The sequence below is a fragment of the Bufo bufo genome, chromosome 3, assembly GCF_905171765.1.
Source record: "Bufo bufo chromosome 3, aBufBuf1.1, whole genome shotgun sequence".
Lineage (NCBI taxonomy): Eukaryota > Metazoa > Chordata > Amphibia > Anura > Bufonidae > Bufo > Bufo bufo.
The window spans coordinates 456,912,265-457,029,545 of record NC_053391.1 but is presented as its reverse complement, the minus strand read 5'-3'; the positions used below and the strand labels follow the sequence as shown (position 1 = coordinate 457,029,545).

The 117,281-nt window shown below is 43.2% G+C and overlaps 2 protein-coding genes across 4 annotated transcripts; both read right to left on the bottom strand.

Moving 5' to 3' along the window:
• Positions 1 to 12,665: 12,665 nt before the first annotated feature.
• On the bottom strand, positions 12,666 to 58,799 carry PLCXD1 (phosphatidylinositol specific phospholipase C X domain containing 1). 3 transcript variants are annotated; one of them, XM_040425157.1, is made up of 7 exons: positions 58,651 to 58,799; positions 40,842 to 40,963; positions 24,847 to 24,983; positions 21,566 to 21,691; positions 19,703 to 19,858; positions 17,622 to 17,820; positions 12,666 to 13,243 (listed from the first exon to the last, which is right to left on the bottom strand). In XM_040425157.1, exons 2-7 carry the CDS (start codon positions 40,942 to 40,944, stop codon positions 12,987 to 12,989), a joined length of 978 nt encoding a protein of 325 aa, XP_040281091.1. In that variant the 5' UTR covers positions 40,945 to 40,963; positions 58,651 to 58,799; the 3' UTR covers positions 12,666 to 12,986. The 3 variants fall into 3 exon arrangements, with proteins under 3 accessions (XP_040281091.1, XP_040281094.1, XP_040281092.1); XM_040425160.1 differs by having other exon boundaries at positions 17,640 to 17,820; XM_040425158.1 differs by lacking the exon at positions 58,651 to 58,799 and adding an exon at positions 57,077 to 57,186.
• Positions 58,800 to 64,213: 5,414 nt separating this feature from the next.
• Positions 64,214 to 110,257, bottom strand: LOC120995755 (regucalcin-like). Its single transcript, XM_040425156.1, has 8 exons — positions 110,119 to 110,257; positions 109,154 to 109,295; positions 104,294 to 104,460; positions 99,870 to 100,052; positions 80,534 to 80,746; positions 66,550 to 66,681; positions 65,961 to 66,115; positions 64,214 to 64,298 (listed from the first exon to the last, which is right to left on the bottom strand). The coding sequence occupies exons 3-8, from the start codon at positions 104,454 to 104,456 to the stop codon at positions 64,248 to 64,250; spliced, it is 897 nt and encodes a 298-aa protein (XP_040281090.1). The 5' UTR covers positions 104,457 to 104,460; positions 109,154 to 109,295; positions 110,119 to 110,257; the 3' UTR covers positions 64,214 to 64,247.
• Positions 110,258 to 117,281: the final 7,024 nt, after the last annotated feature.

The following is a 117,281-nucleotide window of genomic DNA, read 5'->3' as shown; positions in this document are numbered from 1 at the left end:
AACACCATGGACACGCTACAGAATAGGAGCCTCCGCACTAACATCTGGTATGCCTTATATTATTATACACTGTGGTTGTTAATTTGAATTTGATTATGGATATTGGATTACATGATTGTCTATACCTGTGAGGGGACGGGCTTGTTGTTTGGAACACACCCACTAAGTAATTGATATGGATTTGTACCCTTATAAAATGTAGTGTGGGTCACTTGTAAACTTTTATGTAGCTTGATAAAGACTATATTGTCGAAACGTTGCTGCTGTATTTTTGGTGGAATAAAGAACACTGAATAAGGAAGCTTTTGGAGTGCCGTGACTATCTTCATTTATACTGGTAGCATTGCGGTGACGTCACACGCACAAGTTCCTTAACATCGTACCTGCAGGTTCCTTCACGCGAGCGTTCGCTACTGGCCGGAGCGTAGCACACCTTTGAAGTTAAGCCAGAAACATCACAGACAGCAACTTCCCGTATCAGCAGAGAAAACCAGAATATCTTCTGGACAGGTACTAAACATGTATTTATACACATTACTGATATAAAAGTAATTCGCATTTGATAGTAGAGTCCCATATATTTATCTCTTGACCAGCGCAGGTATTTAAATCAGATTTATTTATATCAGATCATTTATATGACCCTTAAAGGGGTTCTCTCTCTTCAGCAAATAGCATTTATTATGTGGAGGAAGTTAATTCAAGACACTTACTAATGTATTATTATCCATATTATCTCCTTTGCTTGCTCGATTCATTTTTCCATTCACTGCTCGTTTCCATGGTTACGACCACCATGCAATCCAGCAGTGGTGGCCGTACGTGCACACAATAGGAAAAAGCACTAGCCTATGTGAGCTGTCATAGTCCCCTAGCACCAGAGAGGCTGGCGCTTTTTCCTATAGTGTGCAAGCACGGCCACCACTGGTGGATTGCAGGGTGGTTGTAACCATGGAATCAAGCAGCGTATAATGTGATGGAAAAGTGAATCCAGCCAGCAAAGGAAGCAAAATGGATAACAACAATCATTAGTAAGTGGCTTGTATTAACTTCCTCTAATGCTATTTGCTGAAGTGAGACAAGCCTTTTAAAGAGGCAAGCCTTCAGAGGCAATTTCTTTAATGATTGTATGTTACTCATTTTTGGTTAACAATCACTTTTTCAGTTGCCCTTTTATTAAAAATATTGAGCTGTTCTGTCACAAAAAGTGAACTTTTCTAGCTGCGTGAAAAGATGATAAACCTTATCTCTAAATTACTGAGAGGTCAAACACTTATTTAAGCCACGTTCTTATCAGTAAGGTAAGAACTGAGCTATAATGTTTATAATGTCAGAGCAGAGAGAAGGAGTCTGTCTGCTCCTGGTCTGATGGAAAAGACAAAAAATGACAGGTAGGCTGCTGCTAGAGAATCTCGGCTATGTACAGAAAAACAGACCAATTAAAAAAATTTAATTTCCCCTCTTCCTGATGGCACCTTGCTATGGAGATTATCCTCCTACTCCTACCAGGCAGGGACAGGAAGGTTAAAAAAAAATGGCCGTCCTCCATGCAATCCGCAGTGTCTTTCTGTCCCTGCCAGGCGGAAGAGCAGGAGGAGTCCCTGTGCCTTGGTACGGGGTTCGATGAAAAAGAAGCAGCAACAGAGGTTGCTTGCGGACATCTGGAGCCCATCTCTCATGTCTGCCAGTAGAGGGGGTGGGACGTGGCATTCGGACACTCAAATGGATTTCCTTACAGATCCTATTGGATGCCCGCAATTCTCTGCTCTAATGGGGCCGTCCTGGGTGGATGACGTCGGGTACAAGCTATTGGCCATAAATACTGGTGTGCTGGTTAAGGTGGAAGTCGCCCTCTGACCAGCAATCTCCTGCAATCCTGGTTGCTAAATTTAGACTCACTTCTGAAATTGAATACACCTTATGAAAGCTTTGCAGAATCCTTTCCCATGCTTCTAAAAGTGGTTGACTTCCTGCCTGACACTACAGTGGACTCGGTAAGGCTTACCGCCAGGACCACTGCATTAGCCAATAGCGCTATTAGAGCGTTATTGCTAAAACCATGATCTGGGGATATGGGCTGTAAATCTAGACTTTGTAGTATTCCCTTCTATAGCGACCTGCTATTTGGGAAAGATTTGGAGAAAATTCTTGAAAAGGCTTCTGACTCTAAGAAAAGCTTCCCAAAAGACAAAGGAAAACTCCTTTATTTTTTTTGTTTAAAAAAAACTGACCGGTTTCAAAATAAGAAAGGGAAAATGGAAGGATGGAGATCTAACAAACAGAATAAAGGGAAAGGGTTTCTTTTCCATCCTCGCAATACCGCTATTTCCAAAAAAGCAGACAGACTCCTTACGCTGGAAGTCCGGTGGGGGGGGGGGGGGGAAGAGTTCGAGAAAGTCTGTGGAATCCTGGAAGGTCTTTTCGCCAAGCCCTTGGTTGATAGAGATACTTTCTCAGGGTTACAGGGTTCCCTTTCTCAATGTTCCCCCCCACAACCTTTGTGGTCACTCTGGTCCAGAGCTCTGGATCTCTTCAACTCTGTTTGGAGCAGGGAATTCTGGGCTTGGTGGACATGGAGGTTCTTGCGCCGGTTCCATCAAATCAGATCGGTACTATCCTAGAGTGTTCATGGTAGCCAAACTAAACGGAAAATATATCTATTTATAAATCAGAAAAAACTAAAAGAAGTCGATAAAATACCAAAAATTCAAAATGGAGTCGATCAAGTCCGTGGTAAATGTTCTGCAGGAGGGGGTCTTTTTAGCATCATTGGATCTAAAAGATGCATATTTCCATATACCGATTCACCAAAATCATCAACAGTATCTAAGAATAGCGGTGTGGATTTAAGGTCAAATAAAGCACTTTCAATTTCAAGCCCTTCCCTTTGGAATAACTACAGCACCCAGACTTTTTACAAAGATAATGTTAGAAATGGTCTCCCCTCTGAGGAAACAAAATGTCCTAATTATACCTTACTTAGATGACCTTTTAATAGTAGGAGATTCCAAAACAGGCCTAGAAAACAATCTGCTAAAGACCAGATGCAGGTTAGAGGATCTAGGTTGGATAATAAAATGGGAAAAATAGCAGATTCTACCTACACAAAAGATAGTGTTTCTGGGCATTCTCATAGATTCGGTCAAACAGATGTGTTTTCTACCAGAAGTCAAAATACAGAAGATCCAATCCCAGATAATAAGTGTCAAAAAGAAAAAAGTCCCATACCGTCCGACAAACTATGGCCCTCATTGGGTCTCTAACAGCATGTATCCCAGCAGTGAAATGGGCCCAATGGCACTCCCGGCCACTTCAGAGTTAAATGTTACAACAGTGGGATCGGAGACCGGAATCATTGGACAAACTGATTAAAATTCCAGAGGATATCTTAATATCACTGGATTGGTGGGCAGTAAGACAATCTCCAGAACGGGGTGGTAAGGGACCCAGTAATTCTTACTACACATGCCAGCCTCTGGGGTTTTGGGGCTCATTTACAAACTCTGTCAACCCAGGGGGAGTGATCACAGACTCTGAGAATGCAGTCATCCAACTTCCGGGACCTAAGGGCAGTGGAAGAAGCCCTGGCTTATATTTCGGAAGATCTAAGGGGGATCTAACTTTCAAATCAAATCAGACATCAACACGGTTGTGTCATACATAAACAGTCAGGGGGTTACAAGGAGCAAAATCCTGATATCCCTAACCAACTTGATTTTTTTATGGGCGGAAAACTATGTCGACTCCATGTCAGCAGTCCTTTTTTAATTTTTTTTATTGAAACATTTTAAAATATATTATGAAAAGGGGAAGGGGAACAAGCATTACTTCCTGAAATATGCATTATTTTCTGAGAACCCATCTGTATCGTATTGCAAATAACAGGTGGGTGTCTAGTTACCAACATTTATAGATATATACCAAAAAAAAAAAAAGGGGGGGAGGGGGAAAGAAAAGGTGCCTTTGAGAGAAGAAGTGAGGTACCAGGAGGTATACTGAAATGGTTTGACCGTCTACGAGATTTCAGTGGGGCTAAAATGAGTAATGAGGAAGGTCTTCCATTTTTGGAAGAATTTTGTGCCTCTCTGCCTCAATTTGATCATACCTCAACAACCGCTTCAGTTGAGAAATCTTGCCCGACCATATGAACTTAGTGAAGGCCATGTTGAGGGTGTTTACATCTGCATGTTTTAGCAAAACTGGGAGAGTTTGGAGAGGATATAGCAGTTTAGAAAAACTCATCATTTTAATCAGAGGACCTATTCCCATAAGGCCTCATGCACACGACCGTTGTGTGCATCCGTGTCCGTTGTTCCGTGATTTTCTGCGGTCCGTGGAAAACTCGGAAAATGCACCGTTTGTCATCCGCGTCCGTGATCAGTGTTTCCAGTTAGTCCATAAAATAAGACCGGTCCTATTTTTTTGACGGACAACGGTTCGCGGACCCATTCAAGTCAATGGGTCCGTGAAAAAACACGGAGGCACACAAGATTGTCATTCGCGTCCGTGATCCGTGTCTGGTGACCCGCCACTATTTTCCCTGAGTGGCGGGTAGTTCAAATTGTATAGGGAGCTAGGAAGTTTGCCTATCTTCAATCCCAAATATGTTTGGATGGGGGATTTTTGGCTTGCAATTCAAGGACTTCACTTTTGGCGGAGTTGATGTTATAACCTGAGAGAAAACTAAAGCGATGGAGCAAGTCCATCAGGGGGTGCATATGTTGTTTAGGATTGGACATGAATATCAGCAGGTCATCAGCGTATAAGGCCAATTTGACCTCCTTCTTACCAATTTTGATGCCTGAGTACAGGTCCGAGCCTTCTAATAGCCGAGCCAAAGTCTCTAATGCTAAGTCGAACAACAGCAGGGATAAGAGACACTCCTGCCGTGTGCCTTTTTGGAGGAAAAAGGTGGGAGATAGAAAGCCCCCCCATCAGGGGGCGCATATGTTGTTTAGGATTGGACATGAATATCAGCAGGTCATCAGCGTATAAGGCCAATTTGACCTCCTTCTTACCAATTTTGATGCCTGAGTACAGGTCCGAGCCTTCTAATAGCCGAGCCAAAGTCTCTAATGCTAAGTCGAACAACAGCAGGGATAAGGGACACTCCTGCCGTGTGCCTTTTTGGAGGAAAAAGGTGGGAGATAGAAAGCCCCCCCCCCCCCGAGTGTACTCTCGCCCTCGGGTTTGTATAAGTCAGCAGTCTTTTTTTTAAAAGGAACACAAAATGTCAAGGCGGATTTTCTATGCCAGAAAAGATTGTATCCAGGAGAGTGGAGTTTAAAGGAAGAAATATTCAACTTGCTAGTCCAGAAATGAGAGATGCCACAAATAGATTTATTTGCGAACAAGAACAACTCAAAACTACCGATCTACTACTCCTTGGATCCAAGGAACAGAGAAAGTGCAGGAACAGATGCACTAGTGTGTGAGACAGGTTTTATTTCTCTATAAATGTATTGTATTACTCTCTTCTGTCCACAAGATGGCAGCTAAACAGATGTGTGAGCCTCGTGTGCATTTCTTTGTCTTAATGTCACTGTGGGAGGGAAGGGGGAGTAGGATACCTTTTTCAAATGTGCCAATGAAACTCGGGGATAAAGTTGGCACACTACTATTAGTGTATTGGTCTTATTGAGAAAGCTGTATGAGCTCATGCTTACAATCCTAATTGATTTGGCACCACACAAAGAAGAAGAGAATCGCATTAATTGCGATGACATAGAATTTACGTCCCTGGGTGGGCAGACAGCTTGCGTAGCTTCTGATTCAAACGCTGCGAGAGGACTTGCGCAAAACCATCAGACGAGGTCACACGCTGCAGCAAGGTAAGAAAGCTTTTTTTCTTACATACCTTCTCTGAGCCTTTTGCCCAAGTGGATTCTAAAGAGTTGAATTGGTGTTATCGCTATAGAAGGGTTCAAATTGTAGCTGATCTGTCCTTTAGAAAGAAAGAACTCGTTTGAATAATTCCTTCTTTGTGTGGTAGGACGTACTGAAACAAAGCGGAAATTGGTAGACAGCTGAGTCTGATATCCGTGACATAGAATTGGATCCCAGCCAAGCTCTGACGCGAGTTTTGAGGATTTAGGAGTAGGGTTAACACCAATTATCATAGGCGATTGGAAGTTAAGGTTTTTTTAACCGGTGAATGGACCAGGGGTCTTCACCAAAAGATTTGTGGGTTCGATAGTGATTGGATATCGTTTGATCTTTGTGTAACTGCTCTAAGCTAACGGGTTTGATAGTAATTAGATATTGTTTGATTTTTGTAAAACTGCTCTTAGCTAGCGGGTTCGATAGTAATCAGTATCGTTTGATCTTTGTGCAACCACAAAAATGGGAAATTCTAATGTTGCAGGATATAGTGAGGAGATGTTAACAGCAGCTCAGCTGATGAGAGAAAGAGAAGGTAAAGTTTGTTATTAAGTTAAAATCGTTCATGCGTAAAAATTGGTATGCCAGAAACTGGTAAAATATAATGCAGGAAAAGAAAGGTTGGTTGAGAGATAATAATAGGCTGATGCAAGCAGAGTTATGGTGGAAGTTGTCCACTCATGTGACGGATGTAAAGTTGAAAGAAGTTGAGAAAAATGGACAATATTTATATTGTAAGATGGAGGATTTGAATGTCGTAGAAAACAAAGAACAGGACAGTCTGCCATATGGCTTCCCTTCCCCCACCCCATCTGCTGTAACCTCCACTAGTTGTTCTGTGTCTTGTAGTTCCACAAAAATTCCTATTGTTCCTTCTGTCGGCCCCTCCTCTGCACTCTGCTCTGGAATGTGCTCCTTTCCAACAGGGACACCTCCCACCGTGCTTTCTGCTCCTTCCATCCCTTCCCCATCTCCTGAAACTCCCTCCACAGGAAACCCCCCCCCCCCCTAATGGGGGATGGGAGTGTGTTTGCAGGCACAAAAATTCTGAAACTAGTAACGTGTGTTATCTGTAGATCTCAAAGACAGGCACAATTCCTATTATAGGTTCAAGTATTGGATTATATCCAGTGATGTCTGCAAATAACCCTTCCCAATTGTATGTCCCACCATTTAAAAAATGTGCCTGCAGTGATTGCCCCTATGATGCCTACTGGAAGTGTCCCTGACCAATCCACTCAATCTAGGGCTGCACCCGCTCTAAGTCCTTATGCCGACTGGAGTGGATTTCAGTCACAAGAAAATGTGGGGTTCCCAGCATGATTTTTTGATGTACGAAATCTGCTGCACCTAGTTTCCCCAGTTGTATCATCCACCCCAAATCCACCCCGGCCTATTGTACGCCCAGGCACCTAACCCCTGAAGCTGCTCCTCTCAGGGGTCCAAATGATAGCCCTGATGAGCCTGTGTATCGCCCTTGGTCCCCTAGTGAGATGCTGGCCATGATGAGTAGAATCCCCAATCCAGAGGACTTCCCCATGCCGTTCTGTAAGGAGTGAGCGAAGATACGGAAACCTTTCTCAGGTTGTTGGCAGTATTTGGAAGATTTAGTCCAGTGTAAAGCTGGTGATTCTTTCTCTCAGATTATAGCCTCTGCAGTGGGATCTTGTGAGGGAGATGATACCTGTTTGTTGTCTGGTGAGCAATACATAGTGAAGCTCACAGAATGGGGGAAAAAGCGATTGGGTGATCAGTCTGTTACATTGTTCTGTCCTGATGCATATCAGACAGTATGGAGAAATTTTTCACTAGGCTCCAGCAAAGATGGGTGGATATGGGTTTTAAGCACACCTCAGACATGCATGGGAGAATTTTGAGTGCTGCTTTTGTGGATGGTCTTGGGGAAAACATTCGCACGGGTCTGGTATCAGCTATGCCTGAATGGAGAACTATACAGCCCTCAATTTTGTTGAAAGTGGCAAAGGGTGTAGAAGCTTAGTTCAACAAAAGACCTAAAACAGGCATGGCTGCTTACCAGCCCTCTCCCCAAAAAGGGAGAGGGCTGGTAAGCCCTCTCCCTTACACCCTTGAAGCTCGAGAAAATCAATCATTGAGCTGATCTGGCAGCAAAAGCTGCTGCACAGAAACCCAGAGATGATCCTGTAGGGATAGCAGCAGTACAACAGCAAATCTCCCTACCAGTTAGCTTTGAAACACTCAAAACCTTACAGTCTCAAGCAACCAAAGAGGAAAAGGCAGCATAGATAAAGGAGCTGTGATGACCCCAAAAGGAGCGTGGGAATTTAGAGGAAAGCTGTGTTTGCCCCGTGCCTTGTTCCCAGTCACAGCCCAGGCCACTCATGGGAATACGGAACTGTCCAAAACTGTGATGACTGCTCTTGTTCATGATCACTGGTATGCCCCAGGATTCAGTGTAGCTGCAGCCAAATTTACTCAGGCTTGTAGGATTTGTGCCCATCACAACATAGGAAAGACGGTAAAAACACATTTGAGGCACACTCCCAGGCCCGATTTCCCCTTTCAAAGACTGCAAATAGATTACATCCAACTACCCAAAGTTGGGACCCTAGAATACGTCTTGGTATGTGTAGATTTGTTTTCTGGGTGGCCAGAAGCCTATCCTGTGGCCAAAGCCACTGCACAAACCACAGCCAAGAAACTTCTGAATGAGAAAGTTTGCCGGTATGGGGTCCCACAGACAATTGAGTGACCGAGGTTCTCACTTTACAGGGGAGGTCATGCAGGAAATTATGGGGGCCCTGGGTATTGAACAAGCTTTCCATACTGCGTATCACACACAAAGCAGCGGTAGAGTAGAGCGACTCAACGGCACAATTAAAATCAAAAATACAGAAGGCCATGGCCAGAGTGTCTACCCTTGGCACTTTTCTCCATCCGGTATACACCTAACCGGAAGACAGGCCTGACTCCATGTGAAGTACTCTTTGGGAATGCCCCTAGATTAGGACTCTATTTTCCACAACAACTCCAGATACAGCATAGTAGTCTTTCAAAGTACCTTATCTGTCTTACAAACAGACTGTCTAATGTGTATTCCCAAGTTTTTGCTTCTCTTCCAGATCCAGACAGCATAGAGGCAACTCATTCCCTACAACCAGGAGATACGATAGTGGTGAAACGACACATGCGGAAAATCCTAGATTTGAGGGTCCACATCAAGTACTGTTAACCACCGCCACTGCTGTCAAGTGGGAAGGAAAGCCCAATTGGGTCCACGCATCGCACTGTAAAAAAAGTACCTGAACATCAAGTGCCGGAATGACTGCAAGGTCCGTAATGTTTTTGCATGCCTTACTGTTCAGTCTATATTGTACAGGGGGAAAGGCACAGTTAGAATGAATCCCAGATTCCATATTTAGAACATTGATAAAAATAAAGTCTCAAAGTTCCGGTTCACCTGTACCTCCTACCTCTTTACCCACAATTGACATTAAAAATTTGGCAAACATAAAGTATGAAGACAAATTGGCCTTAGAGACTGTTTTCAGATACAAATGTATGGATAGAGTGGATCCGCTATACTGTTCTTTCCCAGAAGCGATCCAACTGCATAGACTGTGCTGCAGCTCGACCTCATTTGGGTACAATACCTTTCCCTTTGAATGAGATTACCGATCCTGAGGATTTCAGGTGCATCCTTAAGATGTACACTGAAACTATTCCAAGTAATAACATCTCCCGCTGCAGGACATTAGAATTGCTCTATCCTACTGTTCATGAGAGAGACAATATGGGTTTCGGTATAACACCATACCCTGGAAATTATACCTGTTTTAATCGCAATGGTACAGGCAAAGACAATGGTGTTTTCCCTCCAGGATATATTGTTCCTATATCATCTATCTAAATGAGACAAGTAGTGACTCTGATGCTTACCTGACGGATGGTTTATCAACACTCAGATATCTAGTGGTTGTGTGGAGACCTGAAACTCCGACCCAGGATACGAATGGAATGGATTGGTCAATGTACCCTGATTAAGGTAGGTTGTGATACCATCTGTTCTATTTTTCACCTCCTTAATGGGATCAAGTAAATAAGCAAACCAACGTCTGGTCACAGCTAAGGAGGTCACTCCCTACATCTTTTGATTCTCATGTTTATATATATGCTATAGGAGTCCCTAGAGGAGTTCCTGATGAATTCAAGGCTAGAAACCAGATAGCTGCAGGTTTGAATCAATATTTCCCATAATTGGCATAAATAAAAATGTATACTGGATTAACTATTTGTATTATAATCAACAGAGATTCGTGAATTATACCTGAGATGTGGTGAAAGGAATAGCGGAACAACTGAGCTCTTCAACGGTGATGGCATTACAGAACTTACTGGCCCTCGACATGATCTTGGCAGAAAAAGGAGGAGTCTGCAAGATGATTGGAAGTTCCTGCTGCACCTTTATTCCAAACAACACTGCCCCTCACTGAAACCTCACCAAGGCTTTAAAAGGACTGACGGCTTTATCGAACGAACTGACGGAAAACTCTGGAAACAATAACCCGTTTACTTCATGGCTAGAACAGTGGTTTGGGAACTGGTCTAGTGTGTTGGCTAATCTGTTAATTACTCTAGTAGTAGTATTTTTGGTATAGGCATTAATAGGGTGTTGTATGGTTCCTTGTTTTAGGAAAATAGTTTTTAAAATGTTCAGTTCGACCATGCCTGTAAACACTATGTACATGATTGTCATACTGTCCAAACCAAAGATTATTATGAGCACCTCTTTGAGGAACGCAATTCCGTCCTAAAACAAATAAAACCTTGTTGATGGTTGCGGAGTATATAGAACAAAATGAAAGCAAACCCAAAAGGGAGTTGGGGGGACCTGGTGAAGCAATAAGAAAAATCCAGCTCTTCACCATTTAGGGCGTTGGGGTAGTACCTCACTTTGCTTATTCATCTTGTATCTATTTACCACAAAAGGAGGGAATTGTGAGAGAGGTTTTATTTCTCTATAAATATGTACTGTATTACTCTTTTCTGTCTACAAGATGGCAGCTAACCAGATGTGCGAGGGGGAGTTAGGTTGCCTTTTTCAAATGTGCCAATGAAACTCAGGGATAAAGTTGGCACACTACACCCATTTTGGCAAAGAGCCAATATGCTTTCTTTAAGGACCACCCTTTTTGTCTACCTCACATCTCCTATATAAGTGTATGTTACTTGAATAAATGATGGCATATTTTCCATGATACCAGCCAGTGTTGGTCTCATTGAGAAAGCTGTATACGCTCATATTTACAACCCAAATTGATTTGGCACCACACAAAGAAGAAGAGAATCGCATGAATTGCGATAACACTAGCGATCAGGTGGAATTTCAATCTAGTTTACTGCTTTCTCCCGCTACCTTTAACACAGAGAGTCTTAAAGAAGATATGAGAGGACAGGGTAAAGGTCATTCTAGTAGCTCCAGACTGACCGAGAAAATCATGGTACCCGCTCCTGAAAAAAAATTTTTTACCAGGGAAAACCCCTGGACTTTACCTTGGTCCCAAGACCTTCTAACACAAGGTCCGATCTCCCATCCAAAGGTGACAAGTCTGTGTCTGTCAGCATGGATCCTGAAAGGCTGATTCTTACATCTAAGGGCCCTTCAGATTCTGTAGTTAGCATTATGTTAGCCAGTAGGGAAAAAAAAGTCACTAGTAAAATCTACCATAAGATATGGAAAAGATATATGCCTTGGTGTTTGGAAAATCCTGCAGTTAAAATGGGGGATATCCTTTCAGTTGTAGAGTTCTTACAGGATTTAGGAAGGGGTTAAAACCTAGCACCCTCAGAGTGCAGATATCTGCTCTGAGCTTTTTTTTTTTTGAATGTAAAGCTGGCTGTTAACCCATGAATAGTTAGGTTTATGAAGGGTACTGACAGACTCAGACCTAGACTAAGACTGATAGTTGCACCTTGGGACCTAAACCTAGTCCTTTCAGGTCTTACTATTGCCCAATTTAAACCTCTGGAGGAGGTAAACATCAAGTACTTGACCGTCAAGACAGTGTTCCTTGTCCCCATCACATCAGCTCACAGGGTTAATGAAATACAAGCTCTCTCGGTCAGGGAGCCATTCCTAACCATCAGAGATGATAGAATTATTTTGAGGACTCTTTTCTTCCTAAGGTGGTGTCAGATTTCCACAGAATGGAGGAGGGTGTTCTTCCCTCATTCTGCAATAATCCTAGATCTGAAGCAGAAAAAGCTTTTCACAGTTTAGATGTCAAGAGATGCATACTCCAATATTTATCAGTTACTGAAGACTGGAGAAAATCCTATAGTTTTTTTATTCACTTCTTGGGAAATAGGAGAGGTCTTGCTTCTAGAGCAACTATAGCACGTTGGCCTACAGGGTAATGGGGAAGGAACCACCTTCTAACCTGAAAGCTCATTCTACTAGGGCAGTATCGACATCCTGGGCGGAAAGACCATTTGCTTCTTTGGATCAAATATGTAAGGCAGCAACATGGTCCAACCCTCATACTTTTATTAAACACTATAGCGTAGACATTGATACAAAAAGGGACCTTAAATATGGAAGAAAAGTTCTTCAGGCAGTTGTCACACCATAAATTAATAATCAGTTACTTCTCGTAGTAAGGTGCTGTCATGGAGATGAGGGGGGGGGAACAGAATTAGTCTTACTGGTAATTTCCTTTTCACAAAACCTCCATGATGGCACCGCTTATATTCTTCTCCTCCCTCCCAAAAAAACTTATGAAGTTCAATAAGACTTTTTTCTGTTATTCATATGAATTCTAAAATATGTGTAATCTAAGCACTGGTTATTCTAAGTCTAAAGCTATAAAGTATGGAAGTTTTGTGGTATGACTGTTGTAATACAGGCCTCTCAAGTCCAGAAGACACTGAGGATTGCATGGAGGAGGTAGTTTATGCAGACTTTTGTGCTTTTTTTCTGGAAACATCCATGTTATTTTAGCACAATGGCATGTTGTTATACCAGTGGTATTGCTATTTATACACATGGCACCTGAAAACCCCCAACGGTATTTCAAGTCATTTTAGTAGAGCAAAGTAATACATTTGAAGTCCTACAGCTCAGTGATCTATCTTTTCAAAAGCGCATGAGTTCTGTCTAACTTCATATTGAGCTTAATGACAGCAGAAACAAAGTCCTCAGAGCCAATAAGATCTTCTGCAATAATGTTGGTGGCATCTCTGCTCACTCCTGGATGCTGCTTTTCTACCCACTTATGCAAAAATGGAAGTTTAGGTAAAGTCATTTTTTTCAAAGAACCAAATGGGTGTTTTAAGATGTAACTTGAATTCTCAGTTAAATTGAGACCAGCCACAAAAAAACAATCTGTAAAAAGAAAAATACAATTAGAATCCCAAAAAAAAAAGCTTTGTTAAAACATATAACAGAACTCTTTAAAAGGGGTTTTCCGAGACTTTAATACTGATGAGCTATCTTCTGAATAGGTCACCATTATCTGATCAGTGGGGGTCCAACACCAAGGACCTGCACTGATCAGCTGTTTGAGAAGGCACTGGCGCTCGCAGTAGTGCCATGGGCTTCTCTCAGCTTTTCCTAGGCCAGTGATGACACATTAAATTGGTCCATTGGCTTAGGAGCAGCTCAGCCCCATAGAAGTGAATGGGGCTGAGTGCTTGACCAAGCACAGCTGCTATACAATGTACGGTGTTGTGCTTGGTGAGCACGGACAAACCCGTGGTGCTCACAGAAGCCCCAGTGCCGGTGGTCTCAGGTGTCAGACCACCACCGATATCCTCAGGATAGGTTAAGTCATCAGTATTAGGCCTCATGCACACGAACGTATTTTCTTTGCGTGTCAGTTATTTTTTTTGCGGACCATATGCGTAACTATTCATTTTAATGGAAAATAGAAACAAAACTTTAAGATTCCAGTCTGTTGTTATCAGGACTTACCGCAGCGATTCCCAAGAGTGAAGTAGGCACAATTCACAGTTCAGTCAATGCGTTATATCGACTCATCCAATTTCATATATATAGGCAAAACATCAGGTCCCACTACTACTATTTTCCTCCAGATGATCCTGTGGGATATCAGAAAATACGCTGATAGTGAAGCACTGTATTCCACTACTAATACCACTCATCTGGTTGTACGCGCAAGCGTAATTATTTATACAGGCGCATCACACAATCAGAGGCTTCACTTTCTTTCTCTTAAACAACACTGTATAAAATATTTAAACCGCTCCAATAATGAAGCAGCGCTTTAAAAACCAGTATAAAATTGGGTTTATTATACTCACAAACATAAAACGGTAACAGGCAATGTAATAAAACAAACCAACGATCCCGCCTGACCCGGGTTTCGCTCCAAGCTTCATTAGGGGCATGTTCCACACTTTTTCCCACAAGTCTCTAAATACCCTCATACCCCTCCCCCATTGCCTACAACAACCTTTAATTAAAAATATTATGAAATTCCAATAACCAGCAAAGTGTCATCCCTCATCCACAGATTAAATAAATACATAGCATTGCCAATTTTATCACTATTTCTTGTTATAGTACATTCCCTTATCTCTTCTACTTTACTCACGAACCCTTCATTCATAAATCTCCTTCAATTCCTCCTCCAGCCTGTAGCAGCTCATGTGATACACACCTATCTTCCCCGATTGGTCAGCGGCGACACACCCCTGTCCTCATACAGATCACCGCTGATCCACCAGGCACGGCTTCAAGTCCAATTTCACATTAAGTCCGTGTGGTTGGATTGTATCAAGCTCATATATCCACTTAACCACCCGCTGATCTATCTTTTTAACTGTATCTCCTCCCCACCAGTCCTCTCACTAGCTCTACTCCGGCAAAAATAAGTCCTCTGGGATCCTTCTGGTGGACCTTCTTAAAATGCATGGAGACAATGAGAAAACTGAAAGAGCACATAAAGAATATCAGGAAGGGTCTGGAGACCCATGGAGTCTCCATGCATTTTAAGAAGGTCCACCAGAAGGATCCCAGAGGACTTATTTTTGAGCTGCTACGGGCTGGAGGAGGAATTGAAGGAGATTTATGAATGAAGGATTCGTGAGTGAAGTAAAAAAGAGATAAGGGAAGGATCGTTAGATTGTTTTATTACATTGCCTGTTACCGTTTTATGTTCACGAGTATAATAAACCCAATTTTATACTGGTTTTTAAAGCGGTGCTTCATTATTCGAGCGGTTAAAATATTTTATACAGCGTTGTTGAAGAGATGAAAAAGAAAGCGAAGCCTCTGATTTTGTGTGATGCACCTGCATAACTAATTACGCTTGCGAGTACAACCAGATGAGTGGTATTAGTAGTGGAATACAGTGCTTCACTATCAGCGTGTTTTCTGATATCCCACAGGAACATCTGGAGGAATGACTATATATCTGAAATTGGATGAGTTGAGCTTGAAGAGTTTTCTTCTGATTGGATAGGGAACGCGTGGTCCGATATAACGCATTAATTTTAATGGGTCTGCAAAAAAAACAAATAAAAAAACGGAAGTTACTCCGTGTCTATATGTCCATATTTCTGTTCTGCAAAAAAAAGAACATGTCCTATTATTGTCCGCACTCCAGACAATAGGACTGTTCTTTTAGGGGCCACCTGTTCCGTTCTGCAAAATCCGGAATGCACATGGACGTCATCCGTATTTTTTGTGGATCCATTTTTTGCGGACTGCAAAATACATATGGTCGTGTGCATGAAGCCTTAAAGTCTAGGAAAACCCTTTTAAATTTTACTTGCTACCAAGTCATGTTATAGAACTTTTTTTTCCAATTGTTGCTATGTTAGTGCATTTAACACTAAAAATAAATAAAGCAACTTTGCAAATAGTCTCAATTAAAGGGATTGGTCATTTACAAGAATATGTAAAGGCATAACAATCTGCTACATTGCTTACCTTAGCCAGATATCCCCCACCCCCTCCTGGTGCCCATGGGTCTGATATAAACATGCTGCAGCATCCATACCTTTCTCAAAGATGGTGGCTGAAAGAGTTTGGGGCAGTGACCGATGTGCTGCATCTGTGCTGAACCTTTTTAGCAGCTGCCATCTTGGGAATGCTGGACACCACTGCATCTGTACTTTGGTACCCATGGGCACAAGGGGTAAGCCCAAAAGCAATGTAGTGGATTCTTATGCTTTTACACAATTGTGTATGGCATGTGTGAAAGCTATGTAGAAAGTGGACAACCCCTTTAACAATCTATTGTTTTATGTTGGCATCCCTTCTAACCTACTATATATATATATATATATATATATATATATATATATATATATATTAGTAGGAGACAAATGGAAGTATGACTGCAGAATCAGACTACACAATTTTTATAGTCTGTCACAGACTACTTGAAGACATAAACCTATATATGAGCTTCAGGCCAAACCTATATGAGCTTGCATACAACCGCATTTGTTTTGCAGTCTGAAAATCGCAGATCCACAAAATATGGATGCAGTCAGTTTGCCATCCCCTTTTTTTTTGCAGACCCATTGACCTTAATGGGTCTGTGGTCTGCATTGAAGTCAATGGATCTGCAAAAACATGCAGATGCAACATGGACTGTATGCATATTTTGTGGATCGCAAAATACATATGGTCATGTGCATGACGTCTTGAAGAGGTATTCCTGTAGGTACAAGTTATCCCTATCCACAGGATAGGGGAAAACGATCAGACCAGCGGGGGTCCTAGTGCTAGCACCCCCACTGATCACGAGAACAGGGGCCCTGTACACCCAGCAGTCCCCTTGCTGCTCCCCTAAAATGACCAGAGTGGTCGGTCGCACATGTGCATGACTGCTCCATTCATTTCTATGGGAATTACGGAGATAGCAGAGAGCTGTACTTGGCTCCCTTAGGAACTCCCATAGAAATTGAAGGAGCGGCTGTGCACATGTGCGTCCAGCGACTACGGTCATTTTAGGGAATTAGCAAGGGGCCTGCAGGGGGTACGGACCCCCACTGATCTGATAGTTATCGCATACCTGTGGATAGGGGATAACTTATACCTACCAGAATTCCCCTTTAAAGTGTACCTAAACCATCACTTACACTTCTTTAAAACCGATTTTTTTTTTTTTTTTTTTTTTTTTACTTTTGCAAGCGAAATATGGACCTGAAGTGCAGATGCCTATTGCATTTTGCAATCCATACACCCATAGAGTATGGAGCAATGTGCTATGTGAGCTCCTGCCCTGCACTCGCTCCGCTCTGTTAATAGCCTGTGGTATGCAGGCTATTAGTGTGAGTGCAGGGCAGGAGCTTGCATAGCACATTGCTAAAGCCTGACATAGCCCTTCTATGCCAGGCTTTAGCAAAACAGCGCTGGTACAGGCAGGAGCAGCGATGCTCTGGTCTGTACAGTTCAGTGCAGCCCCAGGGGAATCCATACACCAGTGTGTACGAGTGTACGGATTGCAAAGTGCGAAGGTGCCCATTTTGCTACGAAAAGTACAAAAATAAATAAGTACTATACAAATATTTTTTATCAAACTTACAATAGGTTCTAAGTGTAGGTACGCTTTAAATAATTAAATGCAAACACCAAGAGGAGAATAATAAAAAATAAAAAGTCATGAAGGTAGGTAAACCTTCTACGTAATAAAGTGGAGATAGAAGCCTACAAATAAAAATTGCTCATCTATGCATATTAAAAAAATGTCAGCAACACAGTACCGTATATAAAATTGTAAAACCACCTAAAAATGTTTTGATACCTGGCCGTCCGATCTGTTTTTTCCTCTCCAAGAAGTGGATCAAGAAGCTTGTTTTGGTTGTGTTTGCCCACCAGTATGGAATAGATGGCCAAAGATATTCAAAAAGCAACGCCAAAGGGTTGTCATAGCACACAATAAGTTGATAGTTTTGCTTCCACAAGTTCCTCAATGTTGGTTGCTCCTGAAAATAGAGAGCATATTCATAAAACTGGTCCGTTACAGATGATTAGACATGTAAGATTCATCATGGCGCTTACTGTCACATGAAACTGATCCACATACAAATTTTATAATAAAATTATAGCAGCCCCAAAAGCATTAACACAATGTGGAAAGTGCATATATAGAAATGGAGCACCATTTCATTCTGGTTGTCTTTTTTTGTCTCATTGCCAGTCCCATCAGACTTGATGGGAAGAAAAGCTCTGCACACAGGAATATTTCTCCTTCAAAAAGGGGGCACAACCGGGGTGTTATTACACAAAGAGGCCATTGTCACTGTGTGGGGCACTCATCATTATATAATGGGGTCTAAAAGGGTAATATTTTGGTGTGGGATACTCAGGTGCAATCATACTGAGTGGGGTCTAAAAAGGGCACTATAGCTGTTTGGGGGAGGGTTTACAATAACTATGGGAGCATTATTACATCTATGGAAGGTGAGTTTGTTAGGAAAAAGGTTAGTCGTCATGGCGATCTGGGCCGCATGGTGAGGAAAAGGTAATACAGCTACACTTACAGACATAAACTAAGAGTTACTAGATTGAACTAGAAGGTCTGAAGACTATATAACAGGTTGACCATTTTGTTACATTACTGTTACACGTTATCATGTAGGAAAAAGTGCAGACAGCGTGGTATACATTAGGTTTTGCTCATCACCAACATCTGCCCATTTAACAGCTGTGTGAAAGGAGCCTTAGTCCTTATTCACACTTATTTTAAAATCAGTATTGTAACAAAACCAGAACTAGATCCTAAACATGGGAAAAATATAATAGAAACAAACTGCATTTCTCATTTGTGCATCCACCATTCAGCTTAGCTTAAAAACATGCAAAATACTGATACACTGAAGTGTGAACAAGGCCTGTCATTAAAAAAAGCATAAAGGCTATGTACACCTTCAGAGGCAATTATTATTATTATTTTTTTTATTGCACGTTACTCATTTTTGGCTAAAAATCATTTTTCAATTGGCCTTTATTAAATATATTGAGCTGTTCTGTCACAAAGATACGACCATGTAGAGAAATGAAGGGTTAACTGTTTTCCTAACTGTGTGACTGGTACTTTCACTTTGTGCCAGTCATCTAATAAATCTTATCTCTAAACTACTAAGTGGTCATAAACCCTTATTTAAGCTTATTTATCACTAAGATAAGAACTGAGCTATAATGAGTGTTTATAAGGTCAGAGAGCAGAGATGAGGAGCCCATCTGCTCCTGGTCTGACGGAAAAGACAGAAAATCCAAAGGGTGCTACTAGAGCATGACAGCTCTGTACACAAAAAAGGGATGCCATATTTTTAATAAAGACCAATTTAAAAAATTATTTTTAGCTCAAAATGAGTACTTTGCAATTAGGGATGAGCGAATCGACTTCAGATGAAACATCTGAAGTCGATTCGCATAAAACTTTGTTTCAATACTGTAGTGAGCAATTGCTCCATACAGTATTAGAATGTATTGGCTCAGATGAGCCAAAGTTATTACTTGGCGAAATCTCGGAGACTTTGCCTAATAACTTCATAAATCGATTTGTACAATAAAAAAAAAAAAAAAAAACATTTCCCGAACTCTGGTTCAGTTCCAAGGTAATAACTTTGGCTCATCGGAGCTAATACATTCCAATACTGTACGGAGCGAGCGCTCCGTACAGTATTGAAACAATGTTTTATGCAAATCGATTTCGGATGTTGATTCGCAAATCCCTAATTGCAGTAATAAAATAAAATTGCCCCCAAAAGGTGTACATGGCCTTTAATGCATTTTATCCTATAGGTTTTTGCAGTAAAGCCCTAATAGAACACAAAAGTATAAAATAACTTCAGAGGCGCATACATGCTTGGGGCATAATTTGGCTCCAAATATCCTGTGTATACAGTTAATTAAAGAAATGTGATGCTCCGTCAGCATGGACTGTAGATTATCACACCCTACAATGAGGATCTCTTGAGGATTCTGCTGTAACCAGTCAGCAATCTCATGTAGCGTTTCCTAGAAAAGATAAATGAAAACAAAGTAGTAAAATTGCTTAATTATAATATTAAAGTGAAAAATACATTGAGCTGCAGCCCTCAAAAGGGAGCCATGGCCCATTCAAACGGCAGATTATTAGGGTGCCTGGGGTTGGACGCCCACCCATCCAACACTGATTACCTATTCTGATCATAGGCCATTGATATTATGAAGCTGGAGTACACCTATAAAGGAAACCGGTCACCATGAAAATGCAAGGTAATCTGCAGGCAGCATGTTATAGAGCAGGAGGAGCAGACCTGATATGCAGTCTCATGGGAAAAGATCCAGTTTAACGTGCATTTCATTCATTTAGATTCCTTCTCATTCTGGGCTTTGAAGTAAAGGAGCAGGTCCTATCAGTGATTCACCTCTGATACAGTCTCTGTATACACAGTCTCAGAGGGAAGGTTGTCACTCACCGATAGGACCGCCTCCTTCACTTCAAAGCCCAGAATGAGCAGGAATTTAAAGAGGACCTTTCACCGATCCGGACATTGTGAACTAAGTATCATGACATATACAGCGGCGCCCAGGGATCTCACTGCACTTACTATTATCCCTGGGCGCCGCTCCGTTCTCCCGTTATGTCCTCCAGTATGTTTGGGGACTTGGTTATAGTAGGCAGAGTCTGCCCTTGTTCTGCTGGGCGTCTCCTTCTCCTAGGCTGTAGCGCTGGCCAATCGCATCGCAGAGCTCACAGCCTGGGAGAAAAAAAAAAAAAAAAAAAGAGAAGGAGACGCCCAGCAGAACAAGGGCAGACTCCGCCTACTATAACCAAGTCCCCTAAGTCTCCGCCTACTATAACCAAGTCCCCGAACATACCGGAGGACATAACGGGAGAACGGAGCGGCGCCCAGGGATAATAGTAAGTGCAGTGAGATCCCTGGGCGCCGCTCCACATGTCTGTATACTTAGTTCACAATGTCAGGATCGGTGAAAGGTCCTCTTTAATATGTATAAAATAAACCTTTTACCGAATCTTTTCCTATAAAACTATACATCAATCTGCTCAGGTCCTCCTGCTCTATAACATGCTGCCTGCAACTCAGATACCATGTTCAATGTGATAGGTTCCCTTTAAGTTATGAAGTTTCACACATTAACTTAAATGTCATCTTAAAGGGGAATTTTCAGATTTTGCTAGTTAGTTTAGATTACACAAAGAAATTATATATCTGTTTCTCTTACATACTGTACTGTAAAGGTGGATTTAGACGGGGCAATAATCAGGCAGATTATAGGGAAGTAATGTTCCTGTGAACACTTGTTCCCAACAATCTGCTTGTGTAAAGGTGCAGCTGATCACCCGAAGAAACAAGCGAAACTGCAGTGAGTGCAGGCACACCAATCATCATTTCTGGGCAGCAGATTGTGCAGTCTAAACGGCGATCTGCTGCCCAGAAACAGTGCAGCTGTATGAGGACGAGCACTAGCAGTAGCAATCCTCATAGTGTGGAGGTGATCTGTGCATGCGAATGCAGCGCTTCATCTCCACTTAACGAGCAGCTGACGTTCCTTTCTGACAATTGGCTGCTCCTCAGCCTGTCTAAATCCACCTTAAGTCACTACTCAAATGAATTGCACCTTCCATGTGGTCCTGAAAGTGGACTACAATGTACCATGAAGGTGGAAAGACATAACCATATATGTGAACAACCATTAGTGACCACATTTTTGTCTTACCGCTACAGTCTGGGATGTATAAAGACCATGTACAAAGTAGAGGTTTGAGGAAACATCAGGCCTCTGAGCTATTCGGAGATCCAGGTATCTGATTCCAGCGTCTAGCTGCTCAGTAACACTCAAGGTCTATCAAGCACAAGGAAGTTCATGTAAAGATATTTTATTAAGGTAATATTATAAAAAAATATATATATATATATATATATATATATATATATATATATATATACACACACATACACACACATATATACATATACACACATACACATACACATACATACATACACACACACACATTATTACATTGATGTGAACTTTGATTCGGTCACAAATCAGCTTAGAGCTGGTTCAGGTGAGCAGAAAGAAGCTGGAAAACAAGCTGTCAGAGGTCAGCCAGTCTGATAAATTTCACTAGGGGCCGCATTTTGCAGCTTGCTATGTACTGTGAAACTTAGAAGCTGCAGCTGTAGCAAAGTTTACAAATAGCTTATTACATGAACTGTATTTTGTGTTAAAAAAAAAACATTTAAGAATTAAAAAAATATATATAATAAGTTATAACATAAATGCAGAATCCATTTACATTGGGATCAAACATGCACTTTTTATGCAGTTTTATAAACCAAAGCCATGAGCTGGATTCTATAGGAATGACCAGTATAAAAGGAAGGAACTACTATTCCTTCTGTTAGAGCCACTCCTTGCTTTCTGAGTCGAGTCATAAACCCTTTCCCACAAATATATAGTATAACTGAAATAGGACATAATGGTACATCATACGGCAACGGCCGCGATCGTAGATATTTCTAATTTTGTAAAGTTTAGATGGAGACCATGGCAGCTCCCTTTGTCAGTTCATCAGCTGATGGGTTACCTAAGAGAGGACCCCAGGTCTGGAGACAGGCAATAATACTAAAAGGCTATGGAGATCTATACCTGGGGTCCTCTCTTAGGTAACCCATCAGCTGATGAACTGACAAAGGGAGCTGCCATGGTATCCATCTAAACTTACAGTTTATGCAGTCCTCGCCACTTTTCAGAAACGAGGCATTGTAAGGGTGGGATGGGGCAGTGGCCAGCAGCTGCCACAAGTCTGGAAAAAACCTTTAAAGTGAACCTGTCAGGTTAAACATAGTGTCTGAGCTGCTGACAGCATGTTATAGAGCAGGAGTAGCTGAGCAAATCAATATATAGCTTTATAGGGAAAAGATTCAGTAAAACTTTTCATTTATTCATTTCGATCCTGCTCATTCTGGGCTATGGAGTGAAGGAGGATGTTCTATCAGTGATTGACATGCTTCCCTCTTGGACTGTGTATACAGAGGCAGCTGTCAAATCGCTGATAGAATCGGCTCCTGGACTTCAAAGCCCAGAATGAACAGGAATTTAAATGAATTAAATACACATATATACAGAATTTCTCCCATAAATCTATATACAGTGAGGAACAGAAATATTTGAACACCCTGCAATTCTCCCACTTAGAAATCATGGAGGGGTCTGAAAGTCACATTGTAGGTGCATTCCCACTCAGAGACAGAATTAAAAAAAAATTATAAAAAAAATAAAAAAAATTCAGGAAATAACATTGTATGATTAAAAAAAAAAAAATTGTCTTGCACTGTTGAACATAAGTATTTGAACACCTGAGAAAAATCTGTGTTAATACAGAAGCCTTTGTTTGCAATTACAGAGGTCAAACGTTTCCTGTAGTTCTTGACCAGGTTTGCACACACTGCAACAGGGATTTTGGCCCACTTTTTCACACAGATCTCCTCTAGATCTGTCAGGTTTCGGGGCTGTCGCTGAGTAACAGTTTCAGCTCCCTCCAAAAATGTTCTATTGGATTTAGGTCTGGAGACTGGCTAGGCCACTCCAGAACCTTGATATGCTTCTTAGGGAGCCACTCCTTGGTTATCCTGGCTGTGTGCTTCGGGTCGTTGTCATGTTGAAAGACCCAGCCACGACCCATCTTCAATGCTCTGACTGAGGGAAGGAGGTTGTTGCTCAAAATCTCACAATAAATGGCCCCATTCATCCTCTCCTTAATACAGTGCACTCGTCCTGTCCCTTTCGCAGAAAATCACCCCCAAAGCATGATGTTACCACCCCCATGCTTCACAGTAGGGATGGTGTTCCTGGGATGCAACTCATCCTTCTTTTTCCTCCAAACAAGAAGAGTGACGTTTAGACCAAAAAGTTCTACTTTGGTCTCATCTGACCACATGAATTTCTCCCATGCCTCCTCTGGATCATCCAGATGGTCATTGGCAAAATTCAGACGGGTCTGGACATGTGATGAATGGAGCAGGGGGAACCTTCCGTGTAATGCATGATTTGAAACCATGACGGCGTAGTGTTCTACCGACAGTGACCTTTGAAACTGTGGCCCCAGCTCTCTTCATGTCATTGACCAGCTCCTACCTTGTAGTTCTTGGCTGATTCCTTACCTTTCTTATCATCAGTGATACCCCACCAGGTGAGATCTTGCATGGAGCCCCAGTCCGAGGGAGACTGACAGTCGTCTTTAGCCTCTTCCATTTTCTAACAATTGCTCCAACAGTTAATCTATTTTCACCAAGCTGTTTGAAAATTGCCCCGTAGCCCTTTCCAGCCTTGTGCAGGTCCACAATTTTGTCTCTGGTGTCTTTTGACGGCTCTTTGGTCTTGCCCATGGTAGTCGTTGGCATCTGACTGACTGGGGTGGACAGGTGTCTTTAAAGAGCTCAGACGGGTGCTACTAAGTTAGATTAAGGAGTGGAGTAGAGGTGGACTTTTTAAAGGCACAGTAACAGGTCTTTGAGAGCCAGAATTCTTGCTGTTTCTCAGGTGTTCAAATACTTATGTTCAGCAGTGCAAGACAAATACATTTTTAAAAAACATACAATGTGATTTCCTGAATTATTATTCTTTTTATTCTGTCTGAGTGGGAATGCACCTACAATGTGAATTTCAGACCCCTCCATGATTTCTATGTGGGAGAACTTGCAAAAATCGCAGGGTGTTCAAATACTTATGTTCCTCACTGTAGGTTATGCTGCTTAGCTTCTCCTGCTCTATAATATGGTGTCTGTAGATTATTTTTCATATTCATGGTGACAGTAAAAATAACCTTGGTTAATGATATGCTATATAGTTGTAACTATACATATACACATACAGTGGTAATAGCGAAGTGCAAAAAAAACAACATAAACACACATCTGCTGTCAGAGTATAAAGTAAAGAAGAAGTTCACAGTTTACAACTAGAAAAGGAGGATGTAAAACAATAAATACCTGTGTTATACTCCATTTTAAAATAATAGGGCGTGTGATAGAAGGAAATAATTTATCCAAAAAGAGCAGCAGCTTAGGAGAACTAGGGTCAACTGGTGATAGTTTGTCTAAGCAATAAGTCATGGTGTCATGACTACCTGGGTAGAAGAAAAAAAAAAAAAAAAAATCATGCATTATAAAAATGTTGGAAAATAAAAATCTTAATCCATTTTAATTTCTATTCCCATCTCAAAAAAGGATGGTATGTCACTCTGAGATCCGACCACAGGGACCTCTACAAATTGTGACCATAAAGGGAACCTGTTTCTGGTGTAGTGCAGTTGTTTCAGATTTTTTCCAAGCATAGCCACTCTGCTGGTCACCCAACTGTGCAGGGAACTGCAACACAGCCGCTTAGCCATTCACTTGAATGGGGGTGCACTGCAGTGTACTGCACAGCTGGCTGCTGCATGGGGACACAGCGCTACACCAGCACTGCTTCCTCTTCATTCTCAGCATTGGTAGATCATTTTGCAATGTTTAACTTGTACACCCTTACTCAATCACAGCCAATTTCAAAACCAAGCCCTCACTCCCCCCTCCCCCCCCCCCCCCCAATGATGAAATAAAGGGACAGCATTTAGGTTTGTGAAGAGTATTTTATGTGTGGTTTCTGGTTTCTATAAGTGCACTTACAAGCTCTTACATCACAACTATATAACAAACCAAGTGTGTGCATAACGCATGTTGATAAGGACTTCAAGTATCCAATTTTTTTAAAGAAATATGGCTCTAAAGAGCTCTATATGATATAGTGTAAGAATGTTAACAAACGTTCTCAAATTGCTATTTTTTTTTTGGGGGGGGGGGGGGGGGGATAAGTTGCCTTTATCATTGGTTCTATTTTGCGGTACATAACATTCTTTATTGCATTTTATTCTGTTTTTTTGGGGGGAAAACAGGATGAAGAAAAGGCAGCAATTTCGCCATTGATTTAGTGCAGGAAAAATGACATCTTAACTTTATTTTGTTGGTCAGTGCAATTACAGAGATATGAATTTTACATAGTTTTTTCTCTTTTGCCACTTTTACACAATAAAAGCATTTTATTTATTTTTAAAATTTCATTTTTGGGTCTCCATTTTCTGAAAGCTATATTTTTTTAAGTTTTTCTGGTGATGGTCGTGCGAGTCAGGAGGTGACGTTTTCATTGGTACTATTTTGGGGTACATACAACTTTGATCACTCGATATTCTGTTTATTGGGAGACGAGTTGATTAACCACTTCCCGACCGCCCATCGACTAAAAATGCCCTGGGCGGTCGGGTTCATCTCTAAATGGACGTTCTGGAACGTCCTTCCAGAGATGGCAGCTGCACGCTAATCATGCAGCTGCCAAGCGGGGGACCCGCTGTCAGTGACAGCAGGGCAACCCATAGAGAAGGCAGGGACCATTCCTGTGTGTCCCTGCCTTCTAGATCGCTGTATACACACACACACACAATACACACAATGAGCGCTGGGCCGGGGGAGTGCAGGAGCTGTCGGGTCTTCCATAGACCACGATCAGCCCTGCATTCTGCTATACAGCCTCTCTGGGGGGTGTATTTCCCCTGTAACTGGGGCTACTATGTCAGGCCCAGTTACAGGAGATATCAATAAAGGGAACCTGTCATCAACTTTATGCTGCCCATACTAACAGCAGCATAAAGTAGAGACAGGCGAGTTGATTTCAGCGGTCTGTCATTTAAAAGTTAAAAGTAAGTGGTTGCCGAGAACCAACATCACAATCATTGCAGACTGGGCCTAGAAAAGAGTCACGGCCACCTGAGAAGAGTCATGGTTATTCATGAATTCCTGCTCTTCCCGCTCACCTGCTGATGGCTGACAGGCTACCTAGTTTTCTCCCTTTATCTCTAGGAAAGAACTGCCAACCATCAGCAGGTGGGCGAGAGTGCAGGAGATTATGAATAACCATGACTTAAGTAGATATTGTAGGAATATTTATGCTGTCTCCGATTAACAGTCTATATTATTTATGTGAATAAATTAGAATCTGTAATGAAGGAGATTCTAATATATTATCATAAATACCAAGCTAAAACGAGCTCGTGATCTGCGCTAAGTTAGACGACAAAAAGAAGGCGGTGGCAAATCAAAACCTATATTTAATAATCTAGAGTATATAATATATATATATATACACATACATACATACATACATACATACATATACACAGTACAGACCAAAAGTTTGGACACACCTTCTCATTCAAAAAGTTTTCTTTATTTTCATGACTATGAAGGCATCAAAACTATGAATTAACACATGTGGAATTATATACATAACAAACAAGTGTGAAACAACTGAAAATATGTCATATTCTAGGTTCTTCAAAGTAGCCACCTTTTGCTTTGATTACTGCTTTGCACACTCTTGCCATTCTCTTGATGAACCTCAAGAGGTAGTCCCCTGAAATGGTCTTCCAACAGTCTTGAAGGAGTTCCCAGAGATGCTTAGCACTTGTTGGCCCTTTTGCCTTCACTCTGCGGTCCAGCTCACCCCAAACCATCTCGATTGGGTTCAGGTCCGGTGACTGTGGAGGCCAGGTCATCTGGCGCAGCACCCCATCACTCTCCTTCATGGTCAAATAGCCCTTACTTTCAAAGTTTTCCCAATTTTTCGGCTGACTGACTGACCTTCATTTCTTAAAGTAATGATGGCCACTCGTTTTTCTTTACTTAGCTGCTTTTTTATTGCCATAATACAAATTCTAACAGTCTATTCAGTAGGACTATCAGCTGTGTATCCACCTGACTTCTCCTCAACGCAACTGATGGTCCCAACCCCATTTATAAAGGCAAGAAATCTCACTTATTAAACCTGACAGGGCATACCTGTGAAGTGAGAACCATTTCAGGGGACTACCTCTTGAAGCTCATTAAAAGAATGCCAAGAGTGTGCAAAGCAGTTATCATAGCAAAAGGTGGCTACTTTGAAGAACCTAGAATATGACATATTTTCAGTTGTTTCACACTTGTTTGTTATGTATATAATTCCACATGTGTTAATTCATAGTTTTGATGCCTTCAGTGTGAATCTACAATTTTCATAGTCATGAAAATAAAAGAAAACTCTTTGAATGAGAAGGTGTGTCCAAACTTTTGGTCTGTACTGTATATCCACTACTATGCTTTATTATGACAATACCCTTCAACGTGTTTCCAACAGTACATATAAATCTCCCTGAATCGGATCAAGTTTTCGGATGATGCTGCAGGTACACCCCCAATCTTATTCCAAAACAGACACTATACACAAAGTATGGTTAATTGAAGATATATATTATATTAATTAATGATACTATAAAAGATAGGTAAGGTTATACTATACCAAAATGTCAGCTAGTCAAAATCATTTTCAATGATCGGTGGATCAAGATTAGGGTTGAGCGAACACGAACTGTAAAGTTCGGGTTCGTACCGAACTTTAGGATTTTTGGACCCCGGACATTTCAGAAAAAGTTTGGGTTCGGTGTTCGGATGTTTTATGGCGGTTTTTGAAAGGCTGCAGAGAAGTGTTTAACTCTGTGCCCTTAGAAGCCATCACAGCCATGCCTACTAATGGCATGGCTGCGATTGGCCAGTGCAGCATGTGACCCAGCCTCTATATAAGCTGAAGTCACGAAGCGCTGCACGTCACTCTGCTGTTACTAGTGTAGGGAGAGGATGCTGCTGGTGTGAGGGAGAGAATAGGAAAGAATTTTTAATTATAAGTGCTTGTTAACTCAGCGATCTACCTAGATTTAGTTTTGTGGGTGCAGTGCACAATCTTTTTACCCTGCCCTGAGCCCAGTGACACAGAAAAAGAACTTTTATCCGTCTGTTAGTTAGGTGGGCGGTGGCGGCCATTTTATGCAAGCTCAGTGCACCAGCACAGCATATGTGCTTTTGTGACATTCAAATCCAAGCTTGAAATACTGCAATAATCTGGGTTTAAAAAAAAAACACCCATTTTTGGCAATAGCCTACATCTGGTGCCTTTGCAGCATTTGTCAGTGTGCATTTGAAGCTAGAAATACAGCAATAATTTTCTGGGTTTTAAAAAAAAAAAAGACACCCTTTTTGGGCAAAATACTTAATTTGCGGCCTTGTCTGCATCTGTCAGTGTGAGATACATGCCTTGTCTGCATCTGTCAGTATGAGATACATGCTTTAGACACCGCTCTGATATATATAAAAAAATAATAATTAAAAAAATATATATTTAGGGCACAATACTTAATTTTGCAGCATCTGTCATTGTGAGATACACCCTTTAGATACTGTTGTTCTATTCTGCTATTAAAACACACCCATTTTGGGCAAGATCCTAAATTTGAGAAATATGAGGAGAGCATCAAATAAGGGACATGGCCCCGGTCGTGGTGCTTCTGATGGAGCTCCTGTTGCAGGGAGAGGACGTGGTCGATCTGTGCCAGCTACAAGCACAAGTGAAACACCTTCCTCAGGTGCGAGTAAGCGACAGAACCTTCAGCGGTATTTGGTCGGGCCTAATGCGGTTGTACGAATTGTGTGGCCAGAACAAGTACAGGCGATAGTAGATTGGGTTGCTGACAGTGCCTCCAGTTCCTTTACATTGTCTCCCACCCAGTCTCCTGCTGAAAGATCAGAGTTGGCACCTGCAGCCAACGTCCATCAGTCTTTCACCTCACCCCCTTGCAAATCAGCCAAGCAGTCTGAGCTCCAAGTCATGCAGCAGTCTCTTCTGCTTTTTGATGACTCTGCTAGCAGGGTTTCCCAGGGCCATCCACCTAGCCCTGCCCCCAGAAGTGGAAGAGATTGAGTGCACCAATGCCCAACCACTTATCTTTCAAGATGAGTACATGGGAGGACCACCGCAGCACGTCTCGGATGATGACGAAACACAGGTGCCAACTGCTGTGGCTTTCAAAAGTGTGCAGACCGACAAGGAAGGCAGGGGTGAAGATTGGGTGGAAGACGATGAGGTCCTCGACCCCACATGGAATCAAGGTCATGCGAGTGACCTGTGTAGTTCAGAGGAAGAGGCGGTGGTCGCACAGAGCCAGCAGAAGAGGGAGCAGGGTGCAAAAGCGGAGTGGCCGTCCCCTAGACAGTACGCCTGCTACTGCCCACCGCAGCAAGGGACCGAGCACACCAAAGCCAGCTCCAAGGAGTTCCCTGGCGTGGCAGTTCTTCAGACAATGTGCTGACGACAAGACACGAGTGGTTTGCACGCTGTGCAATCAGAGCCTGAAGCGAGGCATAAACATTCTCAACCTGAGCACAACCTGCATGACCAGGCATCTAAGTGCAAAGCACGAGCTGCAGTGGAGTAGACACCTCAAAAACCAAGAAAGGTCTCAGACTCTTCCTGCTTCTTCTTCTGCTGCAGTCTCAGCCTCTTCATCCACCTCTGGAGTGACAGTGCCACCTGCCACCCCGCAAACAGAGGATCTGCCAGCAACACCACCACCTGGGTCACCAAGCATCTCCACAATGTCCCACGGAAGCGTTCATCTCTCCATCTCCCAAACTCTGGAGCGGAAGAGGAAGTACCCCCTACCCACCTACGATCCCTGGCCCCGAATGCCAGCATTTCAAAATTACTGTCCTTTGAAATGCTGTCATTCCGTCTGGTGGAGACGGAGAGTTTTAAAAGCCTTACGGTGGTGGCTGTCCCACAGTACGTTGTGCCCAGCTGCCACAACTTTTCCAGGCGTGCCATCCCATCCCTGCACAACCAAGTGGGGGACAAAATCAGGTGTGCACTGCGCAACGCGATCTGTTGCAAGGTCCACCTAACTACGGATACAAGGACCAGTAAGCACGGTCAGGGACGTTATATCTCCATAACAGCACACTGGGTAAATGCAGTGGCGGCTAGGCCTGAGGCAGATAGCAGTTTGGCTCATGTCCTTCCACCACCAAGGATTGCAGGGCACTTCAGTTTGCCTCCTGTTGCTTCCTCCTCCTCAGCTTCCTCATCCGGTCAGCGTAACACCTTCACCACCAACTTCAGCACAGCCAGGGGTAAACGACAGCAAGCAGTTTTAAAACGTATCTGTTTGAGGGACAAACCCCACACCGCGCAAGAGCTGTGGACGGGCCTTGAACAACAGACCGATGAGTGGTTGGTGCCATTGAGCCTCAAGCCCAGCCTGGTGGTGTGCGATAATGGGTGAAATCTCGTAGCAGCTCTGGGACTAGCCGGTTTGACGCACATCCCTTCAGAATGTGCTGAATTTGGTGGTTCCTTAAAAAATACCCCTATATGTCAGAGCTGCTGCATAAAGTGCGGGGCGTCTGTGCGGGCTTTCGGCGTTCTCACCCTGCTGCTGCTCGCCTGTCATCGCTGCAGCGTAACTTCGACCTTCCCGCTCACTGCCTCATATGAGAAGTGCCCACAAGGTGGAACTCCACCTTGCACATGCTGGACAGACTGTGCGAGCAGCAGCAGGCAATAGTGGAGTTTCAGCTGCAGCACGCACGGGTGAGTCGCTCTGCGGAACAGCACCACTTCACCACCAATGACTGGGCCTCCATGCGAGACCTGTGTTCCTTGTTGCGCTGTTTTGAGTACTCCACCAACATGGCCAGTGCCGATAACGCCGTTCTCAGCGTTACTATCCCACTTCTATGCCTCCTTGAAAAAACGCTGCTGGCGATGATAGAAGAAGAGGATGTCGCACAGGAGGAGGAGGAAGAGGGATCATTTCATAGGGTTTCCGGCCAGTCATTCACAAGTGGCTCCGAGGGTGGGTTCCTGCACCCACAAACGCCAGGTACACAATTGTCCAGCCAGGGCACAGTTTTGGAGGATGACGAGGTGGAGGATGAGGAGGAAAAACCGTGTTCACAGTAGGGTGGCACCCAAACCAGCGCATGGCCATCACTGGTGCGTGGCTGGGGGGGGGGAAGCACAGACGATACACCTCCCACTGGGGACAGCTTTTCGTTGCATCTGGCACACATGAGCTATTACATGCTGCAGTGTCTCCGCAACGACCGCCGAGTTGCCCAAATTCTAACTTGTGCCGATTACTGGGTGGCCACGCTGCTGGATCCCCGTTACAAGGACAACGTACCGTCCTTAATTTCGTCACTGAAGCGTGATCGTAAGATGCGCGAGTACAAGTGCACGCTGGTAGACTCGCTGCTGGTGGCATTCCCACCTGACAGCAGGGGCACAAGGCGAAGGCAGAGGAGGAGAAAGAGGTAGCCAACGCAGCTGGGGCACCACCACCTCAGAAGGCAGGATTAGTATAGTCGAAATGTGGAATAGCTTTGTCAGCACCCCACAACAGCCAGCACCACCAGCTGATATGGAATGTCTTAGCAGGAGGCAGCATTTCAGCAACATGGTGGAGCAGTATGTGTGCACACGCCTACACATACTGAATGACTGGTCTGCCCCCTTCAACTTCTGGGTCTCCAAATTGGGCACATGGCCTGAGCTTGCCCTTTTCGCTTTGGAGGTGCTGGCCTGCCCTGCACCCAGTGTATTGTCTGAACGTGCGTTTAGCACGACTGGAGGGGGTTATCACAGGTTCTATTTCCCAATGTTTTGGGGTGTACCCCAATTTACAAAAATAAAAATAAATTTAAAACCAAAAAGCAGTGTTGGCTACCACCTCCTTCTCCTCCACCGATGCTTCCACCTACACCGCCACATTCATGGCCTCCTCAACCTCCTACTCCATATGGACCTCGTCCTCCTAGATCAAGATTCTTTTTTATTTTTACATATTTTATGTTATTTAAAGTCATTTCCCTATCCACATTTGTTTGCAGAGCACTTGCCATGCTCTTAACCACACATTGATGTCTTTTGCAGCCCTCTAGCCCTTTCCATGACATTTTTAGAGCCATTTTAGTGCTCAAAAGTTCGGGTCCCCATTGACTTCAATGGGGTTCGGGATCAAGTTTGGGTCCCGAACGCGAAATTTTTTGTGCAGTTTGGCCGAACCCGAACATCCAGGTGTCCGCTCAACTCTAATCAAGATGTCTTCAGGTCTCAAGATGTTTTCTTTAAGATGACCATCCCAAGCTGATTCAAGAAGATAAGCCCTCTGTCAGCCCATACCATCTTTTTATCCCAGCTAAAATGGGCCTGGCCTGGCCCGATCATTTACTTAGGGACATCACTTTATAACTAATAGGACCTCCGCTAGTGATTTTACAATTTAAGCATTAAATTTTATCCTAACACTAGGAGGCACTAAGGCCCCTTATATAAAAGTCTTGGCAATTATAGCTACTTCCTGGATATTTTCTTATACATTTTGGTCATTGTTTGGTAAAAAGACAGGGTTTGTTTATGATCACCTGTGTCCACATTTCTCCATTCAAGAAATCTTCAGGGAAAGAGATTAACTTACACTGTTCTCTGGGAGACATTCTGAAATTACATAGGAATTTCTACCTCAATTCTAACCTTAAAATGAATATATCTATAATTACCACACTCTTAGTTATATAAAACACACATATTTAAATCGATGATATAAAAATCAAAATCCTCTCACACATTGATTAATATAAAAACCCCAAAGAAAATTAGAGTCTCTTTCTATCCATTTCAACTAACCTAAAACTCACACATTTCTACTTCAGTGTCTTATCTGGGTAAATACATTTTATTAGACCTGTCTAAATTTCTTCTCACACAAGAACAGACTATGCAAACCCTCCTAAGTTTTATAAACAAAAGTCTTTACACAAGTCTAATTTCGAGTTAGTGATTCTACGTTCACAAGGGTTTGAAATTATATTCTTGAATAAGACAAAAATCAGACCAAAATGGCTTCTCTTAATGTTCCTATTCATATACCTGTATTGGCCTTATATGATGGACTCTTTATACTCTGACAATATGACTATTTTCAAGGCCTGTGCTGCAATGATTATGATGCTGGTTCTCAGCAACCACTTACTTTTAGCTCATGTAATTTTTCATTTTCACACCCAAGTATTAAAAATTATATGAAACACCTGTTGAGTGAAGTGCTCGCTATGCCCCTTAAAAATTCCTTGGGAGGTGTAGTTTACAAAATGTAGTCACTTTTTGGGGGTTTTCACTGTGGGGATACCTCAGGGTCTCTTCAAATGCAACATGCCCAAAGACCATTCCAGCAAAATCTGCCCTCCAAAAACCATATGGCGCTCCTTGCCTTCTGTGCCAAAACAGCGGTATACAACCATTGTTGTACTGCAAACTGCAGAATTAAGGTAATAAATATTGAGGTTTGTTTTCTTGTTAACCCTTGATGTGTTTCAGGATTTTTTTTTCTTTTAAATGGACATTTCTAAAAACCAGTTTTGAGATTGAGGGGTGTAGTTTCTAAAATGGGGTCATTTATGGGTTGGTTCTATTATGTAAGCCCCACAAAGTGACTTCAGAACTGAACTGTTCCTTAAAAAAGTTGACTTTGGAAATTCTTACTTCTAAACCTTTCTAACGTCCTAAAAAAAAATAAAAAAAATTACATTACTAAAATTATGCAAACATAAAGTAGACATATGGGGAATGTTAATGACCATTTTATGAGGCATCACTGCCTTAAATGCAGAGAGATTAAAATTTAGAAAACAGTGACATTTTTCATATTTTCATTAACTTTTGGATTTTTCTTTATAAATAAAGTTAAAACATTGACTCAAAATTTACCATTAACATGAAGTTCAATGTGTCACGAGAAAACAATCTCTGAATGACTTGGAGAAGTAAAAGCGTTCCAAAGTTATTACCACATAAAGTGAAATGTCAGATTTCTGCTCATTAGGCAAACACAGCTCCTGTGCCTACCCAATTAGTGTGCTGTACATGTCTGGAACTGATCAGGAAATCAGTTCCACACAGTACCATACATGTATTGCACTGGTCAGGGAGGGGTTAAAGTTAGAGAAGTGCATCAATCTTGATTGTCAACCCATTCAACTGAATTTAATCTAGGTTGAAAAAAAAAAAAAAAAGTCTGTCACTCTTAGCCAGTAGAAAAAAAACAAACAAAAAAAAACAAAAAAAAAAGGAGTCATGGTGTAACAAATGGACATTTAAAAAAAAATAACAGAATATTAAAAAAAGATCTTGAGAACAAGTCCTTAATTATCTTCCAGACAGGCTGTGTGAAAGCTTTATGTTCTATAAATTGATGTTATCTCAGAGACCTGGTGCCCCCACTATCTCTGGTGTAGATTTTTTAGATCTTGAAGTATAAAGGCCCCTTGAACAGACGATTGTAAGGAAGGAACTGTTCCTTCCTGGCAACCGCCTGCTCGTAAGTGAAGGAGATCTCCTCCACAGCATGGGAAGGAGTAACTGGAAATGCCACCGCTCGTCCCCATACAGAATCATTGTTTGCTGGCAGTAGAGTGTTGTTTAGACAGCACAATCTACTGCCAGCAAGCAATGATTTAGGTGACCGCATGAAAGATCCAATTACAAAAAAAAACAAAAAACATTTTCACTAACGAGAGTTCCTACACTTGTTTGCGATGATCTGCCCAATGTTGGGGCACTGTAAAGGGGCACACTGTAAGCTAATTAAGGACTCATTCTCAAGCCCTTTTTGATACTATGTGGTTTCTCAAATGTCCATTTATCCCAACATATCTGTGATCTCTTTTTTGATCTGTTATATTATGCCTGAGGAAGAGACCCAAGTTGTCTTGGAAAGCTTGGTATGTAACATCATGGCTTCTGTTTTTGTCAGCCATTAAAGGGGTTGTCCACTTTATGAAAAAAAAAATATATAGCACTGAAAATCTGATGGGCAGCAATATATAACTAAGCTAAGCAAGTTTGAGGCAAAAAAAAATATATATATATTTCCTCATTTCCCGGGTTCTCTTCTGGCCCTTTGTTTACATGCAATAAAACCAATCTCTGCCCCTCCCCCTGCACTGCTAAGGGAGTGAATACAAGAGCTGCCCTGAGTGACATGTCTGCCTGCTGGGAGAATCAGCAGCATCTTGTAAGTGTAGAACTACAGGTCCCAGTTGTATAATGACACTGCTAATACACACAGGATCTTCCCCCTACCTTCTTGCGCAATGCTCTCTCTAGTCTGTCAGCTCCAGTGCCCAGCATTGTCTCCTCACTGCTGCAGCTAGCCAGTCTGTGCAGCCGAAGAGGTTAAGAATCCTAGGAGAGGGGGGGGGTGGCCAACTGCCGTTATAGCTGGACGCATCTGAGAGCAGCTCCGGCTCCCATCCACAATCCTGAGCCATCTTGACCTGCACACTTGCTAAATCTTGACCCGAGAGGTGTCCCTGGGTCCCCAGGAGTGTTGGAGTAGAACCATGAGCCCCAGCAAAGCTCAGATGGCGGTGGAGCGTCTTAAAGAATACGCCCGACAAGACTCCCAACATGGCGCTGCAGCCTCCTCGCCGACACGTGCGACCAGCACCAGAAGTCAAGCGGCACAGCAGCCACATCCATACGCTGAGCCTGAGCCAGAGCTCACTCTGCAAGGCTCGCACCAACAACTAATGGCAGCTATTACCGGGTGTCAAGTCTCCCTGACAGGGAAGATAGAAGAGGTCAGGGTGGACCTGGGACTCCTACGCCAGGACGTACAACAGCTGCACGAGAGAGTCAGACTTACCGAGACGAATGTGTCAGACCTGGAGGACCTGACTAGCCCCATGCCGGCAAGACTCGCTGCTGTGGACTTATGCCGTAAAAAATGTGACGATCTTGAAAACCGCTCACGGCGCAATAACGTGCGCATTATCGGCATGCCGGAGCGGGCAGAGGGCTCGGACCCAGTGGCCTTCCTGGAGGGGTGGTTCAAATCGGTGTTCCCTAACGCAGTTTTTTCATCCGCATATACAGTAGAAAGGGCGCACCGTGTTCCAGCCAGACCACTTCCTCCCGGCGCCCCTCCAAGGCCTCTCCTAGCCCGCATGTTAAATTGGCGCGACAGATCTTATTCTGGCGCAAGCTAGGATCACACAGACCATCACGCTGGGGTCGGCGAATGTTTCCCTGTATCCGGAATTCTCTGCTGACCTACAGAAAAGGCGCGCTACCTTTGTCCCCATTAAATGACGGCCTAGAGAGATCAATCTCAAGTATTCTATGGCATATCCAGCACGCCTGCGTGTCATGGACGGCGACAAGTCACTCTTTCTCCAACCCTGCAGAGGCGGAGGACTGGCTATCCAGGAGGCCTCGCAGTTCTTCTCCCAAGTAATCCTTTCTGAAGATATGGTCTCCGTTGATATGTTGAAAGGGGGATGAAAAGGATCCTGCTGGGACTACTGATCCTCGTTTTTCTTGGTTCATGGTTCGGTAATGTATAGTACTAAATATGTGTGTGGACTCAGGGACACTGAGGTTTACTTACTTGCCGTTCAACACTGAACGCACCTATGAAACCTGCAAGTATCACTGTTATTGTGGGGAGCCAACTACTTTACCTGCACTGGAACTCCATCTTCTTACACCGCGCAGGTCCCCCGCGCACATGGCCATTTGTTATCTTGGTTATGCTTATGTTCTAATAGCTAACCCAATGTTTGGGATGTTGAGAGTACCTCTCATGTTATATGCTACAGCTGGAGTATATTGTAATCAAGCAATAAATATTCAAGCTATCATATTCCTTTCCCGCCATTGTGAACCCCAGTGGCTAGGTGCCTATTCTTACTACATTTCCTGGATTCCACTATGGCAGATCTTAGAGTAATGTCATGGAATGTGAGAGGTTAGGGGGGGCCCAGGAAGCGAATGGCAGTATTCACACATGTCTGTGGTTATGCTCCGCATATTTTAGGGTTGCAGGAAACTCATCTTACCATGGAAACGGGAGGGAGAGTCAAGAAACCTTGGTCACAGTGGGTGGAGAGTGCTTATGGTAACTCATTAAGTTGGAGTTTAGTTCTTCCCCGCCAGAAAAAATAAATAAAAAAAATTCAGAAATAGGTCAAAAAGTTCAGGGGGCGCTAGAAAAGGGAGGTGGATATGTTGTTAGAAAAAGGTACTCCTATTCCTTACGCTCCTGGAGAAGAAGGTTCAGGTTATTATTCCAATCTCTTTCTAGTAAAGAAGCCAAATGGGGATTACAGGACAATTATAAATTGAAGAGGTTTGAACAAATTTCTGAAATACAGGAAGTTCAAGATGGAGACGTTCAGATCTCTAATAGATCTTCTTTACAAAGATTGCTTTATGGTGCTGCTGCACATAAAGGACGCGTATTACCATCTGCAGATTTATCCTGGTCATCAGAAGTTTGAGAGTGGCACTGTGATTGAAGGGGAGAGTAAGACACTTTCAGTTCCAGGTGCTTCTGTTCAGGATTTCTATGGCTCCTCGTATATTTACCAAGCTAGTGGCAGAGATGGCGGCTGACGAGAAAGACCTCTTATTTGTAACATACCTGGACTACTTTTTAACCCCTTAGTGACCACTAATATGCCTTTTTACTAACGTAAACGAAGGGGGTTTTAGCTAAACAACGGGCTTTAATCAATCATTACATGTACCCAAAATGGTGCATTAAAAAATAAGACCTCATACAGGTACATTGATGAAAAAAACTAAAAAGTTATAGCTCTTGGAATGCGATTTTAAAAAAATGTGTGTGGTCACTAAGGGTTAATAGTGGCCCCATCCAGACAAATTTGTCTTTCACAAGTAAATCAAATCCTGGAATCATTGGGTTGGATCGTGAACAGGGAGACATCCAGAATGATCCCCCAACAGATGCAAAGGTTCCTGGGGATATAGTTGGACTCGACCTCCCAGAGATCCTTTTTTATCTTGGACAAAGTGGAGAAAGTAAGGTCAGTGGTGCGGGATCTGATTCTGTGTCCTTACGTTTCAGTCGGGAAAGCTATGTCCACCCTAGGTACCTCAACTTCTTGCATTCCGGCAGTTTTGTGGGCACAGGGTTATTCCAGGTGTCTCCAGTGGGAGATTCTCCAGTCTTGGTCAAGGAGACTGGAGGAGCTGGACAACAAGATGCATGGTGCAGGAGAATCTAGATCAGGGGGTTCCGTGGAAGGTGGTAAACCCTTTAGTAGTTACTACAGATGCCAGTCCGTCTGGTTGGGGGGCCCATGTTCGGGACAGAAATTTTCAGGGATCCTGGGACAGCTCAGATTAGGAGATTTCTTCCAACGCAAAAGAATTGACGGTGGTTCTGAAGGCTTTGCGGGAGATTGTGCCTTGGCTTCAGAACCGACATTTAAAGGTTTTGTCCGACGATGGTTCCGTGGTGGCCTACTTCAATCATCAGGGGGGAACCCGAGTCGACACAGGCTAGACCAGAGGGAATGGTCCTTTAATCAGGAGGTCTTTGCCAAAATAGTAAGTCTGTGGGGGTTGCCAGATAGACCTTTTCACTACGAAAGGGAACAGAAAGGCTTCTGGAGATTACGGATCTCTTGTCTCAGGGCCCAGTAATACATCCCCCAGTCAGGGCCTTCACTTGAGGGCATGGTTTTTGAAAGGTCTCTTCTGATTCGGAAGGGGCTATCGGGTTCTGTAGTCTCTACCTTATTAAAGAGTAGGAAGAAAGTGACTACAGGCATATATGCTAGAGTATGGTCGGTATTCTTTAAGTTTTTAGGGGTTCCTCCTTCCCCTTCCTGTCAGCTTAACATTCCAAGGATATTAGTACCTTAAGGACCTTAGTTCCCATTTCAGCCCCAAGTGTCCTGTTTGATTCAAGTTTGCCTGCACAACCTCTTATTGCTAGATTTTGTAAGGCTGTTGCTAGAAACACCCCGGCTAGGGTCGCAAGGGTCCCTCCTTGGGACCTTGGTCTGGTCCTTCAGGCCTTGGTTAAAGCGCCCTTTGAACCCCTCTCTGAAATCTCCATCTAGGTCCTAACATTAAAATGTGTCTTTTTAGTGGCCATCACATCAGCCATGAGATTGGGTGAAATGCAAGCTCTTTCCATTAACCCTCCTTACATGTCCATTCAGGAGGATAGGATTACCCTTGGTCCTGATCCAGCATTTCTCCCCAAGGTAGTTTCAGATTTTCACAAGGACCAGGAAGTAATTCTCCCTTCCTTTTGTGATAACCCTAGAAATCTGAAGGGGCCGAACTCAATCATTTGGATGTTAGGAGATGTGTGTTGGCTTATTTAGGGGCTACTAAAGGGTGGAGGAAAGCAACTTCCTTGTTTGTACAGTTTGCGGGCCCCAATAGAGGGAAATCAGCTAGTAAGAATTCCTTAGCCAGGTGGAAAAGGCAGGCTGTTTAGCTTATGTTTCCCTGCAGAAGCCGGTTCCCCTAGGATGGTCGGCTTACTCAACAAGAGCGGTGGCGACTTCTTGGGCAGAGAGAGCAGAAGCTTCAATTCAAGACATCTGCAAAGCCACAACTTGGTCATCTCCATTGGCCTTCTATAAGCACTATAGATTGGATCTTTCCTCTTCTTCTAATTTGTCCTTTGGTCGTAAGGTTCTTCAGGCTGTGGTCCCACCCTGATTCTTTCTCTGGAATCTCTCCTGATGCTGTCATGGACAATCGGGAAAAATGATAATTACACATTACAGCACCCCTATTTTTTCCACCCTTCTGCTTCGGTGTTGGTGACGGTTCTTGGGTATGCAGAGATAGATATATATATATATATATATATATATATATATATATACATACATACATACACACACACACTTAAACAGTCAAGCAAACAGGAATAGTAGGATGATTGGATTATGGGAGAGGCTCCTCCTTTTTTATACCTGTGGGTTTCCTGTCCTGGGAAGCGGACACCCTGACCCGATGTGGTCATGGACTCTGGAAAATCAAATTACCGGTGAGTGTAATTATCATTTTCAGAGCAGGTTTTTAGATTGTGGAATATAACATTTTTTCTATTCACTGACTGCATGCAAACATTTGGAAAACTTAACAATTGGAACACAAAGTAACAGCAAACTTACCAGAATCCTTGTAATACCCAAGACACAGTACATATAACAAAGAAAGTGACGCCAGAGGCCAATGCTACACAGTGTTACTGTACCTGGAATTGATAGGTCGTACAGAGGAATATCCCACAGCTCTTCACACAGATGGGACATCCATTGTTGGTTCTCAGTCATTTGTCTGGAACGTTTCTCTTCCATTTTGTAGCTGTACTAGACCCTGAAATTATAGAAAATTATTGGAATGCCTTTTTGATAAAAAAAAAAAAAAAAAATGATATATATTTTGTGAGGCAGTGACAGGCCTCACGGCTGCTAGGGGAGAGATATGGCAGGAGTTTCCATTTCTTTGCTGTCAATCAGCAGGTCAGAGGCCGCACCAGGTGGAACAATCAGTCTGGGATAAGAGCCCAGTCCAGACTGTTAGGAGGGGGAAGAGTCTGTGTGCAGCAGAGGCCTGGGAAGGCTCTGTACAGGTGGGCTCAGCCGAGCTGGCTGAGGGGCCACGGGGCTAGGTGTTAGCCCGAACTTTGGGGGCCACAATCCCCCAAAAGGTACTGGACTTTGTTACAGCCTGGAAGTGCTGGATTGTTAGGCTGGGAAAAGCCGGATGTTCTTCCCGTGTGTGAATGGGGCTTTCAGTGAGGTAGGGAGTCCTCATGTTTAGTTAGAGCCCAGCCGGGCAGATGTTTTATTTGCATTGTTTGTTTTGGTTTTGCCGAGGTGCCAAATAAAAGCAATGTTTGGCCCCTAACCCGGTGGTCGATGAACATCATTGTAAGAATGACCCCCGAATAAGAGGCGATCCCTAACAATATATATATAACATAGGCTGTACATGGAGAAAATAAAGGTGACAAAAAAGCAAAAACAAATTTACTTAAAGTGTTTGACTGAACTAGGGATCGACCGATTATCGGAGTTACCGATATTCATTATTTTCAAAGTTATCGGTATCGGCATCTAACCTTGCCGATAATGCTTCCAGCGCGCTATCACAGAACATGAGCGCGCTGCTGTCAGCGCGCTCATGTTCCCTCAGCAGCACAGGGGAGAAGGAGTCATTCTCTCCCTCCCCCTGTGCCACGCTGCCAATGATGAGAGATGGGAGGAGGAGGGGCGGGCGCACTTTCATGGGTCCAAACATAATAAACTAAGTAGCAGAACATGTAAGGGTAATGCAGGGATGTCCCTGCACCTATTATTTCTGTCCGGCGCTCCGTTGCGCCGCTGTGGCTTCCATTACCTTCTCCTGCCCTGTATGCTAATCACTAGCATCGGAACACCAGGGAGGTGACATCAGCTTCTGTCCCTGGGCGTTCCTTCTCCCTGGCTGTAGCGCTGTCCAATCGCAATGCACAGCCAGGGAGAGAGGAAAAAATAAAAAAAATAACACACCTCACCTTCTCTCCCTGGACTGGACAGCGCTACAGCCAGGGAGAAGGAATGCCCAGGGAGAGAAGCTGATGTCACCTCCCTGGTGTTCTGATGTTAATGATTAGCATACAGGGCAGAAGAAGGTAACTGGGGCCACAGCGGCGCAATGGAGCGCTGGACAGAAATAATACTAAGTGCAGGGACATCCCTGCATTAACCCTGCTACTTAGTTTATTATGTTTGGACCCATGAAAGGTCCTCTTTAACGTTTAATACAAATACAGGAGGCTGGGTGGAGAATCACACAGCCGTCACCCAGCCTCTATGAAAGGAAGCTGCGATCAGCGGCAGTTAACCCCTCAGGTGGCGCAGTACGCCCCCCCCCCCCTCCCTCTAGTATTAAAATCGTTGGTGGCAGTGGCCACAGGGTGCCCTTCCCTCCTCTTCATTGGTGGCAGTGGCAGCTTCTAATCGGAGCCCCAGCAGTGTAATCCTGGGACTCCGATTGGTTACCATGGCAGCCAGGATGCTACTGAAGCCCTGGCTGCCATAGTCAGCTCCCTGCTGCTGTGTGCACAGAGCACAGGGCAGCAGGGAGTGTGTGAAATCCTATTCACCCTAATAGAGCTCTATCAGGGTTAATAGGACAAGGGATCAAAAGATCCCAGGTTCTAGCCCCTAAAAGGGGGAAATAGTTATTAAATAAAAAAATGAATAAAAAGAACACCAAAATATTAAGTATAAATCACCCCCTTTCCCAATTTTACATATAAAATATATAAACAATAAATAAATCACATATTGCCACGTCCGAAAAGTCCAAACTATTAAAATGTTTTTTTTGTTTTTTTTAAATCTCCTATGTGGTGAACGCTGTAACAAAAAGGAAAATGCACAGAATATTGGTATAAGTTATCGGCCTGAAATTTCACAGGTTATCAGTATCAGCTCAATTTTTTTAAATATATTATATAATATATATTATAGTAAGGCAGCTCTCACCTGCGTTGATTACAATCACCCTTTGTGCACGGATGCCGCACCTGGATGTGGTAAAGTCCAGAAAATTACAAAGAAGATATCCAGCTCAATTCAGGTGAAGTTATGGTTGACTTTTATTCCAGCGTTAAAAATCCGTAATGCAAGTATACATCTACGTGTTTCAGACCTCTTAAATATATGGGTCCTTCCTCATGACAAGCATGAATATGAAATGGAAGCACCTCCACATATATCCTAAACTAACCCCAGGTTGATACCTATCACCTGGGAGGAGGAGACATCAGGAGGCGGTTCCATACAAATTAAATGGGTTAAAAAACCTACAAGCCAAAACATGAAAAACCAGTGGAAAGAGGTTGAGGTATAAATTCTAACACTAAAACAATAGTGATGAATGGGATTCAGTGTTTATAAAATAATCAACATAGGGACACATAGAAATAAAAGGAAATATATATAGCATATAATCAGTATTGCAAATTAATTGTAGGTCCAACAGAATGGGCAGCACATTGAACCCATTTCATAAGTGGTCAGAAACTTGTAAATGACTCATGAAAGAATAAAGTTACGTTAAAACCAAGCACACTATTGTTTTTCTTGTGAAATTCCCAATAAGTTTGATGTGTCACATGACCCTCTTCCTATTGAAAAAACAAAATGGCCGACTTCCAAATGGCCACCATGGTCACCACCCATCTTGAAAAGTTTCCCCCCTCACATATACTAATGTGCCACAAACAGGAAGTTAATATCACCAACCATTCCCATCTTATTAAGGTGTATCCATATAAATGGCCCACCCTGTAATATATATATATTTATAATATCAATATCTGTCGATCCCTAGACTAAACATCAATATGTCCACATACACTACTCACAAAAAGTTAGGGATATTTGGCTTTCGGGTGAAATTTATGGAAAAAACTTAAAAAGTTCATGATACAGTGATATTATATCATGAAAGTAGGGCTCTTAAGCATTAGCATGCAATGGTGACTTCCTCAGCTCAAACAATTTATTGAAACAAAAGTCAACAACAGTGGTGGATACACCCCACATAAAATGTCAGTGTCTCAATAACTGGTCAAGCTGTAGTTGATTCTCAAGGCCACATGACAACGACTTCTTATGCTGTTCACAAGTCGACTTATTGTATGCTGAGGCATGGCATCCCACTCTTCATGAAGGGCGGCGCTCAAGTCATTGAGGTTCTGGGGTACAGAGTTACGAGCCTCTACACGACGACTATGCTGATCCCATAGGTTTTCAATGGGACTCAGGTCTGGAGAAAGTGCAGGCCACTCCACTTGAGGTACCCCAGTCTCCAGCAGCCATTCCCAACCTCAATAAGCTGGCGCATTGTCATCCATGAAGGTGAAAATGAAGATTACTTACGGATAATTGGATTTTCCTGAACCCCCCTAAAGACAGGAAACCTGAGGTACAAAAAGGCAGAGACTCCTCTCTGCCTCCAGTATGACATTTCCAAGGGATTTGAGGAACTCCGCTGCGTAAGTTAGTATATACACTCACCTAAAGAATTATTAGGAACACCTGTTCTATTTCTCATTAATGCAATTGTTGACTAGATAAATCACATGGCAGTTGCTTCAATGGATTTAGGGGTGTGGTCCTGGTCAAGACAATCTCCTGAACTCCAAACTGAATGTCAGAATGGGAAAGAAAGGAGATTTAAGCAATTTTGAGCGTGGCATGGTTGTTGGTGCCAGATCTGAGTATTTCACAATCTGCTCAGTTACTGTGATTTTCACGCACAACCATTTCTAGGGTTTACAAAGAATGGTGTAAAAAGGGAAAAACATCCAGTATGCGGCAGTCCTGTGGGCAAAAATGCCTTGTGGATGCTAGAGGTCAGAGGAGAATGGGCAGACTGATTCAAGCTGATAGAAGAGCAACGTTGACTGAAAAAACCACTCGTTACAACCGAGGTATGCAGCAAAGCATTTGTGAAGCCACAACACGCACAACCTTGAGGCGGATGGGCTACAACAGCAAAAGACCTCACCGGGTACCACTCATCTCCACTACAAATAGGAAAAAGAGGCTACAATTTGCACGAGCTCACCAAAATTGGACTGTTGAAGACTGGAAAAATGTTGCCTGGTCTGAGGAGTCTCGATTTCTTTTGAGACATTCAAATGGTTGAGTCCGAATTTGGCGTAAACAGAATGAGAACATGTATCCATCCTCTGATGGCTACTTCCAGCAGGATAATGCACCATGTCACAAAGCTCGAATCATTTCAAATTGGTTTCTTGAACATGACAATGAGTTCACTGTACTAAAATGGCCCCCACAGTCACCAGATCTCAACCTAATAGAGCATCTTTGGGATGTGGTGGAAAGGGAGCTTCGTGCCCTGGATGTCCATCCCTCAAATCTCCATCAACTGCAAGATGCCATCCTATCAATATGGGCCAACATTTTTAAAGAATGCTATCAGCACCTTGTTGAATCAATGTCATGTAGAATTAAGGCCGTTCTGAAGGCAAAAGGGGGTCCAACACCGTATTAGTATGGTGTTCCTAATAATTCTTTAGGTGAGTGTATATATATATTTTTTTTCATTTTTTCTTGCAACACCCATGAATAAACCACTAACACCCAAAAAAAAGGGAAGGGAAAAATAAGAGTGCTGTCGTGGGTTCAGGAAAATCCAATTACCCGTAAGTAATCTTCATTTTACCCCTCACCCACAACAGCACAGAGAGAGACCGAGACAGAGAGAGAGGAAAACCAGACCGCTGCTCTACAGATATCTTCAATAGAAACTGACGCTTTCTCAGCCCAAGATGTAGAGATAGCCCATAGAGTGTGCATGGAGATTTTCAGGAGGCTTCTTCCCCGAAGAGGAGTATGCCAGGGATATAGCAGAAGTAATGCATCGAGCCAGTCTTTTTGGAAGCTTGATGTCCTTGATTTCTTCCCTGAAAAAGAACAAATATCGAGGAGGACCTTCTCCAATCTCTAATCTTACTTAAATACTGAATGAGACATCTTCTGACATCCAAACAGTGGAAGACCTCTTCCTTTTCTGAAGACGGATTATCATAAAGAGGAGGGAAGAATAATCTCCTGGGATCTATGAAATTTTGGGGCCACTTTTGGAATGAATGCGGGGTCAGGTTTAATAATGACCATCATGTAGAATGGAAGTGTAAGGTTGATTGATGAAGATCGCCTGAAGCTCACTAATTCTACGGGCCAATGTCAAGGCCACCAACAGACATAATTTAAGCGACAAGATTTTTATAGGGATCTATATACACTGCTCAAAAAAATAAAGGGAACACTTAAACAACACAATGTAACTCCAAGTCAATCACACTTCTGTGAAATCAAACTGTCCACTTAGGAAGCAACACTGAGTGACAATCAATTTCACATGCTGTTGTGCAAATGGGATAGACAGCAGGTGGAAATTATAGGCAATTAGCAAGACACCCCTAATAAAGGAGTGGTTCTGCAGGTGGTGACCACAGATCACTTCAGTTCCTATGCTTCCTGGCTGATGATTTGGTCACTTTTGAATGCTGGCGGTGCTTTCACTCTAGTGGTAGCATGAGACGGAGTCTACAACCCACACAAGTGGCTCAGGTAGTGCAGCTTATCCAGGATGGCACATCAATGTGAGCTGTGGCAAGAAGGTTTGCTGTGTCTGTCAGCGTAGTGTCCAGAGCATGGAGGCGCTACCAGGAGACAGGCCAGTACATCAGGAGACGTGGAGGAGGCCGTAGGAGGGCAACAACCCAGCAGCAGGACCGCTACCTCCGCCTTTGTGCAAGGAGCAACAGGAGGAGCACTGCCAGAGCCCTGCAAAATGACCTCCAGCAGGCCACAAATGTGCATGTGTCTGCTCAAACGGTCAGAAACAGACTCCATGAGGGTGATATGAGGGCCCAACGTCCACAGGTGGGGGTTGTGCTTACAGCCCAACACCGTGCAGGACGTTTGGCATTTTCCAGAGAACACCAAGATTGGCAAATTCGCCACTGGCGCCCTGTGCTCTTTACAGATGAAAGCAGGTTCACACTGAGCACATGTGACAGACGTGACAGAGTCTTGAGACGCCGTGGAGAACGTTCTGTTGCCTGCAACATCCTCCAGCATGACCGGTTTGGCATTGGGTCAGTAATGGTGTGGGTGGCATTTCTTTGGAGGGCCGCACAGCTCTCCATGTGCTCGCCAGAGGTAGCCTGACTGCCATTAGATACCGAGATGAGATCCTCAGACCCCTTGTGAGACCATATGCTGGTGCGGTTGGCCCTGGGTTCCTCCTAATTCAAGACAATGCTAGACCTCATGTGGCTGGAGTGTGTCAGCAGTTCCTGCAAGACGAAGGCATTGATGCTATGGACTGGCCCGCCTGTTCCCCAGACCTGAATCCAATTGAGCACATCTGGGACATCATGTCTCACTCTATCCACCAACGTCACGTTGCACCACAGACTGTCCAGGAGTTGGCAGATGCTTTAGTCCAGGTCTGGGAAGAGATCCCTCAGGAGACCGTCCGCCACCTCATCAGGAGCATGCACAGGCGTTGTAGGGAGGTCATACAGGCACGTGGAAGCCACACACACTACTGAGACTCATTTTGACTTGTTTTAAGGACATTACATCAAAGTTGGATCAGCCTGTAGTGTGTTTTTCCACTTTAATTTTGAGTGTGACTCCAAATCCAGACCTCCATGGGTTGAAAAGTTTGATTTCCATTTTTTAATTTTTGTGTGATTTTGTTGTCAGCACATTCAAATATGTAAAGAACAAAGTATTTCAGAAGAATATTTAATTAATTCAGATCTAGAATGTGTTATTTTTGTGTTCCCTTTATTTTTTTGAGCAGTGTATATTGCATAATCCAGGTATTGGAAGCTAAACCATCATTAAAGAATGCCGATAAAGCTGAAACCAGGGGGGGAAGAGACCGGAAGGTTATTAAACTGCAGATCTGCAAAGGACAAGAACTTTCGCCAGGTTCTAGCATAAATTGACAGTGACTACCTTCCTACTTTTTAAAAGGGTGTTAGTCAGATTAGTAGAAAAACTCCTGTTCTTTAAAGGCTGCCTTTTAAGTTCCAAGCCGTCAGGTGGAGATTGTCCAACTGAGGATGGAATACTGGACCCTAAAAGAGAAGACCGCAAGTTGCTGGGAGCACCCAAGGATCTGAAATCGACAATCTTCTCAGCCACGTGAACCATGGCCTTCTTGGCCAAAACGGGGCGATTAATATTATTCTCGACTGATCCTGTCTGACTTTCTTTAGCACTCGAGGAATCAGAGGAAATGGAGCAAAGGCGTAGGCCAGACAAAAATCCCACCTGTGGAGAAAGGCATCCCTCTGGAGACAGGGTGAGGAAACACACACCCCTTTCCCCTTTCTGTACTGTGGCAAACAGATCTATACAGGGAAGACCCCAGATGTCTACTATCTGATTGAAAATCCTAGGATCCAGACACCATTCCCCCAGGGAAATTAGATGGCGGCTCAAAAAGTCTGCATGAATATTTTCTTTCCCCTTGATGTGGACTGCTGAAATTGACCTGCATTTCTATTCTACTATCTGGAAAATGGAACTGAGTATTAGCATCAAATCCTGACTCTTGGTCCCCCCCTGCTTGTTTATGTATGACACTACCGTTGTATTATCTGACATTATCCTCAAATCTTTGTCTATACACAATGGCAGAGCTCCTAGAATCGCATATTTCACCGCCATTAATTCTTTCATATTGAAAGAAGCTCTCTTTAGAGTTTCCTCCCAACGCCCCTGCAAGGAACAATTCTGAATGTGGGCTCCCCAGCCCCAGGGACTTGCGTCTGTTGTTGAACAAACCAAATCCTTCTTTAACCACAGAAGTTCCTGGTTTAGATGGCGACTTCCAACCACCATCTCAGGTTGAGCAAGGTCTGCGTAGAGATTTCTATCTTAATTTCTAGGAGTTGCTTCCCCCTCTGCCAGGCCTCTAGAATCTCCCACTGAAGATCTCTTGAGTGAAACAAGGCCCATGTGACTGCTGGGATGCAGGAGGTTAAACTCCCCAGGATCGACATACCCTTTCTTAACGTAATTTGTGGATGATATATTAAATTCCATATTTTCCGCATCATGTTGACCATCTTCTCTTCTGGCAAAAAACATTTCTGGTCTCTGGAGTCCAAGATTAGCCCTAGGAACTGCTGGCGTTAAAGAGGTTCTGGCTTTGATTTTCTTTCGTTCAAGATCCATCCCAATTTCTTCAGGATCTGAATTACATCTTGAACTGCTATTCTGCAGGCCTTCACCGTTCCTGCTACAATTAGAAAATCGTTGAGATCGGGAGAAGGATATTTTATTAATTCCCTAATACGTGCCGACATCTCCGCCACCACCTTGGTGAATACTCTGGGAGCCATCGCTAGACCAAAAGAAAGGGCTTGGAACTGCCAGTGATTCATTACCCTTTCTATCTCTATTGCTATCCTTAAGTATTTCTGGTGTTCCTGATGGATTGGAACATGAAGGTAAGCATCCTTCAAGCCTAGCACTGCCATGAAACATCCTGGAAATAAGTTTATTGTCAACCTGATAGTTTCCATTCTGAACTTCTTCTGCAAAAGGAACTGATTTAGTCTTTCAGAACCATAATAAATTTAAAGAACCATCTGGGTTTTTTTTTTTTACTAAGAAAAGAGGAGAATAAAACCCTCTCCCTCTTGACCCTCTGGTACTGGTGCCAAAACTTCCTTTTCTATTAAAGACAGAACTTCTGATACTATAACCCTTCCTTCCTTTTGCGTTGATCTTGTAATTACGAATCTTGAAGGGGGGAGTTGAATGAAATTCCATTTTTAATCCGTGACTCAGTGTCCAGAATTCAAGGACTGCTGGAAATTTTGCTGTATGAAGGAAGAAACGCTTTCAGTCTTCCTCCTACATGGTCCCTGGCGTCATTGCTGACCCGTTTTCTTCTCTCCTCTAACCTGCTTGTTAAAGAAACCTCTTCCTCCTTCCCTTCGGGATCTAGTTTTGAAAGGTCTGTCTTATTTATTTTTTTCTCTATTGGTCCGAAAGGAACGGAAGGAGCAAAAAGGGCGACTTGACCTTTCTCTAGAAGAAAAAACACCTTGTGCTGGAAACTTTTTCTGTCTGTCTGCTGCTTTTTCCAGCAACTCTTCCAGTGCTGACCCAAATAAATATTCCCCTTCACAGGGTATTGCACATAACCTTTTCTTTGACTGGAGATAGCCACTCCAATACTTTAACCATAATGCTCTGCGCGTAGAATTTGTTAACCCTGCCACGCGAGCGGATAATCTTATAGCATCCGCAGAAGCGTCTGCCAAAAAAATCCACAGCTTTTTTAATAATCGGAAGACTGGCCAGTATATCCTCTCTAGGACTTTTGTTTTTTAGCCGTTCTTCCAAATCAGACAACCATATTATAAGAGATCTCGCGGTGCATGTTGAGGCAATAGATGGCTGAAGCAGATGCTTCCCAAGCTTCTTTTAAGAATCCCTCAGCTTTTTTATCTAAAGGATCTTTCAAAGAACCCAGATCTTCAAAACGGAAGGGATGACTTCTTCGCTTCTTTAGATATGGCCACATCTATCTTGGGAGCTTTATTTCAATTTGCGGCTATCTCATCTTAAAAGGGGCATTTCCTTTTTAGATTCTTTGAAATAAATACTCTTGTTTGGTTAACGCCATTCCTCCTTAATTAAAGCTGACACATTTTTATGAACTGGAAAGGATCTGACCTCTCTTGTTTGTAGTCCCCCAAACATAATATCCTGCACCGACTGACTCTTTGACATCCTCTATCCACATTGTGGCTTTTATTGCCTTTAAAAGCTCTTTTAATTTCATTCTCTTCGGAGTCAGAAGAAAGAGATGAAGCCCCCGAATCCAAGGATTGGATATCCTCACCCTCTTCTGCATCTTAGGAAACAATTTTTGACTCCTTATCCTTCTTTCTTATTTTTGATTCTTTTGAAGTATCGTCTTTAGAGGATAAAAGATGCATTTATTTCTGCTCAGAGGAAATTTTGTAGACAATTATAAAAGGATCGCGACTCTTTTGCAACAGTTTCATCAATACACTGTTGACATAATCTTTTCCCATAGCCAGACCCCAGGGCACATCTACACAAGGCACATTCCTTATGGCGTCTTTTAGATACAGCCTTCTTAGGTTTCTCCTGCAACAACACATATATAAATCTACATCAAGAAGATGGACCTGAACACATGGCTTAAGAAGTCTCTCACCCCTCCTTGGTACCAAGGCCGGGTTGGACACTGGTTCCTCTGCTGCATCCTCTCTTTCTTCTTCCATCGTGCCACTGCGTTCACTAGACCACTCTATGTCCTGTCCTCTGCAGCCCCACACGAGCAAATAACGCCGGCAGCACACTTCTGGGATCAAGTGTATTTAAAAACACTCCCCCTCTGCACGTAATGCACTCCTCCCCTACGTGCACTCCAAGCCTCACTTTGAAACCGGAAGCGGTGATCACGTGAGTGGAGCCGAGGCTCCTCCCCCCGGCCGACATCTTCTGAATCCAGCCGCGCGAGCAATGCTTACTGGTGCTCGTTATCGCACCGAAGCATCATGACCCAAGCGTTCAGGAGAGCTTTGCCATCGCGCCTCTGCAAGCCCCACCACGCACACTGTGCCACACCAGAATGGGGACCACAGGGAAAACAGGGCAGCCCAGGGAGAGGAGGACGAACTACAGGTTTCCCCTTTTTGTACCTCAGGTTTCCTGTCTTTGGGGGCGGATCCATCGTCTCTCCCGTGGTGCTGTCGTGGGTGAGGGGTAAATTAGGCCTGTGAGATTCATGCAGAGGCACAATGACTAGATTAATGATGGTATTCAAGTAGTATGGGCTTGTCACTGTACCATTCACAGACTGTAGGGCAGTTCTGTATTGACTAGACACACCTGCCCACACTGTAACACCACCACCAAAGGCTCGTCTGGTGACAACAGTGGCTGATGCATAGCACTCTCCTTGATGTCTCCAACATCGTTGGTGGCCATTATTTCTGCTCAGCGTGAATCGACTTTCATCTGTGAACAGCACTGAGGCCCACTGGTCCCTTGCTCCCTGGCCCATGCAAGACATTGAGGCCTGTGCCTGGTGTGTGGTCAGATACCCTTGCAGGTCAACTAGCACGCAGACCATGCTGATGTAAACGGTTTTGAATGGTCTGATGTGACACTTGGGTGCCTCTCACCTCCCTTAAATGTGCCTGTAGTTGTGTGACATTCATCATCTGGTTCCGCAGAGCATTGTACACAACGAACCGATCAGTGTGGGATGTGGTCAAAGGACGTCGACTCCTATGCCTTTCTGTGACTCTTCTAGTCTCTCTGTTGTAACCTGCTGATGACACTGACATTTTCAACTTTCAATGGGTCTACAAAAAATATGCACACAGTGTTGTCTGCATCTGTAGAGACAAAGTAGCAGGTCCAGCACTTAGGTCTTGGATAAAACCATAGATTTTTTTTATTTCAAATATCTTTTTTTTTTTTTTTTTTTTTTTTAAGATATTTGAAATAAAAATAAAAAAAAATCTATGGTTTTATCTAAGACCTAAGTGCTGGACCTGCTACTTTGTCTCTACAGATGCAGACAACACTGTGTGCACATTTTTTTGCAAAAGGGATTCGTTTGTTTTATGTCATGAATAAGGACTGAGTACAGTCCGAAACTCTAAAAAAAAAGTTCAAAATGGCACACAGCAGGACATCTCCCCACACCAGTCAACGAGTTTCGGACTGTACTCAGTCCTTATTCATGACATAAAACAAACGAATCCCTTTTGCAGAAAATGTGCACACAGTGATGTCAGCATCCGTATGTCCGTTCTGTAGCCCCGCAAAAAGGATAGAACATGTCCTATTCTTGTCCGTTTTGCAGAGATAGGCATTGTGTCAATGGATCTGCGAAATGTGGAACCGCAAAAACAGATAGTCGTCTGAATAAGCCCTAAGTCCCCAATCACACGAACGCATTTTTGGTCTGCATCCGATCTGCATTTTTTGCGGATAGGATGCTGTCACGCTTCGGTGTGGGAGGGAAACACCACACTGAGCATAAGAGGGAAGAGGGGGGACATAGAATCAGGCCCGAGAAATAGGGAAGGAAGATGGACACCTCCTAGTGAAAACCCTAACCAAAATCCTGACTGACTACCAGTATGAACAGACCCCAGAGGTAGGTGAGTTCATATGCAGGAATACCTAGAGTCCTATCTAGCCCTATAGGACCCTGGTACTAATGGCAGGGACGAGACTACCTAATACAAACAATAGGGAAATGCAACACACAGAACCCAAACAAAATACAAAAAGAGAAAGGAAAGACAACTTCAAAGGAGCTATGGAAGCACCAGGAACTCCGCCGAGATCCACACACCAGCAATACACAACTGAAACTATAAACTGCACAGCATTGTGGGAGAAGCAACAATAAATAAGGAAGGTTAAAGGGGTTCTGCAGCTTGTTTAAACTGATGATCTATCCTCTGGATAGATCATCAGCATCTGATCGGCGGGGGTCCGACACCAGCTGTTTGAGAAGGCAGCGGTGCTCCAGTAGCGCTACGGCCTTCTCACTGTTTACTGCAGGCCCAGTGACGCCATCAACTGGCCTGGGTGGGGCCAAGCGCCATTCAAGTGAACAGAGCTTAGCCGCGCCCAGGCCAGTTGATACTAATGGTGACATCACTGGGCCTGCGGTAAACAGTAAGAAGGTTGCAGCGCCGCTGCCTTCTCAAACAGCTGATCGGTGGGGGTCCCTGGTGTCGAACCCCTGCCGATCAGATGCTGATGATCTATCCAGAGGATAGATCATCAGTTTAAACAAACTGCAGAACCCCTTTAAATTACCACATTAGCAACACCTGAGGCAAGGGTTCTGGCCATTACCAGAACACAGACGCCTATTAATCCACAAGGAAAACATGTCAGATCAAACCACGTGTTGCCAGTCTCACTGATCTCCTGCCACGGGAAGGTCCGTGACAGATGCTGACTCATGGGTCCGCAAAAAATGTGCACATGGTGTTGTCCGCATCTGTATGTCCGTTCTAAAGCCCTGCAAAAAAGATACATGTCCTATTCTTGTCCTTTTTTCAGACAAGAATAAGCATTGTTACAATGGATCCACAGACAACAAAAAAAACAACAACAACAACAAAAAAAATAAAACACACTGATGCAACGCAGACGTCGCCTGTAATTTTTGCACATCCGCAAAATACATACGGTCGTGTGAATGTACCCTAAAACAATGACGTGTCAATAATGCCTAGGCTGCAGTGAGTGCTGTACATGCAGGTGCATACATTGCTGCTCCTGGTTCAGCTAAGCCCTGGCATAACGAATCGTTACCCTGTGCCAGGATTTAGCTGAGCTGGCCCCTGCCGGCGCCTACTTCATTTAACTAATAGCTCGGCATAGCACATCAGAGACTCTGAACCAATGTGCTATGGCAGGATTTAGCCTCGCTGAGAGGGCACAGCCAGAAGCAGAGATGTTCGCTGAATCGCCTCTTCCACTAGTACTGACAGAGGTGTACGGTTGTTTATGTTAGGGCTCATGCACACGACGTATGCGTTTTGTGTTCCGCAAAAAATACGGATGACGTCCGCGTGCGTTTCGTATTTTGCGGAATGGAACAGCTGGCCCCTAATAGAACAGTACTATCCTTGTCCGTAATGCGGACAATAATAGGACATGTTCTATTTTTTTGCGTAACGGAAATACGGAAACGGAATGCACACGGAGTAACTTACGTTTTTTTTGCGGACCCATTGAAATGAATGGTTCTGCAAAAAAACTAAACGGAACGTGTGCATGAGCCCTTATGTATATTCTGTTAACAATCCCATTGAACTCTATGGGGAAAACTACAGAAGGTGCGGAATCACACAAACAATTGAAATAATGCAGATTTTTAAATCCACACAGCCGGTCAATTTCCGCACCTTTGAAAAAAAAAAAAAAATAATAATAATAATAATAATAATAATAATAAATAAAAAAAGCAAAGTGTACATGAGATTTGTCAAATCTCATTCACTTTACATTTACTGCATCAGGGTGCATTCACATGACCGTACGCGTTTTGAAGGTCCGCAAATTGTGGATGCCTATGTTTTTTTGTGGGGCCGCGGAATGGAACAACGGATGCAGACAGCACACAGTGTGCTGTCCGCATCTTTTGCGGCCCCATTGAAGTAAATGCGGACCCATTCATACGGTCGTGTGAATGCACCCTTAGTGCTTGTTCACACGAACGTGCCGTGTTTTGCGGTCCGCAAAACACGAATGCCGCCCGTGTGCCTTTTGCAAAGAATAGAAATGCCTATTCTTGTCCACAAAACGGACAATAGGACATGATCTATAATTTTTTGCGGGGCCACAAAACGGAGCAACGGATGTGGACAGCACACGGAAGTGAAGTGAGTTGGTCCGAACCCAAGCCACAAAAAACGCGCCTCGGATGCAGAACCAAACCACGGTCGTGTGAATGAGCCCTTTTACTGTGGTTTTCCCGCACAAAATATGGGCAGAAAAAACGTGTGTAATCCATACCGTGTGCAGGCAGAAGCTTTTGCTGTTTTTTACTGCCATTTTGGCATCTCCAAAAACCTGGTACATACAGTTGTGTAGAAAAAAAAAGTCTATTTATGCTGGCGATTATTGCTGGCAAAACTGCATCAAATCCACAGCAAAAACTAAAGTAACACTTGGAATTGGTGCGGAAACACACACAAATGTACTGGAAGTTCTGCTTGACAACCTGCACCCATGCCCCGGCTTTTCCTGTAGATCCATGGTATAATCCGTGATGTACCCGTCAGATCTCGGTTACTGTAAATCGGTATGTATTCTAGAGGCCCGAACAGATGGGTAAAGTGCTGTGACACTTAAACACCTTCAAGCTCTTTCACACGAGCGTGTCCCATGCGGGAATCACGCTCCATGTGAGAGAGGGATTGTGCGTTCTGGACTTAGGAAGCGCACAGCATTATCATGAGTGATACTGCTATGTGCCTCTGCCTGACCTTTCTGTAACGGAATCATACCGTGTCAGAACACACGATTTCTCTCTTGCACGGAGCACAATTACCGCAAGGGACACACTCGTGTGAAAGAGCCCTTAAAGAGGTTGTGTCACTTCAGCAAATGGCATTTGTCATGTAGATAAAGTTAACACAAGGCACTTACTAATGTATTGCTATTCTCCATATTGCTTCCTTTGCTGGCTGGATTCATTTTTCCATCATATTATACACTGCTTGTTTCCATGGTTACAGACCACCCTGCAATCCATTAGCGGTGGTCATGCTTACTCACTATAGGAAAAAAAAGCACTAGCCTATGTACGTTCCCATGGTCCGACATTTTTTTCTATCGTGTGCAAGCACAGCCACCACTGATGGATTACAGGGTGGTCGTAACCATGGAAATGGACCCAGCCAGCAAAGGAAGCAATATGGAGAACCACAATACATTAGTAAGTGCCTTGTAGTAACTTTCTTTATGTGATAAATGCCATTTGGTGAAGTGAGACAACGCCTTTATGGTGCTGAGTAAGAATCACTATAGATGAGTGGTGAAGGAAAGGGTGCTCCCTCCCCCAGCATTGCTCAAGCAGACCTGCCCACCTATATATTACATGGTTGGGTGGCCACCAGTGATCAGGTGGACTTTCTGAAACCAGACTGGCTGCAATCATTAGGGAATTGCTACTTGAACACAATTGTTAGTGGAGGGATAACTGCTATTCTGCAGAGCAGCTCCAGGCTTAGATATGAGGTGATTATAATATAAGGAACTGTCACGTCTGGTGTGCCCATATAAATCCTATAGAGATCCGAATATAGGAGGGACAGAGGGTCTGTACAGACAGCAGCTGCTTTACCTGTCACACAATGCACTAGAACAGGGCAGAGGAGGACCATGAGCGCTGCTTGTACCGGGAAGACGTCTCTTCTCCAAGGCTCTGCCTGATCCTCTGCAGCCGGCATCTATCCTTATATCAGAGCGTGCAGTAAGCCCCGCCCACCACAGCAGCGATTGGTCGGTGTGTCAGTCCCTCACACCATAATACAGGTGACACATCCAGAAAGCATCACTGTTCCACTCCCCCCAGAAACGGCCTATAATGGATCAGCCTGGTAGTGTGTCTATTGCAGCTGAAGAGGAAGGACTGCTGCATTATGTCTAAATGGGGTGAGATAAATCAGCTTTCCCTGTCCTCCTCAGGCAGTAAACTCAGCTTTTTTCCCAGCTAGGACAGAACAAAACATGTATGGCACCCTCACAGGCGGAGATAAAATCTGCCAGAAAATACACAGGCGCGGTTTACATCCCCAACTGAAATGAATGGAGACATTGGGGGTCTCAAAGGGATTCTGTCACCAGATTTAACCCTATTGAGCTAGCTGACATTAGCGATGTGCTAATGTCAGCTAAACCTAACTAGCCTATTCCTACTTTTATCTATGCCCCCTGTTACGTCACAAATCTAACTTTTATAATATGGTAATCAGGCTCTAGGAGGGGGGGGGGGGGCGTTCCTGCTCTTAGAGGCTAATTAGCATATTATAAAAGTTTGATTTGAAGTCATGAATAAGAACTGCTAAGTTTGAAACGCGTCGACTGACACAAGACCGCGTGTTTTTACCGCTTGTGATGTGAACAGCTGTAATATTTGTATCCACCGGAATAAAGACGTTACGGCTTGAAATGAACATTGAAAGTGCTGGATTTTTCTTTTCTTTCGGTATAGGCTCCGTTCTCCCACCTTTGTCGCCTCCCTCCAAGGGCCAGGCAGCGCTCGCATCTGTCTGCCAGCCCTGTGCTCTGGTGAAATCTCGCGCCGTTCAGCATTCGGCGCAGGCGCTGTGAGAAAGCTGGCAGCCTGCGAGTGTCTTTCCCTCACCGCGCCTGCGCTGAATGCTGACTGGCGCGAGATTTCACCAGAGCATGCCTCGCGCATGCTCAGTGCGCCACTAAGAGCGGCAGCCGGAGACAGGATTGCGCTTAACCAAGGAGCGCACCGTGCATGTGCAAGACTTATATAATCCCGGCCGCACTGCAGGCTGTCAAGCTAACAAAAGTAGGGACGGTTAGGGGGCGTGATTACCTTGACTTGAAGCAAGGAAGCCACTGCCCCCTTGACCGATAAGATAGCGCTTAAAAGATCGTTTTTTGAATCTATGGAGCATCACACTACCGGATAAAACATACGATTATTAACAGACTGGCGGCTACTATGAGGTAATGCTGGTGGTTTTATATGCGTTTGTGAGGTGACAGGTTCCCTTTAAGGTCGGTGAGGAAGCCATCATTGAGTTTTGGATTTAGAAGCTGAAAACGCCCTTTTTCTGATGCTGAATCAGTGGTAGGTTTTAGCCCCGTGAACATACCCTCAAGGGGCAATGAGTGTGTCGTCCATGCTGCAGTTGGCAGTGTTTGGATAGCGCTTCCTACCTTTGGTGGCTTCCTTCAGATTGTGTCTCCCAGCCCGGTGAGTAGAGCATGCCAGGGGCTGGTACTCTGCCAGGCTGCAATGTAAGAAGCTCCTCTTGTTGGACTTCTCTGCTGCCCCCTTGGACCAGTGCGGCTGTGGTTTGTGTGTGTCTAGCATTGGCAGATTGGCAGCTTCCTCCTTTTTTTGAGTTTCCTTTGAGCTTTGCTCTGTTGTTGATGCTTGCTGCCCTCTTGTGTTGGTTTTCATTTCTGGAACACCTTATTGCTTTTTTTGTATACCACAGAGAGGTGGAGGAACAGGAAATCTAGGCATAGACTCTGTGCCAAGTGTTCACAGCTTCCTCAAGTATCCAAGCTGAAGCTAGACAGTGCTTTGGCTGGTTACATCTCAGCTGCTGGGAACTTTCCAGGAAATGAAAGGTAGTCGTCACAAGTACAAGACATGTGAACCTCATAAACCTCAGACTCGTCTTCCTCACCTTCAGCATCTCAGTGCTCCAGAATCGTCCCTGAAGGAGATATAGTCTCAGCTTCTGAAGTTTGATACTTAGTTTCCTAAGGATTATTTTGATTTTAATATAGATAAACCAATCTCCCTGAAACTGTAAAAGACACAGTGGGGGACATTTACTAAGATGTCCTTTTTATGCCGGTCTTAGGCGAGGGCTATGTCCACCAATGTCGTGCGACAATTTTTATAATGATAGTCTATGGTGTCGCACTGCGGCATACTACGACACGACAGTAGCAAAAAACCCATCCAAGAATGGAATTTTCTGCGACTAGCGCGTCGCAGTGGCAGCATGTCGCATGTCGCAGTGCGACACCATAGACTATCATTATAAAAATTGTCGCATGACATCAATGTCGCAAGACACATGTAGCAGTGTAGTTGTGCCCTGTGTCTCAGATGACTTATTGTCGCACGAGACATGTCGCCGTGTAGCCCTAGCCTTAGCTGTCCCCCCATCTTCCATCCTTTTCTCTCTGGTTCTCGAAAATGAATGGAGAATTTAATGTCCACACTACAGGACTCTTAAAACGGATTGTTTAACAATTATGAATACCCTGCTTTCCTGCAAGACCCGGGTTGATGATTGTTGCTGACTTTTATGCTCGTCTCCAAAAAAGACACGGTCTTATATTTTCTAGCATTCCCCTTCCCCCTCCAATTCCCCTTTCTTTCCCTTCCCCAGGGCCGATCCTACACGGGGTGCAGTGGGTGCCCCGCACCCCAGCGCTGTCACCCGAAAGGCGCCGAGCGCAGGGCCGGACTGGCCTGCCGGGATAGCGGGAAATTTCCCGGTGGGCCGGCAAGCCTGAGTGCCGCAAGGCCGCGGCCCTGGTGACAAGTGGGGGCGGCCGCGGCCGGCGGCAGGGCAGAGCAGGAGATGAGCGCCTCCATTGCGGAAGCGCTCATCTCCACAGTCATCTGTATTGCCGTCCTCAGGACGGCAATACAGATGCCTGTGCTGCGGCAGAGGAGGGAGAGGTGTGTCCCCTCCTGTTCCTCTGATAGGCTGCCGGCTTAGTGCTGGCAGCCTATCAGAGGCCGGTGCAGGCGGCGCGATGACGTCGTCGCCTGAGCCGTATAGCGAGGGACACAGACGGAAGAGGCGGCCTGCATCGCATCGCATTGCTGGAGGTAAGTATAAGTGTATTATTTTTTTTTATTTTTTTATATAGGTACAATACTGGGCTGGCACATGATAAGGGGGGCTACTGGGCTGGCACATAAGGGGGGCTACTGGGCTGGCACATAAGGGGGGACTACTGGGCTGGCACATGATAAGGGGGGCTACTGGGCTGGCACATGATAAGGGGGGACTACTGGGCTGGCACATGATAAGGGGGGACTACTGGGCTGGCACATGATAAGGGGGGACTACTGGGCTGGCACATGATAAGGGGGGCTACTGGGCTGGCACATGATAAGGGGGGCTACTGGCACATGATATGGGGGGCTACTGGCACATGATATGGGGGCTCTCTGGCTACTGGCACATGATAATGGGGGGGATCTGGCTACTGGCACATGATATGGGGGGGGGGCTCTGGCTACTGGCACATGATAAGGGGGGGCACTCTGGCTACTGGCACATGATATGGGGGCACTCTGGCTACTGGCACATGATAATGGGGGGGATCTGGCTACTGGCACATGATATGGGGGGGGGGCTCTGGCTACTGGCACATGATAAGGGGGGGGCTCTGGCTACTGGCACATGATATGGGGGGGCTCTGGCTACTGGCACATGACATTTATTTTGACTTGTCAAAGCCGTTGACTAAGTTATTGTCAAAGCAAATTGGTGGGGCTGAAGTTGTTGCCATAGAAACATTGTAAAGGGGAGGAGTTAGTAAGATAACCACGCCCATGTGGGGGCGCCAGAAATATTTCTGCACCCAGGCGCCTGTGACCCTAGGATCGGCCCTGCCCTTCCCCTTTACCCTTGCAGATATTTTTGTCTTGTTTCCTTCATTCCTTCACTACTTGAGTATTGATGTGTTCACCATACACTCTGTTTTAAATAATATTGTTTTACTTTTATACATTTTTTGGGTATTTTTCATCTATTGTACTCTTTGGTGCTGGGCCTGAGCCCCACTGCTCCAAGATTCTGCCTTATTTAAAAAAAAGGATTTTTTTTTTTAAAGTCGGAAATTATACAAAATGATAAAAGAAGCGTTACCTACAGTGGCGTAAATTTAGGGGTCACATCGGTGTTAGTTGCTACTACACCTACAAGCCTACAGTCCCCCTGACTATGCTAATGCTGAGGTACGTATCTGATCTTCTTTGATGTCTGGTAACAACCCATGTATTCTGAGATGTTGGAGAAGACAGGGGAAAAGGCTTTTGATGCACAGGGTTCTATTCAGCCCCCACCGTCAGAAAAGAGATCATTAAAGGGGTTCTGCAGCTTTTTCTTACTGATGATCTATCCTCTGGATAGATCATCAGCATCTGATCTGCAGGGGTCTGACGCCCGGGACCCCCACTGATTAGCTGTTTGAGAAGGCAGTAGCGCCGCAGCTTTTTCTTTGTTTCCTACAAGCCCAGTGATGTCACGACCAGTATCACTCCTGTGCGTGGCTAAACCCCATCGAAATGAAGGTCGTTTTTACAACAGACACGTTGTAAAGGAAAAAGATGAGATACAAAAGTGTAGCACACCACGCTTTTGTATCCTGCAGAGTCCGGTAAAAAAAACGTTTATGTTAACGTGTATATATATATTTTTTTTTACAGTGGAACTCTATATGGCATCAGTCTGAGGCATCAGTTAACATATATGTTTTTTGTACATGTTAAACGGATGGCCAAAACATAATGTAAACCCAGCCTTACTTATCTATTTGATTTCCTGTCGTTCCAGCACCACGGCTCCAATGATTGGCTGCAGTAGTCACATGTGTTGCGGTGACTTCAGCTCTTTAGCACAGTAAACAAACACCAGGAGGGAGCGGCTGAGCGGCGATGCTGGATCGGCAAGGGATCTAATAGGTAAGGAATGCTTTTTTTAAAAATAATTTTATACAATTTCCCACCATTGTCTCAAACAATATTTACGTACACTTCCACATTTATTGTAATTTACAGTGCTTAGAGGTCTTGCTACCACAAAGGGTTAAGACTACCTATAGTCTACTACCTTCGGCAAGGCTTGAGTCAATTAAGTAATTACTTCAGAAATATTTTCTTCCTGAATAATAAACCATTAAAAATGATGCATTACGGTATTTATCCTTCATTTAGGAGGTTTAGTGTTCTGTCATGAAGTATGACATTGGTCAGGATAGTTTACTGCCCTTCCCCATTGTATGTGAGTCATCATCTGGTGGGTTGTTCTGACAGTGGAGCTTCTGTACATGATCGGATATGTCCATCAGTGTACACAACTTTAGGTTTATTGCCAGCCATGATACTGAATTATCAAGACTGGCGTTGTGTACGTTGCACTTTACTAGAGATGAGCGAACTTCATATTTTGAAATTCGTTCACGCTTTGTTTACTGGTAAAAGGTGAATTGCGTTATGGATTCCCTTACCACTGACCATAACGCAATTCTATAATGGAATGCCTTTAGAGGCATTCCATTATTCATTCTGTCATAATAGAAGTCTATGGGATGCAAAACGGATCCGTTCCGTTATGCAGGGAGGGGAGTCCTCTCTCTTGCCCCCATTGCAAATTTTTTTCTTGCTTGAGTTGTATTTCTCCCTTTATTCTTTCCAAATATTGTGACCTGCTGAATTTCTAGATATGGATTACCAGCCCTGATCGGTCCTCTGTCCATGTGCAGCACTCCCACTTCACATCCGCTCCTGCACCCTCAGCCATGGACTTCCCTGGTCAAGTCCAGAAATTAAGATCTTTTTGGACTAGTTCTGTTTGTTGTTTTTGTGGTAAAAGTGGTAGAAAATGTCTTATGTAACATGGAAAATGTTTGGCTGAAAGCCAGGTGATCCGTGGGCCACACACTAGTCATTTGACACATGTACTGTTTAGTACAAATTATAGGGGTCATTTATCATGCTGAAATACACCTAAATTAGGCATATTTCAGGGGCAGATTGCGGCACAGGACTTAGTTGCGCCACAATCTGCGACTTCAGCTGGCGAGGGTGGGGAAGGGAATGGGCTGTCAGGCCCATCTCATTTACCATTTTCTTTACAGCCGACACATGACCTGTGTTTCCCGTACTGACTGCGGCTGTCTGAATCAGCTCTATGTGGTTATTTAGATCACTCTATTGCTATAGGTTTGCTATCCATTTTCACAACAGATGGCACACTAACCTATAGAAATCAATAGAGCTATTCATCTGTTTTTATATTTTTTTCAACAGATCCGTGTACCCAGTCTGAGGATCTCGGTGCATTTTTGTGGATCAGAATAGCCATCTCTACCGATGGAAATGACACGTGGAACTGAAATGCAGGTGGAAGCTATCCGTTATTTTTGTGAATACACGGGTAGGTCTACAGTTTTTTTGGCGGTCCATATGCAACTGTGTTTTGGTCTCTGAAACTGACCTTAGGGTGCGGCCACACGCTCAGCTTTCTGCATGGATTTTTTGGAAGCCAAAGCCAGGAGTGAATTTAAAAAAGAGAAGTCGTATCTGTCCTGTACTATTTCTCCCTTTTTTTTTTGGATCCATTCCTAATTTTGACTTCCAAAATTGCATGCAGAAACCGGACCGTGTGGCCGCACCCTAAGGCCTCTTGCACTCGACCGTATGCCCTCTGACATATATGGTCCGTGAGCGGGCCATATGTCCCGAAGCGGCATTGATCGTGTGCACGGGAGCGCACAGCATCATAGATTACAATGATGCTGTCCACGTCGGCCCGTATGGTCATATGATAATCTATGATGCTGTGTGCTCCCGTGCACACGATCAATGCCGCTCCGGGACATATGGCCCGCTCATGGACCACCGTATATCTCAGAGGGCCTACAGTCGTGTGCAAGAAGCCTAAGGCAGCACAGAAGCTTTTGTGAGCACTGAATTTAGGATCTAGATCAGGAAATAAGATGCACACACAACACTGAGTTATTCTTGCTGGATAAGTGTGTTACTCCTTTATTTAACCGGCAAATGCATTTGGTGGTATTCCTTTTACACCAAGTCCAGTAATCTGTAAAACAGTACAAATGACATTCAATACATTTCATTATAACAAAAAATATCAGAAATGATATACTTCCTCTTACAAAGTATAATCAGTATATGGCTCTGTTCATGTTACCACTACAGCATCATTCTTAATGGAGCCAGGACTAGGACACTTTTCTATCCAATCCTATTAAAATATAATGAGGTCTCTCAGGTTTCCATCAGAAATGCTGTTTTTTGACACCAGCACCCTGATCAAAAATGCTAATGTGAACAAGGCCTATGAGCATGATATATGAACCCCGCTAAACTGAGTTCCTCCCTACAGCATAGTGACAGATCATGAAGAGTATGGCCTCACGCACACGAACATACCGTATTTTCTCTCCGCATCCGTTCCGTTTTTTTGCAGACCATATAAGGAACCATTAATTTCAATGGGTCCGCAAAAAAAATGGAAGGTACTCTGTGTGCATTCCATTTCCGTATGTCTGTATTTCCGTTCCGCAAAAAAATAGAACATGTCCTGTTATTAGTTAATATACACAGGTTACTCAACACAAATAATGGCCCAAGAAATGTAGTGGGCAACATCAAATCCCCTCAAAGGAAGCCAACTGAACATAGAGCAAACAAACCTATACTAAAAAAGCTCAGTCTAAAATGGCTCAAAAATAATAATATTTATTAAATACATATATAAAACATGATAAAAATAGAGACGAAATACATAAAAAATGAAAGTGTGGTATACACCTGAAGGAACATATAGTAGGGCTCTCAATGCAGAGCGGAGTACAATAGCTATACATCACTTAACCATCAAATGATAGTCAATGGAAACAAATTAGGTACAGTATATAAAAGCGTCAAGACCTGTGTCTATATAATCAAATGCATTTAACCCCTCTCTCAAAGAGACAACAAACAATATGTAAAACCAGTCCTTACATACCCATGAGTGGGACAATCGCTTCAGGAGAACCACACAACCCGACGCGCGTTTCAGCAACACCTTCAAGGAGAGCTGCTCTCCCAGATGAAGGTGTTGCCAAAACGGATGCACAGGTCTTGGTAAACATGAAGCGACAATTTTAGAGCATCTTTTCATATAACTCTCTATGTTATGCCATCCCCCTATTATACCTACTATAAATTTATGAATAAAGGTACAACTGGGGGTTACAAGTTAAGGATGTGCCCATGCACAGTCTGACACTGCCAAATCTGATTGGACAGTGTCAGACTGTACAGGGACACCTCCCAGCTTGTAACACCCAGTTGTACATTGATTCATAAACTTTTATCAGGAATAATACAGGAATGGCACAACATACAGTCATAAGAATAGGTGCTCCAGAACTGGCATTACATGGGGAATGCCAGTCAGTACTAAAATAGACAAGTCAGGAGAGGTGACAGGTCCTCTTTAATACTTTATTTTCTTAGATATACTGTACTGCTAATTACATTTCTTAGATTCCATCAGACACATTTTACAGTAACGTTTCTTGCACAATGGATTGTTACAAAGCTGTTAGAAATGACACAAAAATATAATTATCTTCTTAATTTGTTATGGACAAATAGAGAATTACGGTATGGATCAGATTGATTCCAATAAGATTTAATGAGACAGTCTGGGTCCATGAGAGCCAGTGTGAATGTAAAAGCGATAAATTACCTTGTAGATTCCCCCAGACTGGGGCTGCCTGGCACGCCATTCTTCGTCCATACCATAGTAGGCAGAGGTGACATACATTTCACAGTAATCCTTTCCGCCAAAGGCACAACAAGTTATCTTATCCACGGGCAGCTTGACGGTCTGGATCACCTTCCCTATAACACAAGTAAGTAGCTTTACACCCAGTATAATATCAAGCGCTCTCACTATTTCACTATGCCCAAGAATACAGAAGGTAGGGGACAAGTTATAGCTGGGATTTTTGTATGAGGTACTGTATATGTATAGCAAATATATTGCCAATTAATTATAGTGTATGTTTGGTTGGATTTTTTTAGATACACTGAGGTCACAAATGCAACTTTTGGATCAGATGTATTTGTTTGGCATAAATAATGAACACGCAATAATACAGAGATCTTAGCGCTGGAGGACTCATTGCACTCGGTCCTGTACAGTGAGGGTATCCTCCCCTAATCAGTAGTCTGCTATCAGCACATAGATACATTAGGAATGTAAAACATGTAGAGTACATCATGCAATGAAAATATATATAAAAAATAAATAAAATAATGTGTGTATATCCTACCAGCCTGAGGATCAATACGGATCACCCTTCCTCCATTAAAACAAGCAACCCAAAGTTTCCCCTCTGCGTCTATGCACATGCCGTCAGGCATCCCTTCATCCTGCTGAAACTTGTAGACATGGCGGCGGTTGGCTGTGGAGAGAAGTAGTTATTGTATATTACAGTGGCTAGCACAAATGAAAAGGAAGACCAAGGGAGCAGATGTACGAAGCTAAATGTACCAGTATTCTGGATTAAATTGCTCCAAGAAACAGGCATACATGCCTTGTGTCAGACTTACTATATATCAGGGGTCTCACCCGCCACCATGAGGCAAGATGAACATGTCGCCTTAGCGCACCAGGTGACAATTTACAATTGGCTGACACAGGAGGCTGCAGTGATATTATCGCGACCTCCTGCGTCGGCATGTAGCAGGGTGTGGCCTGCATTGCAGACAGCAGCAGGGTATGGAAATCGGGGTGTTTTTTTAATATGTGGGCACTACTGGGGACATTAATACAAGCTTGAGCACTGGGAGAGGGTGTATTATAATTAATGGGGCTCTACTAAGGGCATTTATACAGACTGAGGCTCTACAGGGGGCATTATAATACAGAGGGCACCACTGGTGGCATTAATATAGGCCAGAGCACTATAGGGGAGGCTACAACTGCAGGGGGGCATTATAAGTACAAGACCACTGCATGGGATATTATAACTACAGTGGATATAAAAAGTCTACACACCCCTGTTAAAATGTCAGGTTTCTGTGATGTAAAAAAAATTACAAAGATAAATCATTTCAGAACTTTTTCCACCTTTATTGTGACCTATAAACTGCACTACTCAATTGAAAAACAAACTGGAATCTTTTAGGTGGAGGGAAGAAAAAAAAAAAAAAACTAAAATAAAGTGGTTGCATAAGTGTTCACACCATTGTATAACTGGGGATGTAGCTGTGTTCAGAATTAAGCAATCACATTCAAAATCATGTTAAATAGGAGTCAGCATACACCGGCCATCATTTAAAGTGCCTCTTATTAACCCCAAATAAAATTCAGCTGCTCTAGTTGGTCTTTTCTGAGATTTTCTTAGTCGAATCCCACAGCAAAAGCCATGGACCACAGAGAGCTTCCAAAGCATCAGATGGATCGCATTGTTAAAAGGTATCAGTCAGGAGAAGGGTACAAAAGAATTTCCAAGGCATGAGATATACCATGGAACACAGTGAAGACAGTCATCATCAAGCGGAGAAAATATGGTACAACAGTGACATTACCAGGAACTGGACGTCCCTCCAAAATTGATGAAAAGAAGGCTAACAAAAGGCCTACAGCAACATTAAAGGAGCTGCAGGAATATCTGACAAGTACTGGCTGTGTGGTACATGTGACAACAATCTCCCGTATTCTTCATATGTCTGGGCTATGGGGTAGAGTGGCAAGACGAAAGCCTTTCTTACGAAGAAAAACATCCAAGCCAGGCTACATTTTGCAAAAACACATCTGAAGTCTCCCAAAAGCATGTGGGAAAAGGTGTTATGGTCTGATGAAACCAAGGTTGAACTTTTTGGCCATAATTCCAAAAGATATGTTTGGCGCAAAAACAACACTGCACATCGCCAAAAGAACACCATACCCACAGTGAAGCATGGTGGTGGCAGCATCATGCCAAGGGGCTGTTTTTCTTCAGCTGGAACTGGGGCCTTAGTTAAGCTAGAGGGAATTATGAACAGTTCCAAATACCAGTCAATATTGGCACAAAACCTTCAGGCTTCTGCTAGAAAGCTGAACATGAAGAGGAACTTCATCTTTCAACATGATAACGACCCAAAGCATACATCCAAATCAACAAAGGAATGGCTTCACCAGAAGAAGATTAAAGTTTTGGAATGGCACAGCCAGAGCCCAAATCTGAATCAGATTGAAAATCTGTGGGGTGATCTGAAGAGGGCTGTGCACAGGAGATACCCTCGCAATCTGACAGATTTGGAGTGTTTTTGCAAAGAAGAGTGGGCAAATCTTGTACTGATACCCAAAAAGACTGAGCGCTGTAATAAAATCAAAAGGTGCTTCAACAAAGTATTAGTTTATGCAACCATATTATTTTGTTTTTATATTTTTTCTTCCCTCTACCTAAAAGATTTCAGTTTGTTTTTCAATTGAGTTGTACAGTTTATAGGTCACATTAAAGGTGGAAAAAGTTCTGAAATGATTTATCTTTGTCTCACAGCACAGAAACCTGACATTTTAACAGGGGTGTGTAGACTTTTTATATCCACTGTATATGGGGCATTATAAATACTGGGGGCATTAAAGTTAATGGGGGCACTACAAGGGGCTTTATAAATACCGGATCCACTATAAGGGGTATTATAATTACTGAAAGCACTATAGGGGGCTTAATTACTACTGTGGGCTCTAGGAGTGTTTATTGATCAGTCTTATTACTAGCAGGAGCACTAAAGGGGCACTTTATAGAGGGGCCTTGTTCCTCCTGGGGGCACTGTAGGAAGCCTTGTTTCTACTGGTGGCATAATTACTACTGGGGGGCCATTATTATTGGGCACAATATGGAGGTCTTTGCTACTTATGAGGGCTTTCTTGAAGAGCAATATTACTGTTGGGGATACTATTACTATAGAGGGCAGTCTGGAAGCACTTTTATTATGGGGGTATGGCACTGTTATTTTTGAAGTATAGCATTTGTGCACATTGGGGACCACAGTGGGTACAGTATTGAGGGGGGGGGGGGGGGGAGAAGAGTAGGAATGCCAGTGCTGGGGCACCAGGAGGCGGTGAATGATGGAAAAGTGAGGAACCTAAGATGTCTGTGTGACAAACTCTGCAAAGACGAGACGTGGCTGAAAGAAGTTCTCAAGGCGGTCTGGTCCAAATGAAAAAGACGAAAGCGAACATCTACATCAGATGAGACATCACTGGATGGAAGAGCCATGTTGTGCTATATTCTACTAACAATAATTTTATTTTGTATTTGAAATGAACACGGCCCATCAACTGGAAATTGCGGCCCATATATCCAGTTTTTTAGACCCCTGCTATATATATATATTTCAGCCCTTTTTTTCATCTTGCTGTGGAAATAAGGCATACTGCACCAATATGTTGTGGTGAAAAAAATTGCTGAATATTAAGCCAAGCAAGAGATGACATTAAAGCCAAAGGCGTCTAAAGTTGTGGCACTGTCACGGCGCCGTCTAGGAGGCGGGCACGTCCGGAGCGCGCGTGCATCATCAGTGCGTCCAGCGTCACCCGCGCTCCTGATAATACTATGTGTGCATCTTTCTGCATTCATGCTAATGGTTTTAGGGCTGAGCACCGAGCTGATCACTCGGCGCTCGGCTGTGTAGTCTGTGTGGAGTCATGTGACGCTGGCCACGTCACATGACCCCTCTAGCTCCCTATTTAAACAGGCAATCTGCTGGCCACAGATTGCCTGTTATTTAGGTTCCACCTGTGATTTTGTCTTTCCTGGCGTACTTACCTCCTGCTGAATTCCTGACGATCCTCTGCCTGCTCCTTGTGTACTTTGCTGCTCTCCTGGTATTCTGACCCGGCCTCCTCCTGACGATCCTCTGCTGACTCCTTTGGTTCTTCACGACTCTCCTGGTATTTATGACCCCGGTATTTTCTCCTGACAATTCTCTGGTTGCTCCATTTGTACTTTGTAGCTTTCCTGGTATTGACTCTGTCCGTTCACGTTCTGTTGTTTGTCTGTCTGTCTGTCATCCCTGCACTTATTCCAAGCTAGGGATTGCCGTCCAGTTGTCCCCTGTCATTAGGACTCGCAAGGCAAGTAGGCAGGGCCAGGGGTAAGGGTGGAGCGCAGTGGTCACTTCCCTCCCCCTGTGTGTGTACGCGACCGTTACAGGCACATTATCACACAGAATGAGCCGCTGTCATAAATTTTAAATCCACAGGATTTACTTTATGCTGTTAAAGATAAAACAGGGCGCACCATAGGGTAATACCGTTTGTAAACAGGTAAAATAAATGGTTCCAATACAAGGCTCACCTTTGGTAGTTGTGCTACCTGTAGGCACAACTCTAGTGAAAGCTTTTCAAGACGTGTACCGGAATCACGATTTGATGATGAATCTGCAGCCGTGTAGGGATGACTTCTTGTCGGAGATACCTGAGGTCTCCAAGAAGTGATGAGATACAAAAGTATGTAGATAGTATATTCCAGGGCGCAAAAATCCAATCCAGTAGGTGATGGTAAAGAGATACTTTTATTGCAGGAGTACAACGCGTTTCGGGGAATAATTCCCCTTCATCAGGTACATAACACAGCATATAATATACACACACACACATTTAAATACATACAAAAGAAATGCCAAAAACACAAAGTAGGCGGGGCTAAAAGGGGGAGTGGTTAATGGGGAGAAGTCCACCGCAAATGTGTACTGATGTTAATAATAAAAAATTAAAGTTTTGGACATGTTGCAGATGTCGGTGGCGTGGTGAGGCCAGGGTAATATGAAAAATATACACCAATCGAGAAAACATGCTCCTAGGCACGGAGCTCTCATACTGAAAGGAAGATCACATGATCGGAGCCCGATCACGTGATCGCGACTTGCCGGCAACACACAGCGAGCCTGGTTGCTGAGTAACCAGGACGCTAGTGGCCGCTCTGATTTACCTTCCCACTTGATCTCCTTAAGTGTATGTAACAAGGAGGAGGAGTCTCGGAGGTATGATGGTAAATTGGTGACATACTTCTGTAAGAGAACGTCAACGTAATGTTAGAGATTACAAGTAAGGAATGAGATGCCTGAGATGAGTGAGGGATGAGATGCCAGGCCGCCCGATCATCTCAGGCATCTCATCCCTTACTTGTAATCTCTCACATTACGTTGACGTTCTCTTACAGAAGTATGTCGCCAATTTACCATCATACCTCCGAGACTCCTCCTCCTTGTTACAATCACTTAAGGAGATCAAGTGGGAAAGTACCTATAGATTGATGACATTAGACGTCACGGCACTATATTCAAATATTGAACACAAATTGGGCATCAACTGCACCAAAGAATATTTAGATAACGACCACCTTTTGCCCACTAACCAAAAATCCTTCATCCTTGAATCCATTAGGTTCATTCTCACGCACAACGTGTTTCGCTTCCAGGATCAACTTTATTTGCAAACTAGGGGGACCGCTATGGGCACGCACTTCGCGCCGAGTTTTGCTAATCTTTTTATGGGGGCTTTTGAAACCAGATTTATATACATCTCCAGCTTTTGGTTTCAGAATATAATTTTTTATTGACGATACATTGATGACCCTTTTAATTGTTTGGAACGGTGATATTTGTTCCATTAATAATTTTGTTTCACACCTCAATTCCACTGATTGGGGTATCACCTTATCCAGGACCCATAGTCAGACTAAAATAGAGTACCTGGACCTGGAATTGAACGTCATCAATAATAAACTAGAAACACACACTTATTTAAAAAAGGTGGACTGTAACAGCTACCTGGATTTTACCAGTTTGCACCACAAAAAATGGAAAACCAATATTCCCTTTGGCCAGTTCAAGCGAATTGGAAGGAATTGTTCCCTAGATAAGGATTTCATGACCCAGAGTGAAATCATCCGCAAGAGGTTTATACAAAAAGGTTATCCACTCCCAATTATAGAAGCGGCTTTCAACAAAGGAAAAACCTCACACAAGAAAATTGTCTACCTGTTAATAGAAAAACGTAAATACAAATAAATAAATAAATAAATCTGAGAATAAGTGGAGCACTAACTTTATCACTACATACAGCAATAATCATAAGGATATTAGGAGCATCCTATCTAAACACTGGCATATCCTCAGAAGTGACCCATTTTTATCAAAATCACTACCGATCCATCCTCCCCTGACGTTTAGGAGAGCTAAAACTTTAAAAAATGTATTAGCTCCTAGTAAACTGCGTGCCGACGGACCCGATTATAAACCTTCCCCCCACTAGAACACATCACTCTGAACCACCTAGTAGTTTCAGGTGTAACCAGCCCAAATGTCTCTGCTGTACTGTTATACGGGCTTCGACTTCCTTTCAAAGTAGATCTAATGGGGGAAATTTCTCTATTAGACAACATCTGGACTGTGGATCAAAGAATGTCATCTATCTGCTAGAATGCCCATGTGGTCTCCAGTATGTGGGGCGGACAATCCAAACCTCAACAAACACCGGTCAAACATCAAAAAGGGTTTCTTACAGCACAGCGTGTCTAGACACGCAACCATTCGCCATTAGGGCCTTGCCACTGGTTTTTCCATTATGCCCATTGAACAAATCGGTTCTGATTGCCATAATGTTATGCAGATGATAAAAAGGCGCGAGATGTTTTGGATATACAAACTTAACTGTCTCAACCCATTTGGTCTTAACTAGGCCTTTGAGATAAATCTCTTTAATACCCCGAGCTTAGTGCGACGTTCCCTATTTCAAACAACCTCAGTTGCTCCAAGTTTTTGAGTTTTATTGTAATACATTATTTTAATAAGTATATACCACCTCCATTTGGATTAGTATACTCATCTAGTTTGGAGCCTCATATTTTTTATATTTTTAATTTTTTATATTTATTTTTCAATCATTTATCATCATTAATTATTTATCTATTAGAAATCAATTTGTCTATTAATCAATTAATTAATACATCTTTTTATATATTTATGTATTTATATTTATATATCAGTATATCATTTTTTTATAGATTGTATTTTTATAAATACAATCTATAAAAAAAAAAAAAAAATTTATATATATATTTATTCCTCATGAATTATTACCTCTTGTAGTTGTATTTAATTGTATTCCACCATAGCTGCCTATCGAACTATCAGCTCATGATTGATTGCTTAATTGATAACCAATTTTATTTTCATATTTATTTATATATATATATATATATATATATATATATATATCTATCTATATCTATATATACACACACACAGGGCTTTTTTCTGGCGGAACACACCGGAACGGCGTTCCGCCACCTTTTGACATCGCAGCCTGCGATGTATCAGCGGGAGGGGACTGGGAGGAGGAGCTGGGGGCCGGTACGTTCACTGTGCTCCGGCCCCGCAGCTCCAGTAGAGACTTATAAAATGTGTAATTAAATGAATAATGATTCATGCTGCCCCTCAGTAGTATAACTTTCAATATATTGTACTCACAGGGCTACTGTATCGTAATGCAGGCCGGCCGGGCAGACGAGCGGCACTGACTGACGTCACGTGCCTGCGCCGCCTACTTCATTCATAAAGTAGGCGGCGCAGGCACGTGACGTCAGTCAGTGCCGCTGCCGCTCGTCTGCCCGGCCGGCCTGCATTACGATAACCGTAGCCCTGTGAGTACAATATATTGAAAGTTATACTACTGAGGGGCAGCATGAATCATTATTCATTTAATTACACATTTTATAACTGTACTGGAGCGGCAATGGGGGGTCTGTGGATGACACTGTTATGGGGTGGGGGGTCTGTGGATGGCACTGTTATGGGGGGGTCTGTGGATGGCACTGTTATGGGGTGGAGGGGGGTCTGTGGATGGCACTGTTATGGGGTGGGGGGGTCCGTGGATGGCACTGTTATGGGGTGGGGGGGTCCGTGGATGGCACTGTTATGGGGTGGGGGCAGTGCTTGAAGTGGGCCGGAACGCGGCGGTACTCAGTACCGCCACTTCCAAAAATTGCCCTGGAGAGTACCAGCACCTCTCCGTGCGCCCAGTACGTGGGTTTCCGGTACCGGAGCACAGCGGAGAGCTGGCAGTATCTCCTCCCTAATGTCGTTGGCTGGGCAGCTAGTGGAGGGGGGCGGGTCGTTGCAGAGTACGGCTCAGGCTGGCGCAGGCAGGGAGTTGACCTCACGTTAGGGGGGTACTGGTACAGAGAGGAATTAATGTGTGTGATGAGGGGGGGGGGTCTGATGTGCAGGGGGGTACTGGTACAGAGAGGAACGAATGTGCGGTGGTGGGGGGGGGGGGGGTACTGGTACATAGAGGAACTAATATATATGTGTCTGATGGGTGGGTCTGATGTGTAGGGGGCCCCTGCACATCAGACCCCCCCATCACACACATATATATTAGTTCCTCTATGTACCAGGACCCCCCCCCCACCACCGCACATTCGTTCCTCTCTGTACCAGTACCCCCCTGCACATCAGACCCCCCCCCCTCATCACACACATTAGTTCCTCTCTTTACCAGTACCCCCCCCCACCACCACCACACATTAGTGCCTCTCTGTACCAGTACCCCTCTGCACATCAGACCCCCCATCACACACATATATATTAGTTCCTCTATGTACCAGTACCCCCCCCCCCACCACCGCACATTCGTTCCTCTCTGAACCAGTACCCCCCTGCACATCAGACCCCCCCCTCATCACACACACACACACACACACATTAATTCCTCTCTGTACCAGTACCCCCCTGGCAGGGGGGTACTGGTACAGAGAGGAATTAATGTGTGTGTGTGTGATGAGTGGGGGGGGGGGTCTGATGTGCAGGGGGGTACTGGTACAGAGAGGAACGAATGTGCGGTGGTGGGGGGGGTACTGTACTGGTACATAGAGGAACTAATATATATGTGTGTGATGGGGGGGTCTGATGTGCAGGGGGGGGGAGCACCGGCGCCTAATAGAGTACCGGCACCTCTTTTGGCCCACTTAAAGCACTGGGTGGGGGGGTCCGTGGATGGCACTGTTATGGGGTGGGGGGGGGGTCTGTGGATGGCACTGTTATAGGATGGGGGGGGTCTGTGGATGGCACTGTTATGGGGTGGAGGGGGGTCTGTGTATGGCACTGTTATGGGGTGGGGGGGGTCTGTGGATGGCACTGTTATGGGGTGGGGGGGGTCTGGATGGCACTGTTATGGGGTGGGGGGGGTCTGTGGATGGCACTGTTATGGGGTGGGGTCTGTGGATGGCACTGTTATAGGATGGGGGGGTCTGTGGATGGCACTGTTATAGGATGGGGGGGTCTATGGATAGCACTGTTATAGGGTGGGGGGGTCTGTGGATGGCACTGTTATGGGGTGGGGGGGGTCTGTGGATGGCACTGTTATGGGGTGGGGGGGGTCTGTGGATGGCACTGTTATGGGGTGGGGGGGTCTGTGGATGGCACTGTTATAGGATGGGGGGGGTCTGTGGATGGCACTGTTATAGGATGGGGGATCTGTAGTACCCCCAGAGGAAGGTTTCAAGTCGAAACGCGCGTTGGGGTGTGCAGTCTTCCTGTGGACCTGTTACCTTTCATATATACGGTATGTGACCTTGTTTTGTTTGGACCGCATGTTTGATGGTTTCTGTTGCGGTTCTTTGCATCCTGTACCAACTTTGGTCATTTTATTTATCTACTACCTCCTGCAGCTTGCACATGCACTTTACGATTTGCTATATTCTGCTGTTTAGATACAATTATACACTTAAAAAGATCCACATTTGAGGGTTGATATCTTTCCCCTTTACTCATTAAAGATAACATGCACTTGCACTTTATATCTGATGCAATCATTTGCACTCTTATTAATAGTGGATATTTTGTATAGGAGCTTCTCTATGTACAGGCGCTTATACCTTCGGTCACTTGCCTCATTACTCTGTCATACTGGATAAACTCTCCCAGGATTGTACTGCACTTTCTGCATTTGTTCATCATCTCTTTGTACAGTATATGTTTTTAACTATATGCTCAATAAAATAATATCTTTTAGCTTAATAGTTCTCAGTGTTTCTCTGTAGGTCATTTAGTAATTTTCTGAGTTAAGCTTCAGTTAGGGGCTTTATTGTTCTCTTACGCCATTCTTTTGTAACCTATCTCTGCACTAATTACATTATCTGTACTCAGAGAGTTATCTGTGTTATCTGAGGTGTTACATAGGACTGCTAGTGATCTACTACAGTATCTGTTAAAAGGGGCGTGCCTGGGGTAGGAGGGGGGCGCAATTTTTGGCTTGCCCCGGGTGCTGGCAGCCCACGCTACGCCACTGCCTGCTGGAGCCTAGAAATTTTTTATTTTAGGCCACAGGAGTACAGGCCCCAAACATTAGGCATTCACCGGACAGAAAACATCAAGTGATTATGTGGCCGGAGGTATATTAGAAGGTCAATGGATATCAATTTTACTGCAGGCCAGTGGAGTACAGGCCCCAAAAATTATTCATTCAACGTACAGAAAAGAACAAGTGATTATGTGGCTGGAGGTATATTAGACAGTCATTGGATATCCATTTAACAGCAGAGAGTGAGGAGGGTGCTGATACAGAAGATGAGGAGGGTGCAGAAGCGGAAGGCTGAGTGAGCCACTCAACCAACTCTGGTGCATCCTTTGATGTAATCACATGCACCTTTTCCAACTTCCCACTTAGGCTCCGGCCTGGTGCACCTGCCCGACCCCTACAACCCGTGAGGAATGGCTTGCCTCTTCCTCTGCCTATCATTTTCAAATTGACCCTGTGACAAAGTCCCTATAGAAGAGCAGTATTTGTGAAAGCAGGTATATCAAACCCTTAATCAGTTTATTTTGGGACAACTGGCATATCACACCAGTTGCAATTAGTTATTTCAATTGCGTTTTTCCCTCTGTATAGCTATGGTACCTCAGCAGAACCGTTCACAAATGCTGTACAATACAAATGGACTATACACTGCGTGCAGAATTATTAGGCAAATGAGTATTTTGACCACATCATCCTCTTTATGCATGTTGTCTTACTCCAAGCTGTATAGGCTCGAAAGCCTACTACCAATTAAGCATATTAGGTGATGTGCATCTCTGTAATGAGAAGGGGTGTGGTCTAATGACATCAACACCCTATATTAGGTGTGCATAATTATTAGGCAACTTCCTTTCCTTTGGCAAAATGGGTCAAAAGAAGGACTTGACAGGCTCAGAAAAGTCAAAAATAATGAGATATCTTGCAGAGGGATGCAGCACTCTTAAAATTGCAAAGCTTCTGAAGCGTGATCATCGAACAATCAAGCGTTTCATTCAAAATAGTCAACAGGGTCGCAAGAAGCGTGTGGAAAAACCAAGGCGCAAAATAACTGCCCATGAACTGAGAAAAGTCAAGCGTGCAGCTGCCAAGATGCCACTTGCCACCAGTTTGGCCATATTTCAGAGCTGCAACATCACTGGAGTGCCCAAAAGCACAAGGTGTGCAATACTCAGAGACATGGCCAAGGTAAGAAAGGCTGAAAGACCACCACCACTGAACAAGACACACAAGCTGAAACGTCAAGACTGGGCCAAGAAATATCTCAAGACTGATTTTTCTAAGGTTTTATGGACTGATGAAATGAGAGTGAGTCTTGATGGGCCAGATGGATGGGCCCGTGGCTGGATTGGTAAAGGGCAGAGAGCTCCAGTCCGACTCAGACGCCAGCAAGGTGGAGGTGGAGTACTGGTTTGGGCTGGTATCATCAAAGATGAGCTTGTGGGGCCTTTTCGGGTTGAGGATGGAGTCAAGCTCAACTCCCAGTCCTACTGCCAGTTTCTGGAAGACACCTTCTTCAAGCAGTGGTACAGGAAGAAGTCTGCATCCTTCAAGAAAAACATGATTTTCATGCAGGACAATGCTCCATCACACGCGTCCAAGTACTCCACAGCGTGGCTGGCAAGAAAGGGTATAAAAGAAGAAAATCTAATGACATGGCCTCCTTGTTCACCTGATCTGAACCCCATTGAGAACCTGTGGTCCATCATCAAATGTGGGATTTACAAGGAGGGAAAACAGTACACCTCTCTGAACAGTGTCTGGGAGGCTGTAGTTGCTGCTGCACGCAATGTTGATGGTGAACAGATCAAAACACTGACAGAATCCATGGATGGCAGGCTTTTGAGTGTCCTTGCAAAGAAAGGTGGCTATATTGGTCACTGATTTGTTTTTGTTTTGTTTTTGAATGTCAGAAATGTATATTTGTGAATGTTGAGATGTTATATTGGTTTCACTGGTAAAAATAAATAATTGAAATAGGTATATATTTGTTTTTTGTTAAGTTGCCTAATAATTATGCACAGTAATAGTCACCTGCACACACAGATATCCCCCTAAAATAGCTAAAACTAAAAACAAACTAAAAACTACTTCCAAAAATATTCAGCTTTGATATTAATGAGTTTTTTGGGTTCATTGAGAACATGGTTGTTGTTCAATAATAAAATTAATCCTCAAAAATACAACTTGCCTAATAATTCTGCACTCCCTGTATAGAAAGTATATTATAGGTACAGTACAGACCAAAAGTTTGGACACACCTTCTCATTCAAAGAGTTTTCTTTATTTTCATGACTATGAAAATTGTAGATTCACACTGAAGGCATCAAAACTATGAATTAACACATGTGGAATTATATACATAACAAACAAGTGTGAAACAATTGAAAATATGTCATATTCTAGGTTCTTCAAAGTAGCCACCTTTTGCTTTGATTACTGCTTTGCACACTCTTGGCATTCTCTTGATGAGCTTCAAGAGGTAGTCGCCTGAAATGGTTTTCACTTCACAGGTGTGCCCTGTCAGGTTTAATAAGTGGGATTTCTTGCCTTATAAATGGGGTTGGGACCATCAGTTGCGTTGAGGAGAAGTCAGGTGGATACACAGCTGATAGTCCTACTGAATAGACTGTTAGAATTTGTATTATGGCAAGAAAAAAAGCAGCTAAGTAAAGAAAAACGAGTGGCCATCATTACTTTAAGAAATGAAGGTCAGTCAGTCAGCCGAAAAATTGGGAAAACTTTGAAAGTAAGGGCTATTTGACCATGAAGGAGAGTGATGGGGTGCTGCGCCAGATGACCTGGCCTCCACAGTCACCGGACCTGAACCCAATAGAGATGGTTTGGGGTGAGCTGGACCGCAGAGTGAAAGCAAAAGGGCCAACAAGTGCTAAGCATCTCTGGGAACTCCTTCAAGACTGTTGGAAGACTATTTCAGGGGACTACCTCTTGAAGCTCATCAAGAGAATGCCAAGAGTGTGCAAAGCAGTAATCAAAGCAAAATGTGGCTACTTTGAAGAACCTAGAATATGACATATTTTCAGTTGTTTCACACTTGTTTGTTATGTATATAATTCCACATGTGTTAATTAATAGTTTTGATGCCTTCATAGTCATGAAAATAAAGAAAACTTTTTGAATGAGGTGTGTCCAAACTTTTGGTTTGTACTGTATTTCGCACCCCTGCCTCAATCAGTTTTTTGGGGGGGGGCAACTGGTACAGTATATCATACCAGTTGCAATTAGTTGTTCCAATAGCATTTGTCCCTCTATATACTGCGGTATCTCAGCAGAACCGCACACAACGGCTGCACAATACAAATGCGCTATAGTATACTTTCTATCTTAGAAAGTACAGTATATTATAAGTATATCACACCCCTCAGTATGTCACACATATCGATAGCACACCTATACCAGTCCTTAAAAGGATTTTTGTGGCCCTATTAGCTATCATTTGGTGTCTCTAACAGTCTGTCCCTGCTCCACACAGCAACCTCTCCCTACACTGGCAAAAGACTGAATGTAAAATGGCAGCCAGATCGGGTTTATTTATAAGGTGGGGGGGGGGGGGGGGGGGGTTTCCATGTGCTGAAACGTCTCAATTGGCTTTCCTGTCCCACCTGATGGATGTGTCATGGGTCAAAGTTTGGCGAAATGCAAAAAAATATGGCGCGTGCGAATATTGCCATATGTTCGCATATTCGGCAAATCGAAAAAACGAGTAAAGTTCGCCGCGAAACGACAGCAAGGCCATCTCTACACATCACAGCTGAAGCCATTGACTGGTCCAACTGGCTATCTAAAAAAGGTTTTCCGATCTTGAAGAACCCCTCTAAAGTGATAGACTGTTGTATTTCAGTATGATATGTCAAATTTTACAGAACATATTGCAGTTAACTTCATTTTTTTTTTTATACACATTCCGAAAAACTTGAACTCATATTATACATATGCTTACTTACATGTTTTTCCTGTTTTCACATCATAATCTAATGCATCAACTGTATATGAAAGGCTGTCATTGTAGTACATGGTTTTGTGATCTAAAGACCAATCTAAACCATTCGAGATATCCACCATGTCAAAGTGCTTCACCACCGAGTGATCCGCATACAAAGTGAATAGTGAGCCCTGGTTCCTCTTAAATGGTGGAGGGCGGTCCTGGGACATGGTGCCTATGAGGAGATAATACAAATTAACAAATGGTCATAAATGTACAACGGGCGGCCTCCCCCCTGGGCCCTCTATAATGCATCCCAGGTTTAAGAAATGCCGAGTGGTATAGTGTGGCCTAAAATATCTCTTTAAATGTGTGTCATGGTGCTCCTACCTGGATACGGCTGGACCCCAGGCCTTGGCTCCGAAGCAATAAATAGGGGGAATAATTTAGGGATAAAAGAATAACTGGAGTCCAGACCTTGAGATGAAGTTCAATGGCATATTTACTTTGCATAAACGTTCTCTAAAATGCTTTGTCTTGGTTCCAGCATGCTTAAGCATGAAACTGGCAGGCAAAGTCAACTCTGCTATATCTGTTTCTCTCTGACTCTGCTGTACTGACAAGCTGGCTGTATAAATCGGCTTCTTCTGTATGCTGCACTTCTCTCTTTAGTCTGACTCTAGGTGTCACGGTTGGGAGTGGGGGAAACTCCCCACCGTGTAGTAGGATCTGGTACTCGGCCAGACAACAATGAAGGGAGCAGGCCAAAACCTACAGCTGCCCTGACCCTGATCTCCTGACTGCATGAGCAAACCCTGAAGGTGGGAGGGCTCATGCACTGGAACCTGGATCCTGATGACCCTGACGGTCCTTGGCATAGGGGTCAGGAATAGGAGAAAACCGGCTCCTCAAGGACTCAGACGAACCGGAGTCTCCAGCTGCCTAGTAACAGGTGGAAGGGAAAAGACCATATGCAGCAACTGGATCGGCAGGTAAGATCACCAGACAACACGCTTACCTGCCGCTGCCACCACAACTGCAAGCCGAGCATAAGTACAGGTGCTCACACACCAAACAGTACACCGTAAAGAAAACCCACAGGTATCCAGCACTCCTGATACTGCCTGGACCCCATGCCGCAAGGAGCACTGCAGCCCCAGGCAGCACTACATACAGACTAATGGTTAACCCCTCCGGGAAACCAGCCCCCTCACGGAGGTATCAACATACCGGGTGACGTATAGCATACATGCAGGTACCAACACCAACAAAAACCCAGACATGTGACAACCAACAAAATGCTACACACACCCAGAACATCAACCCACACCACACATACAACAAGTGAGTGTAAAGGTACAAGGAGGGAACAAAAGGGAGGACAATTTATGTTCCATAAGGTGGCCTTCAAGGACTGGGCTGGAACACCCAGGAAAGGAGCAAAGCTCCAACACCAAGCAAGGCTGTTGTACCACTGCACCCAGCCAGCAAGCCACAGGTATATAAAAAGCTTGCGGCCACACCCAGGACACACCATAATCCCCACTAGCTAGAAGATTAACCCCCTGTTCACCAAACAGCAGGGAGGCAAACCTTAAAGGGGAAGTGCACATGCAAACTGCCAACACAATTTCACTGGCAACCAGTCTGCATGGCAACCGCATCACGGTCCAACACCAATATGACCGTGACACTCCCACCCCTCAAAGCCCCCCAACACAAACAGGGATGGGGGAAGGGAAAAAAAAAAAAAGTAGCAGAATCAGTGTCAGCACAAGCGAGTCTCCCCAGAACTGCTGCCAGCCCCTGGAGCAACACACAGGAACCAGGGCGCCAGCCACCAAACAGCCAGGAGAGACCGCACTGATCACTGCGTCCACACTCAGACATGGTTTACACCAAGTCTCTGCCAGCATGCATCCCCCACCCGCGTACACCAAAGCCAGTTCAACAAGGAATGCAGCCAGCCACCACAACATAAGTGACAGAACCAATGAGACATGGACGAGGGGAGACCCAAACACGAGTGCCGTTTCACACTAACTGCAACCACTGTTACAGAGAACCGCACGGTTAGCAGGATTCCCCTTTCACCCTCCCTCCGGAGGATAAGCAGGTGCACCAGAAAACGGCAGGCGACACATGCTGCGTCCTGTTCCGAAGGCAAAACAGAGATGACTTTATGGAACATACTGTCACGGTGGGGAGTGGGGGAAACCCCCCACTGTATAATGGGAGCCGTTACTCGGCCAGACAACAATGAAGGGAGCAGGCCAAAACCTACAGCCGCCCTAATTCTGACCCTGATCTTCTGACCAAATGAGCGAACCCTGAAGGTGGGAGGGCTGATGCACTGGAACCTGGATCCTGCTGACCCTGACGGTCCCTGGCATAGGGGTCAGGAATAGGAGACAACCGGTTCCTCAAGGAACCGGTTCCTCAGCTGCCTAGTAATAAGTGGAAGGGAAAAGACCATATGCAGCAACTGGATCGGCAGGTAAGATCACTAGACAACACACTTACCTGCCACTGCCACCACGACTGTAACCCGAGCATAAGTACATGTGCCCACACACCAAACAGGACACCGTACAGACAACACACACACACAGGTATCCAGCACTCCTGATACTGCCTGAACCCCATGCCGCAAAGAGCATGGCAGCCCCAGGCAGCACTGCATACAGACTAATGGTTAACCCCTCCGGGAAACCAGCCCCCGCACGGAGGTATTAACATACCGGGTGACGTATAGCATACATGCAGGGACCAACACCAACAAAAGCCCAGACATGTAACAACCAACAAAACGCTACACACACCCAGAACATCAACCCACACCACACATACAAGTGAGGGTAAAGGTACAAGGAGGGAACAAAAGGGAGGACAATTTATGTTCCATAAGGTGGCCCTCAAGGACTGGGCTGGAACACCCAGGCAAGGAGCAAAGCTCCAACACCAAGCAAGGCTGTAGTACCACTGTACCCAGTCAGCAAGCCACAGGTATATAACAAGCTTGCGGCCACACCCAGGACACACCATAATCCCCACTAGCTAGAAGATTAACCCCTTGCTCACCAAACAGCAGGGAGGCAAACCTTAAAGGGGAAGTGCACATGCAAACTGCCAACACATTGCCACCGGCAACCAGTCTGCATGGCAACCGCGTCACGGTCAAACACCAATATGACAGTGACACTAGGTCACGCCAGGGAACTTTCCTCCTGGCTCCTGAGGCTTTAAGCTTTGGCCTCCATGGCCAGCAGAGCTTAAGGTGCTCTGGCTGGCATGGGCACATCCAGCAGAGACGTGCCCCGGCACAGCCTTCCCCTGTCTAGGGAAGACTAGACTAACTTCTAACTGGTCTCCACCCTTCCTGCAGGAAGTAGGACTAGACCACTTCTCTCCAGAGGGGGGTTTAGAATGGAATGGGAAATTCCATTCTACCTAAGTACAGCTCTGCCATATTTGCTGCCACCTGCTGGTGAACCAGGCATATTACATGAATATAACAGTTGCAAACAGATTAGGAATGCACATCATGGAGGACCTGGAAAATGTATATAGATGGCATTGGTGTTAGCCCAATAAAGACAGTAGCAGGGTGCAGGAGTGGTAACACCACTCTAGTGTGTTACAAATGTTTGGGGTCACTTAAAATAAAATAAAAATTCATTGATATTAATGGAAGCAAATGCGACAGTATGGGCAGCACCCCGGAGAGGAAACAAGACATGGGTTAGTAATTGGGTGAAAGGGGATGTATCATCTCAAACATTGGGGGCATATTGCTTGGATATGCCCCCAATGTCTGATAGGTGTGGGTACCACCTCTGGGACCTGCACTTATATTTAGAACAGAGCCCACAAAGTACAGGAGGGCGCACTGCGCATGCATGGCCGCCCTCCATTTATTTCTATGAAAGTGCCAAAAGTAGCCAACCGGCGATTTTCGTCAGTCCCATTGAAATGAATGGGAAGTGCACCGCACAAGCGATGCCACCGCTCCATTCACTTCTATGGTGCTGACGGAAAAAGCTGAGCCAATGCTCGACTATTTTCGGCACTCCCATAGAAATGAATGGAAGGCGACTGCACAACTTTGCAGGCTCCGTTCTAAACATAGGTGAGGGTCCTAGTGATATACCCCCAATGTCTGAAGTGAGACAACCCCTTTAACGCTATATAGAGTCTAAATACTGACCATCCAATTCTTTCCCCCCTTTTTCTTGTATGCTTGCCATTGCTATTTTTTACTTATTCATTTTTACACCTAATTTAATTTTTCTAAATTGGTGTGACTGCCTTACCCTATCAATCTAAGCAGCGAGGGTGGGGCTGGCAACAGAAAGGAGTGGAGCTTGGGTGCACCAAGAGCAACAGTGACACCCTCATTGCACTGAATGCCCAATTTACATATTAAGAAAAGGTATCAACAAAAAAACAACAGAGTTTTAATCAGGTGAACCACAGCTATGTGTCTATGGTTACAAATTGATATGGAGGTCACCCTTGACATATCCCCTTTAAAGGGGTTATGCCATGATTGATATTAGAAAACAAAAATCAGACATCATATACTGTAGTACATGACAATACTTTTCTAACAAAGCTAGAACCAGCCCTGTACCTCACATGGAACCAGAGATCTCCACATTCACTGCTCCAATTGCCCTGCTAGTTTATCTTCAGCCTGGCAGCTTACATGCTGGGGTGTGTCCTTTCTGCTGCAGCTCTCTCCCTGTAACTGCCACACCTTCTAACAGAACATATGGCTGGTGGCAGTTGAAGATTTAAACTGAGCATGTTCATCCAGCTCTGAGGTGGACAAAAAAAATAAGGAAAAGAACAAGCAGCAGGTGGCGCTATACAGATACATTTTAATAAAAAACTCACTGGCTATACTAAAACTTTAATTACATGCAATTACAAAAGTATTCAGATGCAGGCACTGGTTTGAAAAATTTAGAATGTGTTTCATGACAACCCCTTTTAATGTGCTGCATTTCACCCACTGAACCAGCGTTTGGGTCGTTCATAGGCAGCACATTTACATAGGCCGATTATCGGAAATGATAGTTTGTAATAACGTTTTAAATTAAAGGGACTGTCCAGGCAGTTTATTTGACATGGTGCTGCCAGGTTTTTTAAAAATACTGGACAGCCTCTAATCTCTGTGATTCAAGGACATTATGTTGACAGTGTGAAGTGAGACATTGATCTTTGAAAAGGGTCAGAGTGTATGTCTGTAAAAAAAAAATCGGGCCATCCATCCTGTTTGTTTCAGTTGCTTAGGGAAAAAAAATGATTACAATGAATACGGTAGATTGTCAACCCTGGACTAAGGTCTGGTCTGGGGTCTGCATTTGTTTTAGTACTTACTTTGGGGTCAAAGGTCTATATTTACTGTGGGCTTTTGCATCTGAACACACTCTATATTTACTTTAGGGTGTGTTAAAGGAGTCGTATCTGCTATTTGTTCATAAGTTAGCAAGGTTTAGAGGACATATGTAAATGGTTGGCATATGTTAAAAAAATGTATCACTTAACACACATTCTGTTCATCGGAATCCCCCTAGTGAAAAATAATGACTAATGGTATTTGTGTGTATATGCATGTGTGTAGATGCTGTATATTTGGGTTTGAGTAAGCTGTGTATGTGCTCTATACTGCATATGTGCTGTGTATATGCTGTACTGTATATATGTGTATATGTTGCATGTGTATACAGTATATTCTCTATACTGTATTTGTGTACATGTGTGTGCATATATTCTCTATGTATGTGTGTATATATTCTGTGTGTGTATATGTGCTATGTGTGTATGGCCTCATGCACACGACCGTTGTTTGGGTCCGCATCCGAGCTCGGATTTGGACCCATTTACTTCAATGGGGCTGCAAAAGACGCGTACAGCACTCAGTGTGCTGTCCGCATCCGTGGCTCCGCTAAAAAAATATAACATGTCCTATTCTTGTCTGCGCTTTGCAGACAAGAATAGGCATTTATATTGCCGGCGCCCGTTCCGCAAATTGCGGAAGGCAACACGGGCGGCTTCTGTTTTTTGCAGATCCGCGGTTTGCAGACCGCAAAAAATGGCACGGTCGTGTGCATGAGGCCTATATGTGTGATTGTTACAAGTGTTACCCTGTCCCTGACTCTCCCTTTCAGTGTTGACCCTGGATTCAGCTTGTGGACTAAGGATTGGAGCAGCAGATTGTGCTGAAGCCTGAGGAGGTGAGTAACCACCAGACACTAGATACTTGACCGATTCCTTTATGTATACCTTTAACCTCTTCACTAACAACCACAATAGATAATAATATACATAGTGGAAGTTTTTTTGTTGTTGAAAACAAACCCCCAAAATTTGCAGCAAAATCTGAAAGTTCTACAGTGGGTTTTGCCCTGGAGTTTTCCCCAAGTTTGACCATAAATTTTACCCTTAAATTGCAAAGACTAAAATATAAGGCCAGATCTGCAACACTGGAAAACTGCATCTTTTTTTTGTGTGTCAGTAGGGGGAATCATTTCACCTTTTGCCTCAGGCAGCAGAAAGGTTAGGTACATGCCTGCCCACTGATCAGGTATTGATGTCCTATCCTGTGGATAGGACATCAATAGGAAAATCTTGGAAATCTCTTTAAATGGGTTTTCTGAGATTCTCCTATTGATGGCCTATCCTGATGATAGGTCATCAATATGAGAACAGCAGGGGTCTGACTCCCAGCGCCCTCACTGAAGAGCTGTTTGAAGAAATTGGTGAGCGCCACAGCCACCTGGCAGCTTAGGGTACTTTCACACTAGCGTTTTTCTTTTCCGGCATAGAGTTCCGTCCTAGGGGCTCAATACCGGAAAACAACTGATCAGTTTTATCCTAATGCATTCTGAATGGAGAGCAATCAGTTCAGTGCATGCTGCATTTTCCTCTCCGGCCAAAAATCTGAACACTTGCCGGAATGCCAAATCCGGCATTAATTTCCATTGAAATGTATTAGTGCCGCATTGACTGATCCGTTCTTCCGGTCCGCGCATGTACAGATCTTTAAATCTGTGAAAAAAATAAATACCGGATCCGTTTTTCCGGATGACACAGGAGAGACAGATCCGATATTTCAATGCATTTGTCAGAAGGATCCGCATCCAGATCCGTCTGACAAGTGCCATCAGTTTGCGTCCGGATTTCCGGATCCGGCAGGCAGTTCCAGCGACGGAACTGCCTGCTGGAATCCTCTGACGGAAGTGTGAAAGTACCCTTACCAAGCAAAGCGCTGTATATTTGATAGTGGCTGTGCTTGGTATCGCAGCTCAGCCCAATTTACTTAAATGGGACTGAGCTGCGTCTAGGCCATATGACCAATAACCATGATTTCACCCGGCCTAGGAAGATGCCTAAGCGCTCACAGAGCGCTCACCTCAGTCTCTTCATACAGCTCATCTTCTGGGATACTGGGAGTCGGACCCCCACCAATCTGATATTGATGACCCGAGAATAGGCCATCAATAAGAAAATTCCAGAAAAGCTCTCTAAATGTTTTTTATATTTTAATATTTTGCACCTTTTCTCTCTAGGATATCATTATTGCAATAGATTTTTTTTAAACATATTATCACATTATCTGTCCACATACAGTATATATTATGTAACATACCTCCCTTGCTGAATTGGTACTCTGTAATGATATGTTTGGTAAAGTCTATGGTAGTATTTTTTCTTTACAATGATTTTTATTAATTACATTGACTGTGTTTCATAGTCACACAATTGTTAATACCGTGACTTTCTATATATTTGATTTAATAGTAAACATAATTATTAAAGCAAAACTTTTATTCAAGTTTTTTTTTTTTTAAGTCCCAATTGCCCTAAAAATAATTTCTGTAATATACCATATTTATTGCCCCCTAAGTTTCACTTTTTTCCCCCAAAGGGGAGGAAAAATGTCACTGCGTCTTATGGGGTAAATATTAATGAGCGCTTCCATTATGGAAGCGCTCATTAGTACAGGAGCACCGGGAGGGGGTGAATGCAGCACTCCCCAGGCTTTGTACTCGCTGTTTCCTGGTCCTCTGCAGTCGGCTGTGCTGTGGCTGCGCTGAGCATGAGGGTATCTGATCTGAGGTCTTTTTGGGTTCTTATTAATATTAAAGGGGTTCTGCACTTTGTTTAAACTGATGATCTATCCTCTTAGATCATCAGCTTCTGATCGGCGGGGGTCCGACACCCGGGACCCCCGCCGATCAGCTGTTTGAGAAGGCAGCAGCGCTCCAGCAGCGCCGCGGCCTTCTCACTGTTTACCGCAGTCCCAGTGATATCACGACTTGTATCAACTGGCCTGGGCGGGGCTAAGCTCCATTCAAGTGAACAGAGCTTAAAGGGTTTCTGTCACCCCACAAAACTCATTTTTTTTTTTTTGGATAGTTAGATTCCTCATAGCGCGATATAGGAGAATATAATAGTCTTACTTACTTTCATGCGGCCGATTCTTTATAAAACGAAGTTTTATAATATGTAAATGAGGGCTCTACCAGCAAGTAGGGCGTCTACTTGCTGGTAGCCGCAGCAGAAAACCGCCCCCTCGCCGTGTTGATTGACAGGGCCAGCCGTGATCTCCTCCTCCGGCCGGCCCTGTCAGTAATTCAAAAATCGCGCGCCTCTGGTCATTCGGCGCAGGCGCTCTGAGATGAGGAGGCTCGTCTCCTCAGCACTCCCTCAGTGCGCCTGCGCCGATGACATCACCGAAAGAGAAGACGTCATCGGCGCAGGCGCACTGAGGGAGTGCTGAGGAGACGAGCCTCCTTATCTCAGAGCGCCTGCGCCGAATGAACAGAGGCGCGCGATTTTTGAATTACTGACAGGGCCGGCCGGAGGAGGAGATCACGGCTGGCCCTGTCAATCAACACGGCGAGGGGGCGGTTTTCTGCTGCGGCTACCAGCAAGTAGACGCCCTACTTGCTGGTAGAGCCCTCATTTACATATTATAAAACTTCGTTTTATAAAGAATCGGCCGCATGAAAGTAAGTAAGACTATTATATTCTCCTATATCGCGCTATGAGGAATCTAACTATCCAAAAAAAAAATAATGAGTTTTGTGGGGTGACAGAAACCCTTTAAACCCCCCCAGGCCAGTGATACTAGTCGTGATGTCACTGGGCCAGCGGTAAACAGGGAGAAGGCAGCGGCGCTGCTGGAGCGCGGTTGCCTTCCCAAACAGCTGATCGGCAGGGGTCCCGGGTGTCCGACCCCCGCCGATCAGAAGCTGATGATCTATCCAGAGGATAGATCATCAGTTTAAACAAAGTGCAGAACCCCTTTAAGGGTCTTATGGAGGATCTTATTAACATTGGGGGTCTGATTGGGGCTGTGAGCTGAGGTCTGATTAACATTGGGGGTCTGATTGCTGGTCTGATCGGAGGTCTAATGAAAAATATTTTTTTCTTATTGTCCTTCTTTAAAACCTAGGTGTGTCTTAAGGGCTGGTGCGTCTTATAGGGCGAAAAATACGGTACTTTATTTATTGATTTAGACATTTTACTAAAGCCTGATTTACTAAAGCCACCTAAAGCCCGATTTCAAGTGCACTTTAAATTCACTATTTTGGCATATAGCTGACTTGTCAGCGGCATACAGAGTAGGACTCTGCATTGTATCAATGGGGCCGCAGAGAACAGAGTACAGGTAGGAGCACATATTGCTGCTTCTGCCTGTTCCCCCTGAGGTTGGCTAAATGCTGGCATAGCACATGGGTATCCTGTAACAATGTACTATTACCGGATTAGCTGGGTGGAGCGGGCTCCTGCCTGTGCCTGCTTTGCTAAGCTAAAAGAACTGCATGTAAGCTTTTAGCAAGTCAGTGCCAGAACAGTGAATTTAAAGCGCGCTTGAAATCAGGGCTTTAGATGGAAATTTCTTTGGTAAAAATTCAGAATAAATAAAGTATATTAGAAAAATTATATTTAGGGAATTTGGGGCATTTAAAAAAAACTTGAATAAAAGTTTAGTTACTCTTTAAAGGAGAAAAGAGTACATTACAAAAATTAGCATAAGGCCCCTTTCACACGAGCGAGTATTACGCACGGGTGCAATGCGTGATGCGAACGCATTGCGCCCGCACGGAATCCGGACCCATTCATTTTCAATGGGGCTGCGTACATGTGCGTTGGTTTTCACGCATCACTCTTGCGTTGCCTGAAAATCGCAGGCCTAAGCCTCTTTCTGGGCACTCATATATCCAGTTCACAAGATAGGCAAAGCGACTCAAACAATATATTAATAATATGTCAATTTATTAGTTTATTTAGGACAGTATAAAAGCGGATGGGTAGCGGTAATATTATAACCATACGCAATGGGTAGTGAAACCTAAACCAAAGCTGTGTCCCCAATACAGAATATTTAAAACTCACATAAAATATATATTAAAAAGGCAATTTATCCACTGTTATAGCTAATAGAAACTGGGAAACCGGTCCGGCATATATGAAAGAACTAATATAATTCTGTTATCTAGAACAGTGGTGCAGCAGATATATCTCCAGAATATATAATTGAATAAATAAATAAACAATAAAAAGTGTGAATATCAAAATTAGTAGTGATAGTGCATGGTATAAAACATTAACATATAGTGCATATAGTGATATACCTGTAGGATAAATATATTAAATAAATAAATATATAAGTGTACAATTAATTAGTGAATATATATAATAAATCTCTGGAGAATCAACATTAATAAATAACTTGTTGCATCCCACTGATGGTTTTATTCCTAGAAAACAGTCTTTTACTGTTGGAGCATATAGCCTGGAAATCGGCTTGGTCCGCGCAATTTCCCAGGAGTATAGTAGATTTCAACAAAGTCAGCCGCAACAAATGTGGCAAGATAATTTGAGCAGTAATATAAATGTATCCACAGTAATGTGCCGATGATTGTGCAACAGCACCAGATTACTCACGTACAGTCCTGCTCTCACCGTGGCGTCCCACGTGGTAGAGATCCGGGGTGAACTTGTCTTTCAGTAGCGCAATCAAAATCTGCTAGATTTGTCTACTAGCAGTAGTATGTCCACCCGACTGTGAACGGAGGTGCTTCGTTGTAACACACTGCAGAGCTGCGTCAGGTTTCTCTGATTAGAATGGGTGTTCCACCTGTCTGGGTCAGTGCTGGTGGTGAGGATCTCACCCGTCAATCACTATAGTGTGTCCAGAAAAACCCGCAGTTCAGTTGCTCCTGGAAACCGCAATAAAGTTGTCCTTCAGAAAGCGCTTTCTCAGTCCAATATATAATAGGAATTACAGCTGGTATTTCATCAGGTCCAATTGCTCCTCACCAGACGCGTTTCGAAGGCTAGCTGCCTTCTTCCTCAGTGGCTAATTTGGATCTGACTGACTAACCAGCTATTTATCCATTTTTTCATCCAAAGGGCTCCTTATTAATCCCGAAATGGATCCCAAGAATCTGGATTTCACAGATGCATTTAACATGTGTTGCGATATTGCTGCGGTATGTCTGCGGCTTTTGTGTAGACATGCGTTTTTTTATTAAATACTCAAGTCCACCAGAAATAGTACATATATTCGATTCTTGTTGCAATTAGTTATGTTTGGATCCTATATACATAGTTGTATCCAATAACATATCTTAGTAGAAACATATTTTATTTATAAAATTAAATAAAAAGTCATAAATATAAAAAAAAAAAAAAAAAAAGGCTTGGTTAAGAACATATTAAATGGTAGGGAGCTTCAGTATTAGGTCTAAAAATATAAAATATATGAAATATATAATTTAAATAATTTATATGATATATGGGGTATTCATCTATTGGAAGGTACATGCATATGTTTTTTATATATTTATCTCTTTTATTTTAGTTTTTATTTATTTTCATAATAATGTATATCTTGATTATCTTAATAAACAGCAGGCTTGACCTGTAGGGCTCATCCTCTAAAATGTTCAGGCAGAGTGCACAGAAGAGTGGTCTAGATGTGCACTCTGCCTGAACATTTTAGAGGATGAGCCCTACAGGTCAAGCCTGCTGTTTATTAAGATAATCAAGATATACATTATTATGAAAATAAATAAAAACTAAAATAAAAGAGATAAATATATAAAAAACATATGCATGTACCTTCCAATAGATGAATACCCCATATATCATATAAATTATTTAAATTATATATTTCATATATTTTATATTTTTAGACCTAATACTGAAGCTCCCTACCATTTTTTTTAAATTTTTTTTTAATTTTTTATTTTTTTTTATATTTATGACTTTTTATTTAATTTTATAAATAAAATATGTTTCTACTAAGATATGTTATTGGATACAACTATGTATATAGGATCCAAACATAACTAATTGCAACAAGAATCGAATATATGTACTATTTCTGGTGGACTTGAGTATTTAATAAAAAAACGCATGTCTACACAAAAGCCGCAGACATACCGCAGCAATATCGCAACACATGTTAAATGCATCTGTGAAATCCAGATTCTTGGGATCCATTTCGGGATTAATAAGGAGCCCTTTGGATGAAAAAATGGATAAATAGCTGGTTAGTCAGTCAGATCCAAATTAGCCACTGAGGAAGAAGGCAGCTAGCCTTCGAAACGCGTCTGGTGAGGAGCAATTGGACCTGATGAAATACCAGCTGTAATTCCTATTATATATTGGACTGAGAAAGCGCTTTCTGAAGGACAACTTTATTGCGGTTTCCAGGAGCAACTGAACTGCGGGTTTTTCTGGACACACTATAGTGATTGACGGGTGAGATCCTCACCACCAGCACTGACCCAGACAGGTGGAACACCCATTCTAATCAGAGAAACCTGACGCAGCTCTGCAGTGTGTTACAACGAAGCACCTCCGTTCACAGTCGGGTGGACATACTACTGCTAGTAGACAAATCTAGCAGATTTTGATTGTGCTACTGAAAGACAAGTTCACCCCGGATCTCTACCACGTGGGACGCCACGGTGAGAGCAGGACTGTACGTGAGTAATCTGGTGCTGTTGCACAATCATCGGCACATTACTGTGGATACATTTATATTACTGCTCAAATTATCTTGCCACATTTGTTGCGGCTGACTTTGTTGAAATCTACTATACTCCTGGGAAATTGTGCGGACCAAGCCGATTTCCAGGCTATATGCTCCAACAGTAAAAGACTGTTTTCTAGGAATAAAACCATCAGTGGGATGCAACAAGTTATCTATTAATGGTGATTCTCCAGAGATTTATTATTATATATATTCACTAATTAATTGTACACTTATATATTTATTTATTTAATATATTTATCCTACAGGTATTTCACTATATGCACTATATGTTAATGTTTTATACCATGCACTATCACTACTAATTTTGATATTCACACTTTTTATTGTTCATTCATTTATTCAAGTATATATTCTGGAGATATATCTGCTGCACCACTGTTCTAGATAACAGAATTATATTAGTTCTTTCATATATGCCGGACCGGTTTTCCAGTTTCTATTAGCTATAACAGTGGACAAATTGCCTTTTTAATATATATTTTATGTGAGTTTTAAATATTCTGTATTGGGGACACAGCTTTGGTTTAGGTTTCACTACCCATTGCGTATGGTTATAATATTACCGCTACCCATCCGCTTTTATACTGTCCTAAATAAACTAATAAATTGACATATTATTAATATATTGTTTGAGTCGCTTTGCCTATCTTGTGAACTGGATATATGAGTGCCCATTCTATTTTTATTACTATTGTTCTTTGGTGATTGGGTACAACACCTGTTTGGTGCACCTGGCCATCATAAATCGGAGGTGAGCCGTCCTTAACCCTTTGTTCTACTAATTCATACACGTACCCACTTAGGACAGAGCTCCCTCTGATTTATTGATGGATATCTGGAATCACATGGAAAGCAAGCGACTCAAAGTAGAAACATATAGGTTTGAAGATTTAACTACATATGATCTGAATGCTACTGGAGGAGAGAGATCTATAGAGGAGATTTTCAGGGAACTTGAACCACTGCTGCTAAAACAACTTAGACAGCAGTGGGAAATCAAGTCACTAAAATTATGTATTGAAGACAAGAAAATCCCTAAGGGACTAATGTTATCTAAAATCCCTGCACAGGATCTCTGCAATGAAGAATTTAATAAGGAGTGGGAAGCAATGCTTCTTTCCCAATCAATAATGCTAACACAACTTATTATAAAAAGGAGATGTAAAATATTGGAAGAACTGACTGAGAGAATTAATCAAATAAAAATTCTTGTTGAAAAATTACCAGTAAATGAAGAACTTGCTATGTGGCAGGCACGTGTATGTAGGAGTCTAGATAAAATGGAATCAGAAATAATATATAAAAAAATGAAAAAATACAGATATAATGCCAAATCAATGGAGGGACATCAATATAGAAATAATTCGTATGAGGGTGATTTAAATATTAGACCTTTAGAGCATCTAATTAATGATGCCCATCCCCCCAGGTATAATATACCGGTGAACAACAGATTTGAGGCATTAAATGACAACCATTTTTTAGACAGAACTCCACCCCACCACAAGACAAGGATCAGACAGAGATCACAGACACCAATCGATTTTCACGTCCAACATCAACAGACAGTAGCATGTCACAATACGAGAATCAGACACAGATCGCGATCACCAACAAGAGATCAACCCCACACGTACAATCTGAGGAACAGGCCCAATCATCAGTTAGACGATTACGAGCCACAACAGAGGACTCGTCCCCCTCAGAACTACAGGCAGCAATATACACCCAAACATCTGCGAGAGGGAACTCACAGACACCAACACAATCTAGACCCAAAAGAAAGATACGAAGATCCCAAAGAAAAAAGAGGGACTTACAACAGACACAGATAATTGATTCAGATGCTGTGGTGAACCTCAGTTCGGTGGTTTTGACTGATTCCCAGACGAGACTACTGAACAGAGGCCTCAAATTTGCACCGACAGCAAAACTGAACAAATTTGATACATATGTGGGGATAGAAAAATTTGTGAGGAAACTCTGTTTGAAAAAATACTTCTTAAAAAATCCGATATTAACAAACACAGATGAACATGTAGAAGGTGGGATCCAACATACAATCTTGAAACCTAAATCAAAAAAATTTCCAAGACAGGAAATTGGCGTAGAGATAGCGACTTTTAGGAAAAACATAGAGACAGATTTGAGGAAGGTATCAGACAAACAGTCTAAGAGAAATAATTTGACCCCACAGGAGATCAAATCGATTAAGGAATTGCAAAAAATCAATAACCTTACTATTCGCCCCGCTGATAAAGGCGGAGCTATTGTTCTCCTTGACACTATAAAATATAATGCAGAGTGCTTGAGACAGCTTGCGGATACAACAACATATAAGAAACTGAGGAAGGATCCAATAGAAGAATATGTAGAATTATTAAACCAATATTGTAATGGAGGACTGGAGGACGGTCTACTTTCCAAACATGAGTATAATTTTATCTTGGGCACACAGCAGAGATTACCTGTGTTTTATTGTCTGCCCAAGATACATAAAAGTATGTCGGATCCTCCAGGCCGCCCCATAATCTCGGGTATAGAGTCCTTGTCGTCCAATTTGTCCCAATACATAGACCAATTAATTCAACCTACAGTGAAGAACACTCCATCATATCTTAAAGACACCACACAGATTGTCCAGATATTGGAAAATCTGAAGGTGGAGCCACATTGGCTTATAGGGACATTGGATGTTCAATCACTCTATACCGTGATTGACCATGAACAGGGCATTAACAATATGAAATTACAGTTGAAAAACTATGGTAATCTTGGAGAGAGACAAATTGAATTCTTGGCAGAGGGTGTGAGATATATCTTAACGCATAACTATTTCTTTTTTGAGGGGGCTTATTACCTCCAGACTCGTGGCGCTGCCATGGGCACCAGGTTCGCCCCCAGCTATGCCAATCTATTTATGGCCCAATGGGAACAGGAGACCATTTTGCCCAGGCTGGGGTCGGATCTGGTGCTCTGGCAGCGCTACATTGATGATATTATTTTTGTCTGGCAGGGAGATATATCCAGCCTCCACACCTTCTTTGAAGAAATCAATAGAAATCAATTTAATCTTAAATTTTCCTCTAATATTAATCAAGAATACACAGAATTCCTAGATATTCGGATCACTACCCAGATGGAACAATTTATCTGCACTACTTTCCAGAAAGAGGTAGCTAAGAACAGCTTCATCCTCTTCTCTAGCTGTCATTTGCCCTCTTGGTTATTAAATATACCTACAGGGCAGTTCCGTAGAATAAAGAGGAACTGCACAAATCAGACAGAATTTGAGGATGAAGCTGTCATTATGAAGAATAAATTTCTGGAAAAGGAATATCCCGAGACAGTTGTCGAAAATGCCCTTTGTAAAGTGAGAAAAATGGATAGAAAAATGTTTTTTGAAACTAAACAGAAGAAAGATGATAAACCCATTGATGATAATAAATTCCGCATAATACTGCCTTATAATGCACAACACAAGAAAATAGAGCAAAGTATTAAAAATAATTGGCATCTTATTCAAAAAGACAAAATTGTAGGCCCTCTAATTCCATCAATACCGGAGATAGTGTACACAAAGGCCCCTAATCTGGGTCTGAAGATAGCACCATCGATTAAAAATCAGACAAGAGAGACCGGATCCATTAATAAATGGTTAAAAAGGAGTGGGTTCTACAGGTGTGGATGCTGTATAAATTGTAGAAATACGTCCTTTGCTAAAAAGACTATACGAGTGACCTCAACACAAAACAACTTTTCAGTTGAGATAAAAGATCTTCTCACCTGTAATAGTTCTAATGTAATCTACATTATTGAATGCTCATGTGCCAAACAATACATTGGCAGGACCAAAAGACCCTTAAAAATTAGGATAGCGGAGCATATAAATAATATCAAGAAAGGGTATGAAAAACATGTACTATCAAAACACTTTAAACTGATACACAATCAAGACCCTAAGTCTCTAACCTTTGCAGCATTTGAACAAATAGAGCGTCGCTGGAGGGGGGGCAATCATATTGCCCGAATGTCCAGGGCAGAGTCTAGGAAGATTTTCGAATTCGGCAGTTTGGCCCCAGCTGGGCTGAATGCCGAGTTGGAAATTTTTGGGTTCCTATGATGGGTTGGGTGTCTTCGGCCCATGGAGGGTACTGGTCGGGCTGTTTAGCAGCACTATGACCCCCCCTGGACTGGAGATATCCAGCCCCATTCCATCTAGACCACTCTTCTGTGCACTCTGCCTGAACATTTTAGAGGATGAGCCCTACAGGTCAAGCCTGCTGTTTATTAAGATAATCAAGATATACATTATTATGAAAATAAATAAAAACTAAAATAAAAGAGATAAATATATAAAAAACATATGCATGTACCTTCCAATAGATGAATACCCCATATATCATATAAATTATTTAAATTATATATTTCATATATTTTATATTTTTAGACCTAATACTGAAGCTCCCTACCATTTAATATGTTCTTAACCAAGCCTTTTTTTTTTTTTTTTTTTTATATTTATGACTTTTTATTTAATTTTATAAATAAAATATGTTTCTACTAAGATATGTTATTGGATACAACTATGTATATAGGATCCAAACATAACTAATTGCAACAAGAATCGAATATATGTACTATTTCTGGTGGACTTGAGTATTTAATAAAAAAACGCATGTCTACACAAAAGCCGCAGACATACCGCAGCAATATCGCAACACATGTTAAATGCATCTGTGAAATCCAGATTCTTGGGATCCATTTCGGGATTAATAAGGAGCCCTTTGGATGAAAAAATGGATAAATAGCTGGTTAGTCAGTCAGATCCAAATTAGCCACTGAGGAAGAAGGCAGCTAGCCTTCGAAACGCGTCTGGTGAGGAGCAATTGGACCTGATGAAATACCAGCTGTAATTCCTATTATATATTGGACTGAGAAAGCGCTTTCTGAAGGACAACTTTATTGCGGTTTCCAGGAGCAACTGAACTGCGGGTTTTTCTGGACACACTATAGTGATTGACGGGTGAGATCCTCACCACCAGCACTGACCCAGACAGGTGGAACACCCATTCTAATCAGAGAAACCTGACGCAGCTCTGCAGTGTGTTACAACGAAGCACCTCCGTTCACAGTCGGGTGGACATACTACTGCTAGTAGACAAATCTAGCAGATTTTGATTGCGCTACTGAAAGACAAGTTCACCCCGGATCTCTACCACGTGGGACGCCACGGTGAGAGCAGGACTGTACGTGAGTAATCTGGTGCTGTTGCACAATCATCGGCACATTACTGTGGATACATTTATATTACTGCTCAAATTATCTTGCCACATTTGTTGCGGCTGACTTTGTTGAAATCTACTATACTCCTGGGAAATTGCGCGGACCAAGCCGATTTCCAGGCTATATGCTCCAACAGTAAAAGACTGTTTTCTAGGAATAAAACCATCAGTGGGATGCAACAAGTTATTTATTAATGTTGATTCTCCAGAGATTTATTATATATATTCACTAATTAATTGTACACTTATATATTTATTTATTTAATATATTTATCCTACAGGTATATCACTATATGCACTATATGTTAATGTTTTATACCATGCACTATCACTACTAATTTTGATATTCACACTTTTTATTGTTTATTTATTTATTCAATTATATATTCTGGAGATATATCTGCTGCACCACTGTTCTAGATAACAGAATTATATTAGTTCTTTCATATATGCCGGACCGGTTTCCCAGTTTCTATTAGCTATAACAGTGGATAAATTGCCTTTTTAATATATATTTTATGTGAGTTTTAAATATTCTGTATTGGGGACACAGCTTTGGTTTAGGTTTCACTACCTATTGCGTATGGTTATAATATTACCGCTACCCATCCGCTTTTATACTGTCCTAAATAAACTAATAAATTGACATATTATTAATATATTGTTTGAGTCGCTTTGCCTATCTTGTGAACTGGATATATGAGTGCCCATTCTATTTTTATTACTATTGTTCTTTGGTGATTGGGTACAACACCTGTTTGGTGCACCTGGCCATCATAAATCGGAGGTGAGCCGTCCTTAACCCTTTGTTCTACTAAGCCTCTTTCTATTGGCTAAGTAAGAGTGGCTACTACTTTGGAGACCTTGGCCAGTCCATGTACTTCATGATAGTTAGTGCATGGACAGCTGATCACCAGGATGGCCATATTTTTATTTTTGACAGACAACCCCTTTAAACTGGTAATAATACTTAAATGCAACTGCACCTGCAACGAATCTCCCTTCTGGATCCACTTTTCCATCATTTAAACGATTGTTAGGCTTATCTTCATCAATTTGAGCAAAGCGAGTTACTGACTGGTCTTCCCAATTCAGTGCTGCAAATGTAGTGCCTGGGGTAAAAACATAACCACCGGACTTTCGTAGGGCAACACAACCGACTGGTTCTTCTATAAAGGACACAAAAGAAGTTGGCGTCTTCATGAAAGAATCTTTGTAGATGTCACTTTCACTCATTTGTTGGAAATACATATCAAAACACAATTTGACCTAGATATAACCAGTATAAAAAACAACTAGTATGTACTTACACACACAGAGATCTCTGCTTGATTGTACTGGGTATAACTGTAGTATGTTTGGTGTCATTGTGCGGTTCCCTGTGGCCGTGTAGGCTGGCTGCATGCCCTCTCACGTACTGGCTGCAGGCCGACACCTGTGTATGCTGGTTGCTTAGGGCTGCGTGCTGGCTGCGGTTTTATGTGTGACCTGTGGCCTGTGTTTGTGTCTTCCGTGTCTGTATCTCTGAGGTTCCTGTCACCGATGCTGTGCAGGCTGGCTGCATGCACTTTGTGTACTGGCTGTGGGTGTTCCCATGTATGCTGGTTCTGTGATGCGTGCTGGCTGCAGCCTTGTGTGTGAACAGGGTCTGAATTTGGATGCATGTCTGTTTCTATCACAGTGCTGTTCTGTTACTCCTTGTTGCTATGTAGGCTGGCTGCCTGTTACCTTGTACTGGCTACAGTTATCCTGTGTATGCTGGTTGTCGGTTGGGGCGTGCTGGCTGCAGCATTCTCTGTCTGCTGTGAACTGACACTTGTGATTGTGTTTTCTGTACTTCTGATACTCCTGGTTCTGATGGAGTTAACATTCCCTGATCTGTTCCAGGGTGTGGCTTATCAGGTGCCCTTGTTATGGCAGCTATATCTATCTGTGTGCTGTGGGGCTTGTGTGCAGTCTGTCTTGTGCCTTACTGGGTGTAGCTCCTTCCTGCTGACCCAGGGGGATTTGCCATCTGCCCTTTTGTGTGGTGCCGCCTGGTAAAGCATTGGTGTTGATGTTATTCCTTTGTCTGATTTTCTGTACCTGTTCTGTATTGATGTTGTATCCTTGTCCATGCCTTGCCTGATCTTCTGTACCTGTTTTGTGTCTGATCCACTCTGTTCCATGTTTAGCCTAGCAGTGGTCCATCTGCGTCTGACAGCTTGGCAATGCTAAACTGCTTCAGATCCTGCCTGTTCCATGTCTGGCCTGGCAGTGCCTACTGCTTCTGATCCTTGAATGGTCCATGTCTTGCCTGGAAGTGCCTACTGCTTCTGATCTAGTCTGTTCCTTGTCTGTCCTGTAGTGCCTTACTGTTTCTGTTCCTTGTTTGTCCTGCCTTTGTAAGAGGGCTCCTGGGTTCTACGGAGGGAGGATCTCTAGTCTGTGTGCAGCTCTGCCTGTGACCGCCATGCTTCCGTTCCGCATGGGGTCCAGGCATCTTGTGCTGGTTCCGTTTGTCTTGTTGTCTAATCCCGTCCTGAGTTTGTTTGGGTTCCAGTCCTGTTGTCTGTGGTGCTGTGAGTGATGGACTGTTTTCAATGCAGGGGAGGAAGGGGTTAACAGGAGCTGATTTCAGTTCACATCTGGGATATGTGATACCCAGTTGTCTCGTGTAATAGGAACACACAGATTTAACCATAGGCATTAATAGTAAACTATTGCAGTCTATGGTATAAATCATAGATCAGCCATCTTCGGCACTCCAGCTGCTGTGAAATTACAACCCAGCATGCACACTTAGGCCTATTGCACACGACAGTATGGCTTTTTAAGCATTTTGGGGTCCGCAAAAAATACGGATGATGTCCGTGTGCATTCCGTTTTTTTGCGGAACCGAACAGCTGGCCCCTGATAGAACAGTATGCCCCTTGTCCATTATGCAGACAATAATAGGACATGTTCTATCTTTGAATGGAACGGAAAAACAGAAATACGGAAACGGAAGGCATACGGACTACCTTCCCTTTTTTTGCAGATCCATTGAAATGAATAATTCTGTATACGGAACGCAAAAAACGGAACGTAAACTGAAATAAAAACGTTTGTGTGCATGAGGCCTTAGTTCCATTCACATGACCGTATCTGTTTTGTGGTCAGCAAAATACAGATCTTTTCCGTGTGCGATCCTCATTTTTATGACATCCAAGCATTCAGTACTATTCAGTCTGCAGAAAGAGGACCGTAGACCCACTGAAGTCAATGGGTCTACAAAAAATGTAGCTCATACACGGACCCAAAAATGGTATCAATAAATACTGCAGATTGCCCTGCAAAAGAAGAGCTCTTACAAAGCTATAGAAACATAAAAATGACTGTGTGTCAGAATTTGGCAATGCAGAGAAAAAAAATACATCTTTTAAATTTTTTTAAGTATTAAAACATGACAAAAAAAACACATAAATTTTGTATAACTCTTGTACTGACCTACAGAATAAGGGCTCATGCACATGAACGTATTTTCTTTCCGTGTCCTTCCCGTTAGTTTTTTTGCGGACCATATGCGGAACCATTAATTTCAATGAGTCCGCAAAAACGGAAGGTACTTTGTGTGCATTCCGTTTCCGTATGTCCGTATTTCCGCTGCACAAAAAATAGAACATGTCCTATTATTGTCCGCATTACGGACAAGAATAGTACTGTTCTATTAGGGGCCAGCTGTTCCGTTCTGCAAAATACGGAATGCACACAGACTACGTCTGTATTTTTTGCGGATCCGTTTTTTGCGTACTGCAAAATACATACGGTTGTGTGCATGAGGCCTAAAAGTAACATGTCATTTTTACCACACGATGAATGCAGTAAAAATGAAACCCATAAAACAGTTGTGCTATTGCCTTTTTTTTTCAGTTCCACCCCATTAGTATTTCTATTCCAGCTTCCCAATACTTTGTGTGGAAAAATGAAATACAACAAGCCCTCCTACATCTATCTGAACAGAAAAATTAAAAAATAATAAAAAACCTATCTGGTTACACTTAGTGTGCCTGCACATGATGTGGATTACATGTTCCAGCAAAGTGTATTAGATTTGACAAATCTCATGTAACTTTGCTTTTTATTTCTATTCAGAAATTGATCTGTTGTGCAGATTTTAAAATCCAAATTGTGTCATTTGTTTGTGCGATTCCGCACCTTCTGTAGAGTGGTTTTCCCCATAAACTTCAAAGTAGTTGTTAACATAATCTGAAAATCTGCAACAAAAAACATATCAAAACCACGATAAGGGTCCATTCACACGTCCGCAATTCTGCTCCGCATTTTGCAGAACAGAATTGCGAACCCATTCATGATGTGCTGCCCAGATCCGGAAATGCGGACCCGCACTTCCGGGATCTGCAATTCCGTTCCCGAAAAAAATAGAACATGTCCTATTCTTGTCCGCAATTGAGGATAAGATTAGGCATTTTCTATTTAGTCCCGTCGATCTGCGGTCCGCAAATTGCGGAATGCACATTGCTGGTGTCTGTGTTTTATGGATCAGCAAAACACACACGGATGTGTGAATGGACCCTAATAGTGTGAATTTGTGTGCTGTTTCGTTGCGGATTTCTTGCAGCTATTCTGCAAATCTGCCCCGAGGGCAGGTTCCCTTAGGGTCCATTCACACGTCCGTATGCCAATTGTGGATCCACAAAACACGGACAGTGGCATTGTGCGTTCCGCATTTTACGGACCGCACATCGCTGGCACTCTCATAGAAAATGCCTTTTCTTGTCCGCAATTGCGGACAAGAATAGGACATGTTCTATTTTTTTGCGGATGCGGACAGAACATTCCGGCCCCATTAAAAATGAATGGGTCCGCACCTGTTCCACAAAATTGCGGAACGGATGCGGACCCATTTCGCGGACGTGTAAATGTACCTTACACTAACATGTCATACAATGTTTGTAGGTATTTATTAGAGATGAGCAAATTTCATATTTTGAAATTCATTTACATTTCGTTTGGTGGTAAAAGCAGAATTGCGTTATGAATTCCGTTACCATGGACCATAACGCAATATGACGGAATGCCTTTAGAGGCATTCCGTTATTCATTCCGTCATAATAGAAGTCTATGGGCTGCAAAACTTATCCATCCTTTTTCCGTTATGCAGGGGAGTCCTCTCCTGCATAACGGAAATGGGACAGATTCGTTTTGCAGCCCATAGACTTCTATTATGACGGAATGAATAACGGAATGCCTCTAAAGGCATTCCGTCATATTGCGTTATGGTCCATGGTAATGGAATCCATAATGCTGTTCTGCTTTTACCACCAAACGAAGCGTGAACTAATTTTATGAAATTCGCTCATCTCTAATAATCATTTTAAATCACAATAGTTCAAGCCCTCTTGAAAACTATTACTACTGTGAAGTTTACCTAGAGATACAGTCTGTATTTTTTTAGTACAGGGGTTCCAGCGACAGATCTTCTCTCCTATAATATCAACATACACTAAAATGCCTTCTCTGTCGTCCCAGACCGGTGACTCTCCAAGTTGGTACCTCTCAGTGACAACACATTCAGTCTTGATGGAAGACATGGCCCTGTATTAATAGTAACAAAGAGAAATAATGATAATATAAAAGTGTAGATTAGTTGGTACTGATAGCGTTCAACAGTATGTCTTGAAGACAGCTATCTTCCTTAGGCCTCATGCACACGGCCGTTTTTTTTTCCCGTTTACTGGCCATTTTTTGCGTTTCGTATACGGTCCGTATACGGAACCATTAATTTCAATGGTTCCGCAAAAAAAAACGGAATGTACTCCGTATGCATTCCGTTTCTGTATTTCCGTTTTTCCGTTCCGTTTTAACATAGAACATGTCCTATTATTGCCCGCAAATCACAGTCCGTGGCTCCATTCAAGTCAATGGGTCCGCAAAAAAAACGGAACACATACGGAAATGCATCCGTATGTCTTCCGTTTCCGTTCCGTTTTTTGCTGAACCATCTATTGAAAATGTTATGCCCAGTCCAATTTTATCTATGTAATTACTGTATACTGTATATGCCATACGGAAAAACGGAACAAAAACGGAAACACAACGGAAACAAAAAACAGAACAACGGATCCATGAAAAACGGACCGCAAAACACAGAAAAAGCCATACGGTCGTGTGCAATAAGCCTTAGGTTGAAGGTGAGTCAGATTACATGCTCATCTGGTCATGGGGCTGAGTGTTAATGCCACCACACACCATAAGACCTCTTTCACACGACCGTTTTTTTTTTCCGTGTACGGGACTTTTTTTGTGATCCGTATACGGAACTATTCATTTCAATGGTTCCGCAAAAAAAAAAAAAGGAATGTACTCCGTATGCATTCCGTTTCTGTATTTCAGTTTTTCCGTTCCGTTGAAAGATAGAACATGTCCTATTATTTCCCGCAAATCAAATGTTACATACACATACGGAAATGCATCCGTTGAAAATTTTATGTCTAGCCCAATTTGTTCTATGTAATTACTGTATACTGTATATGCCATACGGAAAAACAGAACAGAAACGGAAACACAACGGAAACAAAAAACGGAACAATGGATCCGTGAAAAACGGACCGCAAAACACTGAAAAAGCCATACGGTCGTGTGAAAGAGGCCTAACCCTGGGAGTAGGACCGGTGTGATATTCCCTTGTGAACGCCTCTTAATTGCATTGCCCACATGATCTCCAGACCAATCTCTGGCTATCATTATTTATGAGACAAAAGTGAGACTCAATGAAGATAGACCTCCTTCCAGCTTCCACCCACCACTACGCCCATGTGTATAACCATATGGCTTGTCCTTCTTGGTGTTTCAATTTCAATGTTGAGGAGTGTATGAAATCATGGGATTACCTTTGCAACGTTCAAGCCACATTTTAACAAAAATGTATTGCAGAATTTACAAAATCTTAAGCGTGGTGCTGTAGACAGGTTTTTTGATGCAGTTTTTTCCCCTTGAATCAACTTCTAGCTTTGGTTCAAAAACTGCAACAGCTGTGTTTAAGGGCTCATGCACACGGCCGTTGTCCGGGTCTGCAATACAGGGGCACCGGCCGTGTGCACCTCGCATCATGGATGCGGTGCGGAACGGAGGCACGGATCAGAAGCCCAAGGAACTACGGAGTGCTTCCGTGGGTTTTCTGTCCATACCTCCGCACCGCAAAAAAGTAGTGCATGCATGGATCGCGTACCCCATTTAAATGAATGGGTCCACGATCCGCATGCGGCGGCTCTACGATCGGTGCTCGTGCATTGCGGACCGCAATTTGCGGTCTGCAGCACAGGCCCGGCCAGCACACGGTCGTGTGCATGAGCCCTGACTCTAAGGCCACTTTCACAGGTCAGTGTTTGGTCAGTATTTTTGCATGAGAATTTGTAAGCCAAAATTAGGATTGGAAACTACAGAGTAAGGCCTCTACTGGGTTTTTTTTAAATTCATTTCAATGGGTCCGCAAAAAAACCTGAATGCATACGGAAATGCATCCGTATGTCTTCCGTATCCGTTACGTTTTTTGCAGAACCATCTATTGAAATTGTTATGCCCAGCCCAATTTGTTCTATGTAATTACTGTATACGCCCTATACGGAAAAACTCGTATAGATCATACCAGTGTATCACTGTACAGCAGCGGCGGCATAAAGCGCACGGCGTCATAGCAACCAATGATGCCGTGCGTTCCTGCTGTCAGAAGGAATCCCGGCCGGGTTACCACGGACCGCTCTCGGCCGCGGAACACGGCCGTGTGAATGAGGCCAAACACTGAAATAGCCATACGGTAGTGTGAAAGAGGCTTTAGGCTACATGCACAAATTGCGGATCCGCAAAACACAGAAGCGCGGACAAGAATAGGACATGTTATATTTTTTTTGTGGTCCACAGAATGGAGCAACGGATGCGGACAGCACACGGAGTGCTGTCCGCATCTTTTGCGGCCCCATTGAGGTGAATGGGTCCGCTTCCGAGCCGCCAAAACTGCGGCTCAGATGTGGACCAAAACAACGGCCGCGTGCATGAGGCCTAAAAGTAAATATCTGTGAATCCTCTTTGTTTGGCGTCTCCCTCTGCCTTCCAATCGGAGCCCCTGCAGTCAAATCACAGGGCTCTGCTCCATTACCATGACAGCCTGGGGCCTGCAGAGTGGCAGAGTCCCATTCACCATAGTAGTTCTCTGTTAGAGCATACTTGCTCAGTGGCCGTGCTGCCGACTGCCGTTAGCACGGACACTGGCCGTGTGCATTCCGCTTGCGGATGCGGACCCATTGACTTGAATGGTTCTGCGATCCGCAACATACAGCCAAAGATAGAACATATTGTATCTTTTTGCGGTGCAGAGGCACAGATCAGAAGCCCACTGAAGTGCTTCCGCTGGCTTACGATCCATGCCTCCGCACCGTAAAAAGATGGGTGAAGTCCTGTCTTCGGTCGTATCTGGCAGATGCGGACCTATTCAAGTGAATGGATCCGCATCTGAGATATGGAGTGCACACGGCAAGTGCCCATATACACTCACCTAAAGAATTATTAGGAACACCTGTTCTATTTCTCATTAATGCAATTATCTAGTCAACCAATCACATGGCAGTTGCTTCAATGCATTTTGGGGGGTGGTCCTGGTCAAGACAATCTCCTGAACTCCAAACTGAATGTCAGAATGGGAAAGAAAGGTGATTTAAGCAATTTTGAGCGTGGCATGGTTGTTGGTGCCAGACGGGCCGGTCTGAGTATTTCACAATCTGCTCGGTTACTGGGATTTTCACGCACAACCATTTCTAGGGTTTACAAAGAATGGTGTGAAAAGGGAAAAACATCCAGTATGCGGCAGTCCTGTGGGCAAAAATGCCTTGTGGATGCTAGAGGTCAGAGGAGAATGGGCCGACTGATTCAAGCTGATAGAAGAGCAACGTTGACTGAAATAACCACTCGTTACAACCGAGGTATGCAGCAAAGCATTTGTGAAGCCACAACACGCACAACCTTGAGGTGGATGGGCTACAACAGCAGAAGACCCCACCGGGTACCACCCATCTCCACTACAAATAGGAAAAAGAGGCTACAATTTGCACAAGCTCACCAAAATTGGACTGTTGAAGACTGGAAAAATGTTGCCTGGTCTGATGAGTCTCGATTTCTGTTGAGACATTCAAATGGTAGAGTCCGAATTTGGCATAAATAGAATCAATGCCACGTAGAATTAAGGCAGTTCTGAAGGCAAAAGGGGGTCCAACACCGTATTAGTATGGTGTTCCTAATAATTCTTTAGGTGAGTGTATATTGCGGACCCGTTGTTTGTGGTCTGCAATACGGGCACCACGGCCATACAGTCATGTGCATGAACCCTTATGGTGTACAGGACAAGATTCCAGGTTCTAGCTCCCTAGGAGGGATACAAGTTATTATGTAAAACGTTTTAAAAAGGTAAAATAAAAATATTAAGAATTCAAATGACCACTCTTTCCCAATTTTACATATAAAAAATATAAACAATAAACATAAATGGTATTGCTGCATCTGAAAATTTCAGAACTATTAAAATATTTTTCCTGCGCCGTCACGGCAAGGAAAAAAAAACAAACAATAAAAACATGTGATTAGCCATTTTTAGTCGCCTTGTCCCCCCCAAAAAAAAAATTGTATAACAGTGATCAAAAAGTTGTACGTACCCAAAAAATGGTACCAATAAAAAACTACAGTTCGTCCTGCAAAGGAAAAGCCCCCATACAGCTCTATAGGCTGAAATCTAAAAAAGGTATGGCTGTCAGAATATGGCGATGCAAAGAAAATGTAGATTTTTTTTTTCAAAGGTTTTAATAAAACAAAATAAAAACTATACAAATTTGCTGTCGCAGTAATCGTATTGACCCACTTTATAAGGCCATCATGTCATTTTTAAGGCACAGTGAACGTCACAATATCAAAACCAAAAAAAACCTTGGTGGAATTGTGTTTTGCTTTCTTTTTTCAATTTTACCCCACAAAGATTTTTTTTTTCTCGTTTTCCAATACAAGACATGGTAAATTAAATGGTACTATTAAAAATGCATCTGGGCCTGCACAAAATCCTTGTCATATGTCAATGGAAAAAGTTATGGCTATTGGAATGTGGAGAGGGAAAATAAAAAATGCAAACACAAAAACAGTCCGTAAGGGGCTAAAAACATACCAGGATAGGTAGCTATTCTATTAGTTAATATCTTTTTTTCAGCCAACAACAGAATAATTGCTTCTGCACAAGCTGTTATACAGTACTTACAGGATTTTGGTGTTCTTTTCAGAAATCAGAAAGATTCAGTTTTGAAAACCTTGTGGAAAATCCACTCCGTCCAGCAAGTAGGAAGTTCTCCTATGTCTGCTCCGGTATTGTAGCTGAGATGTCAGCTGAGAGGTTTTGTTTGCTGTGCAAAAAAAAAAAAAGCCTTTAGCATTAATGCATGAAGCAACCTGCTACAGCAACAGAGCGTGTTAATGATAATCAGTTGTAGAAAACTGATAAGTATTAAACTAAATCTGAAAAATAATGTGTTCATTTTATACTGTAAGTGCATGTTATGGGAAGGCTCTGGGTGCTTGGGTACTACTAGGAGAGCTAGACTTCACAGCTCAGTCTTATTACTCTTGCCCCTCATTCAGGCTGTTAAATGAATTCAACACATACTGTATCTCAAACAGAGCATACACCCACAAACACCAACACTTCCAACACTCGTCAAAAACAGGGCGAGGAGTCTCCAAAACCTCACGCACTCTGGCACAGGTGGCATATACTAAAACTTATAAAACATATTAACATAGTAACATAGTATATAAGGCCGAAAAAAGACATTTGTCCATCCAGTTCAGCTTGTCATACTGCAAGTTGATTCAGAGGAAGGCAAAAAAAAAACCTGTGAGGTAGAAGCCAATTTGCACACTTAAGGGGGGAAAAGTTCCTTCCTGACTCCAATCAGGCAATCAGAATAACTCCCTGGATCAACGACCCCTCTCTAGTAGCTATAGCCTGTAATATTATTACACTCCAGAAATTCATCCAGGCCCCTCTTGAATTCTTTTATTGTACTCACCATCACCATAAAAGAATTCTTAAGTTGTTTAGGGCAATATATTACAGCGATTAAGTTACAATGCTTAAGAGGTATAAAAATAAGAAAATTATAGACCTACATAAAATGTGCAGTTATGAATATAAGGAGAAAAAAACAACATAAAAAGGTGCATTACTTAGCAGTTTCATGTGATAAAGTCCAGTTTCTTTTGATAAAGTGTGCTCTCAGGGACATCGGCAGAAAATGTACACAAGTCCAATTGGCTTGGGTCCCCAAGTTGTGTCAACAGAGTATGAATGGAGCACTGTTTTTATACAATCCAGTATTAGGCATGATCCTCCTCCTTCTCGGGTCAGCCCTCTGGGAGGGAATATCATTATCTGTGCACAATGCCACCTTTACCTTTCAAACTGTGATTATGAAATATCGTAAAACATAACGCCAACTGCATATGGTAGTGGATACACTGACAAACACAAGCATGCTTTCTTAAGTCACTTTATATTATGCCGTCAGATAAATACCTACACAATGATCCCTGAGGCATTAATTTGCATATGTTGGATGGTAGAAAGTACTGAGGTGTTTGTACAGTACCTACAGTGAGAACAGAGCGGGGAGAGTTGTGGCTGGAGGACCCCGGGTTTCCTGAGGTCCGGCCACCACCAAGCACTGCTCCCATACAAGTGAATGGGAGCGCACCGCGTATGCACGGCCCCCACTCCCATTAATTTCTATGGGGCTGATGGAAATAGCCGAGCCAGTTGGCTCGGCTATTTTCAGCGGCCCCATAGAAATGGAGGGCGGCTGCGCATGCGTAATGCGCCCTCCACTACTTTCCCCGCTCCGTTCGCCCTTCATTAATTTCTATGGGGCCGCCGAAAATAGCCGAGCGCTGGCTCGGCTATTTCCATCGGCCCCGTAGAAATTAATTGGAGCGGGGGCCGTGCATGCGCGGTGCGCTCCCATTCACTTGTATGGGAGCAGTGGGGAGCAGCGCTTGGTGGTGGCCGGACCCCAGGAAACCCAGGGTCCTCCAGGCACAACTCTCCCTGCTCTGTTCTTGTTGTAGTTGCGGCTTCTAGAGGTGGGACCCGCACCTATCAGACAATGGGGGCATATTCTAGCGATAAGCCCCCATTGTCTGTGATGGGAATACCCCTTTAATGTCATTTACTTTCAAGAATTCATGTAAACCCTTTTTAAAACTGTCCACAAGTCCTGAGGAAGTCTATTCCACAGATTCACAATTCTTACAGTAAAGAAGCTTTGACGCTTCTGGAGACTGAACTTTATCTTCTCCAGTCGGAGGCAGTGCCCTCTTGTCTTTTGAGGGCATTTTACATTTTTTGTATGGCCCATTTATATATTTGTATAGGTTAATCATGTCCCCCCTTAGACGTCTCTTCTCAAGACTAAATAAATTTAATTATTTAAATCTTTCCTCATAACTAAGACCCTCCATGCCCTTTATCAGTTTAGTCACTCTCCTCTGTACTTTTTCCAGCTGCAGAGCATCCTTTCTATGGACTGGTGACCAGAACTAGCATATTCCAGATGAGGCCACACCAACGCTTTGGAAAGTGGTAGTATTGCATCCCTGCCCTGCGAATCCATGCTTCTTTTAATGCATGACAATATCCTGGTGGCCTTAGAAGCAGCTGATTGACATTGTATGCTGTTATTTAATCTACCATCTACAAGGACACCCAAATCCTTCTCTATAAGTGACCCTCCCAGTGTTACATCCCCTAGGACATATGAAGCACAGAGATTATTACTACCAAGATGCATAACTTTACATTTATCCACATTGAACCTCATTTGCCAAGTTGATGCCCAATCACTCAGAGGTTCAAGTCAGCTTGTAGTATATGGACATCTTTCATAGACTGTACAGTTCTACACAGCTTAGTGTCATCGGCAAAAATAGGAATGGTGCTATTAATCCCGTCCTCGATATCATTAATAAATAAATTAAATACTAGAGGACCCAGCGCTGAACCTTGGGGTACACCACTTATAACCCGGGACCATTCTGAATAGGAATCATTGACCACAACTCTCTGGACATGGTCCTTTAGCCAGTTTTCAATCCAATTACAAACTATACTTTCCAAGCCTATAGACCTTACTTTACCTAATAAATGTCCAGTACAGACCAAAAGTTTGGACACACCTTCTCATTCAAAGAGTTTTCTTTATTTTCATGACTATGAAGGCATCAAAACTATGAATTAACACATGTGGAATTATATACATAACAAACAAGTGTGAAACAACTGAAAATATGTCATATTCTAGGTTCTTCAAAGTAGCCACCTTTTGCTTTAATTACTGCTTTGCACACTCTTGGCATTCTCTTGATGAGCTTCAAGAGGTAGTCCCCTGAAATGGTCTTCCAACAGTCTTGGAGGAGTTCCCAGAGATGCTTAGCACTTGTTGGCCCTTTTGCCTTTACTCTGCGGTCCAGCTCACCCCAAACCATCTCGATTGGGTTCAGGTCCGGTGACTGTGGAGGCCAGGTCATCTGGCGCAGCACCCCATCACTCTCCTTCATGGTCAAATAGCCCTTACTTTCAAAGTTTTCCCAATTTTTCGGCTGACTGACTGACCTTCATTTCTTAAAGTAATGATGGCCACTCGATTTTCTTTACTTAGCTGCTTTTTTCTTGCCATAATACAAATTCTAACAGTCTTTTCAGTAGGACTATCAGCTGTGTATCCACCTGACTTCTCCTCAACACAACTGATGGTCCCAACCCCATTTATAAGGCAAGAAATCCCACTTATTAAACCTGACAGGGCACACCTGTGAAGTGAAAACCATTTCAGGGGACTACTCTTTGAAGCTCATCAAGAGAATGCCAAGAGTGTGCAAAGCAGTAATCAAAGCAAAAGGTGGCTACTTTGAAGAACCTAGAATATTACATATTTTCAGTTGTTTCACACTTGTTTGTTATGTATATAATTCCACATGTGTTAATTCATAGTTTTGATGCCTTCAGTGTGAGTCTACAATTTTCATAGTCATGAAAATAAAGAAAACTCTTTGAATGAGAAGGTGTGTCCAAACTTTTGGTCTGTACTGTATATGAGGGACAGTATCAAAAGCCTTTGCAAAATCAAGAAACTGTGTACTGGACTTTGGATTACGTATTACGAACTTTGCCTGATTTCCACCTGCCCTGACCCTGATCTACATTTACAGGCTTTGCCTGACTGCCGCCTGCCCTGACTTCTGCCTTCATACCCTGACTACGTCTCCGTCTGATCAGCCTCTGACCTCCCAGCATCCACTGTGTGTATTGTCACCTGGAGCCCAGTCCAGTGGGTTCACACTCTGGTCCCCATTCCCTCCTGTTCCAATTCCCCTCTGAAGTTGCACCTGGTACTCCCCTTGGGAAAGTTTCTCCTCACCACCAGAGGTATTGTGTGAAGGACAAGGGGTGTGCTCAGACATTACACTCAGAGGTAGTTGGTCAAGTTGCGCAGGGGGTTCCCACCTGCTGGTCATAACAGTGACTTTCTTGCTGCTTCCCGCAGGCCAGTAAAGTCACAACTATGTGACATGGCCTGGGTACAGCTCAGCCCCATTGAAGTGAATAGAGCTGATCTACGCCCAGTCCAGTGAAATAGTCATGACCTCACTGGCCTGCGGGAAGCAGTGAGAATGCTGTGGCACTACTGCGAGCACTGTTGCCTTCTAAAACAGCTGATCAGCTGGGATACTGAGCGTCTGATCCCCCGCTGATCAGATGCTGATGACCAATCCAAAGGGTAGATCATTAGTAAGAAAAAGGTATAGAACCCTTTTAATACATTTCATCATATATGTCAGCGCTGTATAAGTGCGTAAAATAAATAAATAATTGCTAAGGAGAACATGTCATGGCTTAAGTCTCCCCAGTGTCTGTGTGTAGACAGTGACAATGATGGTAGTAATAGTCCCTGAGTCCCACTCTAAATAGACTTTATAACCTTTCCAGGATAACCATAGGTACTATTTTGGGGTATATATGACTTTTTGATCGCTTGGTATTATACTTTTTGGGATGTAAGGTGACAAAAAAATGGCTTTTTGGCATAGTTTTTATTTTTATTTTGACTATGTTCACCTGAGGGTGTAGGTCATGTGATATTTTTATGGAACATGTGGTTACAGATGCAGCAATACCTAATATCTCAGTTTTTTCAGTTTTTTCTATTTTTAAAAACGTTATATGTGTATATTAAGGGAAAGGGGTGTTTTGTTTTGTTTTTGTTAGTTTTTTTTGTTTTTTGCTTTTTATTTTTGTCCCACTGTGGTACTTTAAGTTTTGGGGGTCTGACCCCCTCTGCAATGCATTACAATATGGGTATTGTGATGCATTGCCTGTCGGTGTATTACCAGTGTAATACGCTGACAGTTGCCTAGAAGACCCAGCCTAAGGGGCCGGATCTCCTAGTCTTCCGCAGTGCGGGGATCCGATGGAGACCTTTACCCACCACAAACACCTTTTATGTTTCGGTCAACAAGTCTAGTCACTTTCCGCTATGACGTACTATTATGTCATATATCGGGAAAGGGTTAAATACTCATAACACACAACGCTACTCATAACACAATGTGGTGTAAAAGAAAAAAACACATTTGTTTGAATGTCTTTTCATTTGTTGATGTCTTCTTCAATATAAACCTTTTGATATCTTTAGTGTAAACCCTTTAACCATCAATATCAGTTTAATTATATACCCTTGATTATGGATAACAACAGTTAACACCATCATTATTACACATTTATTCAGGACTCTTCTAATATACCCAATATACTGCCTGTATATGCCATATCAGGTGTATACTTAGCGAACACACATCCAAAAAGACAAAAAGTCTTCTCTTCTTTCTTCATGGGGGTGGCTTGTAGTTAAAGGAGGAGCAGAAGTGGTTGTCTTTGGGTCCTCTGCTGTCCATCTTTTCTCTTCCCTCCCCTCTATGTCATCTAAGTCCACCCCTCCTGGTTGGGCTATGTGATCCTCCCTCTACTAGTCATTGTCTCCTTAGCACAGTATGAGGTCAGATCAACGGTCCACATATATTGAGTAACAAACATAACATATAATTGAACAGACATAGAAACAGAAAAACATAAAGGACCCATGTCACACACACACATCCAAGTTCTTTGAACTCCTAAAAAATCCCTTGGAGCCCCAATTAAACAAAACACCCAGGCGTATTGCATAACACGCATGAAACATTATAAAGATGTAAGTGATTCCTCTCCACACACTCAGTAACTCAATTTATGCATTCACTTTTTCCTTGTTGTTAACACATTCATACACAGCTATTTATTTCTTCCAGAAATGTATTAAGAGAGGGAGAGAGAGGCATCTTATAAACTCAATTGCCCATTTCTGGCCAATAATGCACATTCTTATCTTCTCTCCTACAAACTGAAAGTGATACAAACAGATGTATATCCAATTATTCAAGACAAAACACTAAAAAATGCATATAACAGAATAACAAAATCAATACAATGCCATGTACGTACATTTAATTGTTATATAAGGGATATCCCATATTATATTAAAAAAATTATTATTTAAGTACACATATAAAAGTAAAGTTTTCTCCTCTTTTTTTCCTCTACACATACTGCTCATAATGCAGCCTTGTATGTGAAAGAAAGGAAACTTTTATTAATCTTCACTCTGTTTCTTGTTGTATATAATCTGTATTAAAGCAAATAAAAACAATTAACAATGCAACATTTCAAGAATCACTTATTTAACTCATCACTACATTTTCCCTTATATCAGCATATTTTTATTTTGCCCTTTACTTTCCCTCTGAACAAAGAGATGTAAGAATCTGGAAGCGGCTGGCAGCTTACCTATATGAACAGTCAAAGCCCCACTTAAAGGGAACCACAGTTAAAGGAATCTATACACTTTTCCCTAACCTTTATTTTTCCCTAACTCTTTAATTCCATGAATATTTACATTTTTTTCCAGTCTCTAGTGCAAGTGATGAATCTACTGCACCAGGGCAATAAAGCTTAAAAATACACAAATGCATTTTCGTGATGTTTCCTAAACATCTGGGCACACTTCTTTATTAACTATTGGATAAACGCCAATATCTGCAATGGGCAGACTTTCAACTGCCCAAGTTCCTGCAGACTATCAGACTGTGTCAACGATCTCTATGTGTATATATATATATATATATATAGAAACTTCTAGAGATCCCATGTCGTAGCATAAACAGTCACCTTTTCCTTATCTAATGGATGCCCGGGGTCTCATCCATAAACAACCAGACCATACCAACTCTTTGTATCATTTCATAAAAAATAAGTATATTTCTTGCCCAAATCCCACTTCTGACACTAAATGTATTATCGTGAGATCGGAAGTTCGAGAAAAAGAGACCTAACACAACTTGGATGCATAAAGAGTTTACTAATCTATGACAAAGATATACAAACATAAAGTAAAGTAACAGTTACCGCAAGTCATTAGACAAATGAGCGAGCCCGCTTCGACCAGCGCCCAACATGACACTTGGCCGAAGCCTTTATGATACTGTCAGTATGGGGTCTGCGTCTTCACCGCAGGGTGGCAGATCGCTGTCTGCACATCGCAGCACTATGGGTCCCAGTACTGGCTTAACTTGTAGGAGACGCAGGCGCCCGCCAGCATACCGCCGCATCCGTCCTCACTGCCAGGTGTCATCTGAGGCGCTATAGCACGCGCGCACGCACCTCTCCCTTTCTTATAGGAGTAGGCAGCTGGTTCCTGATTACCATCCCCAGGCGGGACTATTTATATTTAAGGCAGCTTCACTCATCATGAAGTGCCCAAGCGTGGTTGTTGTACCTCTTGACTCCCGCTGAAGCGTCCCACTGTGTCTGTTTATTGGATTTCCTGGATTCTGACCTCTGCTTTGTTTGACTACGCATCTGCCTGCCGTCTGTTTATTGGATCACCTGGATTATAGACCTCTGCACTGCCTGACTACGCGTCTGCCCATCTCCTCCTGTAAGTCTGCCTGGATCCAGACCCTGCACTGCCTGACAACGAGACCGCTTATATCTGCACGCTATATTGCTCTGAACTTTGTGTTGCCTGTATCTGTCAAGTGACTTTTGAATACTGTCTGCCAGTAAAGACCATCTGTTTCTTTATCCTACCTTTGTTGGACTCTGTTCACACTACTGCAGGTAGCTGCATTCAAGGTAACTGGTGCAGACACTCTGCAGAGTCAGCAGTCAGCAATATTGGACTAATTCCCAGTCCTCTATCAGCTGACACAGAGGATCCACATCCTCTGGTCGTAACAGTACG

Excerpts from the sequence above, each read along its gene's own strand:
- PLCXD1 (XM_040425157.1), bottom strand. The coding sequence starts at position 40,944 with ATGGAAGAGAAACGTTCCAGACAAATGACTGAGAACCAACAATGGATG. Across the intron at positions 24,984-40,841 it reads GTACGACCTATCAATTCCAG|GTAGTCATGACACCATGACT; the intron begins GTACAGTAACAC and ends TCTTCTACCCAG. Across the intron at positions 21,692-24,846 it reads TAAAATGGAGTATAACACAG|ACCTTGAGTGTTACTGAGCA; the intron begins GTATTTATTGTT and ends TGTGCTTGATAG.
- LOC120995755 (XM_040425156.1), bottom strand. The coding sequence starts at position 104,456 with ATGTCTTCCATCAAGACTGAATGTGTTGTCACTGAGAGGTACCAACTT. Across the intron at positions 80,747-99,869 it reads AGAAGGGAGATTCGTTGCAG|GCACCATGTCCCAGGACCGC; the intron begins GTGCAGTTGCAT and ends ATCTCCTCATAG. Across the intron at positions 66,682-80,533 it reads TGTGAAAACAGGAAAAACAT|CCAACCGCCGCCATGTCTAC; the intron begins GTAAGTAAGCAT and ends TTCTCTCCACAG.